This window comes from Gavia stellata, chromosome 11, assembly GCF_030936135.1.
Source record: "Gavia stellata isolate bGavSte3 chromosome 11, bGavSte3.hap2, whole genome shotgun sequence".
Lineage (NCBI taxonomy): Eukaryota > Metazoa > Chordata > Aves > Gaviiformes > Gaviidae > Gavia > Gavia stellata.
The window spans coordinates 19,471,692-19,580,327 of record NC_082604.1 but is presented as its reverse complement, the minus strand read 5'-3'; the positions used below and the strand labels follow the sequence as shown (position 1 = coordinate 19,580,327).

The 108,636-nt window shown below is 40.7% G+C and overlaps 5 protein-coding genes across 5 annotated transcripts; 4 read left to right on the top strand and 1 right to left on the bottom strand.

The window, feature by feature from the left end:
* Positions 1–3,251: 3,251 nt before the first annotated feature.
* On the top strand, positions 3,252–22,601 carry RNPEPL1 (arginyl aminopeptidase like 1). The gene is made up of 11 exons (XM_059822599.1): positions 3,252–3,980; positions 10,596–10,736; positions 11,390–11,541; positions 11,981–12,097; positions 13,293–13,528; positions 15,863–15,976; positions 17,029–17,141; positions 17,854–17,962; positions 19,399–19,626; positions 19,922–20,064; positions 20,747–22,601. The coding sequence occupies exons 1-11, from the start codon at positions 3,252–3,254 to the stop codon at positions 21,017–21,019; spliced, it is 2,355 nt and encodes a 784-aa protein (XP_059678582.1). The 3' UTR covers positions 21,020–22,601.
* Positions 22,602–28,643: 6,042 nt separating this feature from the next.
* On the top strand, positions 28,644–43,517 carry CAPN10 (calpain 10). The gene is made up of 14 exons (XM_059822612.1): positions 28,644–28,666; positions 28,754–28,961; positions 30,294–30,425; positions 30,676–30,872; positions 32,196–32,413; positions 32,998–33,139; positions 34,661–34,827; positions 35,294–35,577; positions 36,073–36,275; positions 38,395–38,650; positions 39,747–39,946; positions 40,557–40,602; positions 43,025–43,050; positions 43,514–43,517. Exons 2-14 carry the CDS (start codon positions 28,818–28,820, stop codon positions 43,515–43,517), a joined length of 2,019 nt encoding a protein of 672 aa, XP_059678595.1. The 5' UTR covers positions 28,644–28,666; positions 28,754–28,817.
* A 1,558-nt stretch (positions 43,518–45,075) lies between these two features.
* On the bottom strand, positions 45,076–54,688 carry LOC104253958 (cytochrome P450 2J2). Its single transcript, XM_009807570.2, has 9 exons — positions 54,518–54,688; positions 53,295–53,457; positions 52,608–52,757; positions 51,016–51,176; positions 49,228–49,401; positions 48,864–49,005; positions 48,018–48,205; positions 47,025–47,166; positions 45,076–45,254 (listed from the first exon to the last, which is right to left on the bottom strand). Exons 1-9 carry the CDS (start codon positions 54,686–54,688, stop codon positions 45,076–45,078), a joined length of 1,470 nt encoding a protein of 489 aa, XP_009805872.2.
* Positions 54,689–63,942: 9,254 nt separating this feature from the next.
* Positions 63,943–77,500, top strand: LOC104253956 (cytochrome P450 2J4). The gene is made up of 9 exons (XM_009807568.2): positions 63,943–64,125; positions 65,389–65,551; positions 66,643–66,792; positions 68,616–68,776; positions 71,237–71,413; positions 73,100–73,241; positions 75,636–75,823; positions 76,517–76,658; positions 77,322–77,500. Exons 1-9 carry the CDS (start codon positions 63,955–63,957, stop codon positions 77,498–77,500), a joined length of 1,473 nt encoding a protein of 490 aa, XP_009805870.1. The 5' UTR covers positions 63,943–63,954.
* Positions 77,501–95,526: 18,026 nt separating this feature from the next.
* On the top strand, positions 95,527–108,421 carry LOC104253957 (cytochrome P450 2J6). The gene is made up of 9 exons (XM_009807569.2): positions 95,527–95,697; positions 97,058–97,220; positions 98,378–98,527; positions 99,618–99,778; positions 101,730–101,906; positions 103,776–103,917; positions 105,609–105,796; positions 106,991–107,132; positions 108,243–108,421. Exons 1-9 carry the CDS (start codon positions 95,527–95,529, stop codon positions 108,419–108,421), a joined length of 1,473 nt encoding a protein of 490 aa, XP_009805871.1.
* Positions 108,422–108,636: the final 215 nt, after the last annotated feature.

Sequence of the window (108,636 nt, the reverse complement as noted above, 5' to 3'; positions counted from 1 at the left end):
TCCTCCTTCTTCTTCCAGGCTGGGAGTTCCTTCCACTTTCCTGATGCCAGCACTGGCTCTTGCCTGGTCCAGGAGCAACCCAGTTCAGAAAGCTAACTTGCAGAAAGTTCACCCTTCAAAAGCAGGAATGCTGTACAAAGAAGGAGACAGGAAGGCACACCTGGAAGGGAGGTGAAGTGGGGCTGCTCTTTTCAGTAGGTGCTAACTGTAACACTAGCATAGGTATGAGAGGAAACTGTGCTCAGGATTCGTGCACCAAACTGCTGCTTCCGAGTTATGCTCTCCTAAAAAGGTGAATACTTTTCTCCTGCTTCAGTGAGCTGAAATAGCTCAACAAGGTGTCAGACGAGGGCCTGTGATGGAGCAGGCGAACAGTCACCTGTGGGCAGCAGGGATTAGCTCAACTCTTTTGTTAAACCTTAGCTCCAGCATTGTTACTTTGGAATTAAGGAGATAGAGACTGCCAGAGAGAAATGTTCTTTCTGCTGTAACCACTTACCTGCTTCATTTGGCACTTGTCTCACAGGCAGTACAGAAGTATTGCTTCTGACATGGGTAGCAGTATTTTTTTTTTTTTATTGGCTTTCATCCTGAACCACAGGAGCAAGCTGAGGCCTGGCCCAGGGCCCTGTCACTGAAGTGGAAGGAAGAAACATCATTATTTACAAATGAGACTGAAATATCTTTATCTTTGAAGCATGCTACCAGAGGTTGATGATGATAATGAGAATTTTCAGGAATTGGATCCTGCTTTAGAATTTATAGTGTGATATCCCAGAGAAGACTTCATCCTGTGAGGAGTAGAATAAGACTGTAGCCCTGGGACAGAAGCTTTCCTTAAAGAGATCCCACCCAAAATAGCATGGAGATAACACATCCTTCTTAGTATATAGCAAAGGCTGTGGTCCAAGACCAACAGGTGTGCAACCTGAGAGAGATTTGCCTGGGATAATTGGTTTGCTGTATAACTCTCAGGAATTTCAGTTGCATCAGTTTTGCTTATGCTGTCCATGTGCAGTGAGTGCAGCTGATCCCAATTCATTATCAGAAGCTTAGAGACTCTTCTGAAGAGAGGAGCAGGAATGCATTCACTCTGTCTGATGAGTGGAAACATTGTACTTGCTTGGGACTTCAATCAAAACGCAGGTAGGATTGTTCTAAAATTGCCTAATGGAGTTAATGTGCAGTTAAATTGGTGTATGTCCAAAGTCAGGCCCTGAAGTCGTGCTAGTTTGAACACCTGAGGAGACTTCACCATTACATGCAGTGAAGATCACACAGGGTCAGATCCCGAGGGGCTGTGATCTGCATATTATCCCTAGGTGAAAGCCAGAGGGAGATCAAGCAGTCTTAGTACATCGCTGGGTACAAAGTTAAGAGAAAGCACAATTATTTCAAAAGGCGAATGGTATGAGTGAGAGAAGGTATCGGAAGGAAAGGATAAATGCAGAAAATTTTATTTGTAAAAGGAGGATGTGGAGAGAAAAGATGGCAGGACAAAAAGTTGCTCTTAGTTAGGAGGGGATTGGGTGAAGACAAAATTGCTTCTTCAAGGTGCATGAAAAGAACATGCTGAGAAGATGCAGAGTGGCTGTAATGCCCTCATCAACCAAAGAGCTTTCCTGAATGCTGCCTTGTTATTTTTTACTGCAACTGCAGTGTGTGTTTTACTATATATAAGCAGTTGCACAAAGGTTTTCTTTATAGTCGCAGCTTCAGGTCAGTCTAGGATAATACTGTGATTTGTTTTACCCTTGGTTCAGCTGGAGACAGGAGCCACATTGTGCTGAGGCCATAGTTTCTGCCTCGAGTACAATGATACAGTGGAAACTCAGTTGGAACTTGGTACAGATGCTGCTGTTGCTAGTGTAAGGCTTGGGAGGCTTTTGGAATGTACCACTGTGGGTTTATTAAACCCACAACCTTGTAATAAATGTTCCTGTGTCATCCAAAAGACTTGCCTCGGAGACTCATCAGGCGGCTGAGGTAGGCAAAGCGGAACAACGAAAATAACTGACAGAACAGGAGTGTCACTACCATGGGGCAGAGAGATTTCCTGTAGGCTGCTCTTGGGCTGTGTGGAGTTCAAGTCACAGTTACTTGCAGCACACCTCCTTCCTTCCAGCTTACTGTCTCCTACCCTTGCTGTGCAGAGAAACAAGCGGTTGTATAAAGATGATAATTTTGTGGTTTCTGTCCTTTCTGACGTAGGAAGGCAGCAGTGGATGGTGCGTGATTGACCGCCCTGAGAAGGAGGGTGGGGGAAGAGTAAAGCACACCGTGTCTGAGCTGGGATCCGGGGGCTGTTGGAGCGAGTGTTGGAGTCAGGCACCTACGGGCGGCCAAGGTGGGAGGGAAGAGGTTGAAGAAAAGGGGTTGTGTGGGCTGCTGGTAGAGGGAGGTTATTTAGGGTTAGACTGGGAGCGAGGTGTGAGGAGTGGGACCGAGGGAGCCAAAACAGGCACCGGTGGGATGAGGGCGCGTGCATCAGCCCTGCTGGGAGCCGTGGTGTGGAGGGTTTGGGGGTGTTTGTCTTGGAGCTGGCGGGGGGGAAGGTGAAAACGAAGCATTCAGGCGGTGCGGAGGAGGCAGAGCGGGCTGCCAGGCCGCCCGAAGGCAGGAGGGAACTGAGCGGGGCATTGTAGCCGTGCCAACGGCCGCCCGCAGAGGCGGGAGGCGGGGGGGGAACCGGGCTGCACGCGTGGGCCGGGGTGGGCGTGCAGCGTGGATGCCCGCACGTGTGAATGATGCTTGTGGGCGTGGGCGCGCGCCGCCGGCGTTGGAAGCCGTTTGCGTGTAGGTGGGTGTCGGAGCGGCGCACGACGCGTGCGGGGCGCACACCCGGCACTGCCGCGCGTGCACGGGGCGCGCTTGCGCAGGAAGGTGCGTGTGTAAGCAGCGCGCCCGCCCCCAGCTCTGCGCGTCCCGCAGCTGCCGGCAGCGGCGAGCGCCCCCCGGTGCGCGCGCAGCCGGCGGCGGGTGGGGCGGGGCTGCCCTCGAGCGCCCCCCCCCCCCCGCCCCGTCCCGCCGTCCCGCGCGGCGCCGCCTGGCGGCCGTGCCCGCGACTGGCTGTTCCGGGCCCGGGCCCTGCGCTCCCTCGGCCGGTGCCGCGCGGGGCCTGCGCGGCCCTTTCCCCCCCCCCCCCCCACCTCCCCGCCCCGGTCGCTCCGGCCGCCGGGGCCTCCCTCCTCCCTGCCCGCCCATGGATTTCACATAGCAGCCGCCGCCTCCGCCTCCTCCGCCGCCGCTCCATGGCGGCTCCGGCACCGCGGCCGCCCGGCCTGTGCTGCTGCCGCAAGGGGTCCGCGGCCGGGCCGGAGGCGCCGCCGGCCCCGCCGCCGCCTCCCGAGCCGCCGCCGGACGTGGCGTCGGCCTCCAGCTCGCAGCTCTTCAGCCTCCGCCACCTGCACCTGGGGCTGGAGCTGCGGCCCGAGGCGCGGGCGCTGGCGGGCTGCCTGGTGCTGGAGCTCTGCGCCCTGCGGCCGCAGCCCCGCGCCCTGGTGCTGGACGTCCACCCGGCCCTGCGCGTCCTCTCGGCCGCCTACCGCCGCGCCGCGGCGGGGGAAGCGCCCTGCTCCTTCGCCTTCTCGCCCGCCGAGGTCGCCGCCGCCGCCCCGGCCCCGCTGCCCCCGCCGCCCTGCCCGCCGCCGTCGCCGCCGCCGCCCTGCGCGCCGCCCTGCGCCGCCAGCCCGCCCTCCACCGCCACCTTCCTCTCGGCGCCCTGCATCGCCGCCGGCCCGCTGCCCTCCTCCGCCGCCCCCCCGGGGGAGCCGCCCGCCAGCCCCCCGCCCGCCGCCGCCGAGCCGCCGCCGCCGCTGCCCGTCTTCGCCCAGACGCCCTGCGCCGCCTGCCCGCTCGGCTTCAGGGTGGACCCTTTCACCGACTACGGCTCGTCCCTCACCGTCTCGCTGCCCGCCGCCCTCCAGCCGCACCAGCCCTTCCAGATCATCGTCCGCTACACCACGGCCGACGGCCCCGCCGTGAGTACCGCGCCGCGGCGGGACCCGGGGAGGGGCAGCGGGGCGGAGGTGGGGAGGTAAAATAGGAAACCGAGTCCCGGGGCGGTGGCGGAGCCCTCCCGTGCCGCCCGCGCCGTTCTCACGCGTTTCCTCCTGCTGTAACTGACCGTCGGGGAAGCGCCCTGGGCCCGCAGCAAAGGCAGCGGGAGATGCTTCACCGTCAGCCCCTCCTTTTATGTCCCCGTCCCTCCGCTGCCTCTTCCTTCCTCGCCTGACAGCCGCCTGCCTGCCTGCCTGCCAGCAGCGTCTGTCCCGGGCCCGCAGGAGCACTCGGCGGTGCCAGTCCCCTGCCTGCTGCCACCGAGCCCTCCTTCCTGCCCCCACCGCCGCGGCCCCCAAGGCTCTTCATCCCCCATCACGGTCATTTTAAAGTCTTTCGTCCTTTAAGGGCGTTGCAGTTGTTGGCGAGGAGCGTGAAGATTTGAAAACTCCTGCTTCGACTGAACTCTTCAGGACAGGTTACGTAATCCGCAAATACAGGAGTTTCCCTGTGGGTTTTGCCAGGGGCTTACAAAATCAGGCCTTGCGCACCTAGGTTGGTGTTCCAATGAGCCATGGTCAGGGGCTTTGAGAAGAGCGGGAGGAGATTCTGCATATTCCTACAAGTTGTCTGCTGGAAAAAAGGATGAGATATGGCCCAAACCCACCCATTTCGATGTGGCCGTGAGAGGAGGTGCTTCCGTGTCTGTGTGGATTAGCCTGCTTCAGTAGTGAGATGCTTTGTCAATTCTGTCACTTCTTTTTAACCCCTGGTATTTGGAAGCACTTGGTTCCTGGCTTTTTAGGTGCTGTCTAGCAGATCTTGCGTTTTTAAGAAGTGGTGATAGTGAAAATATAAAGTTATCACTGGAACAACAGTTCTTTTTGTTACTGTATAGTCTGTTCAGGTTGGGAATTAAACTAACGTGATTTTCATCATGTGGTTCATGAATCTGGTTGCAAAAGGAATGTTTTTTTTGAGAGTCTTGCAACTTTGGCGCCTCTGTCTTGCCTAATGGAATCAACTCTCAGCCTGCTGGTTTAGTATTGCCATTGCATTGGTCAAAAGCAGTAAATGTGTGGATCTATTTGACTATTACAATGCATTTAACAAGAATAGGAATTGAACGTGTCGGTTTCATGCAAAATAACCCAATGGCAAGTATGTATTAGGCCTTTCCCTATGAAAGAGAAGTGTTGCTGAATAGAATGAGTTTGCTGGATCTTTTTCTGTCTTAATACTACATTGAAGCTCACAAAAGTAACTTCATCCTCAGGATGATCTAGATAGTCTTAATGCATTGGCTCATTCAGAATAGTGAGCACCACATGAAGATTTTTATTGACAGAATTTCCTTTTGTTACATGGTGACCTTTTAACATGCTGATCCTTCCCTAAAAGTGCAAAAACGAGGTGAAATTCTGGCACTTTTAAAATTCAGATCCACTTGTAAGTGAGGATATTGTTCCTTTTCACCTCCGGAGCTCCTGGTTTTAGTATTTCCTTGTACGATACTCTGCTGTAGTTTTTCTGCACTGAAGAGGTACATGGGAGATGTGTTTCAGTTCCCACAGTGTGTTCAGAAGATTCTGTTCTCCCCCCCCCCAAGATTTTATTAAGAAACCTGTTTCTTTGGTCCACACTGTGCCTTGTTTATGGTGGGAAGGCTTTAAAGTTCATTTGGTGTTGCTGTGTGCCCTATAATCATTCTCAGTCTGGCTGGGCCATACCTTCCAAAGCACACTGTAACATACTTTTCCTCCTCTTGAACAAGTCGTTTTATTTTAGGCTAGCCTGTGCTTTCTCCTGGGTTTTGCTAGCCCTGTTGCCAAAGGGGCAGACTGGCCTGCTGTGTCTGTGGAGAAATGATCTCAGATGTAACAGAATACCGATCTGAGACTCGGCTTTAGAAATTACCTGAAAACCACTGGAAGGTGCAGGGCACTGATTGATGTGATGTTCACTTAGTCTCACCTTGCGTTAACATGTTGCCTCCTCGGCCCTGCACACAAGCCAGTGTGAATGTTACACGTTTGAGGATGCTGAGAGTAGGGCATTTTTTCCATTCCCTCTGCTCTTTGTCTTGCTTCCCCTGGACCAGACGTGAGCTAGCTATTCTTCATCCTGTCTTTTTAAGTCTTTATTGTACCTCTAATGGCGTGTACTGCTTCAGCTGAAATGAAGCTACAAGGACTAGTGTCAAAAGATTATTGATGGTTAGTGTCAGGGGCATGCACTGCCCTTTTCAAGTGATACTGGGAAGTAGAAGCAGGCGTGCTCGCTGACATAAATTGTACCATGTTTCCTCGCTCGCTATTGTAGATTTTGGCTGGCAAAATATTTGTCCTCAAGTAGCACCTGTTCTAGCCCTTCATGTTCAGTACGCTGCACTATTTTTTTTGGATCCAAAGTCATTTCGTGCTATTGCAGTGCGATCTGTCATTGCTGTTTTTCAGCCTAGCATTGCATTTTAATAGGGATGAGTAACTCATGTGTGTATAAGGGTGAACTGCTTTGTACTCATGTCTGGTACATTTCCTCGCAGTCCCTTTTCTCTGCATAAGTGAAGCAACTTGACAGTGTCAGACCTCTCTCTTCTAGAAGATACATTTTCTTTAGCCTTTCTCTGAATATAATCTTTTTAGGTCAGGATTTATTTTCTGTGGGACCCTTAGCATACTTTTGGGACCTATAAACAGTAAATTCATGTTACAGTGCAGCACAGACGTGTTGGCAATAAAATCAGCAGCAAAGATAGTAGTCTGTTTAAAATTGGAAACCTGTTGTCTTGATATATACTTGGTTTGAGCCATCTGGATATGTTATTCGACTGTCCCATTATTTCTGATGTGGAGGAAGGAGCCAAGATCTTTGGTTGTTTGATGGACATTGAGAGACAGCTGAGAGATTAAATCTGCCTTTCACAGAGCATTCCAGCTCCCTGTGCTGTTAGGAAACCATATGCTCGGTACATCACCCATTCACTTCAGAAGCAAGACTGTCATAAAAATTGCGTATCTCTCATGGTGTGGGCTGAAGGCACACACTGAGCAGGTGTGTCAGTGACAGTAGTCCTGCTCTTCCTCCCCTTCTTTTCCCTCACCCCTTACTTCTTTGTCCTACAAATACTCTTTCATAAGACTTTTTTTTCCTCCCTCCCCAGGGAGAAAAATCTGCATCTGTCTCTTACCCACTGTGTCACGCTTCTGATTTGGCAGCGCACATTTAACACCAGTGCTATTTTCTTTCCATGACAACCTTACATGCAAACCCTGCTCTGTGTTCTGGTATAAAAAATGATAGCAAAAAGGATCACCCTTTTTGCAGTGCTGGAAACCTCCCCATCGTTCTGTTAGATTTGTCCTGATTCCTCAGTCCTCCTAGAGGGACTTTCTGTCCAGGTGTGCCTTGCTCCTGTCACGTCCTCTGCATCTTGGATGTGCGGTTTACTTCGTCATCAGGTGGAGCTGCCTGTTGTTTGTCTAGAACAGAAGCTGTGGTTTTGCAGCCTTCTTGGGAGCTTCATCAATAATGCAGGTAGAAACATGGAGAGATTTAAAATTGAAAGAGCCTTAGCTAATTGCCTTTGTCATTTGCTGGATTTGGGTAAAAGATTATAATCTAAGTCAATAAAAAATATATTTTTGGCAGATGCCTTATAAAGTGTGAGCTTCTTTGCAGTATGTGGGCAGGGGGAAACCTGGACTGTCCAAAGCCTCTGTTCAGCAAAGGAATTAAGCAGCAGGTTTTTTTACTTGAAATGCATCATAGAACAGCTTTAATGTGTGAAACAGCTCTCCTGTATACATGAAAAACTAGATAAAAATGATGAGCGTTATGATGATGTCATGTATATTTCCGAAGGGGAGCACAGGAGGGATTTGGATGTAGAGCTGATGATATGGCCCCAAATACTGCTCTGTCCCTGTGTACTTCTGCGTACCCCCTGCCCCCAGCAGTACCCTGCTCCCTGCACTCCTTTCTGGGATGCTGCTAATACTCATTTTCCCCAGTCCATAGTCCTGCCTCTGTCCGGCAGCATAGCCTGATCTATTTATATAACAGATCTATTTATATTGTTTCAGGATAACTTTCATCATTGTTCCAAGTGCATCTGGAAAGAGAGACAGAGGCTTGCCATGTAGCTGCAGACATTTAGGAAAAAGGGGAACAAAATACTTCATCGTCTGCAAGTGTTTTTTCCCTCTTGGCCTTTGGGGCTGGTGCTTCATTTAAGTTCAAGCACATGCCAAATAAAGGGGGATTGGTTGAAAAGAAATTGTCCTTAATTTATGGAGTTTCTTATAAACAAGAATCAACTTCTCAGTTCCCCTTTGCTTCCTGCTTATGTTTTCTTCCTGCGCTGGTCAGGGAGAACTTCCCCTTATCTTTCTGCTCTAAAGAGATCGTCTGTCAATGCTTTTTCCTTCCTACTCTAGTGTTGCAACTTAGGTCTGGCGGTGTCTTATCTCTCTGTTTTCTTTGTTAGCCTTTTCTGTCTCTCAAAAAGCAAAGGAAACAGAACCTTCTGCAGGTGAGTCTCTTCAGCAGGGCCAAAGATACAGATTGTAAGTCAGACTTTTTGTGATATGAGCACAAAGCCACTGATCAGAGGAGTGTTTTTAAGTTGGCATTGGGGCAGATCTTTAAAAACTTTATTTCTGAGCCTCCTTCCTGGATCATTAGAAAACTACTACCCTGGATTAAAACATAGCAGTTGCCTTTTATGTGAATGTGTGTTCTGGGGGGAAGCTATTTGTTTCAAACTGTGGGTTTTAAGGAGGCGTTTATCTCCAAATGCCTTCCACAATAGCTGTCTACAGTTCCACAATGTCACATCGCAGAGAAGATATGCATTGCCATGAAATGCAGGTATCCATGGAGTAGAAATCTGTAGCTATGTAGTACACCTCAGCTGTGACCTGGGGATTTGGCCAGTCATACGCAGAAATGCAGCACGTGTATTTGAATAAACGCATAGCCTTATCCCTCATGGTGTAAGTGAGGCAAGGTTCGTCAGAAGTCATGGTTTAAGCATGTTTCTGGCCCAATAGGCTTGAAACAGAAGAGGGTAATCTTAAAACAAATTTCAAGGTAAGAATGCTGTTCTGAGATTAGTTTTACTTCTAGATAAAGTTTTTTAATTTTGTAATGCCTCCCACCTAAAAAGAACCCATTTGCCAGTGGAGGTGTGAAGCTCTATATGAATAACTGAAAGCTGTGGACAGTAAGTTTCCTTTCCTTACCTTTCACTGATCCTCAGGGGTTCTGCTGAAGTGGATGATTTAGGAGAGGAGCACGCTGGCATCTGAGGAAAAGGGTCTAAAGGCAAGGGAAGAGGGTAACAAAGAATAACCTTCTAGGACAGAGGGAGAGAGAGAAAACTTTGACTTCCAGAACACAGAGAGGTTAACTAGGAGGCAGAATTGTGATACGTCGTTAAATCCAGAGCAGGCATAGTACCCAGGCTTCTCTGCTGTAAGTATTTCATTGCTTTCTCTTGAGGACCAGAACTGAACTAGTGTCTGCAGTAACTGCTGTTCACTGAATCCAGATTTATTGATTGTTTTGATCTAAGAATTCAGCAAACTCAGAAGTTTCACTCCTTGTGCTTGACTGTTCCCAAGACTTCCAGTGGTTCCAACTTTATTGCAAGTTTCGCAATATTTGATATTTTCCGTAAAAGTTCAGCTCCAGAGTTCTAGGATTACAAGAAAATCCTTATTTAAAATTGTTCCTACACTTCGAAGTTGGAGGCAGGGAGCCTGTGAAAGCATAAACATTACATTTGAAACAGAAAAACCAAAGAGGCAAATAACTGCACTTTTTCGTATTATTCTTAATCTGTTCTAATTATTTGCTGAGGGTCTGACTCATGATTTTTTTGCTGTTTGATACTGAAAATTTACGTGCTCAGTGGTGGTTTTTGTTGGGGTTTTTTTCTTGTGACCACCCAGAATCTCCTTATCTGCTCTGTAAAAAGAGGCCTCCAGTGTCATTGACCAGATGTTTCTTACATATACTGACTTTTTTGCATGGTGTCAAAATGTTTGATGCTTCAGCCAGCAGGACAGTGTCAGGGTCAGAGATAATGTTGTGTACACTGTTCAGACTCAGGGTTTTTTGGTTTGTGGGTTTGGTCTTTTTTGGGTTTTTTTTTTTTTGTTGTTTTTTTTTTTTTCTCCCCAGCTTGCCCTACCTGACTCCTACTATTCCTGTTCATGTTGAATTAAAAACATGAAGCTATTCAGAGTACTCCCTCTGAGAAGATGATTTTGTGGATGTTTGTTAGGGACTTGTATCGATTTGCTTGGTTAATAACAACAGAAATAGGGAGTGGCTGGAAGACGCTGTGTTGGGTGGCACCACTCAGTGTTCAGACAGTGAGAAATTACTCTGAGTAGTCACGGCAAACAAACAGGAGTAGAAAGATGTATTGTTAGAAATGGAAATATGCCCTGTGCTAGGTATGTGTCCGGGGAGCCAAACAGCTCCTCCTTCACAATCCTCTTGATTTCAGGTTTTGGTTTTTTGGCAGTTTATCCTTGTGATTTTGTCCCTTTCCCTCACCTCTCCTTCACATCGTATTTCAACAGATCTGGTGGCTGGATCCAGAACTGACATATGGCAATGCCAAGCCGTTTGTCTTCACGCAGGGCCACTCAGTGTGTAACCGGTCTTTCTTCCCCTGCTTTGACACACCAGCAGTGAAATGTACCTATTCAGCTACTGTCAAGGTAAGTGACCAAATGGATATAAATGATTCATGGAGTACTTAGCTGCTGTTAACTTCTGAAAGCATAGTTACATTGTGTATGTACATATGATATAAAATACTCATTCTGACATTTAGTGTTATAAAAAATACTGGATTTCTTAGATCCCATTCTGGTTCTTGGAACAGAATCAGGGTACTGCCACAAAGGCCACTCTGTTTCCTATCACGCTTGGGTCTTGCCTTCCCCATACTCAACGCTGAAAGAGTAACCATGAAGTGGGTAATATGAAAGAGAGAATTTGGCTGGTCACTTCCAGTGGTGGTTATTGATGATAATGCTCAACTGTATTTTATCAATTCTTAAAAGGAAAAAACCCAACATTTTTATGAAAGGAACATCAAATAATGTTGCATTTTGTGTAGATATAATTTGATATGTGGGCACTTTTGGAGCAGCTGGCATAAGAACCCATGCAATGTAGGAGAAGTATGTTTTCATGGGCTGGGTAGATTGTGGTATAAAAACCCCACAGAAATCTTGCATTTTGTGTTATCTAAATGATTGTTTTTAACATATATCCCCTTAGGCATAGATGAAAAAAACCAAAGAGTGGTGTAGTCATTCAGCTGTGGTCATCTAGTGAGTTGATGTGTATGATGTTGGTCTTCCAGGCTCCAGCAGGCATACAGGTGTTGATGAGTGCCACCCAAAGTACCTACTTAGAAGAGGAAGGTGTATATCAGTTTTACATGGAATATCCAGTTCCTGCCTACCTAGTGGCCCTGGTGGCAGGAGACCTTATACATGCAGACATAGGTCCAAGGTAAGATTTGCAGTGAGTTGATCTGCTTTTTGTGTCTCTGTGCAGTGCTTCAAGTTATTAGTGGTAAATACTTTGAGTCATGGATAAGGAAACAGTTGGGCCCATGAGCTGTGAGCGTTCAGAGTTTGAGGTTTAGTTGGGTGTAAAGAACTGCATGGCACTGCACTGGCAAAGATACTTTCCTCTTTTATAAATGTTGCTTATTGTTCCCTGTAGTCATCACAGCTACTTGCCTTGTTGGCTTAAGGCGATTTAAGTGATCTTTGATTATTTTTTGTCATGTATCCTTTGAGTGTTAGCCTAAAGAAGGCCTCAGTCTGATATGGGACCTCTTAGCATTGTTACCATGCATGGAAGCGTGGTGAGAAGTCAGGCTATTTTTTCGAAGAGATAATTCAGTTTGCTGAAGTATCACCTGATGTTTTCTGTTTTCTGACAGGAGCAGAGTGTGGGCAGAGCCTTGCCTGCTGCCAACAGCCATCAGCAAGCTTTCTGGCGTGGTTGAACGCTGGCTGACTGCTGCAGAGAGTCTGTATGGCCCATATATATGGGGAAGGTGAGTTTAGTAAGTCTCCCAGGAATGTGTAATGGGAACAAAATAAAGCAATCTTGAGCAATTACCATGCTTTCTCCCTAGACTAGCAATAGCAGGACAAATGAGGCTCTCAACTGGCAGCACTGTAGTAGCTGGAAACAAACTCCGGAGTTCTCTTTCTGCAAGTGGCAGAGAGGACCATGGAGGCGTGGTGGTGCTTTGCCTGGTGTGGTGGGCAGAACTGGAGGTTTCTAAACAGTGGATCTTCCCTGGGGAGTGAAGGTTTTTCATACTGTAGTGTTTTGTGATGCAAGTCCAACATTGGGCTGGATACCATTTAAAATGTATGGCAGTTTTACTTATTATTTATTTTTACATATGGTACTTGATGTATGATATATTTATTGTGGTATGCCTGAGGATGCTGAAAACTTGACTCAGTACAGACTGATTGAGAGTCCTACTCCCTAAACCAAACATTAATAGTTTCTGAAGTTAAGCTTGACTATATATTTAAAGAGAATGTTTTTGAGAGAATGCTTTCATTCTGTGGATGGCAGAAAATGTTTACAAAGGCTTCCTATATTTCTTTGCTAAATGTAAGCAGGAAGAATGTGTTGTTGTTGTTAACTTACAAAATGTTGCTTGAAACAATCTGAGAACAGGGCCCTGTGTGCCAGTGCTGATCATTGGTGGAGAAATTTAGAAAACAAAAACAAATAGTATTGTTACATTCTGAAGCAGACAGACTAGAGTAATTTTGCTGACACTGCGGCTGCACCAAATCAATTAATTCATTCGATAGTTTTCCAGCCTCTCTCTTTCCTGGGAGCCTCTGGGGACTCAACACTGTGTATGTGCTAGTGTATGTAGAGTAAGCTTAGTGGTTCTTGCTCTCACATATACAACTTGTGATGAGTTTGAAGGGAGCATGATGCTTCTGGGAAGTGCTGGATCTGCTGCACATGAAAAGACTGTCTAGTCTTTACGTCCAAACGTGAGCAGCTCCTTGGCCAACAGAAGAAACTCTGTGATCCCCTGATCAGAAGAATTAGGCACCACTGGTCTAAAAAGTTTGTTCCTGAAGTCACAAAAAAGTCTCAGAAGACCCTTCCCTAAAGAAAAAAAAAAAGTTACTGTGTGCGTCTTTTGAAATAGCTGTTAATTTACCTATCTCCTTTCTCCTCTCTTCTTTCTTCTCTCCCCTTAATTTTAGATATGACATTGTTTTTCTTCCTCCATCCTTCCCTATTGTTGCCATGGAAAACCCATGCCTGACCTTCATCATCTCTTCCATTCTGGAGAGCGATGAGTTTTTGATCATTGACGTCATTCATGAAGTTGCCCACAGCTGGTTTGGAAACGCGGTCACCAATGCTACATGGGAGGAGATGTGGCTGAGCGAGGGGCTAGCCACATATGCACAGCGCCGAATTACCACTGAGACCTATGGTATGGTTGCAGAAATGATGCATGATCTCCTTATGATGTGTCTAATGAATAATTGAGAGTTGGTTGCATAGACTATTTGCCTTGGGAGCTCAAAAGTCTGTAGGGAACTGGTTTTCTTTTTTTATTTCTGGAACACACATGATGCCAAACTTTGCATTGAACTTCTTAGATGCTTAGAGTCTGACATTGTCTTGGCTTTGGGTGGAATCAGTACCTGATACGGTAATAGGAGCTTTGAGTGAGGTGTGTTAGCACAGCGGTGTAAGGACATTTGCAGGAACTTTGGAACTACTGTTGGGTACCAGGCAGGTGTTCATATGTCAGAGCAAGGTGAGCAGAGGATGCTTCAGAGAAAGATGTAAGAAATCTTATCATGGTTACATTGTGAAATAACTGTCCTCTGAACAAGTACCTTTCTAATCCTGATCAGTTAGTAGCTACCTACTGTTGGAAAGAATGATGGCAATAGCACTTAGAAAAAGAATGTACACATCTACATAGCTGTCTGTTTATCTGCTTGAGGCTTCCTGTAGAATTTTTCAGCCCTGCCTTTGCTTATATCAGTGAATTTCACAGGTCAGTTGTATGATACTGTCTTTAGAATATAAAAATAGTAAATCATTCCTATTGCTTTTCAGTTTAATTGTTTTTTTTACTGAAGTGAATAATGGGAACATACACTTCTCTAGTTTGTCCTGTTACGTTCTTAAAAGCCTGTAACGTGTATTCTCATGCGTCCACTGTAAACAATCTTGGAAAAATTCTTGAAAATTTTGGCAGTGAGAGTGTGTAGAAGGATGCCTTTGTTTTTATTCATGTATATTTTTTTGGAGATGAGCTGATGATAATGAAGTTTAGGGAAAGAAGTGCTCTGAGCATATATGGAGATGTTACAATGTATATTATATATCTTTGAAAGCTGTTTTATGTGGAGTAATTCTCAGTGGTTAGGACTGTCACATTATATTATACATGGCAGTGGTACGAATAGGTCAGAAGATACTAACCTGTTCTCTATCCCCTCTTAGATTGTCCCTCTGACATAGGACAAGATTCTTGCGGATTTTGGTCTGTTCTCTTGAAATTTAGAACTGGTTGTTTCCAGAAGCAATTGTTCAGGAAACTAAGATATGCTTTTCCCTGTGCCATTCTTTAGTATGCTCTTTTTGCATTCTGTTTTGTCTCTAAGACAAACCTCTGATCTAAATATTGCCATTTCTGACTTGATTTCTGGAGTATCTTCTGCTGTTAATAAAAAGGCATCTTTGTAATGACATTGTTTACAGAAATTGGAGTCCACGGACTACCACACCTCTTAGATCTTGCTTAATCCTTCTCTCTGTAGCTAGAAGTAATTGCCCTTAACACTAGCTATCCTGGTTCTTGCTTTCCCCTGCGAAGCACATCTGCCCCTTTCTCTGCCAGTACAGGTGGTTCTATCTTCCAAATGTATCCTAGTTCTTAATTATCATTTTGCTTATTGCAGATTCCTGTGTAGGTACATCGAGACTCTGAGATTGTATCTATGTAACAAGCTCTATCGTTGAAGACTTAGCAAAGAAAGCTAAAGTGTTACTAATGCTGGATGTTAAGTATCTTCTGAATCTGAAAATCAGTTTTCCATAGCTTTTTACATCTGCAAGGGCATAGGAAAGATCTCTTGACTTACAAGTGTAATACAGCTAGTTTGGCTTGAAAGCATGGAATGCTCTACATTGCAGTTAGATAGAAGAGAAAGTAGCCTACCCAGTTGTGGCTGGAAAAGAAGTCCTAACGAGTGGAAGGTGAAAACTGTATGATACGATATGAGTAGGATGCTAGATAAAGCTTAAAAAAGATCCACAGGATCTGTAATATACCAACGAAATCTAATTCTTTTCTGTTGTCACCCAAGAGGTGACATTCACTTAGTAATGTCCTTGGCACTGAATATGGAATTGTGTGTCTGCTATTCTATCAGTGACATTACTTTTTTGTAGCAGTTGATTGCTCCTTGAAAGTTACCTGTGCAACACTTATTCCAATGCTGCTCTGCTTATCTTGCAAGAACTGATAAGATGATGCCAGTGATGTAAACTTCAGCATATTTTCCATGCTGCTTTGTTTTTCAGTTCAGCCTGCTGCTTAATCAGAATGAGTAAATGCACTGTTTTAGGTTCTGGCTTTCATTACAAATTGCAAGGATTTTTTGCACTCAAGTTTCTCTGCCATTATGTTACTGTCATTCTGTCTTCTACACCTTCAGTAGCTTTTATTTTGTATTTGTGCTAGTTCTGCACAGGTCAGATTTTGCTAGTCATTTTCCCACAACTAGTATGTTTCTTTCTGGGGTAGGAGCTGCCTTCACATGTTTGGAGACTGCATTCCGCCTTGATGCTCTCCACAGACAGATGAAGCTCCTTGGAGAAGACAACCCAGTCAGCAAGCTTCAGGTTAAACTGGAGCCAGGTATTGCTTTTGTCTGAAGCTGCTGTACACAAAATTTCTATATATTGATGCTGGAATATAGACCAAAAAAGACTAATTTTTACATATCATTTATAAAAGAAAGAAAAAAGAAATACTGGTTTGTAAACCAGTCTAAAAATAAGTAAGGAAACTTGCCTTGACATTTTCTTCAAAGTTTGCTAACTCATTTTTATAAATGTTGTTCTGTTTAAGAACAGAACAGACTCACTGGGCAGAAACAGAGTGTGAAAAACTGCCTTGAAAGCTGTGTGGTTTTGAGCTTCTGAATATGTAAAATAAAGTAGTTTGTAATGAAAGTATTTGGAAACATCAAATAAAATCCTGTGCTATTAAATGTTCCTCTTTTTATGTGTTCATGTAAGAATTACTTATGTATGCATAAGCATACAGATAAACATATGTACTTGCTCTCCTCTTGAGTGAGCTACGCAGAGGCTGTTTGGTCATCCCCGGAGCTAGATGCACATCTCCACTCCAGCATCGTGTATCTTCTTCATTGATAGTTCTCTAGTTCTGTCATCACCATTGGAGGTGTGAAGCAGTCTTCAATCTAGATGATATTTAAAATAACCTAAAATGCAAGTGGAGTTGATATTGGAACCAAATGGAATGGAAAAGCATGTGTTAGAAGTCTCAAAAAAGGAACAAGTAGTGATTACCTTATATTGATATCTTGACAAACTTGTGGTATGGCAATTCCCTGAGTTTGGCACTGGAAAAAAAAAAAAAGCATTTGTCTCCAAATTTGAAGTCACTGAAAACACACCTGGAATTTGAAGTGACTTGTTCCATAGGGAGTTAATACTTGGCTTACAATGATTTTTTTTTAAATTTATTTTTTCAGCCTGCATGTTTGGACTGCTTCCATTTAATTTACTGCACTAAATTAGATGTACTGACAACAGGCTTGTTTTGTTTTTAAGTCACTACATCTTGACTTGGTGATTTGTAAGGGGTCTGTATACTTAGAAGGGTTGGAAATGAGTGTCCTCATTACAGTGTCCTATAACATTGTTGTCTTCTCCTTTCAGGTGTAAATCCTAGTAATTTAATGAACCTCTTCACCTATGAGAAAGGCTACTGCTTTGTTTACTACCTGTCCCAGCTCTGTGGTGACCCAAGACACTTTGACTCCTTCCTAAGAGTAAGTGTGAATAAGCATGCATATTTCTTGAGATTTAGAGCTGCTTTTTTTTTTTTTTTCAGTTTTTGTCACTGTGGCTAATTGATGGGGTAAAGTTGAATGCAAATGTGTCTGAGATGGAAGAATGGTGTGGGCCTGACTGTCATCCCAAATGATTCTTTCTACATGTGACAGGTTTTTCTTGAGATTTATCTTAATTGAATGTGCTCTTCTTTCATCTCAGATTCTGTGGTGCCAAGTACAGAGTAGTAGTGTATTTTTGTTACCCCTTGTTCTGTGCTCCAAATAATTAGAAAGCTGTTCCAGTAGATTATCTATGACTGGAATGATGTGACTTCGTTCACTACTAAACAGTAATAGCTTGTGGTTTTTATAGCCAGGGTGACAAAGGGCATGGTTTCCTACATTGGGGCAGGTTTGGTGTCTTGGAGCACATTTGCAAAACCTATAGAAAATTATGTCAGCTGTCGACTTGTCAGTGTCTTTGCAGCTACCCAATGTTTCTCTTGTTACAGTGCTTTCCTCATTTGTGGGGAGGGGAATGAACATTTTTTCTGGAGGCTTCTTTTTTTTTTTTTTTTAACCTCCCACTCACCCTTCCAAATATTTGTTCTCACTCTTCCATCTCTATTTTTCTATTGTATGCAGTGGTTGTTCATTGAAAGGAAGCTGTCTTTCTCCTAACCATAATTTTTCCTTTTTACTGTTTCAGGCCTACATTGAGAAGTACAAATTTACCAGTGTCGTGGCTCAAGATCTTCTGGATTCCTTCCTGAATTTTTTTCCAGAGCTGAAAGAGCAATGTGTTGAGAGCAAAGCAGGTGTGAAGTTTACTTCGTTAACTGTAAACATTGTAGAAAATGTGTATGATAAATTTTGCGTTTGGCTTGGAGGATGCATAAGAAAATGCTAAGGCAAACAAAACCCTTCGGCAACAGCCAGATGTTCATGATAGAAATGGTTGTGGTGATTTATTGTTACTGCCTCCATGCTGGGGAATGAGAGCATCTTAAATTGCTGACAATTTTGGCATTAATCAGCTGAGTGGCCCTCAGTTAACTTTCTCATTAACTGATGTTTCACACTGCAGACAGAATGATCAGTGCATGTGAGACTTACACATGTTCAAATGCAAGGAAAAGCTGAACACACATTTCATCTATTTTAATTACAGAAAGCATGGTTTGAGAACTGTAACTTTTCCCAAGGTCCTATCCATGCATATAAAATCTCTTCCATAATGTTTCACTCTCCCTTATATCCCCTATTTATAGCTGTTGGTGGATTTATGAAAGATGTATAATCTAGGTGCTTATTAGCCCATTTGCTTAAAGAAATGAGAGTAATGTTATCCTGCCATGTGTCCATCCTTGCAAGTAATTATTGAACTCATTGGTCAGTTTAAACCAGACCGGCAGCGGACTACAGCTCTTACGGATACTAGGTTCCTACAGGCTTTGTGGAAACTGCCTGTGGAGAGATGCAGCTGAGTGATCCTACTGCGGGAAAAGCTGCAGCATGAGCTCAGCAGTTGTATGTTTTATTTGGCCCATTGGTTGGCTAATGACTTAACCATAGCACGGGCTAAATTTTGCCTGGCTAATATTCAGGAGATGCAGGAGAGAGGAGTTTTAGGGTAAATGGTGTGGAACAGGAGGTATTGTCAAGAGTTAGGAAAGTGCTGGGGTGGTAAAGGGTCAAGAGGAAGAGCTCTGTTGGAAACCAGGCTCTGCTAGCTCTGCTGCTTGTGGAGAAACTTTTTTGGTTTTATTGATTATATAAATAAATATAAAATTCCTTGTTCTTGCTGGTGGGTAGGAGGGGCTTAGTCAGCCCTCTCACCTCCTTTGTTTTTTTTTTAATGAAGCAGATTTTCCCCGTATTCTTCAGTCTTCCTCAAAATTCTGAGAGAAATGCACGTACAAAAAATCTTATAATAGAACATAGTTTGATCATAGATACTTGTAAGCCTGGCTGTCTTAAGAGCACATGTGTTTCTTGTACTTACTCACTGTAATGTTAAGCTCTAGAAAACTCATGGTTAAATTTGGCAAAGGTGTTGTTGGCACTCTTTCAGATGTAGCGTAGGGTAGCCTCATGAGACTGCTAAGACTGTTATGTCACTATAACTATAGGTTGGTCTGATTTGCTATTGTTAGAACCTCTCTTAACTGTGCTAGAAGCAGTCCTGAACCTTGAGGCAGCCAAGTCACCTGCAGACACTCCTGCTCGACCTTTTTGGTGCTCCTCATTCCAGGACTGGAGTTTGAACGTTGGCTCAATGCTACAGGACCTCCGTTAGCTGAGCCAGACTTATCTCAGGGATCCAGTCTGACCAGACCAGTGGAGACTCTCTTCCAACTCTGGACCACAGAGCCTCTGGACTCTGCTGCTGCTGCCAGCAGTGTTGACCTCACTAAATGGAGAACGTTCCAAACAGTGCTTTTCTTGGACAGATTGCTGGATGGGTCACCACTGCCACATGGTGAGTACTCTATCAGGATAGTAGAAAAGTATTCCTGGAAGAATGAATTGAATTCTAAAGAGCCCCAACCCTCATTGACCTTATCATTCATGTAAAGTCAGGTCAGGTCAGCAACCTGATCTAGTGAGACATGTTCCTGCCCATGGCAGAGGGGTTGGACTAGATGATCTTCAAAAGTCCTTTCCAACCCAAACCATTCTATGATTCTGTGATTTTATGATTCATGATTCTGTGATGACCCTCAAACTTGACAAAATAGGTCATAGTTTTTTTTCTATGTGTGTGCTCTCTTCAGAGGTGATAAAAAAGCTTTCGGAATGTTACTCCTCTCAGCTGGACTCCATGAATGCAGAAATCCGTATCCGCTGGTTGCAGATTGTAGTCCGAAATGACTATTATCCAGACCTTTACAAAGTCCGTCGCTTCTTGGAAAACCAGGTACTAACTGCTGGATTAAAATCACTGCACCTCTCAGTGCATGAGACATGTGCATGAGACATGCGACGTGAAAGACCTTGGAACTTCTGCTTCCTGGCCAAGTGTAGACCAGGTGTGTTGCAAAGGGGCCGAGCATGGCTCACCTGCTAGCGGGTGGGGAGGAATGGGCAGATGTAATTTGAAATGCCTACGGATAATCTGTGCTTTTCTAGCCTAACTCAATACTCTTGTCCCAGCTCTGCCCGGTGCATTTTTTGTGTTGCTTTGTAGCAGCCCTGGCTTTTCCAGACCAGAAATTTTTACACTAATAAATCATGTGACTGTTTGAATATTTACACTTCAAGCAAGGCTAGAGCTCATTGAATTCCTTTCAGTAGTTTTTACTGTGCAGGAGCAAAAGGTTAATGCATGTGTTTGCTGTGGCCTCTTCTCCTTGGCCTTTTAAAAATAGTTCTGTTAGTTGTGGCAATAGCTCAGTCTTAGAGACCAGATGGTTTTTTTATTATCATTCATAAAAATCTATGTGTTAAACTTATTTAGAATAGACTTGGCTGTCTTTTGAAGAAATGTGTTGCTTGTCTCCAATCCGAAGTCATTCAGGGCTGTTGGAGTGTAGCTGTAGAAGAGCTGAACTTTGTGACTTTTATTGAAGTGATATTATCCAGTTTTCCTTTTTTTGCAGATGTCTCGGATGTACACAATTCCACTTTATGAGGACCTTTGCACTGGCACCCTCAAGTCTTTTGCCTTAGAAATTTTTTACCAGACCCAAAACCAGCTGCACCCCAATTTGCGGAAAACCATCCAACAGATCTTGTCACAGGGCTTGAATCCACTTCCTGCCATAGACACTACAGCAGTCACTACAGACACACCAGCAATGGTGCTTGAGGACAAAGTCTCAGAGGCCACAAATGGTGCCATTTCACTCAGGGATGTTAATGTGTCTGCTTAGACCACCAGCTCATGCCAGCCATGAAGCTTGAAAATGGGGACAGGAACAGAGGAAAGATCCCAAGTGTCGCCTCCTTTCCCTCAGCCCTGCAGCTGCAGTGTGTTGTTGTAACTGGATTTCTCTCCCAAAACACAAAGCAAATGTGCCTTCAAGTATGCAGCGTGTGACACTGCCAGGTTTCAGAGCTCTCCTTCAGCTGTGGGATGGATATTTTGATTCCGTATGTACTGGGCAGGGACTCCTGGGCAGTTGCTTCTCCATGGAAAGTGGATAGTTCTCTTTCCTGAGGCTCTTCTGGGTGGTTTCTCCAAGTTTGTTGGCTGGTGGTTTGGGTTTTTTTTTCTTTTTTCTTTTTTTTGTCTGAGGCCACTGAGGCATGTCCTACTTGCTGTGTGTATGTTGCTGGGGAGTGCATGTGTCAAGCTGCCATTGTCCTGATATTTGGGCTAAAATTCTGCAAAGGAGACACTCAGGAATTGTCAGTGGCAGCAAACACATTTTCATGTTATGCTCCTTACTGTGACAGAGGTAATGTGATTTGGGAGGTAGGGGACTGATGCTTAATTTAGAAACTAATTTTAAATAGCTCCTGTTCCTCCTTGCCCCCAGGTGGCTAAATAATAATAATGCTTTTTATATATATATATAAAAATATATATATAAAGGAGCAGGGAAACCTTATGATGGATTTGAAATCCTTCTGTAGTTAACCCTACCCTCAGTTTTCCCTTTGCACTCAATGGGACAAGCAATAAAGAAATGTGTAGGCTCAAATTTTCAAAAAAGTTAAATTTAGGTGCCCAAATGCCATCAATTCTGGTACAAGCTGGATGCCTAAATCTTTTTAACTGTTTTGACAAGTCTAGCTGCAACTTTTGTTAGTGTGTTAGGATGTGTAGCATGTGCATTCATCAGATGCACTGGGTGTCTTCTAGTCTGTCCTTTTGGAAGAATTAACAGGACATTTAATTTAATTTTTTAAAAGATCCCTAGCATATGTTGGGCCTGTAAGTCAACCATGGAGATATCCATGCTAAAATTTTACTGCCTTGAATAATGTTTTCCTGAATAACAGTTGCCCTGTCATACGATAGTCTGAGGGAAGCACCCTCTTTCTTGATGTGAAATTTTTAAGCCCCGCTTTACCCAAGTCTGTTTTCTGGCTGGTGGTGGTGGTAAGATGCCATTTCATTTACACAGCATGCTATTTCTCTTGATCATTGGCCAGGCATGCAAGATGGGGAGATGCTCTCTGCTGCCTGCGCCGTTTGGTCTCAGGAAGCTGAGGGCAAAGCATCGTTGGGTATTACAGAGTACAGGTGACGGTTTATAGACTCTGTGCCGCATTCTTTTTAAGGTGTGGGTAGCTGTGTGCCTCTCGGTGAGCTTCCAGGAAGCATCTCCTGAGCTGATGTATCACCAGAATAGAGGACTCGTTTGAATAAAAGGTGAAGCATTTGGAAGATGCTCAGCTAAAGGAGATGTGAGAGAGAATCCTTTATATACTTCAGGGCAAATTTTAGCCCTGCTATGGGGATCTGCATAGCACAGGAAGAGGGGAAATTCAGGATTTTTTTTTTTTTTTTTTTTTTTCACCAAAAGAATCTGTTTACACCCATGTGTGGATGGGGACTTAGGTGCTGTTACTGGATCTGCATTTTCTGGCTTTAAACTAATTTGGACTTCACCGTAGCCTTAGCCTGGGCTGAACTGGGATAAAGCAATAATAAACTCAGGCCTCCGTAGTGCTTCATTAGTTTTCAAAATGTGCCATCAGCATTGTTGGGCTTCAGAACTTGAGCTCTGCTCTTTGCTCCTTGAATGGGATTATCTTTTTCATTCTGTTTTCCCAGAAAGGATGGAGAATGATGTTTTCTGTACAAATCTCTTTCCTTTTTATTTGTCGTTCTATTGAAAGAGATTTGTGCAAGCTGACTTTCCACTTCCTGAGTTGCTGCTGCTGGTGCTGCGTCTCCTGGACCCCACTGCCAGCAGCGGCAGCCTGGCCAAGACCAGTAACCACTAGCATCTTTTGGAATCCCAGGCCTCCGTTTTAACATGTTTTATTTTGTGGGAGAATGTATGTGACCCTGGTGGGAATTTTTAATTTACATGGATGCCTTATGATGATTGTCAGATTAAACTAAGCTTTGTGACAAGTTTAGCCTTTTGGGCAGTTTTTCAGTGTCCCTGCTACAGATGTGTGGAAGAGCTAACTTGGTACATTGTCTTTGTTTTGTCCTTTTCTGGAGTGCAGCATAGAGAGAGTTTGGAAGCTATTTAAAAGCTGCACAGCAAGAATTTGGAGAGGTGGCAAAAGCAAATAATCAAAAGTAAATATTATCTATTGTTACTACAGCTGACTGAAATACATTGGATCAGCTGTGTGTTTGCATATACATGCATCAGAGCAGGGAAATGCTGGCCGAACCTAACAGACCATTTCCTGATTAAAGAACATGGGATCTCAGTGCTTCTGCTCTCATCTCTGTGACATCCCATCAGATGGCTATTTTCATCAGACTTGTTCTCTGAAACACAGAAGCAGAGCAAGGTTTGTTGAAAGTATTCCATGGGTCCTTCTTCAGGTACTTTTGCTCCTCCTGCGAGCAAGGAGTGCTTTTTTTTCTTTTTTCTTTTTTGAAGAGACAAAAAATTGGCAGCATGTTTGTGGAGATAAGCCTTCCTTCTGTTGACACAAAATAAATCAATGCTTCAGGCTACTTTCTGTCTTGATTTGTAGTAGACTTCACATTGACAGGCAAATTAGACTGAGATTAAATAGAAACTATTTATTTGCTTTATCTTTTGGTACCTTCATTTCTGATCTGTTAAAGTAAGATTAGTACAGGAAATTGGTTTTATTTAAGCAGATGCCAAGAGATAGGGTTATCTTTATTTTGAAAATGAAGGCTGTTACTTTATCTCATTGTAGCCTTGAGCAGGGCAAGATGGGATCTAGAAATACTACTTGTGGAAAAGCTCTGAAGAGCCAAACCCTTTAATAAAATGGAGTATTACTAACTTCATTTTTTAGCATTTCATAGCCACGTTGATTGATACGTTAAGTATAATTCTTGTTAGCTACACCTATTACTCTGTTAAGCTTGTATCAGTAATTTTGCTGTCATGATACATTGCAACATCCTAACCATGCACTCCATTAACCGAGAACAATTCTAGCAAGCATCCCAAACATTCTGATGTAACCAAAATTTTCTCATGTTCTTGCACTGCAGTGACCTTGGCCCTTGCCTTTTTCGGATAACACAGGACCTTCTGTACATACATACTAAGCACATATACTGCACAATTCACTTAGGTCAAGTGCCCTTCAGTCTGTTTTCCCTGTTTGTGTTTGTCCAAAGATAAAACAACGCAATACAGTCAACACTTGTAAATCACATGACACTTGTTTTCACACTTCTTACTATAGATTGGTAAAAGCTTAAAGTCATTATGACCACAATATCAGACTCTGTGTATAAAAGAAACCACAGTAGAAATCACAGGGTGAGATTCATCTAGCCACTATCCTCTGAGACACAGAATTATTCTTCTGTTGGGAGGACCCAATTTAAATGACACTGCATTTGTTGAAACCCCAGGTAAGTTGTTCTCGCTTTTGATTGCATACACTCCTAAAACTGCATACCTAATTTCTAGTTTGAATTTGTCTAGTTTCAGCTTCCAGCTCTCCAAGCTACTGCTTTGTTTGCGAAACATAAACTGCTTACTGTTACTAACCTCCTTCCCATGTAAGTACCTCTTAAAGAAAACAGATTGAGTTGTTTGGTCTCTTGCTGCAAGGTATGTCTTCCACACTTCATGTATTTAGCTCTGGTGTGGAGCATGATGTTTCAGCATCCTTTTAAAGTGGAAACTGCACACTGTTTCTCAAAAATTACCTCAAATGCTGCTGTGTATTCTGCACCAACTTAAAAAGAATTTTTTATTAATATTGTGCATTTAACCTGTTTTTTCATTAATTAGAGTAGTAATTTGGGCACCAGTTAGAGCATGTCTTACATGGACATGGCAACCTTTTCTTTTATAGATAAAGGAGTTTAGAGAAAAGCTATTCCATACTCTGAAGGTGACTTTTCACTCTATACAGAAGGAGACCAACTGGTTGCATTGAATGATTGACCCTGAGTGAACACTTCCTCTCACTCTTCCTCTATGTGCATGCACCTTCTGCACTGCAAAACTTAAGTCTTATACCTCTGATTTCTTGTCAAGAGAATTAGGATTACGTTGAACATACAGCGTGCTTTGTGCCCCACAAGGAGGATGTTCTAATATGCTAGAGACAAGTTTCTCTCTAAAATGTAAGAAATGGCATTAATGGGTTTTGCAGAGCATTGGACACTTTTCCAAAAGCATACTTACTGAGATTCAGGGTCTTAAGGAAGAGTGGGAGGTGATAGGGAAGGGTGGGAGATGGGATATTCTTCATGCTCGTATGATTTGGTGGAAAGTGTCACAGGGATTAAGTCACAATAACGTTGACATGCCAGGTGTATGACCCTAGGTGTATGACCTAGGGAAGCATCAGCTTTGTGCATGGTTTTAATCCTGATGTCATGTACCACCTTGTTTTGTGTGCTGTGGTAGCCAGCATGGAAGTTTGGAGCTGTGCTCTACCTCCGGGTGTGCTTGAGGTAATGAGGGAGATCTTTGTCTAGCAGAGGGAGTCTTCCTCAGGCCAAGCCACTGTGTGTTTCTGGAAGAAGACTGAGCCTGTCTTCCCAGTAGCTGAAGAGAGCACTGTGATACCAGGCTGCTTCTGGCTGGCTGATGAAAACCGTCAGAGACTTCTTCCATACCATGCTCTTCTGAGCATAAGCCCCAAATACCCCTTCCAACATCTCTCTTAAGCAAAATGACATTCTGTGCTGTTCCTCTGACACAACTCCGACCACTATCAGCCTAGTGGTACTGCAGGGACTAAGCCTGCGCCTTCCTAAGCCTGCTATCGGGATCCAAAGAATGGGAAGAGCTCCCCTGTGCAATTTGAACAACTTCTGTGTGTCAGAGTTTGCAGAAACAGATACAAACGTTGGGCCCAACCACCATTGCTTGATCGCTTTTACCGTCTCCCTGTCCTTGAACCATCTGGAGTTGGAGACAAAAGCAAACATGAGGTTGATGAAACCCCAAAACTGGAAAATGATCATGAAAATATCAAATACTACTCTGTCAAAGGATAGTCTTCATTCACATGGAAATGAGCTGGCTGTTTAACTGGACGCAAATCCCTTTTAACTGTTTAAATTGCCATAGCAACTGGACTCTGCCTCTGGATGTCTGCTTTCCTCTTTTAGAAGGAAATAGGAAGCACCTACGTAAAGTGCACTGAGAAACATTGACAAAAAAGTGCCATTTTGTCTTAAAATATTCTCTTGAAGACTTTCTGTCTAAATAGACTTGTGTTTCTGTCTTCAGGAATATTTTAATCCAGCAGGGTTGCCAAGAGGCAACAGAGAAAATTCTCTGCTGCTTTTGTTCCAAAGAGTTTGGAGTTAATAGAAAAAAACATCACCAGCTGCGTAATGGATGAATTTGCCCATTGCCAACTTTGCAGTGGAGGCAAGGAAAGCATATTAGATGTCTTAGAGACCAAGATAATGTCCATCGCTTTCCCTCTAATAACATGATAAATAAATAGTTACGCGTTTAACTAGTTCACTGTTCCAGGTCGGATCTACTGTATTTACAGTTAGACCTCAACATTCATACTGCTTTCTATAATCTGCCATCTAATGGAATTTATGCAGTTGTGATCTATGATCGCTGTTTCCTAAAGAAAGCATCAAGGGTGAAATCACGCCGATGAGAGCCTCACTGTTCCTGAGACAGAGGTCTTTTTTTTTTTCCCTTTCCCTCCCCGAACAGACCTCTCCTGTGTCAGCTCACTTGCAGCCTGTGCAGCTGCAGCTCTCTTGCATGAGCCATAGACAAGAGGGGTCCTTATTCTTACTGACGGCAATGTTTCCTTTGCTCCTGAAAGGGTCAAAACTCGAACGTGAGAAGTCTAGCATGTTGATTAAATTTGCTGTATCAGGGGGAGAAGCCTTGTGTCTGTACAATGGGCATAAGCAAGGGGCAGAGAACGTCTTTCTGGATCGGTCAGTGGTCGGATAGCTACTGCAGTTACCTGTGAGTATTTCCATTCTGCTAAGGAGGAGGTTTGAGAGGAGGATTTCTGCATTCATTTCTGACGAACGAATCAGACCAGTGTTTTCTGTGGATCTCTCTCGTTAAGACAACCTCTCTACCCAAGCACCAGGTGACATAACCCTTAGACTAAACCCCATCATTATAGGTGAGTGTGAAACACAGCTTTTTTGGTAAACATCATGTCCTCTGACGCTGGCTGAGCCTGCTTACTTGACCACACTTGAACTTCTTGAGAAACACTAACATAAAAGGCCCAAATAGGAAGAAGAAAGTGGCCTTGATGCCGCCCAAGGACCTTGGAACTAGCAGTGGTTTAGTGAAGGGCGGCCTGCAAGGGGCCTTGTATTTCTGTATTTCTTTCCTTTGTCATTGTTGTGCTTTGGTTATAGAAAGTCAGTGTTTTAAATGCATTTTTTCTTTTCTATTTCACTAGGCAGTAGTAGTTATTGAAGTATGAGAAGCGCCACATTTCCTTTGTTGGTTCAGCCCGTGGGGAATTACTCAGTGATAAACTATCCGAAGGTGTGATCTTTGCCATTATCTCGGGAAACCACTTTGTGAGGGTCAACAATTTCTCTGCCAGTTTCTCTGTCATCACCCTCATGAAAATAAGTTCCTTTTCGTTTTCCTCAGCCTCTAAGAGCTGTTCAGGTGACCGCTAAGCTCTCCGCCTCCAGCTCTGAGCAGGAGAACTTCCAGTTTCTCCCAGGTGTTCCTGAGTACGGGGTACCGCCCGGGCCCATCAATCCCGCGGCCTCCGCTGACTTCTCTCCCCTCAGCGCGGGAGCGGCCGCCACCCCCTCCCGATCCGGCCGCGGGCGGGGCCCGCCCGCCGCGGGGCCCGCTGGGACCTGTCCCTTCCCTGCTCCGGCGGGCGGCGGCGGATTGGTGGTGCGTGCGCCACGTGCCCGCCTGCCGCCTCTTCATTGGTCAGCGGCCTAATCCGTTACCTCTGTGCCGGACAAGAGGCTGAGGGGGTGGTGAGAGTGTCCGGCGTTGCCGCGGTAACGGCCGCCCTGGGCATGGCGGCGGGGCGGGCCCCGCGGTGAGGAGATGCCTGGGACCGGGGGGCTTTGTGGTGGTCGGAGGGGCGGTGAGGGACGGGTGTGGCGGAGGGCCTCTGTGGAAGTGGCCTGGTTGAGGCCTGTTGTGGCGAAGTGTGTCGGGTGGGGGGGCTCGTGGGTAGGAGATGTTGTGTGGAGGGGGCCTTGTTGGGGCCGGTTGTGAGGAAAGGGGTGTTGGTGGAGGGATCCTTCGGGGAGGGTGTGCGTAGAGGGGCGGGGAAGGGGTCGAAGCGGGCTCCTGGGTGTAGGTCTCTTTTTGGGGCCTGCTTTGCTGAGGGACAGTACCCAGGACTCTCTGACACCCCCTTTCTCTTTTCCAGCAGAGCTGGGTCTTTCTAGGGTGGTATCAGGTGCTGAAAGAAGCCAGCAATGGCGTGCTTCAGGGTGCTCCGTGCAAAGAGTGAGAGGCTTTCTTTTCCTAAAGAAATCTGTATTGCTTATTTGTTTCTCAGTTGCAGTTCTCAATTAATGCTCGTTTACATTCTAGGTTGGTGCTTGGCAATATAAAGTCGTGGAAATAGCCAGCAAAGCTACTTAGGATTGTGTTGAAAATGCTGGGAGAGAAAAAGCAATTAATCGTGAAAAGAGACCTTTACACAGACCCCACATTTCCAGCCAGTGATAATTCTATATTTTTTGATTATTGTACCCCGCTTGCCCAATTCAGAGGCGAGATATCTTGGTTGAGACCTAAGGTGAGTTCTAAGGTGTAAAAGACTGTCATTTTAGCAGAACTGGACTTTAAGGTAGTAAATGGTAGTTAGCATTGAATGACTGCTTCTGCGTGTGTTTATTGTTTAGAAATATAGTCGTGATAAAAGCAATGTATGTCAGTGTTAACAATATATGAATTATAGTTTTTAAGTCTGGGTGCTTGTTTGTAGGTTTGATTTAAATCCTGTTATAGAACTTTCATGGCAGTAGTAGAAATTCAGATATTTTATTATAAATATGCTTCATTACACAAATAACGTGCATACCAAGTTAAAAAACAGCGTTATGTCATTCCCAGATTTTTTGATATATTGCATAACTGTCTTGAAAACTGGATTTTAGAGTTTTTCTGGAGGATATTGCCTTTTGTGATTGTTGATTTCTTTGATAACAAGAAAGAAAACTTTTTTAAGGTTATAGCTTGTCATATGATTTGTATTGCTCTTAAACTTACAGCTGGATTTCAGAGCAAGCCATATGAAAGCTAAGAAGCTTAGAATGCGTTTCTGCAGTACATTCATTTAAAGTGAAGTATTGATGATACTGCCTTTGTGTGGAGGGGAAAAAAAGGCTATAAAAATGCAATGGAGAAAAAAAGCATGTCGTCTTTAGTGGTATTGTTTTTCTCCCCTGCATCTGGGGATGGCTGTAGAACAGTGATAGAGCTGTTGGCTATCAGATAGAATTGGTAAACAAATGACTTCATGGAGTCAAGCGTGCAACTTTCTGGTTTTGTACCTTACACCTTGATTACTACTGAGCGCTGATCAGTTAATTTCCATCTCTTGCAGTGTTTACAGGTGAGAGAAGAACCATTTTAAAAACTCATTTTCAGATCTGATTCAGTGATCAGGACTTTGCATTTGAAATGACCTCTTTTGCTACCAAGTTATGTATTTTTATTTGCCCTAGGAAAGGTTTTTCTCTTATGCTGAGATTTGTAACTTGGGATGTGCAGTGCAATGTGAATGGCATCAGTTCTATCACAGCTGATCATATGTCTAGCAAGGAGCTGATGAATTATGTTGTCTTTCACTTATTGATGCCTCTGCTAAGGTTGCACCTGATAGGGACATTTGTGTACTAAAATTCATATGGGAACTAGATTTACCTCACATAAAGTACCCGTAAAATAGCCACAAGGCAGTAATTTGTTATTGCTTGCTTACGCTGTGTCTGAAAAGGAGATGTTCTAGAGGTGAAAATTCCCTTATTTTGTGAGAGGTCTCTGGAGCCCTCCCATTCCCTGAAACACAAACTTCCTTAGAATGCCATGGAGGATTTGGCTTTAACTCCTCTTCTTTTAATTTTAGGACATTTGTTCTACTCCTCGGTTATTTTCAAACAATCTGCAGGATGTGCAAGTGAAACAAGGAATTTTGGGAGACTGTTGGTTCCTGTGTGCCTGTGTGGCTTTGCAGAAGAGTAAATATCTACTGAATAAGGTACAGAGAAGTTTCTTGTTTCATGTTTCAGAAGTTTTCTTTGCCTAATTTACACTTGTATATTGCTTTTGAATCCCAGGCCTCAAAACTGAGTAGTAGTTTTGTTATGCTTAGTTTTATTGTTTTTGTTGTGATTTTTTTTTTTTCTGTGATTATTACAAACAGTTAATATTCAGCGTATTTTAAACTGGTTTTGTTAAAAAAAACAAATAAAAAAAAAATTGTCTTGGTTTTGGCTTTTGCCATCTAGGTAATCCCTCCAGGTCAGCCCAGCTGGACAGATGAGTCATATCAAGGCTGTTTCACTTGTCGAGTGTGGCAGTTTGGACACTGGGTGGAAGTGACCATCGATGATCGTTTGCCTTGCCTTGGTGGTAAACTCTGCTTTTCCCAGTGTCAGACAGAGGATTTGTTTTGGCTTCCACTGTTGGAAAAAGCGTATGCAAAGTATGTGAACGCTGTTATTGAGGGAAGTAAAGGGAGGTACAATACTCATATACCTTCTGCTTGCTTATTTTATCTGACTGCTTTGGGCATAGATCTGTGTATTATTCAATATAAAGTACAATGGTTGCCAGCTTTCCCATACTGGGTTGTGCAGAAGTAGCTCTTTAAACTGTAGTCTATAAGGTGTGTTTCTAGTTGCATATGAGGTAAGATAGTCTTAGGGAGAGAATTATGATGAAAAGTAAGAGCTGCAATGAATTATCAGGATGCAAAATTATGTTCATTAAGTCACTATCCATTGGTCATCTAATTTATTAAAGGGAAATATTTTACTAGTGTAGCATTTGAGGGCAGCTGAGTGCTCAATGAAAAACAGCATGCAAATATTTTCATGGAAAGCAACAACATTATGTAAGTTTATGCTAGTTGAGGCTCTGGTTGTATGAGTTTCACTGCTGCTTTTGCTTAATTTGATAGTTTATTATTTTGAGAAGAAACAACCATATTGTTAATGTGTTTGAAAATGCAGCTATTTTATGTTTTATGACACATCCATCAAAATGCTGTCCAGATGGACAAAACAATTTGGAGACAAAGTGCACTGGTAAGATAGACATCAAATGTCCACAAGAACTTGGACAAAGGATTGTGTGGTTGCCAGCAGAGGGCAGAAAAAGACTTTAAGTGTGAAGTAATTTATTCAACTGTAGATACATTGAGCAGAAGTTGTGAAGCAGCAATGCATGTTAAAGCTTCTCTGTAAGTTTGAAAGGTAATATTCTCTGTGTTCTGTAGAGTCTTATTGTTCTATCTTGTCTTATCATTCTATTATAGTCTTGATTTATTTTGTTATCTTTTGCATCTGCTGCATGAGGTAGGGTAGTCTCATGATTTACTTAAATTCTTGAAGGAAGTGCTACTCTGGTTGTTTGTGTGGAGTGAACAAAGAATAATTGAAGGAGAGAAAGAAATGTTATTTATTTATACAGAATGCAGTTAGTATATCATGAAAGATGATGTAGTGCACAGATAATAAGGTATAAATGACTAGTACTAGATTAGAGTGGTTTCTATATAGGATGGAATGAATTGTAATAAAGTCCCCATCAAACGATGGTATGTCTGATGGCTTACATATTCTGTTGTATACCGTATAAATAAAATAGTATGTACTTTCTCTTGCCTACTTGGGGTAGGGTACAGTCACGACTGTGGTATAACGTGGGGTTGAAAGTACGCAAGAACCATGCTGCTTTAGTTCTGCTGCTTGTAGAAACTTTTTCTTGGGTGTTTTTTTTGTTTGTTTGTTTTGGTTTTTTACAGAGTACATGGATCTTATGAACAGTTGTGGGCAGGACAGGTGGCAGATGCTTTGGTTGATCTGACTGGAGGAATTGCTGAAAGATGGACCCTGAAAGGCCCTGGAAGGAACATGGAGAAAGAGAAGACTGGCATGGTTTTGGAGAAAGCAGTGTTTAGGCGATTAATGAATCTGAAGGAACAGTGTGTAATAAGCTGCTCGGTCCTCAATTCCAGACAAGGTAATAGTAAAGTTCTAGGCATTTTTAAAGTAAATGTCTCGATTTAACAGGGTTCAGAGCACAAGGCAGCCAGCCAAGTGCATAGTGCTGGCTCTAGTACCATATGAGTTTCATGGTGCAATTTTATATAACCTTGGATAAAAAAAGATTTAATGATGATGTTGAGTTCAGGATGGAGGGTGCTTTTGAGGAGTGCTTTTTATATTAGATGTGAATATGGTCAGTTCTCAAAAACAAACGCACACCGCCCCACCCCCTGAAAAAGCACCTTAAAAACCCTTTAAAAACCCCAATGAATTTCAACACTGAGAATTTGTAGATGTTTGATATCAAGTAGTGAGTTAATATGCTTTAAAATTTTCGTTTATTTTATTTCTATATAGTCACAACTAAAATGAACTGTTTGGGTTTTTTATGCTGTTTTTATACTTTATATATAGAAAAATATATTTATATAATTTAAAAACAATTTCCTTTTATCTCAAAATTGCCTTCTTTCACAGGATAGTTTAATGTCATTCATTGTAAAATATGCAGCAGGTTCTTTTGTTTACTTTGAAATGCCCTTTTTTTTTTCTATTCAGGTGCAAGCGAACTAGGAGAATTTCATGCCTTTATTGTGATAGACATGTTGAATCTGTCTGAAGTGTCAGGCAAGGAAATATTCCTACTACGAATACGAAATCCTTGGGGGAGGCGGTGCTGGAGAGGTCCCTGGTGTGAGGGGTGAGTAGGTTTATTTTAATTTGGAAAAGTCATTTGCGAAAGTTCGGAAGCGCAAAGCATAACTATGTATTGCAAAGCAAAAATCGCCAATAGGCTATAGTAGAGGAAAGAGACTTCAGTTTGTATGCAGTCCTTTAGAGAGTTCAGTAGTTCACACAGCTCCTTGGTTCTAAGGGTAGTCATTCTGATCTATTAGTTCTGGTAATCTAAATTTTTTTTAATAACTTTTTTGTTGTTTATCAAAGCATAGTATCTTTTTGTAGAGTTAAGACCTTGGTTTGTTTTCTGTCTCTGATTTTTTTTGGTGCTTTTTTGTTCTGCAGTTGATCTAAGTGTCTTTGCTCATAAGATGTTTGTGACGTAAGTAGTTACTCAGCTTTACTCGGCTCTTCTCATTTGATCTTGTCAGTTGCAGAAGACAAGCAAAGGAGTATGTGTTAAACAAAATATAGCAGAAGAAAGGATGCTTATGATTTTTGCTTGTGTGCACTCACTTCTGTAGATTAATCTGAGTAGGAGAAGCTGGACTAGAGTAGATAGAAGAGTAGGTGTAAAGAAGAGATCTGTTTTAAAGAAAATGCAGAAATATGTTTAGCAGTTCATATAGCAAAGTAACAAGAATGAAAGGGCAGACCCTACTAGCTTATTTTGAAAAGCGTTAGTATATTTAGACTGTACAAAAGAGCATGCAATTCTTGGCCCAAGGAGCAAGCTTTCAGCATTAAAATATGGCGACTATATGATCATGTTAATAAACATTTTAGAGAAACAGGTGTTTTCCCCTGAGTTAAAAATGTGGCTTAATCACATTAATTGAGACTTAAGTCGATGTTTTTTGCAGATACACTTTGGTGATACTCTTGGTCTCTCGTGGTTTCTTTGCCAAACAGTAAATTGCCATGTAGTTGCAAGATAGCATTTCATTGGGTGGCCTTAGAGCCATGTTTTATTCAAGTGCAGAACTGTTCTCTGTTGTTAGTGAAATGATAAAAAATATTGAAAGTACTAGCTTTTAATGGGCCCTAAATAATGAGGTGTTTAAATTCTTGGTTTATCTTGACTTAGCCAGCAGACTCATGGGGATAACCAGCTGCTTCATATAGACAGTGGTTTTTGATGTTGGCTGTACAGCATTAAAATTCTTTCAGAACAGTCACTGTGCAGCTTGTTTTACTTTTTTGTTGCTATTTTTAACAACTGTTAAAACCTTTATTTTGCTCTCACACTTTGGACTGTATTGTCTGTTGTAAGCAATGTAGCTGTTTCACCGAAAAGTATGCTGCTGTATCCAATCTGGTATTAAGTAATTTTTAAGTTTTCTTTGATATGTTGTGATTCATACTTTCTTTTATTCCTCTCACTTACGAGCAATGTGTATACAGAAATACTCAATGCAAGAATTTGACAATAAAATGAAGAAATCTCTTCTTAATGTCCTGCTCCATGGGATATTTGATAGAACGTTGTTATGGAGCTTTTACTGGGCAAAGAACTAAATGTTAACTTTTGTCTTATGTGCAGTGGTCAAGGATGGAGCCAGCTAGATCCAGTAGTTGCTTCAGAACTGCTCTCACAGATCCAAGAGGGAGAATTCTGGGTTGATGAAGAAGAATTTTTCAGGGAATTTGATGAGATTACCATGGGCTTTCCAGTCAATGAGGAAGGACAACTTCAGAGTCTCTATACAGGTGTAGTATAAGAAAACATCTTTCTCATACAAATAACACTATGTCAATGGGAAAGACTGATTTGAATTGCAAATGGATGTAACTAGACCATAATTTCTCTCTGTCTTTCCCTCTCATTTAGATCCATAGGTCTTTTCTGTCTCTGCTGGGAAGAATAGAGGGATGAGAGGCAATTGAAGATCTTTAGAGTAGTCTTTGATATTTCTCTGAGATCTAGTTACTTACTAGTTTGTTGAGAGATTAGTGTTCTCTATCTAGAAGGCTGTTGTCATCAATCTGCCATTACTAGTTGTGATACTCATTCTCATGCCTCTCAAAATGTTTGATGTGAATATCTGCTTGGAGAAAGTGTCAGGGCTATGACAGCATGTTTTCTTGGGCTGGGGAATTTCTGCCATATCTGTTGTATAAAATCAAGTAGCCTCTGGTGTCTGAAATCCACACCATGTTTTTCTTATTTTGTTAGAGAAGGTGCTGTATCACTCGCAGAATCTTTTTGGATCCTGGGTGAGAGGCCAGTCCGCAGGTGGCTGCCGTAACAACAGCAGCTTCCCTACCAACCCTAAGTTCTGGCTGAGAGTCTGTGAAGAGAGTGAGGTGTGCATTGCTCTGCTGCAGAAGCATAGGAAATACAGTGCTGACTGGGCCGGAAGAATTCAAAATCTGACTCACTTAGCAGAGGAAAATCTGTCTTTGACTGAAGGCATACAGGGGAAGAATTATCAGGCTGTGGGACTGCATGTCTGGAAGGTAATACAGGCATGATATTTTTCTTTTTGCAAATAGAAGTTTTAAAGCATTACTGAAACATCTGAGTAAAATAATTCATTTCCTATGGCAGTGACATGATTCAACTGTTCAGATTTTACATCTCTGATTTACGTTGGAATGATCCTTTTTATCTCACAATGCAGTTACTGTCTGTACAAAGTATTAGTGGACTAGTACTTTCTTTTTATCATTGAGTGCCAAGTAGCAGAACTTCTGGGACTGTTCCAAACTAGTGCATGGCATTTCAGGCTGATTATTTGATGACTATCCCTAAATTTACTCCTTCTGAATATTAACTCTTCTTACTCCTCTTTGATGTTCAGCTTATCTGCTGATACTCTCCTCCTTACTTGTTTCGTTTTGTAAACATATGCTTGTTTAAAAATGTTGTAAACAATATTGGATCATTTTCAGTTTTATTAAAAACTCCTCTTTTTTCCTAAAACACCACGCATCATTATGCATCTATTCTAGGTGGAGAAGAAACGATTTAACCTTCCAAAGACCCTCTCTGCTCCTCCAGTTGTAGGTACCGTCTGCCATTCCTATGATAGAGAAGTGCATGTATGCTGTGACCTTTCGCCTGGGTTTTATCTTGTTGTTCCCAGCACTTTTCTGAAAGATGCAGTAGGGAATTTCTTGCTTCGTGTATTTTCAACAGGAAGGATCTCTCTCAGGTAGGTTTAAAACAAAACAGAAAATTCCTTACAGTCGTTGACATAAACAAATATGTGAAGTATAGCACTTAAGTGTAAATGTTCAAAATGTTTTGAAGGGTTGTGCAGAGTACCAAGTAACAATATTGTTTTGTCTTTTAATTCATGGAAGTGGTGTTCTATCTCCTTGTATTTTTTCATGAAGCTGCTACTACCTCCTGTTAAAATATGTCAGAAGTAGTCAGATAAGTAGTGTCTTGAGTCTAAACTGCACCTAGTGTTTTGAGAAAGTGTATATTTTGTAAAAGAACTGAATAGGTTTCTGCAGAACATGTTTCTCAATATGTGGAAATTCTTTCTTAATGTATGGAAAAATGAAGATGTACCACAGATGTTAAAAGCAGCTGCTGTTATTGCAATCAGCGACAGAAAAGGAGAGCAGTATATATCATGTATGCTGGAAAACACATACTAACAGATTGCCTGACATATAACATTGTTATTAGTGAGCAGTACAACTTCAAATGCAAATGGAGCGTCAGCAGTGGACTCTGATGTAGTGCTCACTGCTCATCTTTTCAGAACAGGTGTGGAAAATAGCACTGACATTTATGCTGTCTTCTTTAGCGGAATGAAGAATGGTTTTTTGAATTAAAGCATTCAACACTGACAATACAGCTGAACTTCTTACTTGTGAAGGCCTCAAGAAGTTTACCAGCTTTATGGTAAAATTATTGGAAGGATCTCTGCGTATTGTGTTCTAGCTGATCTTTCCTCATAACTTGTGACACAAAATAGACTTTTATAATGAACTGAGAACAATCTTTTCTTTCTATATAAAAATGCTTGCTTATCCAACAAGAAATATCAGCAATGTCAGTTTAGTAGCTTCTGATGACTTTTAATTTTCTTAACTGTAGCTGACTACGTAGCTATCTCAGCACTTAAGTCAGTTATTTGTGAGCAATTCTGTGTTGGTGACCATAGCCTTGAAATAAATAAGAAGACATGATGATGAGTAGTTGTGTGGAGTCGAAGAAGGTACAATTTTGCTAAGTAAACCTGAAAAAATCTGAGGTTGTCTAACAGCTCGCACCAGGTAAGCTATATACAGAGGCAAAACGTACTGTTGGCAACATGTTTAAAAGCTGTTCACATTTTTTTCTATTCTGGTAGTATGCTATCAACTTGTATCTCCTCGGAGAGAAGCTGGCAAATCACACTACAAAGCCAGAACGTGCATTAATCATTTACTTTGTGGAATTTGGAAGCAAGATGGCATCAAGTTTTAGACTGAATAAAGGTCTACAAAACTATGAGGCTAATTTTGCTGTATGGGTGTAAGTTGTATACTACTTACCAGCAATATATTTAGTTTCTGGGCATATTTCATCTGTATAGCATGTTGCACTTTCAGTGATGGGATAAAATTTCTAGTATTGCTGTTAAGTATAATACTTCCTCAGACTGAAACAGAGGTGCCAGCCTGGATATGTGTCTAGAATGGACAATCACAGAATAACATAACAGCTGTTACATGTTCTCAACTGGAAAATTGGAAATAAGAACAGATGATATGTTTCAAGTTATGCTGAAATACAAGTTCAAATTCTGCACAACTGATAACAATACTAAATTGTTCATATGGCTGTGAAAAGCAGTGCTGGGATAGGATTGAAATATGGGTTAACAATGCAGTGATCAAGTCAGAGGAAACTATCATTTTACCTCTGATTAAAGACATAATGAATATAAAAAAGAATGCAATGTATACTTTGGACTTACTGAGGTGCTCATGTATACTCTAGAAGTTGCTGCCAGTTGTATCACTTTCAGATAGGACAAAGAGCACAGGCGTATCAAGGAAAAATGTGTAAGCTGCATTACTTCATGAATGTACAAAAATCTGTCAGGTTTTAGTGCATGGTTTGTATATGCTATGTTGTCTTGTGGAGTTCTGTGAATTACATAAGGACTTCAAATTGTACAGTTCTCTTTTTCTTTGTGCTGAAAGTTTGGAGGAATTGTATTTATGTAAGTTTATGTAATACTAGTTCATTTTTGTGAGCTGGTGTTCTAGATTTTGTGAAATTATGCAGATTTTATACATTTAGTTTCTTTTCTCTCTTACGTTTGACAGTGAGCTAAAACCACCACCCGCAGATGCTGCCCTCTGTGAAGAACTCCCAGCAGGTGAATGGGAGACGGTGCATCTGCATGGATGCTGGAAAAATGGGCAAAGTGCTGGAGGTAGCAGGAACTTTCCCTCCTTTCATATCAATCCCTGCTTTCCCCTCTCCATTCCTGCAGGACCAGGAAAAAGCAGTGTGAAAGTTACCCTCCGTCAGCACTGCCAGGATAGCAAGTGTCGTCCAATAGGTTTCCATATTTTCCAGGTAAGTCTTCTGGTCGGTTTGATTGCTCATATGCCAAGCGTGAAGGTAAGCCTGTCAGTCAGTTCAGTGCTTCTTGCACTTGGCAAGGGACATGCTGCTTCTAGGAGAAACACAGGCTGGTCTTGTGAAGTAATGCCTGTGAAATATACAGGCTAACTACAGGCTGGGTAGCATAGTAACCAGATAATAGATTCCACCGAGTCCTTCCAGTGTTCTAAATTAGTTTTAGAAATGATGAACTCTTTTGAGGATTTGCAAAGAATTCTCAGCGTCTTAGGGATTGAGGACGATACTTTTTGGTAATTGATCATGAAAACTTACTATCTTAATCTCTAATAATTACTTACTTGTCCATTGGCAAGTGGTGTAGGATGTGCAGACAAGATCAGAATTCAAAAGGACTGTGATATATTGAACAGATGATCTGAAACAAAACGAGATAGGATTTGGTATGGACAAATACAGGTTGTCCATGTATGTGCCAGTGATCAATTGCATAAATGTAGAATGGGAAGCTTCTGGTTAGGTAGCTATTTTGCAGGGAAAGCTAGCTTTATTTTTGGAAAACTTCAAAAAAGGTGTTGCTGAAGTGGAGAGTCTGGAGTTGAGCATCAGGAGTGATCATATAGCTTCAAATGTACAATATGTGAAGAAAGATGGGCATTTTTCATGTCTATAAGAGACTGAGAAGTCTAATATGAATTTTTAGTACAAGACAGACCACTAGAAAGTGGAAGAACATAGTCTGTTCACCATATCAATGAGGGGAAAAACAACAAGTGCGTTAGGCTGCAGTGAGGAAGACAATAGAAAAAGCTTTTGAGCTATGTGGGTAGTGGGTTGTATAAATTGTCTACAAACATGCTAGGAATGATTTATCTGTACTTAATATTGCCATCTGGGTTTTCTGGAAGCCTTCCCATCTCTCTCTTTTATAGCTCTGTACAGAAGAGTGAGTATTTGGAGTGGAATAGATATCGAATGTACCATACTATGGTATACTAGGAATTTAACGCTGTGAGGCCTGAAATATATGAAAAGATAGGCATATGTTTGGGTTTTTTTTTGTTGTTCTTGTTGTTGTTTTTTTTTTTAGGTGCCTAACAGCAGCTGGAAACCACATACTTCCTCTTTTCTACACTTGGAGCCACTGGTTAGCTGTGTACCTCATTGCTATTCACAGGAAGTAAGCCAACTTTGCAGACTTCCTGCAGGAAGTTATGTGATTATACCTTCTACGTACTTGCCCAATACAGAAGGCAATTTTACAGTGGTCATAGCAACCAAAATAGACAGGTAAAAATATGTTGCTTTCTATTTGCATTTCTACTATTTTTAGTGCACATATTACAGTATGTTTGGAAACAATAATGGTAGTGACATGTCCTCACTTTTGATAGAAAATATATATATTTTTTTTTTTTAAGTCTTTGTATTACTGTTGTGTTTGCAAGCACTGCTTACCACTTTGATTATGTTGGAAGAATGACTAAAAAAAGAATTATTTGTTAATCTTGCATCAATTGCTGAATAACAGATGTCTAGTGCTGGAGAAGATGGCACTAAAGCAACTAATTATCAGCTATATCTGGATATTACGATTTATGCTGAAATTTTACTAAGCTTTTTGATAAACAAGTTTGCTTTTGAGAAAATGCAATGAGTAGCAGGCCTTAGTCCAGGTAGTTCCTCCTGATGTGAATAATAACAGGTCTGAATCAGAGTTTAGATTCTGTAAGATTGTAGTAAGATTCCGTAAAATCGCATCAAGATTCCGTAAGGGAAAGGATGTGGAACAAAGCCTAGCATAAACAGTCTTCTCTTTTTGAAGTACGGTAAATGATTGATGTTTACAAGATCCCCCAATGCTTTGTGCAGAAATAAGTGTGGTTTGGGCTTTCAACAGGAAGCGTATTCACAGCCGGGAGACACTTGGACAAGTATTGCAAGAAGTAAGTGATACATTTTTATTTTCAATTGTTCTAAAGGTGTTGCCAAGGCATCATCGAGGCTTATGTATTAACTAATATTGAGAGTCATGTACTAGTGGACGGGACTCAATGTTCTCATTTATTTGCTGAAAATTGATAATCAGTAAAGCAGTTAATCTTTTTTGTTTGTTTGTTTCTCAGCCAGAAAAGTAGAATTTCTTAGCAGCTAACAAAATTTCTCTTTTCACAGCACTCAGATATATAGAAGCTTCTGTATGACTATTTTATAAAGTCATTATTTACTCCCTCAAGTCATTTTCCAGTACCTACCTCTGCTGTAATGTCTGTGAGAAATTGGACTATTAGTGATGCGTAGGTAGTTTTACCTGTCTTTTACATTTGCTTTCAAGAGTGTAAACACTCTTTATGCATTTGAATATATTTTGATGTATTCATTCTTGGTGTCAGCATAGATCTGCAAGCTTTAATTATATATTATATCCTTCCTCCATCTGATTTGGCTTTGATATTAATTTGGGATCCTATTGCGATTTAGAAATTCTAATATATTGTAAAGTTGTAAAGACTTAAGAAAACACAGCAAAAAGAGAAGAAAAGCAAACAGGCAATCCAAAAATTAGCTTTCACCGCACTAGAGTTTCATTTTTTATTTGTTTCCTCACAGCCAGACCATATAGTATCCTACCAGCATAATCCTTGTTGGTGTGTGAACTGTTCTGATGAAGTTAATGCCACCTATTTAACATTTTGCTATCGTGTTTTGCTTGATTAGGTGTGCATGTATTATTGAAGGGTTGGATGTGAATGCTGAGTACCTAATACTTGGAGTATTTTTACTGGGTGGAGAGGAGAACTTTGCATGTATTATTTTAACAATTGTTTAAAGATATCTGATACAGTTGGTGGATGTCGTGGTTTAGTCCCAGCCAGGAACTAAGCACCACACAGCCACTCGCTTACTCCCCACAGGTGGGATGGGGGAGAGAATCACAAGAGTAGAAGTGAGAAAACTCATGGGTTGAGATAAAGGCGGTTTAATAGGTAGAGCAAAAGCCGCGCAAGGAAGCAAAGCAAAACAAGGAATTCATTCACCACTTTCCATCGGCAGGCAGGTGTTCAGCTATCTGCAGGAAAGCAGGGCTCCATCATGCGTAACGGTTGCTTGGGAAGACAAACGCCATTACTCCGAATGACCCCCCCTTTCCTTCTTCCTCCCCCAGCTTTATACGCTGAGCATGATGTCATATGGTATGGAATATCCTTTTGGTCAGTTGGGGTCAGCTGTCCCAGCTGTGTCCCCTTCCAGCTTCCTGTGCACCCCCAGCCTACTCACTGGTGGGGTGGTGTGAGGAGCAGAAAAGGCCTTGGTGCTGTGTGAGCCCTGTTCAGCAGTAACTAAAACATCCCTGCTTTATCAACATTGTTTCCAGCCCAAATCCAAAGCACAGCCCCATACTAGCTGCTATGAAGAAAGTTAATTCTATCCCAGCCAAAACCAGCACAGTGGATCAAAGCATGCCCTTGATAATACTCTGCTTATTATGTGAGAACAAGACCATCTAGACACTTGGCTCTTTCCCTTTGAGGTTTTAATAAAAACAAAAAAAAAAATCTTAGGTAAAATTCTTCACCCAAGATTAGAAGTGGCTTAATTTTCTTGATTTAGGTCATGTTGACCAATGATCACATTTTGTCCTTAAAACCACAGAAACAGTATGGATTTTGTGTGCTTCACAAAAAATGGGCAAAGACCTGTATGTACTTTCCTCGTGGTGCTTGTTATTTTAATATTTAGGAGCTGAAGTGTGTAATGAAGTCCTTTATTGCTGTTGTTTTGGAAACAAAACATTTCAAGGCCATTATTACATAAGGAATATATTCAAAGATACATTTCTTCTATTATTCCATGAAAATGCTTGGACTTGCGCAAAGGCTGCTCCCAGACAAACAGATTAGGTTCTTCAGGACTTGGAAAATTTGAAGAATTTGCAAATGGCAGTTTTAGTTTCCTTATCCGTGGCAGAAGTTAATGTCTGAATCCAATCTTCAACAGCATAGGCTTTTCTAAAGACTGGACTTTAAATCATTCAGCGCTTTCAGGGGTTTAACCTCTGAAGGATCTAGGCAGTCTGCCTTACTGAGAAGTTGGGCTATTGATTTCTAAGGGGTGCACCACAGCAGAGCTGGATGTTAGTGTATTTTTCTAAAAGTTTATGCATGTGTTTTCTAATCACTGAAGTGATGTGATTTGTGAGTTTTAGTTTTTTGAGATGTTTCTTGGGAAAAGCTTGCATTTTGGCCTTAATTTCTAAATCTTTCTTTTCTCTCTTTTACTCTTAATTCCGTATGGATTTCTTCTCTTTCTTGACAAAAAAGTTAACTCATGAAATAGCTTTTTTCTGCATTGTTCATTTTCTTATAGATTTCATTTACAACTGTGATGAAAAGGTAATCTGGAATTCTCACACTGTCATTTCGAGAAACATCGCAAAACTGAGGAGTGCCTCACCTCTTGCTGTTTTCGGTTTTAAGTGGAATAACAAGAACATACTCTTAGCCCAGCTGTTTCTCACTGTACCAACTGTCAGGCCTACAATGACTTCTTTGTAAAAATACCTCCTTAATCATGTACACTCTGAGTATTTGTTCTTCCCGTGTTTTTTAGAACCAGCATTGTACAGCAAATCTTCATAATGTACCTCAGTTCTTCAAAAATACAGGTGAAGAACATATGCATGTTTTAAGCCAAGTTACAGTTTTAGAAGAAAACCAGAAACATATGTGTGTAACGAAATCTGAAATGAAAGATGAAAATTTTTTTTTTTTTAAAAAAAGAATATCAAGCTTACAGAATAACTTCAGGAGACCAAAGGGGTAAACATAGAGGAAAGAAACTGGAGTCTTTTTTCAGGTAGGACATACCTCAAGAACCATCAAAATACACTGGAGTAGAGAAAGTCCAAGCTTGTATCCTACACTGCCAGTCATGCTGCTGAGCACTTTATCATGGGCCCTTTATTGAACCATGCAAATGCTGGGTTGAAAAGAAAGATTATTTGTTTGTGTGTGTTTTTCTGTAATGAACACCACAAAGGAAAAAGATAAGACTTGAAAACTTTTGTTTATGAGTTATCATGTCAGACTGCTTTTGTAAATCTGTAAGAATGTATAAGAAATACGAAGTTTAAGAGGTTTTTCTTAATTTATGTTTAAAAGTATTTCTTATTCAAGGAGGATTTTTTAGATGTTATATTTTCCTCAATAAAAACGGAGTAATGTTGAAAGTTTTAATATGTCTTTTATTAAAAAGGTGAAAACTGTCAGTGATGTCAAGTCTGCATTTGTTCTGCAGTAGCGAACTTTACAGTGTGTTAGAGCCCTGGGGTTTTCACCAAACGGAAGGGAATAATTGGAAGTATTTGAGAGGACAATCAAGTCTTCTATTAGTTTTACGTCTGAGAAATATGTAATAATCTACTTCGGCTTTTAACTACATCATACCATAATTTATGCTTGCTCCTGTTGAATTTTGAAAATTGAAAGCATCTAGGATGCTTGCAGCTGAATTTTAAGTGGTCAGAACTTTCCACATCTGTTGTGGAATGATGAGACAACAAAAGAAAACACCATAAGTAATAAATCTCTACTGTGTCTGCTTTAACAAATTTTGGCATCTTCGTTAATTTTCTTCATTTCTTGAAAGTCTGTTCATTTCCCTTCAAATAGGAATTATTGGATGACATAATAGTGTTTCTAAATAGAAGAAGGAAAGGTTCATGAAAGCACCTGGATCTGAGAATTGTGATAACATAGGAATCAGATACTGCGGAAGTAAAGAAAAAAGGTGTAAGGATTTCTAAAGGGACTGTGATCATAAGAGGCCCCATTCTGCAATCATTTATGCATGTGTGAAATTTATACTACAATATATAATGCTTTATGGGGAGTGTGAAAGGAAAAGGAGTCAACACTAAGTGTGTATACTCTGTAACCTTCTGCAAAAGGATGTAAGAAAAGACCTGTGAACACAGAGGAGTAGCAGCATACTGAAGAAAATTTATTTATTTATTTTTATTCAGGCATCCTTGCATCAGAACAGCTGTGCCATTTTAAGAGTGTGATAACTGTCTGAGCACATATGCAGGAACCTTTGCTTGATACAGATCACTTCTCTAAAATTCTACATCTAATTCATTGCTACTGTGCGTGTGAAAATATTTTTTTTTTTGTAACATATTATTGTGTACTTGTATACGCCTAAGATACGATTATATGAGCTTTGGCAAATACACTTATTTTAATTTCAAAAAGCTCAACTATATAAGGTCAGACCTCTTAAATAAAAACACTCTATATTAATTTGCTATACTGAGCTACCTACATTTGAATACAATTGAGATAGTCATATGTGTTTTTAAAATATCTGCAGTTATTGACTGGTTGAAGTCCCTCTGCATTGTAGTATGTTGCAGACTAGTGTGGAATAGCACAGAGTTTATATGGATGTGGCTGCAGTATTGCACCCAAAGTGTATTCCAAATTGATTTCCTTTACTCCCTCAGGGAGCTGGAATGTGAATGCCCGAAGCAGGTTGGTAAAGAAGATGAACAGTTCAACTCGTGCCATCTGTTCCCCCAAACATACACGGTGCCCTGCAGAAGAAAGGGAAAAAGAGTTAGTTGTATAAAGTTAAGTTCTGAAAAAGAACTTCAAACAAAATTCTACTGAGTTCCATAAATTCTGTTAATGTAAGATAGCTATTTCCTATTTCCTTCTGTAAGGGCAGAAGATGCCTTTGGAGGTGGGGGGAACATTTATTTAACTGAGAAACTGTACATCCTTAATTATGTCAACTGTTTGGTTTGTTTTTTTGGGTTTTGTTTTGTTTGTTTTTCCTGGAGCATATATGTGATTCTCCCTTGTCATTTTTGCTTCTTTTTCTATGAGAACCATGAATTGCTTCTCAGTTAAGCTGGATTTTAAAAGGCTTAGTATACTTCAGAGTCTTATCTTTGCTTCTTAAGGAGGGAGGACTGGAGCATTGCAGGATGCAATTCTGAAGCTAAGTAGAAGGATGTAATCAGGCTTTCTTCAACAGAAATTAAGAAGGCTATATTGGGTCCGTGTAGCCCAGTATCCTCTTTCTAATGCTGTCCAGGATCAGATATTTAAGCTGAGGGAAGGAAACGTAGGCATGTGCAGTGACGTATAGACTCAGTGACTCAGTTTGGCGTATTGTTTTCACAGTATATTTCAGGATATCTATCTATATATTCCAGACTAAAAAAAGTTTATATTCAGGATATATAAATACTCAGACTATACAAACGGAAAACAACCAAAGCAAGTTAAAAAAGAAAATTTCCTATGCTGGGTTGAAATGGTAGCCTAAATTAGTTGACTTGTTTCATGTAAACTAGTGAACATTTGGTCAGTAAAGGAGGTAAGATGCTAACTACCTGTTTTGCAAATATGATTTTGGGATTTACAGGCAATTTGGGCAAATGGTTTTAAAATCTGGATTTACTATGTTTAATCTGACTGCTTTGTATGTTACTTAGTATACTATTCGCTTTTTATCTACAACAAATACATAATAGTATAATCTGTCACAGTAACATAAAAAAACCTTGGCTGTTTCTCAGTATTTTTATCGTTTTATTTTTATATCTTAATTTTCAGTAAATACTGACAGCTTCCTGGTTTGTTCTGCTTTTCTTCATAATCTGTTTCTTGGAGAAACTGGTAGTCTAGAGAAGCTTTCTGATTTATATCTTATACTGCTTTTCAGTCTTCACACCCCCCACCCCCCATCTTTGAATCACTGCATTTTGCCTTGCAAATTAGGTAAGTTGTACATTGTAATATGCTTTTGGAAAGTTAGATTTTTTTTTTTTTGGTTGCCTCGTAATATTCTACTGAAAAGACTGGATTTTGCTAGTTTTCTGGAAATACAAGAGAACCTGGTGCTGGACTATTACTGTAGGATTTGGGAGACTGAGGTTTGATTTCCTGCTTTATCACAGATTTTCTCTGTATGTTTTGACAAATCATATTACTTTTGTCTTTAGGTTCCTCATTTGTAAGGTGAGAATAAATCGATTTTTTGAGTTGAGAGTGTTACCAGGTTTTAATACATTAGGGTCTAAGGAGCTCAGATACCCTTATAGTAGGAACCATACATTATACCAAGGATATAGCATTATGTCTCTTAGCCATAGTCATCCTCTGTTTGAATGTATGAAAAATATAAAATGCAGGACAATAGTTGTGGCTCTTACAGTAGAACATCTGACTTTGAATCTTTGTGTCAAATACGTTTTTATAAAAGTATGTTTTTAAAATTTTAGAATTTAGAAATAACGTTTTTAGTCTTGCAGCAAGACACGGCGAACAGGAATATTCAAACCTCAGGGCGTTACCTGCTGAGAAAGGTAAGAATGCCTCTTTGTTCACAAAGTTGCCATCCAGATCAAGGAAATGATTTGGGTTGAACTTCCAAGGGGTCGCCCAATACTCAGAGTCATACACAACAGAGTGCAGATTTGGCAATACAAGTGTGCCCTGCAGGAAGAAGCAGAGATTGTATTTTCCTGTGTATGATTGATTCTTTTTTCGGACTTCCCTTCTCGATAATATGCCATCCTGTGCCTACAGCCCAGTGTTTGGATTCGACTTGCTATTTTCCTGTGCACATCCAGGCATAGCAAACCCTTGTATCTTCTGTTTGTCATAACGTATTACATGTTTGCCTTTGTCTAAGTTACCTTCTGTCAGGACTACTGAAGTGTCTTCATGTCTAAGCTAGAGTGGAGCTTGGATTATTTTACATACTTGCTAGACTAATCATAAAACCTTCCTTTTTGTTTTTTGTACTCTTCACTGGATCTTTCAATTCCATCACATCAATTTTATGCTTAATATATTTGGGACATTTATATTATGTCAATGTGACTGTCAGATCTGTCGCTGTACTGAGCTGCCATCATCTTAAGTGTGTGGGTGTTTTTTATGTGTTTGTTTTCTGAGGGATGACTATAGGTTGCTCCAGGCAGCTCCCTTATGCGTGAAAGTTAGCTGGCTTGATGTTCATTAAACCTCATTTCTTCATCATTCCTTAAAACACATGTTCTGCTTTGATGCCCAGACATCATCCATATTTGACTAGTGGGAAGAAAGACTTCAGTTTTCCTTATGTTTGTTTGCTGCTTGTGCTGTTGGCCTTTTCCCAAGCTTTATTTTGCATCTGCTAATGCAGACTTAGCCCTGGATCAGAGCATTCGGCTTTGTTTCATGTCTGTGACATGCTACCACATGCTCTCTATGCAAAGTTAGGAGTTGTAGAAGCTAATGTCTTATAAGTACTAAATATTAATAGCTCAAAGCTTTAAGACACATAGAGCTATACTGTGTACCTTTTTAATGTGAAACCCCAGCAAAGCTGTATTCTTCACACATTGTCGAGGGACCCCAACAGAAGTAACATTGCTGTACCGCAAAGCCTCATGAATCACAGCATTTGTATATGGCAGTTTTTTACGGTCTGCATAGCTGATGAGATGGGAGGGTTCCAGAACAGCCTCTATCTCTCTTTGAACCTTTTCTGCAGAGAAATGAAAATATTTTAACTTCTTCCCCATTTTTTCCAGCAGATTTCTCTGAGTATGGTCCGGGACTGAGGAGAAAAAAGAAACTGCATTGCTATGAAATGCATTGGCATGTGGTTTGACTGCTGTGTTGGTTTCATTTGATCAAGAAAGTGCATATATCCCCAAAGCACAAGAAGATCTCTCATTTAAGACACATCCCACTTGGTGATGAGGCTAATACAGTTATGTTTCAAAAAAAGGATTAAAATTGGAAATTTACAGGTGTAATTTCTGTTATGTTTATAAATACACATCAGACCAGGCATCTTTTTAAAGCTTTTCCACTTTGAAGGTTAGGAAGAGACTAGGTTGTATATGAAATGTCTTTAGCTTGTTGTTCTGTCTTTGCCATCCCCTTCTAGTAAGATAAAAAAGTGGCTATTACTAATTTCTGTTAGTGTTGCTTCTTAGTGAACTGATAGGGAAAGCACGTTTGTTTCATTTATTAAACTTCCATTTTCTAGATCTCAGTTGTTGATGTTCCACCATTCATATTCAATGTTAAGGGTTATTTTGATGTATTGCAAGTGATTGAGCTCATACTTACGCTTCAATGATGTTCATTATGATGTAATGTTGAATGCAGTTCTCTCTGATAATGCTTTTGCTCACCTTGTATTTCTGGGTATTGTACCATATAGAGCAGTGCCCAGAGAAGGGTGGTACTTGTTGTTTCTGTCCCTCCCAGCAAAAGATCAACCACAGTCTGAACCATATTGTCTTTGTTAAATGTAGATGTAGGATCATCTTTCGTCTGTAGGGTATATTCATAAGAAGACTATGAAGTGGATAATTTGAGACATAGCATCGGTCACATAGAAATTGTCATTGTTTGATGAGAAGTGAGCAGCCCACCAAAACAAAAATCTCCAATGCTAAACAAATAAAGTGTGCAAAATTCCGTAACAGTTACTTGAACAGGAAGTAGGTAGGTATTGAGGCCAAGTAGGGGCTAGTGTGATAAACAGATACTTACTTTTGTTATTTGAGCTAGGTAGAAGTCAATGAGATCCTGTGGGTCACCTGTGTTCTGTCTCTCGTGAGTCTGGACCTCCTTCATAACTAAATTGTGCATGAAGTCATTGTATGCAAACACTTTCTGATGAGGTCCTGGGAGATGGTGCATAAGCCATGGGAAAGCATCATACATCTGTGATTTTAAAGAAAAAGGAAGAAACATGAGCTCTTGTAAATTGAGAACCCAATTCTGATTTCTTGATAACTCTGTGAAGTCACTGCAACACATGGGCTCCTAATTAGGATGAGAAGCAATAGGCACAAGTCAGAACATTAGAAATTCTGATTAGATGTAAGAAAACTTTATTTATTTATTTATTTGTGTTTTTTTAAAATTGTTTCATTTTTACCAGAAGAGAGAGTAAACACTGGGAACAGGTTTCCCAGAGAGTCTGTGTGAAATCTCCATCCTTGGAAACTTCAAGACTTGACCAGACAAGTTCCTAAACAACATGATCTAATTAGACCTGCTTTGATAGCTGGCATGCAAAGGTCCTTTCCAATGTAAATTATTCATAATCTCTCTTAGAAATGTAGAAATATTTACATTGCCCTCTAAGTGAACTGGCATTGAGAATAACTTGTTTGATATTTGTTAATGAGCTATTAAATATGCAGCAGTCTAAATTGTTATGATTACATTGTCAATATTCAATAACCACACTTTCTAACCTTAATAGAGAGGTTGAAGACTGAAAGGGTATAGAAGCTGACTTGACCTCTCAGTCTTAGAAGGCTTTCCTTCAGGAGAAACTGGCATGTGTATTTGTTGAGGGGAAAAAATAATGATTTTCATTTCTTTGTATTGTGTATGTTTCGTGAATGGACTTCAGTCTCTAGGGCTACTGGCAGGGCCTTGCTTTATTTATGGCCTGTGATTAGGAATCTGTTGGCCAGTGGAGACAACTTCTTCCCCATCAGCTGACCAAAATGTCAACATTGTGTAATAGTGGATATCAGGTCACAGGAGAGCAGGAGAATGATTGTATTTTACTTTTTGGATGCATACCTAAGAATGCAATAAGGGCTTCTGAATATGGGTGAATTGGCATAATTGAGGGCTCAATCTGACTCACAAGCAGATTTTCTCAACCTTGATTTTTACTCTGATTCGTGGGGGGTTTTTTAAGGCATCTCTGTATGAAAGTGTTGGAGAACCTGACAGTGTTATGAAATGCCAGTGTGCCAACATCTGTGCAACATAAGCAATAATTAGGCTTTCAAGAACTTAAAAATATTCTTGATGTGATGAAATTGTCATCTGTATCATAATAGGAAGTTCAGAATAATTCAGATCTTGGTGGTAATATGAATTACATGAGATGCAAGATATCTTCTCAAAAGAATAGGACTTTGAAGGCTTAGTTCTTAACTGCACTTCTGTGTTCTCAAGAATAAATGAAAACTAAATTTTAAAAGTTGCTTTCATTTTAAGATTTTAAAATCTTACATACATGGTACTCTGCAAATGATTACTCATTTGAAATACATTATATATTTCGGAAATCGGTGAAAACCAGTGATGATCTAGAATTTAAATTTTAGGACACGTAATTTACTGACATAAGGAATATAAGGCAGTAATGACAGATAGAAGGTATGTATTACATTTATTACTGTATAATGGCTCACAGAATAATGGTATGGAAATGTTTGGGAATAATTATCACTGACTTAATTTGTTTGTTTTGACTTGTGAAGTGCAAATGCACTTTAAGGAATAAGAACAAGAAAATTAGATTCTTACCCTGCCCCAGACAGTAGCTTGAAAGTAGATCACAAAATAAACAGCTTTGATAAGCTTGCTGAAAGATTCATCCTCACTGGAGAAGCGATGACCAAAAACAACAGCACAAATTATATTTGCAATAGCATGGACAATGAAAGCGTGGGGGTCGAAAGGTTTGCCTGTGAATATAGGAGGTACCATGAATATTTCTTAATAGACTACAGTGAAAAAAATGAGGAAGACTTTTTTTTTAAATGGTAAAAATAATAGTAGATCAGACTACTTTTAGATAAATTTCACACAAGTAAACTCTAGTTTAATACAAATTAACTGTATGGATTGTAAGTGCAGGGAATCTATTTTCAGTCTGCTTTTTACTCTTGTAAAATACAGTGATTATCAGTTTTGAGAAGACAAACGTTAGGTCTCTTTTCCCCTCTTTGACTTGTGGTCTGGGTTGTGTGAAGACACAAGCAATTAATTAGAAGATCTGCCTTCAAATCTGGAGGCAGATATTTAAGTTCGGCAATTAGAAAACAAAACAAACAATCCCCCCCAAAAAACCAGAACAACCCCATTTTTAAGTTTTAGTTTCTTAGTCATGTAGAAATGACTTGTCTCCTTTTGGTTTTCAAGTACAGCTTAACAATTCAACTATATTTTTTTTCTCCACAGACTGAAAAGTCAAAACTCGCATAATGGGATGGAAAACAGCTCCCATTAAAAAGGCTTAAATCTAGAAAAAATTAAATTTAAGTACACATTTCAATGGCAAGGACAACCTTTGAATTATACTACTGTGGAAAATGGTGGATTATGCATCTCTGACTTCAGTCCAATGCTTGTAGTCCTTCTTGGAAAGAGTAAATACAATTATTGAGTTTAAAATTGAGGAAGGATTGCATGGAAGGTAAAGATTTGGGCCGTACTGGGACTCAAAGTCATTGGTTTGTTCATCTCTTACATTTTAAAGATCTGTGAATATGTTGCTCTTGGAAGAGAAATGGGCCATTTTGCTGTGTCTAGTGCAAGGAGAGTTGGAGAGAGACCTTGGGCAACTTCTCTGTGTTTTCACATCAGTATGGAACACGATGTGGGTGAGGGATTTGGCTGTTCAGAATATTTATATTTAATTGCTTTATTTTGGCATCTTGCTAAAATTCTATTGTTTTCTATTTAATCCAAACCTTAAAAAGAAGTTTTGTTGGACAACTGAATGATACATTCCTTGTGTTGGGGTTCTTTCTCGGCCAAATCCTAAAGGCCTGCTGTCCTAGAACAACTCACAGCAGGTCACAAATTGTGTATTTTATGGAGAAGAACATAGGGTTTTTCTGTACTCCTTGAATGTAAGAATTGTTACCAGCTGTCCCCAAGACTGTGTTGATAATAGACATTTTTTTACTATCCTTATTTCAAAAAACAATTTTATATTACCCACTGTGCAGACGAAACATTTTTTGCAAAGAATGCAATTAAGCAGCCAGTAAAAGTCCCACTAATATGAAAAATATCTATATTACTTGTAAAAATGTATTGCAAAACTTTTACTCCCCTCATCTGCTATGTTTCAGAAAAAGCTCTAAGCGCTATTCTTCTAGTGAATTTACCTTTTGTGTTTGCAAAGATGTCCACAAGGTGACAGGCCTCTGTTTGAATTTGACGCTCCAAATTGTTCTTACCGAGTGCCAGGCTTCTTAAAACTGTCATGCCAAAGCGTCTCTGTTGCTTCCAGGTGTGCCCGCTTGTCAGAAAAATACCTGAAGAACACAGAAACATTTATTTAATTGCTGGGAAGGGAAATCTTTTCACTGCAGGAAGTAAAATTTGATGTGGAATTAGGTTATATTTCACTAACAAAGAAGATACCATGATTTCAGATACTGACTTTTGGTCCCTAACTTAGGTTTTTATGACTCTCAGCTATATAGCTGCTTATAAATGTGACCCTGGAAACAGTGGTAGTGGGTTTTGGTAAGGACAGAACAGCTTTGTCTATAGATGTCTTCTACATGAACAGTCTTCGGTTTTAGAAGTGATACAATTGAAGGGCAAGTCCTCTAGGCAAATATTCCTTTGAATCTATTGGGAAGAAAAAAAGTCAGTCGTATGCTTTGTAAGAGGAGAAATTTTTGTTTTTCCTTTTCTTAATACGCCAGCTCTGTATGGAACCTTTTTGCTATGTAAGCCCAGTTACGTACTTGTGTAGCAGTAACTCGTGTATGTGTGTATATATAGGAAAGCGCCTTTCTTCTTTACGTCTTGTTCATATTTCAGTATTGTGTAACATCTTGTACCTTTCTCTCCCATCATATCCCTGTAGAATGGGGTGAGAGGTCTTCCGGAAATCTCCTCTGAATGGGTGACGATGCCATCTTTTACTGCTTTGTATCCATTTAGTACAACCATAGGTGTCTGTCCCATCCACAATGTGTAGATATTTCCATAGATGTTGGTTAACTGAAGAGTTAATAACAGTAAATTAATAAATGTAAACCAGGGAATGCATACACTTAAATACTAATTTTAAGAGTTTTCTGTAGTTTTAATTAAACTCATTTGCTGACATAGAATTGAATTACAGGTTTCAGAAAAATTTAGCCTTCTGTTGTAATGTGCTTTGGGAACAGAAGATAGTTGTACTTTATGGAATAGGTACTAAGGACATCTCTCAGAAGACCGCCTCTGAAAATGTCACAGAAAGAGAAACAGAGGTCTTCTGTCAGCTCAGAATCAAAGAACAAATGAATACAGGCAAAATCCCAGAGCTTTTCCATTTATTTTATTAATGAACCAAAATTATTGTATTTTCTTGCCTCTAACTTCTGAAGAAAGCAAAGAAATGTTTCTGTGTTCTTTCCTATAGCTTCCATGTGATTTTTCTTATTTTCCTCTGTTGTCTTTCCTCAAATCATGCTTGTATTTTTCCCTAAAATAGTTTGAAGCAAGTTCCTTTTTTAATAGTTTTAACTGGTTTATAAAGGAATCACGCTGTGAACAAAACAGCAATCAAATTTTCCTGCTTTGTTTTAGTAATAATCTGTTTACTGCAGACAATAAATCTTCTTGCTGTACAAATAAGAAAAAAGAGTCAGTTTCTAGTGTATGTTTGGTCTTCTAATGGAGATCGGACCACTCGTGGCCTGGAGATGTTCTGGTGACATTGGTGTCAGGCAAAGGAAGTTCTACTAGAGGTGGTTTACAGGGGTATAGAGATCAACACAGAAATAGAGGAGGAAACTGTCAATGGGCTATCATGCTGTTGACAGTGCTTGTGATAATGTTATGCATGGATGTTACTGTACCCAAAAGAGAAAGAAAATAACAAAGAGTAAAGCAATTATGGTGTTTATTGCTCAGAAATATTTTTAATAATGCAGGGTCCTTGGATTATTTGAAATTGGCTGATAATGAAGCTTGAGGTTTAAAAAAAATAATTTCCAAGTTTAGACTGTTCCTATGCAATGTACAATTTAAAATAGATTCAGACTGGTTTTCAACCATAAAGATAAATAAATACCTTAGTGAGAGTTTCTCGACGAAGTTTGAAGTCCAGCAGCCACATGTTTCCAATGATGGGGAGGGGAACTGGTCCTGGAGGAAGCTGGGTACGCATCCATTGCAGCTTTAGGAACTGCAAAATCAGGAGACATACTACTAGAGCTATAAAAAACTCAGCAATCCCCAACATCTTATCAAAGTTTTAGCTTCTAACGGGTTTTGATGGTTTATTTTTTGCATATGACTTCCTCTGAAAATTTGGATTTGAGTAGATGAGTTTGTTTCTACTGAAGTAAAACTCTTTCTAAAGAATGTATCTCTGCTTTAGCCATCTCTCTCTCTCTCTGAGCCAATCTACAGTTTTCCCAAGTTGAAGTCCTTAGAAAACTGAAATATGTGATACTTTGCAGTTAGCCAAGCCACACCTCCTCTCTCTTATGATCTGTAATTGTGATCTGTCTCTTTTTTCACTTAGAATTTTCTTTCCTTCTTAGTATTGATACTGGGTCTAAATGCTAATTATTGAACAGCTATCCAAGGATATCAAGTGTCTTGCATAACAGTAACACCTCATGCGGTTTCCTGTAGTTAAACATTAAAATACCAAGGATGCATTACTTATTACCTTTCTGAAATAGTACAGTTGTTATGTGGCTTCTTTTATAGAAGAAGAAACATCTACACAATACCTGTCTGTTAGGATATGATCTCTGAGATAAAAAAGAATTGAATTCATGCAGCATAAAGCTAAATTAATGTCTTTAAAAAAAAAAAAGTGTAATTTAAGTATTAGGCGAATATCTACTTTCCTCTTATATCATATTCTAGGTTAAGTTATGATATTACGTGGAGTGCAATTGAGAGATTATTGTTCTGTCCAGTGGATTGTATGGTGTTTTCTAAATTTTATTTTATTTTTTTACGATAGGGATTAAAATTTCCTGGTGCAAATTTTGCAGGTGAAAAAAATGCACAGATTCTATTTTATCTGTGAAAGAAACCAAACAAACTGAGGGAAGAGGCAAAACTTTTAATCTTTATTGATTTGTGGACCCCATAAGCTTTCCAGGGGAGGTTTTTACCGAGGTTTTTACCAAGGTTTAGCAAATATTACCTTAAGAGGCTTACTTTTCTTATGTGTTATTCACTGCCTTTGATGTAATCTATGAATTACAGTAGGTTGCTTTGAAAGTTTTGGGAATCTCCACCACTGGAAAGCAAACAGAAATGGCATAATCTGGTGTTTTGGTACAAGATGGTGGATTTAGGTAATCTCTTCAGTCTCCTTTCAGATAATTTATTTTTTTAATTATTCATTTGGGACAGGATTTCAGACCTCATCTCCCATTTTATCTACTGCTGTTGGGAGGGCAGACTCTGTTCTGTCTGATCCTGGAAAATGGGAGACACCTGATCAGATCAACCCAGGCCACTTTCTGGATAAAGACGGAAACTTTGTAAACAGAGAAGCGTTCTTACTATTTGCAATAGGTATGTGCACTGAACAGGGATTTATTTACTCCATGTGATAACAACTTAAGATCCACTCATTCCTCAACATAACTGGGAAGGCATCTACAAATAGGTATATAAGCACATTCCACTGTTTTAAAGATCTATAGGAAGAGAGAAGTCCAATTGTATGTGGAAAAGATTGGAAGAGAAGGAATGACACAGAAAATTTTCTCTTGGAAGACAGATCCAGTTTCTCTTGGAGGAGAGATCCAGTTATTGAAATAGTAGCAGTAAAATGCATAGTGCTAGGAAGACTGTAAATGTAAACTGTGCAACCCTGGTGATCATTTCTATAATGTCTTGTTGCCTGCTGTAAATATAGATTAAAACTTTCAGTGGAAATAAAAGCAGCTTTTCAGTTCTGAATCGTTAAATGACAAAGTCTGTTAAGAGAAAAGGACAAAGTCTACAGAAAGCAAGCAACCAAACAAAAACCCCAAGCAGGTTAGAAAGGGAGGTGTGATAGAAATCCTTTGGCTGATTGCCTTTTTTGTCTTTTCACAGGGCACCGTGTATGTATGGGGGAGCTGTTGGCAAGGATGGAGCTCTTTATTATATTTTCCACCCTGTTACAGGCATTCAATACAAAGCTTGTTTTTGGGAGCACAATGAAGCCATCTCCCTACCAGCTCTGTGCCATTCCTTGGTAGGAAATGGTGCCCCACAGATTCAGGGAAGAGAAGACTTACTCTGCAAGGTTGTTTCTGCATGTGTCTTAAGATTTTTGCTTTCCTCTTGGTTTGGTTAATCACTACCCTGAAATATGCTTTCCAGACAGTTGCATCCTGACGATTGTACCTACAAAGAGTTAATCTTTTGTTCTTGTTTTCTGTTTGGAGACTCTTGGTAAATTTCTCCTGATGCATAACAAATAAAGACATCAAGGGAAGAATTAGAATTGGGTCTTCTTTGTTGCTAACTGGAAAGACGATTTACAGAGAAAGAGTTTGAAGCAAAGTCTATAAATTAGAAGTCTCGTGATTAAAGATCTGTGCGTTCTTTCTCATAAGTCACAGTTGCATATGTGGAGATGGGCTTAGAGGTCTTTCAGTCTGTCCCAAGATATTAGTGGGTGGAGGAGTTAAAAGAAGCTCTTGGGGGGAAGCTTTCTAGAGAGGCAGGGAATAGGATCTGAGATGACTGATCTGGTTTGTTGTTGTGCAAGCTTGTTGCATACAACTCTATCACTGACACCTGGCAAGACAGTTCAGGGTTTCACCCACTAAACCGGGTAGTATTTCAGCCCTTGAGATGAAAACAGAGGAGTGGCTTCATCAGCCAGGTGTAGAGAGCTTTTCATAGTACAGGCAAAGGACTGGAGACAAATGACAGCAGGGAGCAGACACAAAGTGTTGATAAATTGTTGTTTTTTATGAGCCCACTGGTTGACAGCAACATGAGAACGTGTCTTTTTCATGACAGGGAGTCATCTGGTGTTGTTCGTTCTGGATCTCTCAATAATTTATTCAGCTTCATTTATTCTTTTCAGTTCTTTAATGGATTCTTTATCACAGTTAGCTGACCTCATATCAGTCAGCATAAATTAGCGTATCACAACCAACAGAAGATTTGGCACTATTGAAGACTCCTTGAAGCCCTTTATGAGTATGGTGCTTAAGGACTTGGCAAAAGTGGATATTCAACATTTTGCTAGTTGGATTACTGACAGTTGACAAAGGATTATTTTTGGCAGCATTGTGAGTATGTTATTCCTGTATGACATACAAAGTGGATACTGTATGGCCACACACGAAGGATTATTTTTATACACTGATTAGCTGGTAGTGCGGTCTGTGGGACTGAAGTTATTAACAGCTGTATTTGTTTTGGGTACCTCTGCCTACCTTGTATTTTAAAGCACCCCAATCTAACAGGCAGAGATGTCTGAAATCAGTAATCTCATACAGGATGAAACCTGGGTTGCCAGTTTCTACTCCTGCAGGATTAACTTTATGGGATGCTGTGGGCTGGACAGCAGCAAGTCCAGACAGGTAGGTGATTGGTGTGAAGTCCCCTTCATGCTGGAACTACAAACATCCCCGTGGCAGTAGCTCCACACTGGGAAGGGGGTGCTTCATTTGTATCCATGTGGATAGCAGGAGGAGAGGCAATGACAGCAGCAGTTCCTTGCCTTTAACATCAAAGTTAACAATAACTAATCCTAAAGAATAGATGGTAGATAGCAGAGAAGAAATGCTGCTGCTGGCTGCATTTAGTTTTTATGAAGAAAATGGAGCAACCTCATAAATAGGCGAACTCATAAATACATTTTCCATCAAATAAAGTAACATGAATCCTGTACCTCAGATCTAAAACAACCCACAGTCATCTTCCTTTTCCAGTGTGAGAACACCATATTCCAGGCCAGCTCCAGCTGCACCACTGGTTAAAGTGTCTACCGAACTCAAAAACAAGTGAGTTTTGAATCCGTTAAGTGTCAACAAATGAGTGTTTTCCCACCTGTGCAACACCTTGGCTCCCTCCAGAACCTCTGCCTCCTCTTCTTCCCCGTGTTTGTCTCACATCTCCAAAGTGTTCCATTGCCTTTACAGTCTGTACCATCTTTCCAACCTATCACATTTTCTCATTTATCCTCATTTTTTTGCTCTTCATTTTTGTTCTTGAGTACAAGCCTGTCCCTTGACTATTCTTCCACCAGAAGATGTCATTCAGTTTCACAGGTTAATAAGGTCACCCCCACTGTTCTAGAAGGACTGTTACAAGTGGCTAAAAGCACAGTTTTGAGCCCAGCCTCCAGACAAGTTATTAGGGGTCATTTGAGAATTAATGAGATTTTCTTTTCAGATTCTTTTTAATATGCCTTGGACATTTGAGCCTTAAGGATGTGAGTATATTACAAAATATTCCTGGGTAAACTAGAATGTACTCCTGCAGTGTCACTTAATGTAAGATAAAAGCGTACCTGCATGCTCTTATGCTGTAGTAATCCATGGTGAGTGTCTGCTCATACTTTCTAGGGAAACCTACACGTGACAGATTAAATGCAAACATTTCAGAGCATGAAATTCAGCTTTGAACGTGCTTGCTGTGCAAGCTGTGTGTAGTGGCTCCAAAGGAAGCTCTGCTCCTGTTTTATAAAGGAGAGGATGAAATGCCTCCTTAGCGGGGAGAGTGTGAAATACCACTATTCCAGCTCTCTTCATCCCTTTTCTAGGGCTGCAACAAATCCAGGAAAGAAATAATCTACACTACAGTCTTGTTTTTTCTGGGGCACTCCCTTTCAGTGCCACTTCCATCGCTGTGTTTTCTGGTGCCTGCTGAAGAAGAGAGCAGCCAGCTGAACTTACTAGCAAAAACATGGTGGCTTTGTCTTTCTGCCTTCAGGACCTCATGCTATTTGTAGAAGAGCACAGAGCAGAGAGGGACTAACAGCTCAAGGTGACTACACACTCAGCTTTTCCTGTAAGTAACGTGAGTTTTCTAGCTACCCTGCCTTATCTGGACTGGGAGGGCATGGGGTCCCCACCGAGCAAGAAAAAGTGCAGGACTGATGTGGAGCAGACATATAAGAAGCTACTGGACATCCTACTCACCACAGATCGCTCTACTCTGCTTTCCTTGCCTCTTGTCTCCAAAATCCACTTCAGGTGTTTTCTTGCTTGGTTTGCCTTCCTGCTTTCAATTTTTGCTCCCACTTTGGCTGCATTTGGCTTCACTCTTTGCCACGAAGGCTGGTGTGAAATAAGCTTTCAGAGGACCACGCACATGTTGTGTATGCTGTAGTGAATCCAAGTAGGGCTGAAGTACCTTGTGGTAATTCCCATATGTATATGAAGTTAGCTTGTATAATGATAATATATAAGATCCTTTTACTATTTGCCTTTGGAGGGAGCTCTAGCCAATTTCTTTGAACTTGGTAGAGAGCTCAACTCTGAACTGATGCACAAAAAGACTCTTAAGAGAGGAAGAATGCGTCTTTACCCTCTCCTGTCTCCTAATGTAGCTGCTTGCTGGTTCAGCCCCTTTCTATTTAATGTGGTTTTTTACACCTGTGTTTTCAACTCTTCTGCACATCTCTCCATTCATTTTCTTCCTTATACAATGTCCTCCAAGTTTGTTTTTTTTTCCCCCAAGTTCTTATGCTTTCCTCACTGAAATCTCTCTACCTATTCTTCTCGTCTTACCTCACCTCACTCCCATCTGTTGTAACATATATTTGGCAGCTGTTCCTCATTCTAGTGTCTTCCATCTTCTTTCTGATTCTCTCTTGTATCCTCTTTCTGGTTTTACTCCCTTTTCTACACTATGCAGTTTTTTGTCTTTCCCTATTCTACGCAGTTTCTTAAATTACATGCAGAGTAGCCATAGTTACGTTCTCTAACAGCATTGCTTTGTATGCATTAAGATAAAAGCTAATAATGAGAGTATGGACTGCAGCCACTTCACCTCTACAAGCAGAAGATACAGGGAAATAATGTCATCATGGAAGAAAGCAGCCTGAGGCTTTATAGTCACTAACAGCAGTAAGAAAATACCATTTTGAAAAAGGAGTGGATGTCAGAAAGCTTAAGGAGAAAAGACCAAGTAATGGATTGATAACACAGATATCAGCGTGGGTAAGTGCCAGCTTCTCCCTTCCTCTTTCTGGTAGGACATTGATAATAGCCTCGTCGACTGCATTCATTTTGTTGTGAAAATGTGTTTAGTTTTGGAGAATGTAGTCAGCATCAGAGTATCACCATTTCTGCACATGAAACAAAAATTACTCAATCCTTGTTTCTGAATCTCCACGCATGCTCCCAGGACCTTCTGCGTCTCTGGTGTTCGATGAGTCCCTGCAGCAGTTGTTGCTTCATCATTTAGGAGACCTGTTGTGTTGGGAGGGTTTTGGCTGTATGCTGCAATGTCTGGATTCTGCTAAGAGTCTTGAAAAAGTTTACTACTAAAAAATCATCACTGGGGTTGAGTTAGTGTGTGATCTAAGGAGCCGTGCCATCCTAGAGAAATATCTGCGAAAAATTAAGTGGACCTCAATGTCTCAGAGTTTCACACTTAAAACTCTGGTGGAAACAAAGACTGTCCGGGGGGAACTGGAGATCTAAGATGGATATTGGAATTTAAACTGAATCTTTGTTGCCTGCCATAGAAATACAATGTAAAAACATATATATTCTATTTAAGTTCTGGATTGTTACCTGGTGGGGAGAAAGATGGGAATTTAATGAGGTTCCTCAGGAAGAGAGAGGCAGTGCTGGGTAAAGAGAAGATACAGAGAAAGTCCAGCTGAGTCCAGAGAGAAATCTGGTCTTTGACCAGTGTGAAGGAGGAAGGCAGAGGGGCCTGGTGATGCATTGCCACTTGCCGCCTCATGCTGTGGTAGGGAAGTCATTTTAGGAGCCGGCCAGCCTGGGGGGAAGGCTGCGGCCATCTTGAGTGGGCAGTGGGGAGGCAACCAAGCTGTCACAGGCAGATGTTGCAGAAAGATCTGGGAAAAAAGCACCCGGACTGGCGCTTGGAGACAACCTGAGGGGAAGGCAGGCTGCTGGCTCGTGGGGGAATCATTTATGCAACGGTGTCACGCAGCCCTTCGGAGGGAACCACGCGCATCCTTACAGAGCAGCTTCCCACAATGGCCGCCTCACGTAGGATGGAGGAGGGCCGGGGCTTGGGAGCGCCTCCTCATGCCTACTCCCTTCTCCAGCACGGTGGTGACTGCATGTGCCGATCTGCTTTCTGTTCGGCTCCATTTCCTCCCCTTTTATTTTTTCCTGGCTGCACCTGCCCTTGTAGTGTGCCCCCATTTTAGACGGGGAAGGAGGACACGACTGCTGCCAGGGCAGGGCCTTGGCATCATGGAGGGGGGCAGAGGGCCAAAGTCTGGAAAAGACAGGAAATCTTCTTACTCCCTCAGGAAAACACCACCAGAAAAGAGGTTTTAAAGCCTCCTGAAGTGGCCAGAGCATGAGTGGAGACCTGGATCCCCATATCAGAGGAACTTGTTAGCAGAAATGATGGCAAAGGAATAAGGAAGGAAGAGCTTCAGGCTGGTGTTAAGACTATGACAAAGGATGTGGGTGAATCTGAGAAGAAGCTGAAGGGACTGATAACGTGAAAACTCAAGGCTGCAAGGTTAAAATAAGAAATAGAGGTCCTCTTGTGAGGCTACAGCCCTGGAGGCGGTGAAGGCCCCGGGCCTTAACTTCTTCACTTCCCCATGGAAAAGATCACTGGACAAAAATTACTTTTCATGTTGAAAAAAATAATTTAGATGGAAAAATCTTTGAATATCTAAAAGGCCAGGGAGGGCACTACATTGATTCCAAATGAAAAATTCTGATAAATTGGTGAATTTTAAGTAGATTTTGTAAAATTACGCTGGATACAGAGCAGGTAAAACTTATCAGAATTTCTTTTTAAAGAGATTTTTTTTTTCCCTATTGAAGGAGAAAGTTAGATTAGAAATAAGTGCCTTGAAAAATAAGCTTTTTATTGTAAACAAACAAAGCTTTTGTAGAAATGTAGAAACATCCCTTTCTTGGTTAATACACGTTAATCAGTTATGCTTTGGTGGTAACGAAGTGCAGTGATCGGAGGCTAATTGACTTGGAGGTCTGGAATCTGTGGGCTGGCAAACTCCAGGATGTTCTTTCTGGATAAAGGTGTTTCATGTCCCAGAGCCACAAATCCTGTGAAACAGTTTCTGTCCCAAAGACAGGGCACTTGAAAGAAGCAAGCTGATGCACAAGTCGTCTTGGCAGGTTTTCAGAAGATTAGTGAAAACGTATTTCGTTTACGAGTGTTTTGCTTTCAGGGGATGGGCATTTTTCATAGGGAAGCATTTATCCATTAGCATTTCAATCTAGGTCCGTAACACAGGGCCATAACTGTCATTGTTACGTGGTGCCCAGAATCCCTCTCACACGGTTTTCATGGTCTGATTGCAGGCATGTAAACTCCCCTGATGCTAGGTTTATACTTCCTGTGTGTGTTAACGCTTGGCAAAGAGCCTCGGCTACAGACTGCGTTTATTCTCAAGTTACCAAGTACGGCACACGCATGTCATGACCAGTTCTTGCTGGGGCCCTTAGTTCTGGTTGTAGTTCAAGATTCCCACTTGGTTTTTCCCATGGCTTTTTTTATCTGTGTGTTTCATGCTAGAGGTACTTTACATATGTATATGCTTTATTAATCTGGCAAGCTTTCTGATGATTGCTCAAAATATCCTTTAGGGTATCCACCTTTATGTCAAGATTGAAAGGAGAAATTCAGAAGCAGGCAAAATCTTCACTGAAGTTAGCTATTGCAAATAGGTTAGGAAAAAAAAAAAGTGAGGTTATATATTAAACAAGTTATGTTTTCAATGAAATTTGAAAGCCTAACAAATTTTGCTTTTTGTATTAAGCATTAGATACTCATATATCTATCTAAAGATAAATGTGGGCTTTTAACTTTTATCAGCCTTGCCATTACTGGGTATACATGTAAATGGGATATATACAAAACATTTTAAAAACTCCAAGATTTAATATCCACTTACATTTGCATGCTTAATTTGTATGGATGGCTATTGCTTTTTTAAAAGCATTCATGAAGTATTTGTAGGAGCACATACCATCCACAATTATTTCAGAAAATTAGGTGGAGAATTTACATGTGGATATGTGTATCTACATTGCCTGGAAAATCTTGGCCCTAGTCTTTTAAGACACCATTCCTACAAATCCTGTAATCTGTATTTGATAAATATAATCTGAATGAGAAGAGGGAGAGGGGTATGCATCTATTAAATATGCTTGGAAATGAGAATGTAATAAGTGGGACAAAAAGGGAGTGGTTGATAATAAAGAGGGAGGGTTAGGGGTGGGGAATAGTTATTACATGAAATTTAAACTCTTCTGAAAAAACTGGTTGAGCAACCAGCCTTAATATCTTCAATAGACTACTTTCAATAAAGACAAGCTTGTAAAGGCAGCCATTAAAATGCTGACAATAAGTCAAGTTCTTATAGCCTTGGCTGTATTTCTTCTAATTATGCAGTTTTTTAAGTTGCAACGAGTACGGAGACGGCTTCCTCCTGGACCAATCCCTCTCCCAGTTTTTGGGACCTTGATACAGATGAACTTTCAGTTTAATCGTGATCTCCTCATGAAGGTATTTATTTTCAGATACTCCTAATTGTTTAAAAGTCTTTGTAATTTCCCATTTCTCGTGTTGTTTGCTATGTGAAAACATCCTCTCCCAAAACTACATTGCTAACATACTGTAATTGTTAACTCGCCGCTGTGATATTGTACTTGGTTTGGGTCAGAACTGCTAGTTTGGTTGGCAAAATAAAAAAAAGTTATTACAGCATAAATTAGTTTGCCAAGCTAAGAAAATCGGTATTGGAAGTTCTGAATGTGTGAAAATCATTCCAATGCTTAAACTCATCGTCTTTTAATACTGAATTTGACAAATTCATGCGAAACTTGATATCCTTCCATCACCCCTTAACACTAAATTTGGCAAATTCATGTGAAAATTGATATAATTTAGGATTAAATACCTTTAGGGATAATATTTCAGATTTGCAGTTAGCAAAAAGAAATACTTTTTTTAAAAAATGACTTTCACAGCATGGATTTTTAGTTTTCCAAGCACTGGCCCTCTCTAGCTTGAGCAGTAAATCGATGCTTAAGATGCACTATGTGTGTATATGCTTGTTGGTATTGACAGGATCTAAAAAAAATCCTCAAACCTTTTGTTAGTTGTTTTTTGAGGAGTACTTCTGTGCACAAAGCCACCTCTATTTCATTCTGTTGATTCTCACAGTGCTTTCAGGATTCTCAATAGACAACTCCAGCAGCTTCTGTCACTGATTTGGACAAGGCACGCCAGTGATTCCAACCAAAGGGCAGGTTCAGGCAGGAAGTAAGGACACTGGGAGACAGAATGGTCTTGCTCAAGTTCCAGTACCTAAATATGCAAATGGGCAGGGGGAAAGAAGAAGGTAACTGGTCCCGTTTCTACAAGCTAGTTACTTGTCTGATATTTCTGTGATCCCTCTGTGCCACTTTGCCAGTACAAATGATAGAAAACCTCTTGAAATAAATTCATGCATAGAAAATACCCTTTATCACATGAATTGTTGTGAACTGAGCCTTGGCTTATATACAGTAATATAAGCTACCTAATGTTTCTTGGCATAGATCTGTGGCTCTGAAAGGCTGGAATACTCAGTTGTTTCCAACAGTGAAGGCTGGAAAAGACAGTCGTGCTTTCTCACAGATAATTGTAATCCTGTGGGAAAGGTGGAGAACATCATTCTGCCTTAGGGCTGGTCCTGTTAATCAGTATAAAACCAGGTTCATCTTCTGTTTGTTTGCAGTGTGGGGGATTTAATCTGTGCTTTCCTGGCTTCTCTCCCATCTATAGCTGGCAAAAATTCATGGCAACATATTCACCTTATGGTTTGGATGGGCCCCAGTGATCGTACTGAATGGGTTTCAGGCAGTTAAGGATGGTATGACCATGCACCCTGAAGACGTTTCTGGGAGGCTGGTGTCTCCTTTCTTCAGAGCAATGGCCAAAGGAAAAGGTGAGATTTTCTTGCGATAAATATAGTCTTGACAAATTGCAGCTGTTTTGTAGTTTGTAACCACTTCTGAAGGTACCACAGTAGCAGGGTTTGTCTATGAGGAATGGCTGCCAGGTGAACTGCAAAGTAGGGAGGGGTGAAAAATAGCCTTTGGATAGTAAGAGGAGGAAAGGACCAGCAAAAGAAAAAAGATTCATACTGCCTTCTGTGAAATACTGAGTGGAGCAGATTCAGAGGTGATGAGGTGAGGCAGTGCTAGGTTGTGCCACAGAGAAGTGGAGGAAGAGCAGGGAACAGCACACTTCCTTGTCCTGGACTTGCTGCCTCCCACAATTATGTTTTCAATTGAAGAGTGAGCTTGATGGTGGGATCTTCTTCCCATTCCCTTCCTTTTGTGAATATTTTCTTACTCTCACAGTTACATCTAGAGATTCAGTGCACTTCTGTTTCAACATTGCTGTAGGTTTCATACTCCCCACCCATACTGGAAATTCCCAAACTCCTGATTTTCATTATGAAACAACCTTTATTTTATTTGGGACCTCAGCTTTTTTTAAGAAAACCTAATTCCTTAAATATTTCTAATTCAAATTTGTTCAGTCATTGGTGATTCTTATACTACATTAAAGATCCTGCTAGTATATGATGTTTATTTCTTATGAAGATATTTGTCTCAAAGCCCAAGTGCAGAACTTTTCTGCCCTGTGGATAGGAACTTTTCTCCCTGACTGTGGACAGTCAGAACTTCTTCCCCTTTTCCCTTCATGAGAATCATTACCCTGGTCAGGTGAGCTCCAAGCATAGAAGAGAGTAGGAGGCAAGCACTTCAGAGAATGTCTAGAGAAGCAGCTGTCAAACTTTCTGAGATAACTGGTTGTCTTGGATCAAGCTTAATCCTGCAAGTCGTCTTATTACCCAGTTGAGTTTGTCCATTTTAGCCCTGCCCGTATGCTTACATGCCACAGCTGTGTCTTTGTGTTCATAGGCAATGCAATAGTTTCATTATGTTCTGTGGTTTAGTAAATCTTTTAATGTCATCTGTCTATAATAAATATTAGCATGATAAAGAGCTCTTCCTTGAACGGATGCAGGGATTATGTTGGCAACTGGTCACACCTGGAAGCAGCAGAGAAGGTTTGCACTGAGGACTCTACGCAACCTTGGTCTGGGGAAAAGAGGTCTGGAGCATCGAGTTCAAGAAGAGGCCCACTACCTGGTAGACTTCTTTGCAAGTATGAAAGGTATCTCTGCAATAAATACTGATTCATTTTTGTCATTAGTCTGATGCCATTAGTGTATGAACTTCTCTGTCCTGCTCTGAAATCAAGGGCAGCTTTTGTCCTAGAAGAGAGTGTGCAGGGTCTTACAATGTCTATATGGAATGGACTGAAAATGCAAAGACCCCAGTCCTGTGTTTTCAAACCCAGTGGGAGATTATTCTTGTTCAAAGTTATTTACAAAACTACTAACGTTGGGAAGTAAAACTGGAGCTTATTTATTATTTATATCATAGAATGCTTAAAGTGGAAATGGATCTCTGAAGATGGTCTAGTCTAACCCCTTCTCAAAGAAGGATCAGTCAGAGCAGGTTTCTTAGGGCTGACTCCAGTTGGGTTTTAAATATCTGCAAGAATGGAGACTTCGCCACCTCTCTGGGTAACTTGTTCGAGTGTTCAATCAGCCCTGCAGTAAAATGTTTCTTACGTTTAGGCAGAATTTAATGTATTGCAATTTTTGCCCATTGCCTCACTTGATACCACTGAGGAAAGTCTAGTTCCAGGTTCTTTATTCCCTTCCGTTAGGTATTTATACACATTTAAGATACTTCCCTGAGCCTTCCCTTCTCCAGATTAAAAAGTCCCAGCTCTCTCAGCCTCTCTTACATCAGATGCTCCAATCCCTTAATTGCCCTTGTGGTCCTTTGCTCAACTTGTTCCAGTATGTTGATGTCTCTTTTGTACTGGGGAGCCCAGAACCGGACCCAGCACTCCAGATGGGTGTCACCAGTGCTGATCAGGGGGGAAGGATCACCTCCCTTGACCTGATGGCAATGCCTTTGCTAATGCAGCCCAAGCTGATGTTGGCCTTCTTTGCCTCAAGGGCACGATGCTGGCTCATATATGGTGCTGGTGCATAAAGATATGGACACTTTAGCAATGCTGATGAATTAAGTCTTGTAACGCCATTTGCATGCACTAGAATCTTGTCTTCATTACAACATTTTATCCTGATCAACCCGGTTAAGAGCATGTGAGTAGGATTTCCCAATGCTGATCATTATGCAAAGGCACAATAAATCAGGACATGCTGTGGCTAGCATTGTAGCAATTAAAAGTAATTAAATCTAGCCCAAGCCCATGGTTTAAGAACTAGGAGAGACTGAGCATGTGTGCAGGAAAGAAAAGCCCAGAACAATGAGTTGCTAACTAGAATTGTGCATTGGGTGTTGGACACTTGCATCAGTACATATGCAGTTGTTTATAGTAATTTATTCTGGAGTCACAAAATAGTTTTTTTGAGATTATTTTTTCAAGTAATTGCTTTAAAATTAGTTATTATCTTGTTGACACAATTGGTTGAAAACAACTTATAACATTTTATCTTACTTCTGGTTGTACATCTCTAGCAAGGTCAGAAAAAATATAGTAGCCTTGCATGTATTTATGTTCTTGCTGAATAAGGCTGCCTCTCTTCTTACAGTTCTCCCCTCAGATTTCCTTTGACCACAGTGTTTTCAGTCATTCCCATGCTTGACACCTATTTTAAATTTGCCAGACAGCAAACTTGCATACAATTTATTTTCTCACCTCTAAATTTGCTCTATCATACTATGAAATATTTTACACATTTGGCTTTTCTTTAGGGTGCCACACATTCCTGGGATTATGGGTTGCACCATAGTTGTGAGGTATCAGCTTGATACTACAATTTTGTAAGAAGATTGCTGCTTCTCTGTGAAATGCAATGCTCTCTTGAAAGTTCTTTGGGTAACCTATAATATTCTCTTGTTTCACTAAAGCAGAATAGGAGACATTAACACTGACATTTATTATTATGGTTGCAGGGAAACCCCTGGATCCTTCTTTCCCTCTCGTTCACTCTGTCTCAAATGTAATTTGTGCTGTTGTTTTTGGACATCGTTTCTCCAGAGAGGATGAAACCTTCCATGAACTGATTAGAGCCACAGAGCGTCTATTCAAATTTGGAGGCAGCTTTATTCATCATGTAAGTAAACGATCTGTTGTCATTTTCTGAATAAGATGGAAAGGGAGAAATGCAGATTCAAGAGGCAGCTGTTAGGCAACAGTTTCCGGATGGGTGAGTGATGTCCTACGTGGCTTTACCAGGCAGTGCGCTATCTCGAAGTGTGATGGTAAAGCTCTACATACCAGCCTCCATCATTTGTGTTCATTGTCCTGTGAGTACTGTGATAAGGTAGTTTGCTCCTAAATCTTTGCAGCAAGGCACAAGCTGATGGACTGCTCCTGAGTCATGGTTTCTAAACCCCCATGCACAGCAGATTCCTGCCCTGGGCATCATGATTGTTAAATACTAAATGTCAGGTCTAAAAGTGTGATTCACATGCCAAGTTCAGACACTGTTTTGTATACAGTCAACAGAGAGAATGACTCAAATACTTAAGTGTTTTGCCTATGGCTACTTATGTCCATTTCTATAAGAAAGTGGAGACTTGAAGACTTCCCAGAGAAATTCCACTCCTTCAGCCTGAGTGAGGAGCAGCTCTAGACACAGGCAGCAGAGCATAGGAAATGCTAAGCTGGCAAATATACCTGTAAGCTTGGCAATCAAAACTATCAGTGCTCTTCTAAGAGTCAAGGACTTACCTGACACTAGAAGAGGCCTGCTTTGCACAGAAGTGTGTTCAAAGTTGCCCAGGAGTTCTGGTTCCACTTCTAAAGTTGTCTCATACATCTTATGCAGTAGCTTCTTAACATAAAACACATAAGCAATCCTTGTAATACAGACATTTTCCCCCCACATCCCATGGAGCATTCTTCTCACTGAGTTATGATCAGGTTCTCTTTTGCTTAGCCTAGCTTTGGTCCTACAAGTTGTGTGTAGTTGTGGCAGGCAAGACCTGCTTTTGGGATAGAGAATATACCTCTTTTTCTTCTCTTCTTCCTATCCTAGCTTTGCTTTAGTCCAATGAATAAACGTGGTTCTGGGAAATAAGAACAGGGGTTGAAATCGTTCCAGAGGGAAGGCTGCAATCTTCCCACTTCCTGGATGCAAAGGGTACTCAGTATTATGTAAAAAGTGGACATTGCCACATCCACATCCCCATTCCTTAACTGGATTCCATGCTGTTAGGCACTGAATGAGAGAATGCTGTGGACTGGGCCCCTTCAGAAATGGAGGAGGAGTTTTGGCCAGACTGGTAGCCAGGAAGGTGGATGAGCTCAGTTCCTGTCTTGAACATTGACAGCTAAATTCCACTTACAGGTAGGGTGCCATAGTAGCTGGAAAGTGCATGCATTTGAGAGTAGGAATGCATGTAATCTGGGCAACCATATATGATTATTCAGACCACAGTTTTATGTAAGGCTTCTGAACAGATTTTGAAAGAAAAAGAAATACCGGAGATGGAACTAAACAAAAAGAATATGAAGTTCTATGTGAATTTACCAAGGGCTGGACTACTACCTTTCTGTGATAAGGCGATGACTAATTGACAATTGGATGTCTGACAATAAGAACCAGTTTTCCAAAAAGACAGAAGTATAGTCTATCTAATTCAGCCAGACTCCAGTGAACACCTAATAACGTGCTTTCTGCGGTATAATTAGCAGAGTATAAGAGGAGCTCAGCAAAATGAAGACTGAGAAAGGAGAGAACTGCTGATAAATAAATCATGGGATTATGTTTCGAGCAGGAAAAGAACTATTAAGAGAAAATACACTGCAGATGCAAGAACAATGAATACAAATTACCCAGGCATAAATACAAGCTGAAAATCAGCATGAACTTTCTAGATATAAAAGCAGCTATTTTTAGGCCAGATTTTCCCAAACAGTAAGAGAGAAGGATAAAATTAACGTGGTTGTGTCTGCTAACCCCTTCTTCTTTTCTAGAAGAGAGCACTCAAAATTGTCAGGTAGCTGTTTCTCATCTTTTCTGGGTTTCAGATGTTTCAAGTTTTATTGAGGACCGTTGAGAGCCCGATTAGTAGAGGGTGCTTTGGGGGATTACTGAGTTTGTATAGCAGCCGCTGGTAGCCAGTCCTTGCTTTGGGTTGTATCAACTGCTTTTGCACATCCTGGTGAAGACAGTTTGCAACGGCTTTGCTTCTTCCTTCCTGGTATTCTCCACTGGAGGGCAGGATCTCCCTTTTTAAACGTCTGAATACAGTTCATTGCAATTGAATACACGAATTGAATAATTGAATAAATTAATACAGTTAATTCTAATTATAATCATTCTAATTTGGCTTGTGGTTGAGCTGAAAGCCTGTGGAAATCTGAATCTCGTCAACAACACAGCTAGAAATTATATAGTGTACTGTTTCACAACTTGAAAACATAAGCATAGTCTTTGTCAGAATATTTTACTAATGATGCCAAAAACACATGCTAACATGAATATTACCTTCTCTTTTTAGTAGGCCTAAAATGCATTTTGTAGTGATAAAGACTTTGTGGTACCTCTTGTGTGTCACTTCCGCAGCTGTATGAAATCTTCCCCTGGCTGATGTGCCATCTCCCTGGTCCTCATAAGAAGGCGTTGTCTTGCTATGATGTTCTGAGCTCTTTTACAAGGAGAGAGATCAGAATGCACACAGAGCGTGGGATACCAGACGAACTGCAGGATTTCATTGACTTTTACCTGGCTCACATTGAAAAAGTAAGTATTTGTTCTGCCTGGTCATACATTCATGGGGAATAAGGTGAAATGGACCACTAAATCATCCAGTTTGAGCCCTTCTGTCACAATCTTTACCTTTCATAGACATCCTAATGTGAATCCAGTAACCAGAGACTTGCTAAATCCTTTCTAATTACTGATATGCCACAGCACCTTGCAATCCTTTCATTAAAGGGCAGGTTAATACACTGCATATTTTCTCATTGGCACAAGTTTCAAAACTATTTAAGGCCTCCAGGAAAGAATACTGAATTTCTGAGTGGACACAAGAGAACTGAGAAGGTCTTGAGGAGACAGAGTGGGATGTTCTGCATAGGATATTTGGCTGGTAAGTGTTTGTCAAGAGAGGTTGCTGCAAGAGGACAGTTGGATTTTGAGAGCATTTTGTGGGGAAATAATCTAGGAGTCAGCAGAGTTTCAGGCAAGGCTGGAGAAGAGGAGAGTGCCAGGGCCAGTGAAGTTTCAAGCAGGCAAAGGGAACTGGGACAAATAAGGGCATTTTGGGCAGGCAGGCAGGCACAATAGAGGTAGGTGGGAATCTGTAGAGTTTTGAAAGGCTTTAGGAAGCTTCCATAAGCTGTGAGTGGGGACACATCTCTCTCTCTTTTCTAGACCTTACCAGGTTCACTTTTTCTTTGTCTGAATCTCTTGGGAACTGGATTCTCTCCCTAATCCCTGGACTAGCAGCTGCCCTTCCCCTCTGTGACTCCTTCTACCTCACTTAATCACTCTTCCTTTCTCCTCTTCTCCACTGCTGCAGGCCATATTCCTCCACCTGTTCTGCTTGGTGATAGGAAGAAAAAGGAGAAAGGGGAGGAAGTGACAAGATGAGACTGGTGTTACTGGGGGGTGAGAAGGCAAGAGTGGCTCGTAGAGCCAAACAAGATATCCAGGGTAGGGGGTATCTATTTTTGCAGTCCCTGGAGAAGTGGGTAGTTACTGCGGCTCCTTGGTGGCAGTGCTTCCCTGCAGGGACAGACAGTGTCCCTTCCACAGTGGTCATGTGCTGGTTGCAGCAACAGAGGGCTCTGCAACCTTGTCAGGCTGTAGGCATCCACCCTACATCTCCTTGCACAGCCGGAACAGGTCTGCTGTCTTGGACCGCTGCCTGCCTCCCTGAGTTAGCTTTGCTGCTGTGCTCAATCACACTACAGAGACATGCATCCTGGGAAGAATATCTACTAGCTATTTCTGTCAGCCAGCTCTTCAGTCTTTTAGCATGTGTCTTACAGCACAGGTTAAGAACTTTTGACAGCCCAGTGTTTGTTACCTGGTCACTGTATTGCTTGGTAGAAAAACTAGATGGAATATGACTTGAGGCGTGAAGAATGACGTGCTGGTACACATTTTCAGAGGAACATTTACTTATGAAACATTCTAAATGGACCACTATTTGCACAATTAAGCCAACAATCCTCTTCTGTGGACAACATGTGATTTAGCTTCATGATTGAGTGGAGTAAACATGGCTTGTCCATTTCTGAAAATGTTAGCTTTTTGTATCGATAATCATCTTTGGTGTCTAATATTCTTTATCAGTCTCTCTGTATTGTACTCTAGGCAGAACACACTGCAGGTTGGAACTGGTGATAAAATCACATTTAACCCTATTCTGTTTTTTCTAACTTTCATGTATAAACTGCTACTTTTTCTTATCATTTGCAGTCCAAAGATGAACCCAGGTCTACATACAATGAAGACAACATGGTTTATTCTATAAATGACCTTTTCTTGGGTGGATCAGAGACAACAAGCACTACTTTGAACTGGGGCCTGCTCTATATGGTGGCAAATCCAGACATCCAAGGTGAGTACACAAGCACATTACAAATATCTCTGATGCAATAGAAGAGTCAAGTCATAACATTTTCATGGATCAGAGATTATTCCTAGATACTGGTATATGGCTAGTGGCACATAGACCTTTTTGTACTGGTAGATCTGCGCTAGGCAGCATTGGTAGATCCAGAGTATCTGTATACAGGCTCTTACAGCAGTCACGAGATAAGGCAGTTCCCAGGAAGAGTTAACTGTTTGGGACGTATGCATATGTATAGGAGGTTGTGGCTGATTGAGATGTAGGGGTTGAGGTCTTCAGGGAAATGAAGATTGTGGTAGGGTGGTCAATGGAATAAGAGGACTGGAGCTGCTGTTTGGGAAGCCAGAGGGTTTGCACGCATAATCCTTGAAGGAACAGTGGCCACTGCTGCAGCCATCGGTGAGGTGCTGATGGTACTTCAAGAAACTGAGTTGGGTTCTGTCTTAGTCGTAAACACAACTGATGGCTGAAAATAATTAATCAGAAACTGATGTGTGATAGTAGGGATGTCGCTCTTTGGAAACTTACTTCAATTCTGCTTTGTATTGGCTGAGTATCAGTGATGGGGGCTACAGGGAGTCCTGCCCTTCTTTGTGCTCTGTAGGACACATAAGTAAAGATCATCACCTCAAGGTCAACTGGCAACGTTGACTTTATTTTTGTCCATCAGTCCATTTATGATTTCAATGTATCAGGGTGTCTATTTAAATCTGTGATGTATTTGAGTTTCTTGCAACAGAAATTATTCCAGTCAGGAGGGGAATTTGATGGCTCATCTGTTATGTCTATGTATATTTAAGAAGTTTATTTTTAAGTCTAGCTTTTAAACAACCATCAATCACTTTCATAGAACAATTAATGAAAAGCAAAGAAAGAATGATCTCTTATGCTGGATAACAGAAATCTCATTGTTAGATAGCAGAATATGTGCAAATACCCAGAGGAGAGCAGGATTTTAAATGGAGGAAAGAGATGAAGAAAAAATTGCGCCACTTGTAGCTGTCAGACAAGAAGGTCTACTTAATCTCGTGTTATTGTGTGTTTATTATCATGTAATTAAGGTTATGAAAGTGCTGACTCACCTCAATAATTTTATTTATTTAAATATAATATCTTGCACATACTTGGGAAAGCAGGGTGTGTGCAGAATGATCCTTCCTGGGCTCCTTGAGTCATACGTTGCATCTAGACTCTCATAATGAACTGACACCAGTATATCTATCCTCATTTAATTGGTGGCTTCTTTTTGAACCCATTCATACTTTTGCCTGTGTTGAAACCCACTGACAAATGTTATGCAGTTCCATTATGTACCATATGGAAAAGTTCGGCCTTTTGCTTAATCCCTGAATCGGGCTCTCCTTGTTCTCTGAACTACAGGAACAGAGATTCGTATTTATACTTATGCAGTGACTGATCACTTCAAACTATACTGGATCCTGAAGCAGTCGTGCTTGATTTTGCAAGCTAGTTCTTCATAGAAGGAAATTTACTTCACTTAAAAATCTTTCTGGTATACATTTTAAATTCTGTAAGGTGTTTAAATCTCTGTTGCCAGGGTCTACCTAGTGAAGGACTTGTTTTGTGAAGGACTAGTTTTGTGAAGGACTGCTGGCAGTCACTGAGCAGGCTTGATGTGAGTGAGCACAAACTGATCAATGCAGCATGGGCTTCCCTGCATTTTAGTATTGCTTCAAAGGGCTTGGAAAAAGACAGGAATATTTGTTAAAAATCTAAGGCATTTTTATTATGTGCGTACTGCCTCTCTTGAAGTTTACAAAACATATTTTATACTTTTGTTAATGCTCCCAACAGTCCTGTGCAGTAAGTAACTTAAATCATGCTATTCTTGATAAAAAGGCAGGTGCCAAGAAACAGATCATGTTTTTTTTAAAGGTATTTGGACATTGTTCTCGTTGGCATTGCTTCACTTAACAGATATCCTACATAATAACCAGTTGCTTTTAATAGGAATTAGGTTTTTTAAGGCCCAGATTCATCTGGCTTAAATTCCAGAGATCTGTGAGCTTAGTGGTTCTAACTGGCCTGAGGCACCTAGCCAAAAGAAAACACAAAGATGAATCAGTTATCTCTTGCATTTAAGTGTTAGTAAGGCAACTGTTAGAGTTTCAAATTTCTGAACAACAAATGTCTTTTCTTAATCTACAATCAAGTAACTTCAGACCCAGAAGTAGAGCTCCCATATGTTTAAGCTGTTGGAACACCCTGCTACTTTTATTTTCTTTATAAAGGTTACTTACACTTGTTACATTAATTTTGTTGTTGTCCTTGTAGTTGTAAAAAGGAAATGTCTTTGAAAATAGAATTAGTGAAAATACTTGATATATTTTTCTACCTGAAATGGTGAATATTTCTCTACAGAGAAAGTGCAGAAGGAGCTGGATGCCGTTCTGGGTCCTTCCAAGTTAATCTGCTATGAGGATCGGAGAGAACTGCCCTACACAAATGCTGTGGTTCATGAGGTTCAGCGCTTCAGCAATATTATCTCAGTTGGCATGCCCAGAGTGTGTGTGAGGAACACTACATTGCTCGGCTTTCCCCTCAAAAAGGTAGAGACACAGTATCTCAATTGCTACAGACCTTTCCTGCATCAGTAGAGCAAGGTGTGGGTTAAAATCTATTTGTGGCAGGGTCTTCTCCTCAACAGCAGTGGGGTTGGATACTTCTGGGTCATAGCCTGAATGGGAAGGAGGACAAGAAACCATCTGCCAGGCTGAGTTGAGTGATGTAGCTCCTGGGAGAGGGTTATCAGTAGTGAAAGATGCCCCTGGATGGAAGAGGGGATTTTTAGCAAGTGTTTCTACAAACCAATGAAGAGAAAACCTCAGAGATTGATACTGAAGGATACTGTGATTGATTTGTGCTGATAAGGCATTGGAAAGATTTCTGACTGAATTTTTGCCTGCAGAAAGCCTGTAAAAGATCCAGGGAAAAGCATGAAAGCAACTAGCTGTCGTCCAAGAGACTAAATCACAGAAACTTCTAATATTAGAATTGAAAAGGGGTTTAGTACAAATAAAGTTGTTAGTTTCTAGTGACATGGCCACTTCCACTGTCAGGCTAGGACTGACATTCTGAAACAAAAAGACTTCAGGTTCCTCACAGTTCCTACTGGGGAAGTGAACCTACCAGCGTACAACACTGAACTCCAAAAGTAAGCTAGCACTGGTCTCACCTAGCCAGTTCTGACTGCTGGGGGAGGATTGACAGCCAGAACTGAGTTAGTGTTTTTCTCCTTTCAGGGCACCATAGTTCTTCCAAATATTGCTTCATCTTTATATGACCCAGAGCAGTGGGGAACACCTCGACAGTTCAACCCGGGTCATTTCTTGGATAAGGATGGAAACTTCGTGTGCCAGGAAGCCTTTTTACCATTCTCAATCGGTAAATGGATTGACAGCACAAACATTAATGTTTTGGACTGGGACTGTAGAATTAAGATGTCTGTTAAAAACCTATTGGTCATATATTTTAAACCTTTTTGTGGAAAACAGTGATAAAATCAACATGATTATTTTCAGTAACATTTCCCAATCCAACTATAAACATTTGTTCTACTGAACAAATAACATGGAAAATCAGAGATGTCCTGACAAATGTATACATCTAACTTGCCCTATTTTTGGAAGGAAATTATTGATTTGGTGCATTCATTTCAACACCTGACATACATTTGGAAAGTACTTACAAGCAGCTGTGCTGATTCTTTATGCATACAAAACTGGAGCACGACATCTCTCAGGAAGAGCAAGTCCTTATTCTTCATTTACATGATTGAACGAATTCTTTTAAAGTTGTCAGTCAAATGAAGATGAGGTTTTTGAGGTAATTGAAGCAAAACTCAGAGCAGAAGGGCTGCACAGTTATCTATAGCTGCAGATAGGATTCTTTAAAGGAAGAATTACATGAAGTTTTGTGTCATTCATTGCCTTAAGTCCTAAAGAAATTCTGGACTCAGCAAATACACCTTTGCTTTGTGTGAGGATGACTGATTACTTTTGAGGTCAGGGTAATTTACTCACTGTCCTTCCCCTCTTCCTTCGGCAGGGCACCGTGTATGTTTGGGGGAGCATCTAGCAAGGACCGAGCTCTTCATTTTCTTTGCCAACCTGCTGCGGGCATTCACCTTCCGGCTCCCTGAGGGAGTGACGAAGATCAACACAGAACCCATTTTGGGGGGTACGCTGCAGCCCCACCCGTACAGGGTTTGTGCCATTCCACGCTAGGGTAGACATGTGCAGTATGTCATGGATCATCTATTAAGCCATCTTATTTACTCTTGTGAATGTATGTCTTGGGACCATATAACGTTTTTTGTCTTGGATATGAACTTCTGCTCCAAAAGCTAGCTTTTGCCTACAGCAGGTAATTTTGTTCAGGCCCTGTTACCTGCTCTTAAAGGTGGTCTTTTTTTTTTCCTTTTTTTTTTTTTTGTAAAAGTTCTTTTGATCTGGAACACACCATCATTCTCAGCCATAAAGGCATCATGCGGTTGCTGTTTGGCTTGACAGATTTAAATCTGGTACACTGGTAAGCAAATGACAAAACTGACAGGCAGACTTCAAAAATTAATTAATTATGTCTGAGTTACCCTGTTTTCAAAAGCAATGGAGTTTGGAAAAACATACCTGGAAAATTCTGCCTCTTTATATTACTGTCATCACTCATAACATTTCAGTCAACTTTTTGTTGATGGTCACTAATAAATGATATGAAGGAAAAATTAGCAACTGGTTTTATTTATGGCTGACTTACAGTTCACTGAGAATTTCTAGATTTGATGAAGCAGAATATGTATAAGGCATCTTTAAATCTGCCAGAGGACACTTGCTTTGACTTCAGCAGAGAAAAAGTGCAGGCTGAAACTTGGTGAAGAGTGAAGATACAGAGAGAGGATTTCTTTTAGGGCAGATGATACTTTTAATATTTTAAAATTCTGCCAAGTTAATTTTTGGAAATTCCTTTCTAACAGAGTAACTGTTTACTCCTGTGGGTTGACTTCTGTCAGGATCAGCACTGGGTGGTTGCTACAGCAGGTGCAAGGAGCTCTTCCAAGGAGCAGCTGGGGTTGAGAAGCCTGCTGGAATTCGAGCTGATGGTAAATGGGGAAAATATACATGGAAAACACCAGAGATACTTTTTAATCACCTCAGAAGTTCAGCAGTATACCTGAAGCTACAAAGGCTTGTCATATACACAAAATACTGGTCAAATTCAATGAAAGAATCTATAATAGCAGAAAAGGAAAAAATTGGTTCCTGTGGTGAATGTAAGTTTATTTATATTGTCTGGAAAAGACTTGTAAAGTGTAAGTGAACTTGTCCTTCATTAATATTTCTATTTCTGTGAGAGAGGATAGGACAGATAAACAGATGATAATCTGTTAAATCAGTTATCACTAGATGTCGGCCATTGTGTGATTGAGATTAGTTTAGGCAGTTTACCATGAATCACAAATTTAGACATGTCTCATTATTTCTAATTCAATAGCTGATGGAACACAGCATCAAAATAGTAAGCACTTGATATTTAGCTGTTATTAAATTAAATGGCAGAATAGCACTAGTGAAATATGGAAGATCACATCCTGACATTTTATTTGACAGAAAACTGTGTGCTTTGTTAAAAAATGATGTCAAAGTCTCTGTGGATTTGCACGTGTGCATGGATAGATAAGGCAAAACAGAAAACGCTGTGATTTGGGGATGTTGGGGCTGTCATTACTTCTTAAAAATGAAGCTGGAAACATCAGTAGCATTACAAGCATTAACGTCATTGCTGTGTGATGCTGTCACTCCTGATGGCCACATGTTTCCCAGATATCCTTTCAAAAGGGAAGCTCATAAATAGGCCTGAGACGGAAGCTTGCCCAGGAAGGCCTGTATGTAGCCAGAGCGTGTTGAGTTGCCTGAACCCATGGGAATGACACGACCCAAAACAACAGACATAAATAGCACTTGTCCGGATGCTCAAGAGGAGGCACACAGGGTGCTTCAGAGGAAAACTATACATCGTACGTGGGTAGGTTATATGCGCGTCGTTGTTCTAATGCCTCTCTGTGACAGGAACTGCTCGTTGGTGATTTTTAATCCATTGTGCACCGCTGCCCAGGAGAGGAGAGCCCAGCACACGAGGTGTGGCAGCAGGACATCCGTGGGAGGCTTACGGCAGGGAGATGGTAGGGGTATGCTTTTCAGAGTCTTTGCGTTTCTGTTCTTGCCTGACCTATTTTAAAAGCAATTCACTTTAGCTCATGTTCTAATAAAGCCTGGTCTTTTTGAGCTTAAAAGCCTTTTAAAGTCTGGCTGATGTTGCCACAGAAGGCCAACAAAGCTGAGAGCAGCTTTGAGAGGAGCCCAGCTGCCAACTCTCTCAGCCTTGGCTGCATGGTGCCTCCTCCATCAGGCTACTGAGCCATGTCACTCCGGAGCTGCTGCTCTTAAGGTAAAGGAGTGTCTTGGAGACCTCCACCATATCCTTCATTCCTCTCTCTGCTCTTGTTTATTGTTTCTACATTATTTCTCATGGCTTGCTCATGCTCCGTTTTTGAGAGAGATGAGAAGGATTGACACCCTCTCTGTCCTCTGTATCATGTATGCTAACCAGGCTGCTAGTGTCAGTCCACAGCTCAGTTTTCCTCCCAGATCGTCACCTTTTTTACTTTCTCTGTGATGGCTGAGGTTAGTTGCTTTTAGCCTGTAAAGCTGATCATACTTTGGTGCCTGATTTCTTGGCACAGGGCTCCATATAAAGGACTGCTCTTCTCCTGGATTATCACAACAGCATGTTGGTCAGTCTCTGTTGTGCACCTTTTGGATCACACTTCAAAATTTAAATCCTGTAGATAGAATGTTGAAGAATGACTGGGAACTGGCCTGGGCAACCAGTCAAGGAGGATAGACTCGCAGGGAGGGGGACTGAATGACTTGGTTAGGCCATGCTGTATTTTCCTGGAAACAAACTGGAAGTTCAGTTTTGTTTACAAACATGTGAAGGCGGTCAGGCTTTAGCATAGTGGTTTTATCAGATATGGAACTCTTTGCTTTGTTCTTCATCACCCCGTCCTCCCCTTACTGCTGAGCTCTTCCCCTGTGACTCCCCAGAGCAGCACCATGCAACTGTTCAACCATACAGTGGAAGATCTGGCTATAAAGTAAAATGTAGAAAATGTAGAGAGGCAAAGTCGGAGATTTTGGGTTCATGTAGCTCTTGGAGAGGCTCAGAGCCTTATGATACCGTGATGCTCATCTGTCTCCCTTTCCACTGAATTCTGCAAGGTCACTCTGAACCCAGAGGAGTCATCTGGTGAAGGTGGCTTCATGACTCTGTCTCTGGAGCCGCTCATGTCAGCAGGTGTGAGAGGTAATCTCCTTATGTATAAAATTGAGGCCAAAATATAAAAAGAAAAGAGAAAAAAATTAATTATGTCTTTGCTCTAAAGGCATTTGGAGAGAGAACGCTATAATAATTATATACATAACTACAAATGACAATTAGAACAACACATGTAGGTCAACTTGTTTTTTTCCAAAATCAGGTGGAAAGAAAAGGTTTTCTCTGAGAGTTTGAACTTTGTTAAAACATGATTTTCCTGAAATTAACATGTAAAATATTTTCATGTTCACAGATCTTTACTCAACAGAGGAGAAAACATTTTCTCAGAGGTAAGCAGTTAAGAAAAGTAGATCAATGTTTAGTGCAAAGATCTTTTAAAATATACCTTGGCCTAGCAGTCCTTTTCTACCTGGTGATAATAAAAAAGAACAATTCTAAGGAAAGGAGAAAGGTAAGAAAAACAAAGCAGTTCCAGGAAAAGGGCCTTAGAGTTAGTGAGAATTTAAATTTTTCCAGTATCAGCTAGAAGACAAACAAAGCAGCAAGGAGATGTGAAGACTGAGCAAATCTTTAGTAGCTCAAATTATTTATCTTCTAGCTGTTTGCTTTCTGAACGTACAGTGGACCAGTATTAGCTTCCTTCTGTATCGACTACAAAAATGTGATCATAAATGTCATGATTTCAGAGTGTGGGGAGGTGTGACTGCAATGGAACAGGAGGAACACATAAAATTCATCACTTTGGTGGGAGGAGAGAGCACACTGGAAAAAAAAAAAAGAAAATTCAAGCACTTATATCAAATGTCCTGTTGAGGAGAAGGCAGAGTGGTTGCACAGCTGTGTTTGGACATTAGGATGTACATTCAGCACCAAGACTTTTGAACTGGCTGTAAATGACAGGGAACAGAAGCAGGCCAACACAGCCATGCAGGGAGCCTGCCCTGGTTTTCAGTGCAGCAATTAGCCCAGGCAGGATTTTGCCTTTATGCAGTGAGCTTCTTCCTGATGTCAAAGTCAACTCTTGCAAAGCCAGCGTAGATGTTCCTACTCTGCACTGTGCTGCATCTGCAGGAAAAAAGTGGACTTTTCCCACCTGTGAGAATTATTCCCCTTTAACAGGGAGAGAAATGTGGCTTCTCTAAAAGAATAAGAGAAGGGCAAGGAATAGAGTAGGGTGGAGTTATTTGATACAAATTCCCACATTAGTAAGGACACAATTCTTGCCCTTATTTCTTGAGCCTTAACAAACATATTCCAGTGCCTGCACAGTGTCAGAAGCACAACCTAAAGCGAATGCTTCTGCACTGTCTCATTCCTTGAAGATTTTGCCAGTGACTATTGAGATGGAAATTTCAACATCTAGAACGTCTAGATGTGTTACCTGGCAGATTTGCTCCGTGTATCCTTCAAGTTTATACGCAAAGCAAATATAAGTAGTAAAGAATACAAATTCTGTATTTCAGTAGTATAATGAGGACCAAGGAAAGTGCTGGTTTCTTAAAACTGCAGTACATCAGGAAGACTCTCTGGCAGATGGACAATTTAATGCCTTTTTTGGCTTTGGTTGTCAATGAAAATGGCAATGGTGATCCAGAGGCCAATACATTTAACACCACTGATGTTCAGGGAAGATTAGGAAGTATAGGTTAGAAAATAACTAGATAAATGTGATGTTTTCAAATTGGCTGGGCTGATTCATCCCAGGGCACTTAGGGAACAATATCAACCTCAGAGCTATTAGCAATTATCTATGAGAACCTGTGGAGGATGGGAAAAGGTCAAACATTTGCTTGTCTTCAGAAGAGAAGTTGCAGTGTTATAAATCAGTCAGCCTGATTGCACTTCTCAGAATATCCTGGAAAAATAATCAAATTGTAAGCACTGGGAGGAAAACAGAAACAGTCAGTACTCTCCGAATAATGTCAAAGTTACTTAGTTTTGTTTGATGACATAGCTAGAGGTCTGTTTTCAGGAGAGAAGTCGTTAACGTAATTTACTGCTCTTCAATGTGGCTTTGACAAAATCTCAGAAACTCTAGGGAAGTGTGGGGTATCTGAAGCTTTGCAAAACTTAATGGAAAACTCAGGAAATATGTATGAATAGTACCATGTCAAACTGGAAAGATACACTGAATGGGATTCTGTCCTGCATCTAGTACTCTTCAATATTTAATCAAGGACCTTGATAGTATAAACACCAACCCTGGGTAAGGTCTAGTTTCTTGATGCTATCAGATTCCAAACTGATGCCTGTAGCAAGGTGAGAAACAGGTATTCCCAAACTTGTCATGGTTCACAGAAACTTAAAGGCAGGACCATTTTATTTGGATTTATTACCTTTGTGAAAGCATGAAGGCTGTCATAACATGGGTACTTCTCCTTATCAATTTTACTATCAGATAACTGGAGAGATGAGGATGGCCCTATTCCAACATCTCTTGTTCTTCCCTCCTTCCTTTCTTCCTGGAGTGACAGTTTTCTCTGGGGAGTTTCTCTGGGATTTTTTTTCTTGATCATTATGGTTCCCACAGAGCAGTAAGTTGCAGCAGAAAAATACATTTTAGTTTTGCAGTGACTCAAAATGCCTCTAAAAGCCAGAGTATTCAAACTCAAGTTTGATGTCCTGAGCGAAAACATTTTCTTTAGATTTTCTTGAATAGAAGATTTAGTGGGAAAAATAGAAAGTTTTCATTAAGAAACTTCTGAGAGGGATTATTTGAAACTGTATTTATCCGTTAAGATCATTGGCCTAAAAAAACCCCAATGAACTGGATTAATTTGAAATAATATTTCAGTGGAGATTGGCATATCTTTTTTCTTAGTGAAAAGCTTATGAACTTGTCCTAATATCTGTGAAGAAATCTCAGCCTGTGGTATTTTTAGCCAACACTCCAGGAACTCTTTATTTGCCGTTTTGCAGCGTGAGATTCTGAGGTTAAAGGAATAACAGTAATAAAATTGCAGCCCTTTCCATGAATAGTTTATGAGATACAGCAGATGAGACAGGGGACGAGCTAATAACACGAGTATATTCTGGGGTCAGCTGGTGATATGATGATATTCTACAAGGAATGCATTTTAAGGAGCATTACAGAGAAAATGAAACATTTTGGACTGTTTTGTATGATATTATTTTTGAAATAACTGTTTTGAATATTATAAAAATGGTTATTCCAATGATGCAGTCACAGGAGCATAGGCTCTGCCTTGTAAATTCATCTTGGATTGACAGCTGTAAGCTATAGATGACTTTAGTTTGTCATATAAGGCAGGCAGCTTCCCTTAGCCTACTTTTGTGTCATTTTAGGCAGGGACAAATATCACAGCCACTACAGTCCACTAATACTGAGGTTATCAGTAGCTTCAGTGCTCATGGACAGTAATTAACATCATACAGAAATGCAGACCATTACTGCACTTTTAAATGACATTACAAGTTTTAAGACTGCTATCGAATTATGGGACCTGCAGGCAGAGATGCACAGGATTTCAGGCTTGCCGCTCTCTGACAGTACTGTGGCATTGGCCTGAGTCGTGGCAGAAAAGGACACACCTTGGCGGGAGTTCACTGTTTAGATATCTAGTCCTAAGGCATGTATTTGGTCTGACGCTGTAGTTAAGGGAAGCTTTCTCTGCGCAGCCTTCATCCTGCTTACGAAGAACATCAACAGCTGCTAGAAAGAGTGCTGGTTCATTCAGCATAGATCAAGTGTGAATTTTACAGCGCAAAATTATCCAGCTTTAATATTTCAGCAGTGCATCCTCCAAGGAACCAGGCAGAGGGCAGCAAAGGTCTCTTTGAAAGGGCTGTGTCTGCATTGCTGTCACTAGCTTAAGCAAGAGCTAGCTTTAAACAAACCAGTTTCACCAGGGTACGCTGGAGTTCATTACATGCTAATTTGCCGTCAGTATGAGACTGGTTGAGGATGAGATTCAAATGCTACAATACAATGTCCTTAATAGATTTCTTGGACACGTTGGTAAAACACAGTATCTGCAGGGTTTCTTGCTTACTAGGTACATGGATATTATTCACCATGACCATGCTCTTCTGCCTTCTAATCAAGATCAGAGGTCCATAATTTCCTCTGCACTTACAGTATCTCCCATGTAAGGGAATGCAGTGCACTGGGGAAGCTCCCAAATAAATTACTGTGTGTCTGCCATTAACCCTCATTTTCTCTAGGTGAGATAGTGGCATTAGACCAGGCCCAAATGTTGGAAAAACAAAGTAATTATACAATTTGAAATGTGGAAATCGCTTCCACAAGGCTTAGAAGCAGAACATTTGTTTCATTTACCCTACCTCTCTCCTTTCCTTGCTGTTAAATACTGCCAAGACAAAAGAGAAAACTTTGCTATAATTAAAAAAACCCACCACGAAACACCCAAAACAAAAAAGAAAATATTGCATAGAATAATTCTGGCTATTGTTCATCAATTTCAGCTGCTTGTTGGTTTTTATCCAGCTTTGCAGGTGAGCTTCTGCAGTAGGGGAGTCAGTTAGGACTGAAAATTACTTACCTCTTATCTTTATGATGTGTTTGACAGGATGCTTAACACAGAGCTGACCAAAATGATTCTCCTTGAACAACGCTGTCACTTGATCAAAGAAAGCCCTGTACTCCATGAATCTGAACAGTAGAAAATGTCTCAACAGATCAACCCAAAGCGTTTAATGAACAAAGACAGAGGACTTATCTTTCTACCCTTCCCTTTCTGAAAGGTGTGTTGAGCACTGATTCCTTTAGTGGGTTACACTGTAAGTGCAGGTATTGGAAAAATGATTTCCATGTTAAGGACAGGTCAAAAGGATTCTAATCTACTGTTCTTGTTCAAACTTTTCTCATGTCTGTCTGTAGCAACCTGTGTCGCTCCCCATTGGCACCTGTTTGATTGCACATTACGTTATGAATACCTGTTTTGTTATGTGCGTGTAGTGGCATTTTCAGGCTTTAGGAAATTCTGTTTTTAAGACTGTTCATGGTCTTAAGTTAGTCTCTTTGTAGAGTTGCATTATGAGACATGCTAAAATTTCGTTGCTGTTTGATCACACACTCTGTTATTTACAGGATCCCCAGGGGCAGGATGGACATTGCTTAATGGCAAATGTTGCCCTCGATTTCCTACACCCTTATCACCCAGTGGGTATATTCAGACTTATCACGTCACCAAAATTTGCACAGAACCAAATACTGCATGACTAATGTATCCATAGCATTTCCTGTGGCATCCTCACTGTATTGTCTGAATGCTGCATAAAAGATAACAAATAAATCTTCACAGCTCCAGGTACCATCACCCTGATTTTGCTAATGGGGAAACAGTCCTCTTTCCCTCTATGCCAACATTGACAATCAGCTTTGTGTACTTCATTGGATAAGCTTAGGCCCTGAATCCTTCAGCAGCTTTAGCACATACTTGCATTTGTGTATCAAAATATTAAAATAAGATAAAATGAAATACTTATATTCAAAGCAGAACTGCAGTAGCTGCAAGTTGTGAATACAATACGCTTCTCCAGACCCGAGCTTTGAAGTCTGAAGACAGAGATCAATTAAGTGAATGGATAATTGGCAATCGCTACATCTGAAGGGTAGGGACTGTAACTTGCCCAGCAGTACACAGGCATTCAGGGTGAGAAACCAGCTCTCACAAGTGGTTTTCTGTTGGCTTGGCCAGAAGATTTTCTTGCTAGTCTCTGTCTTTTCATGACAGCATCAGAATTCAGCATCAGAGACATGAAGCCTGAGACAACAGACAAAGCTTTCTGTCATCTGAATTTGTTCACAGAGCAGGGGCTGCCAGGCACAGTGCTGTGGATAACACATGTCACATAATTAAAGACTTTATGCACACTAAGGTCTGAACAATCTTTGTTCTTGGATGTTGCTGTCCACCTTTCACGGAACTTGAAAAAGAAATTGAAACTAGTACGTGGAATCATTCAGTTAGCTTGAAATTAAAACATGCTGGGATGCTACAGCCCTACATGTACAACTAGTACTGCTTGCTTTAATACAATTATACTGGGACCTACACTAAGGAGGACATAAAACTTTGTTACAGTGCTCAGCTGACAAGTATTTCTTTCTTGCTATTTCAGCCTTGTAATCTACCATTTCTATGCTCTTGTTCAACCACTGGTTGAAGTACAGAGTTTTTGAAAGCTTGAGTTAGAAAACAAAAACCAAAACCTGTTTTTGAAAACAGGATAAAAAGCTTTTCAGTTCTTTTAAAACTTTTTAGACCATTGTTTTGAACAGTTAGAAGTTCGTTCTGTTTATAAAAGCAGTTTCATTATTGTTTCCAAATGTAGATGAGATTTTCCTGAATATAAGGCAATTTTTTGAAATTCCAGTGTTTGCACTATCCATCTGTGATTCCAGTTCTCATTTGGTCATGCAGTTCTCTCTTTTGCATCCATAAACTGAACACCGTAAGGATCTCTGGGGGTAAAACATGAATTTATTAAAAGCAGTTGCAAGTGTGTCATACAATTGTGACCACATTGCTTAGAAGATTTTTGCCTTAAAGCAGATCAGACAGGGCATATTTGAGGAGTAATGTCTGCTGTGCTGGAGAAATTTGCTTGTGACAGAATTAATGACATTGTCTTCAGCCTGGAACGTGTTATTAAAATGGGTGAGGAAAAGATGAGCAGTAAAAGAAGGTATGTGTGATGTACATGGTTAACAAGGTTAAATCTCTGTAGGAAGGACTAGTAGAAAAAAAAGTTTGGCCTTCACATTGCTGCAGGCATATTTTTTTTAAACAGACAAGTGGAGGAAACCAGCTGTGAAATGTGAACAAACACCATTCTCTGGCCTTGCTTTGTGTCTCCTAATTGTACAGTTTCTGGAGTTATAATATGCAAATATGCAAGTACAAATTCACATGCTGTTTTGTCTCCTGTTTTCTGAAAGCACAAAGCAGTCAGTGTGATCTCATGGAAGTAGACAGGAAATACCAAGTGCGATAGCATAAAAAATTATCCTACTGTTTTTATAAATATTTAATAGGAGAGAGAAGGACACATTCCTTAGTAACAAAGCCTGTGAGGCTCATAGGTCAGTGAAGAGATCTCGTTCTTCCTATTTATTACTGGATTTTTTTCTAACTTGTGTTTTCTGGGAGCTGATCCAGCTCAAACAGGTTGTAAATCTGCAGGATATCTTCACTTTGGAGAGGTCCCGGTGACTGAAGTTTGAGCCGAGGGGAGACACCTGGCTACCCACCCCAAAGAAGCTGTCATGTGAGCTGTACTTATTTCTGGGAAGTCAGAGCAAATGGAAAGGGTGAGATCACCTTGCTGAAAAAACTGCCTGGAAATACTCAACTGTCCTTTTATGTGCTTGTCCCTGTTGTTTCCAGCACTGCTGTGTAAATGTTAACAGTCTCTTAGAGCAGCAGAGAGCTACTTTGCGCATGTGGCTGTTCTGACAGGAAGGAGTGGTGTGAAAAGCAAGAAAAGTGAAAGTGAGGGCAAATACCTGAGGCAAAAGGACAAGATCTGAGAAATGTGTTTGAAGGCTTCACAGAGGTTTTGAGGAGGGGCAGCTGGTCTTTTGAGTACATATCCTGAGAATCTCTACAAGCTGAGTGGATTTTCCAGTTGGTGAAATGGTTTACTAGATGTTCTGAAGAAAAATCTTTCCTGAAGCACACAAGTCTAGAAGAAGTTGCTTTTTCTGCTCCCTAATTTTTCTCCAATTGTACAATAGTTCTTCAGCCTCTGAGGGCACTTCTTTTCTCCTCTGTCCCCAGGTTCAGAACTTCTTCCTTGTGCTGTCCCATGCATATTCAACATCCCTACTCTCTGCCATAAATCCTCAGTCCAGCTGAGGATGCATGAAACCAGAGACTGCAGAGGAGCTGACAGGGATGATATGTAAAAGTGATAAATGTTTAGGATGATATATATTGTTTCCTGTGGTAAAAGGTGGCTTTCCTGGTTTATATGAGAAACTCTGAGGCCTCTCTCAGCAGTATTAGTGCATGCAATAAAATTTCTTGCAGCATAATCTCTATAGGAGCAGCAACATTTTTGACCTCAAGCGGTATTTCTCAATCCGTTTTAACTCAACATGGAACATTTCTTGGGGAAAAAGGACCTTCCTGGACATTGCTACTGTAATGCACAAGCAATAACATAATAATTGGAACAATAAACAAAAATTATGTAAATTTTTTCCATCTTTTTTTTTTTGCTTGCTTAAGTTTGAGGATGTGTCCATGTACTGCAGTTAGTTCATGTGCAATTGATTGAGAAACTTGTGTCTAAAGAACTGCATTTTCTTTGCCAGTATCAACTGCTAACCTCTTGCATATCAATTTGTTATATAGTATCAATGGCTGCCACCCAACTTATCCTTTGATCCACAAGTAATTGTCAAATGCTGAGAGATGCTGAGTGTGCTTGCCATCTTTCTTGAAAGTCACACTAGCAGAGTTGCTATAGGTGCTGGAAGTTATTTCCTGAAGGCAGGCGCTGTATGGCAAAGCCATAAGGATTACTGTCCGAGGGCTTTCTTCCATAGGAGATTCAGATAAATGTGGAGGGGCATTGATTAGATGTCTCCCTCCCTCCCTCAGGGAACTGGCAGAAAAGCAACAAAGAATCAACACAGAGGCAGATGCTGAGAGAGAGGGCAGATTAACAGGGCTTGTTGGGACACAGTCCTGGCTGTAAGATCAATTGTGAAGGGAATTTCTTGCCACACACAGTGTGTAACCCTCAATTCCCCTGTTCTCTTCATATTAGCACCTCGCAGCGCAAGTCCCTGCCATTCAACTCTCCTTGGAAGCAAGAAGAAAAAGCTTCCCTGAAGAGGGAAGAGAGGCATGAGTCAGACTTCTGGCCACTGCACTTTATACATGGCTAATTGTCACATTGCTACTTTAGCAAAACAGATGTCCTCTGTTAGCAGCTTAATGCAGTTAGTGCAGTACTTCAAAAGGTTGCTGTCCCTGCCACCATGCTGGAGATTTAGGAGTGTGTGTGTGTGGTGGAGGGTTATTAAGCTTCTGTGCTACTGCTTGATTTTTTTTTTCCCTTAAGACATATAAAATCAAATACAGAAATGTCACCTAAATCTTTCCCCAACGTATTTTTAGAGGCTTATTTAGGTTGCTAAGTCAACCTCTCAAACCTGAAATGTTATAGAAAATAGCCCTACTTGAGAAAAAGCCTGTGAGGAATGATGGTGTAAATGAAGACTCTGAACTGCCTGTCACAATTTCAGGTTTGGTCAGGGGATGTGTTATCTTCTCATGGTTATGAGCTGTCCTGACCCTTTGTAACACTCATGTCGCTGCTTCTACCTCAGTCGTCCCTTGGTTTCTGTCTCCTGTTGCTTGACCTCTATTTGCCACGTCCTAATTAAAGAGTTTGGGGAGTTGTAAATACCTGACTGCAAAGGATTTACAATGGGAAGCGTAAGGTTGAGGTAGGTAATGGGGGTTGGTACAGCTCCACTTATACCAATCTGGGATAATGTATTGCTACAAGTTGAGTGTAGTAATTAGAATACATTATTGAGTTGTGCTGATTCTGCCTTTCATGTTTTGCATTTAAATTCCTACCATGTAAATTTAGGGGTATTAGTACTTGCCCGATTAGCAAGTCTGCTCCGTTACACATTATAAATAATCCTGTAGTGCTGTGTAATTTCTTGCCTTCATATGTAGGAATAGATATCTTTGCCTTGACAGATCTAAAATGTAGTTAATAATGATAAAGCACCCGGAGATACTTGACAGAGTGTGAACTAAAGAAGGGAAATCATTGCTTAATTTTAGGATTGTATAAAGTACATTGGAGTTATAGGTCAGTGCTTATATCTTGAGGTTTTGTTTTGTGAGTTTTTTTTTTAACACTGGTTTAGAAGCATATACATTGTAAACTTCTGGATGTCCTCATTTTGAACGTATGAATTGTTTAAAGACAAAGACAGGGTGGGGGTCGTATTGGTCTTGCAAACTTTTAGTCTTGCAATCTTTATTCATCAGCGTGTTTGTTCACTGTTGTACATTATTGCAACCTTCTCGGCCTTTCTTTGTCTCCAAGTCTTCTCCTATTTTAAAAGTTGCTTCTCATTCTGCAACCACTGGTACATATACCTGCATCCCTTTAAAACTGTGTTTCTTTGCCATGTGCTTATTCCCTTTGAGCTTTCTCCTGTATATGACTTTTCTGGAAGCCGTGGGTTTTGCATTGCTTTGTTGTTTGGGTCAGAGGGCCACATTCCTGCCTATGTTGTTCTGGGCACATATCTGCCAAGCTTACTATCTGCAGTCAAGCTGGTGAAGAACATGCCAAGAGTGAAATGCTCATCTGCGATGTTACCTGCTGGGTAAGTTGGATCTAGCCATCCTAAGTAAGTCAAGATCTATCTCAAATATTATTGTCATTTTTTGTGCTGAAAAGATGTAGCTATGTCAAGTCAGTCCCTGGAGCTGGTGCTTTCAGTTGAGAGTGACTCTCTCTGCAATATGCCTGTTTTCAACACAAAGACAGATTGACCAGGTCATTTCACGCTACTGGGACCTGAGTGGGAGGGAAATACCATCCTCAGAGCCATCCTCTTGTATTTGGGGCTATTTTGAGGTCAACCTCTTTGTCCTGGAGGGTGCCCATTGTTCTGCTTCACAGTTTGTCTGTCGCTGGTGTGTCTGGACATGTTTATGAGCTCTTGGTCAGGCATGTCAAGGTATGTGTCCTCCAAATCCTCTTTTGCTCCTTCACTCAATGAGATTGGCTATGGCACTCGTTAGTCCTTGGCCTGTACGTGGCTGAGGCAGGTTTGGTGCCAAGACTTCTGCACTTAGTGCAGAGCTCCAGGAGATTACATCTAATTCTCGGTCTTCCCACCTTCCTTGGGACAAATCAGTTTGTGTTTTGTGGCTTTACATCTGACTGCACTGCAAGCGACCCAATGGTTGCCATCTCTGCCAATGATCTGGCTTCATGAGTTTCACTGTTCTCTCAATCTTGAGATTTGCAAGATTTATAAGCAATATTTTTAGATTTTTCTTAAATTAATGGTTCAAGGTAGTTGAAAAACATATTAAGTAATGTAACTTCAATACTATTGCTTTATCAACCAGATTTGTAATATTTTCAAATAAAGAAAATTAGTAACTTTATCTAATTTTATGATAGAGATTGTTTTCTTTAATCTGTGAAATTTTAAGACTGTAGAATGAATGCATTTCGGTATGTAATGCTTTCTTTGGTTATTCTTAGGGTGAAAAACATGGGCAGTCAGCTACTGTTCTTGTTTTAACTTTGCTTCGTCCAGTTCCTTTATCCCATGTACCATGATACTTCGAGATTTTTAACTTGTTGTTTTTGCTAATTGTTGTGAACTTTTAAGAATCTTTATTTTGGTATCTAAATATGACTTTTCCCTTGTACTGTTGGTTTTTCCCTACTCCTATGTCAATAAAAATTATTTTTACCTGTGGTCAGCACAATATTTCAACATTTCCCTAGCCATTCACTCTTTAATTGCAACTCTCCTGGATTTTAACTTCGGTGTATTTTTTGTGACAAGCTATTATGACACACTTGGGTGCTTAATTTCTGTCAGACTTTGTGGGAGTCTCTTGTGGAGCTTGTTTGTTTAGCTTGACTTGTAAGTGCTCTGCCATCAGTGTCCTGTCATCATGCTTTTCCTTATTCTTGGCAGTCATTAGTAGTGCTGTGAAGAAACCACTGATAGAAGTTGAGATGATAAACTGCTCTAGCTGATAACATCAACACTGTGTTTTACAGTTTTTGCCATATTTTTGCTGGTGCTTCTCTTAAACATTTCTGAAAAGATGGTATTTGTGGACTTTGAAATTCTATTTTTTCCTACAGGTCTGTACATCCTCACTTACTCGCTAGCAGCAATAGCACAGGGCCTATTGTCCTACAAAAAGGATCCTAATGTAAGAATCTTAATTTCATCCTCTTTTGTAAAAACAGAAATCTGTTTTTCTGTCAGGCTTTAGAATTTATCCTCTAACGTCTTTTTTACTCATCTTTTCCTGTTGATTTTCTTTAACACTTTGAGGGATTTTGTTTGCATCCTCAAGCTTGTTATGCAGAAATTATGGATATGATCTCAGGTACTTTGCATGTTCCTGCATCTTGAAAAATTCATCCATCTATTCCTTACATAGGTAAATCATCCAGTTCCCTGGTGATTTCACTCAGAGAACATCAAGTTTCTCTTCTCTTTGGCAAACTCTCTGCAAGAAAAGTTCTTGCAGCAATTGGAATCAGGTATGCCAAGCCCATTTCTGTTGTCTTTCCCGATACCTATTTTGGATATTAAGGTCACATCCTTTGTTTTCTTTTTGCTCTTTGTGCCACCTCAAGTCCAGCCTTAATGCTCCCAGTTACTAGGCACATTCCAGCTTGTGAATTTTGCAGTTTTCTGAAGGTAACTGTAGGTGAGGAGTTAAAAAGCATAGCAAAGTATTGTGCAATTTCCATTTCTAAGTATTATATATTTGAAGCCTCACTCAAAGCAATTGGTTGTTACTTTGTTCCTAATCTATGAACAGTTCTTGTGCTTTGGAGATCCTAATTCCTGACATTCCCTCTTATCAAATGTATTACAGTTTATTTTTAGTATTTAAGTATTGATGTCCAAGAGCGGAAATTAAACATTTGCTTGCTCAAGGATATCAGGGCCATGCTTGTCTGATTGTCACATTACCTGCACAGCTTTACTTTTGCAAGCATTGTACTAATCTTTCCCAAACTTACTTCACAGTGTGCCTTTATGTTCACTAAAAATCTTATTGAAACTTTGGCTTCCTGATAGCTTTCATTAAAACTTGCTCTTCTTGCCCTCTGAGTCCACTTCTTTGGACTACTCTTTACTTGGGTTACTATCTTTTAGGAAAGCTGTGTTTTCTGCCAAAAACATAAACCCAGCAGATACTGCTGATAGCATCGCCAAAAGAGGAGGCATGAGACAGGAACAAATCCATGCCAACACACGATCCCTCAGCCTGCTTTTGTTTCCGGTACAACTTATCCAGTGGCATCAGCCACTGGTCTAAGAAACCACTCATGCATCTGGGTTTCAGACAGTTGGAAAATTCTGAAAACTCCGCAAAAGGAAAGGTAATGGTAACATCTGGTAGGATAGACTGCTGGCTGGCTCATTCGGCTTCATCCTGCCTCTGACACTGGTGATTTGATTCCAGTTAAATCTGACCCATGTTCTGAAAGAAGTGAATGCATTTACTGATGCTACACTGAATATGAAAAGTCTAAAACTAAGAAATGGAATATTGACCAACCAGATAAAAGATGAATATGATTGTATTTAGCCTATTAATGAAATTTATGTAATTCAGCATTTCTTCTGACTTCCTCTGTCTGCACAAAACTAAAAACATTTTTTTTTCAAAACTTTAAACTTGCTATTTTGGGTTGAAGAAACTATTTTTTCTGATTTTATATTTTGCTGATTCCGGCCTCACAGTGGGCAGTAGTACCTGACTGGCACCGGTTTTAGCAAAGCCATGGAGCCCACCTCAGCCCACTTCCCACACATGCTACCCATAATGTCTTGTTAGTTTTGCACTGATAAGGTCATGAAAACCTTCTTTTCCATGCTGTCTTCACTGTATAATGCAGTCATGTAGGTAACTACACTAGCTGCAACGTTTGGCCAAATGAAGAAGATGGATTGATATCACTGAGTCACATTACTTTCTTAATGTTGCCAGGTTTGCAAAATACTGCATTTATGTATGCGTTGGAGGGCAGGGCAGTTTCTTGTTCAGACTTGTACTTAATTTTTAGTGAAGACACTTTCTTTTTGCAATGCAAGATAGGATCCTCTGGTAATTGGCACACAGTGCTTTCCCCTGTCTGTGTTTCCAACTAGGTGTGAATGACTTAATTATCAGAGGAAACATTTTGATGTGTCCTGTAAACTTATTGATAACTGGTAATAATAGCCAGGGTTCTGAATTGATAAAAAAATGTAGAAAATAAACCAAGGCAAATGAAGCCTTCAATTAGGTTACACACTAAAAACCCCTAAATAATTACAATTTGAATTTTGTATTTAATTATTTAAAAAATAGAACAAATTTTAATATTCTGATTTTTTTATTAGTTAATTGTAATGTGAGTTTTTAAGCATTATCTCCATGTCATTAATCCTTACTTGATGAAACTGTTATTTCTTTTCCATTTACTGGGAAAAAAAGTTTGACTGAACACTCAAGGCCAATTTTTCTGAAATTACATGTAACAATTTTGTCTTCTAATTGCATGCTTAGTCTGCAACTACTGTTGCTTTTGCTTGTGGGAACTGTGTGTACTGGCAGGCAAATCTGAATTTACAACCACATTTAAAGATAAGTTAAATAACGTTTGTGACTAAAGCACCTGGAAAACCTAACTTATTCTCTACATCCTGACATGTAATTCTCATAATCTGAATTCGGTGATTCTGAGATGAATAACTAGGTATATGTTTAAAGTTCTGAAGGTGACTGAAAGTGAGCTTCACCCATCTCCTATCCAGTGGTCAACAAGGGCTCTCACCCGGTGTCATTCCAATCCAGATCTCCCAACATACACCAGCAGTTTCCTAAGACAAGCTTCAGAATGAACACCTTGAGTACAAGCGATTCCATGTTTTCATACTGTGGCTTGATGTAACCAGCTAGATGTGCTTTTAGTCAGGGATCAGCTTGCTGTATCTCAGTATAGAAAATGTATGGGGTGCAGGAAGAGGGCAGGCAGGGATAAAGAGGGAGGGACAGAGGGAGGGAAAGGAACTGAGACTTTACAGAACCATCTGCAGAGAGAACTGGTGGAACAAGAAGGAAGATCCCCTTTTCCAAGCTCCAGTACCTTCTTTTTGATAGAGACAAGCTGATAAATCAGCTCTGAAATGCTGACAATAAGTCAAGCTTTTGTAGTCCTGATAATTTTTTTGTTAATTGTTGAGTTTTTCAAACTGCGAAAGGCATGCAAGCAATTCCCTCCTGGACCAACTCCTCTCCCATTGCTTGGAAACTTGCTGCACCTGAACTTTCAGTTTCATCGGGATCTTCTGATGGAGGTATTTTTTTTTTAAGATGCTCTTAATTAGTTAGTTTTAGTAAGAGCTTAAACAAAACTGATATGTTAATTGCAAAGTGAAGTTTTTAAGTTAGAAAGTTACAGACAAGGTATGGACATATAAAGATCAACTTGATTCCTACATTCAGGTCACCTTCTTATGTGGGATATGCCATCCTCACAAGAAACTTAATGTCCTTAAGAATCAAATAAATTTGGAACAGGGTTTCTGCCTTGTTATTAAAGTTGGAGAATACCAACAATCAAAAAGATGCTTCTCCATTGCTGATAAGTCCGTATGTGTTACTTTCTAAAATTCTGACGCACTGACATTGTCTAATTTGATCACAAAGTGGGTAATATGGTGCATGTGTATGTATGCTTGTAATACAGAAGGGGCATACACTCCCCACCTTCCAACACCTCCTTAAAACTATTTGTTTGCCACTTGTTTTTAGAGACAGCAGCTCCTTCCCAGGCCAACTCAGACCCTCCCTGTACCCTGGCAGTAATTCTTCTAATGGTTTGCAGATGACCTCTAATTGAGATCTATACTTGAGACAGCATGCACAGATCACTGAGTGCAGTGCAGACTCAGACAGGCAGTGATGCTGTAAGAGGGAGAGGAAAACCAGTATCTAAAGAATTACAAGGAGAGCAAGTGACTAGTGTGATCAACTCGATGTAATTCTGGTGCCACCTTAGACACTGTCTACCACCACTTTTGTATCATCGTGGGTGTGTTGGAGCAGAGTCCCATTCTTGGACAAAGCTTTTTCCACAAGTGATTGCATTTCCTCTGTCATGCACCTGCCCCTGCTTGGATATCTCTGCTGTCTCCAATGGTCAGTGCTCTCCTCAGTACTGTGAGGAAACTCAGCTGCAGCCCACTGGCACTTCATGGCTGTTGACTAGTTTCTGTCTCCACCTCCTCCCCTGGAGCATACAGATGGAGCAGGTTTAATCAGCTGGTTTCCTTTTACAAAGGAAGGTCTAGCTGGAGGCATAGAGCCCCAGAGAGGTGCAGAGTGTGTCCGTTCAATTAATGAGGTACAAATGTTGGGGTTGGATGTGATGCAATGTAAAATACAAAGTTTTCTTTCTTTTGCTGCAGTGTTGCTGCAGCCTGTGCTTTGAAAAGAAAATTACTTCCCCCCCCCCCGTGTAAATGAAATTGGCTGCTGAAAAGCCTCGTATTCAGAAAAACAACAGTCTCTTTCTGCTTCTAGCTAGAATTATGTTCATAGGGATGATGTTCTCAGCACAAAACTGGCCATTGGGCTGCTGAATAGCAGATGCAGTGTCTGCTTGAGATGTATGGGGTTTCATCTGTTCTTTTCTGGCACCTTTTCCACTTACAGCTGGCAAAAACTCATGGTAACATATATACATTGTGGTTCGGGTGGGCCCCAGTGATCATACTGAATGGATATCAAGCAGTGAAGGACGGCATGACTACGCACCCTGAAGATGTTTCTGGGAGGATGGTATCTCCTTTCTTCAGAGCAATGGCCAAAGGAAAAGGTGAGATTTTCCTGCCATAAATAGTGCACAGGCATGTTGACTTGGCAAACTACTCCACCTTGTTAGACCCTCTACTCTCCCATTCAGAATGCTCTTCCATCAGATACTGACCAAGTCCTCCATTAGCTCTTGAGAATAACTTACTATTTGCCGTGATGCTTTTTGTCCTGAGCTTTCCCGAGCCTGGGAAACACTCTGTATCAGTTTGTTTCTGGGTGACCTTTTTGCTGTGTCCAAGATGTATGTGATCCCAGCTCAGAACTCAGCAATTTTGCCCCTCCTTACAGAATAATGCAATTTGCTGCACATGATTTTGCTGTACGTCACATGAATGCAAAGCTTGTTTATATGTTTGGTAACCGTATATATTATGGTTGCCAAACACCTTCCATCATGAGCAAGAGATCTATAATATCCTCCTTCAGAAGTATCATTGCTGTGTTTGCAGCCACTCTTAAATGTTTGGTGAATACCCTTTGATTGTGAGAGTGCCTCTGACACAAGAAAACCCACTTCTACTTAGTGTATTTTAGCAGTTTGCAGTCTTTTCTTTTCCTCCCCTGCATTTGCTATACCAAAGCAAACACAGATTGTTTAAAGCTAGGTAAAGCATCACCATCACAGCAGTAGTTGAGGGCTCTTCAGGTAACCACTAGTGCAATTTAACAATTAGTGGAGTGGTCTCCTTTCCAGAGGAGAAATAGGGCCTGAATGTCACTTATCCTTCACCTTCATCACCTCAACCTACAAGCATCACATTAATTGATCTATATCTCCATAAACACCCTGGCCCTGTACACCACTCTGTAGAAATTCATCCAGTTATTCCTGTCTTGAGCATGAACACTTGAGTATGGCTAAAGCACATCTTCTAAAAAGGCATCTTAAGGTGTTTTTTTTTAAGACATCAAGAAATGGAGCAGTCAGCAAATCCTTAGATTGCTCTTTTCAAAGATTAACTACAATCAATATTAAGACCATGTGGTCTAGTTATAGTTTGGGTATGTTTGTCTATGATTTCTGGTTACTGCTCATTTCACCTAAAGATACTTGTATCACAGTGTATTCCCTGATTTACTCCATGTATTTTATAATATATTTTAAAATTAATTATTCATGTCTATGGCAAATATTAACATGCCAGGGAATACCTTCAGGTATTATACTGGCAAGTGGTCGCTCCTGGAAGCAGCAGAGACGCTTTGGTATAATGACTCTACGCAGTCTGGGAATGGGGAAAAAAGGCCTGGAGTATCGAGTGCAAGAGGAGGCCTCTCACCTGGTGGATTTCTTTGTGAATCTGAAAGGTATTTATCTGCTAAGAAACAGACATTTTTCAGTCCTGGATCCATCTCTTCAGTATGCAAACTTACCTATCCCTTTCTACGGTCGGGGTAGGTCTAGAGTGGTGTATCCAAGCTTACCAATGCCTGAAAAGCAGATAGAGGATAGTATCACAAGTGGGAATTTCTTTCTTAAAAAGTTGTTCATAAACCTAATGAAATTAGGAAATTCTGAAATTCCACCTCCATGGGCTTGTCATTTGTCTACGATATGATGGTACGATGATATGATGTCACTGAACTGCAGAGCCAAGCCATTCTCAGACTGCCTACAATAGGTAACTGAAGAGTATTGAAGAGCTTAGTCATGTCTCTAAATACCTAAATTTCAATGACATTAGGCGCCATGAGGTAAACTGGATATTTTACTGTCTGTCTGGCTAAGTAACTATTGGCAAGAGAATCAAAGCAAGTAGGAGGTAGGAGGGGACTTCAGCAGATTATCAGGTTCATCTTAGAGTCCAAGCCAGGATCATTTCTATCCAAATAATTTTTGATGGATGTCTGTCTCATAGCTTTAAAAAAATCATCAGACAGAGACATGATGATCTACTGTTCACAGCTGAGACTGTAATAATTTTATTATGTATACTTCGCAGTTCCTATCCATCTATTCTGCTTCTTAAACCTCCCCAAGTTCCTTCAGCCTTTCCACCTAAGTTGTTTTTTACAATTTTGAACTTGTCTGTCACTGTCTTCTCTTAATTCATCTCCACTGACATTTCTTCCTTCTCACATTCTGGCTTGCCTTCTTCCACACAACTAAGGACAGCAGATTTTATATGATATCCTCTAATGGTGTATGACGTTATTTCACATGAAGGGTTATGAGATTGTTTTAGAGTTATGAGGAAACAGTTTAACAGTGTTCTTTGCTCTAAGATTATGTTTCATTTTCATGAATACACACATTAATGCCACATCTCTGTCCCTATTCATGACCCAGCTGGATAAAGAGAACGTTTTATGTAATCTCTAATAACATCTTGTCCTGTCTGTATAAGGAACAGCTGAAGAAAACATTGAGAGTGAATACCAGTTACTGTGTTTGCAGGAAGACCTGTGGATCCTTCTTTCCCTCTTTTCCATTCTATTTCAAATGTAATTTGTGCTCTGGTTTTTGGATATCACTTCTCTGATGAGGACAAAACCTTCCATGAACTGATCAAAGCTACAGAGAATTTATTCAGATTTGCAGGCAGCTTTGTTCATCGGGTGAGTAAATAATACACTTTTTTTTTTTTCTGAAATAGGTAGAAAATGAAAGTGCGGATACAAAAATGTGTCTTCACTAAATACAGAGCAACTGGCAAATGCAAACTGGGAGTTAAGAGGTGTTCTTAGGGATGTTATTACTGCCTCCTTGGTTTTGAGGCCGTTTTTAAGAACTCTTGTTTCTTTGCAAGTTTAGGGGACATCTCTCTGTTGACCCCTAGCTTTAAGCCTTTCAGCATTTCTGAGACTGTTAACAGAAGCCTTTAAACTTAATTTGAGATTGGAGTTTGTAATAAATTTGAACTCTGCAGTGCTGCTCCTCCCACCTCTATTTACTTCTCTCTTCCGAAAATGGGTATCATTGAATTCAGTGCTCTGTTTTTCACTACTCTGCAAACTGTATGCTGGCAATTTTCTTTTTTTCCCTCCCTCACAAATAATAAAATATTCATTATTAATATTTCCATTACCTCATTATAGCTTGCAATTCACACATTACAAAAACAATACATATATTCTCTGACAGTCTCACAATTCAAGTTCTGTCAGAGATTTTTTGGTAGGTACCTCCCACAACATACCATAAAGGCCAACTTTGCACTTGAAGTGTCTTGAAGTGCATTTGAAGTTTTCCCCATGAATTAGACTTTGTGGTCTAGACCCTTAAAGAGGGACAAGCTGGGTGTAATGCGGACTGTGCATGGCATAGCAAATTCCATTGACACTTGATTTTTATAGGAAAAGGCAAACTAAAATGCTGATGTGGTAGTAAACCTTTCCAACAAATCTATCATATGAGGGTATCACTATACAACTTTCCCATAGTAAGAAATAGAAAAATAGATTAAATTTGTGGAAAAGCCAGAAGGACTTAACAATACAGAGGAGGTTCAGTATATCCTGCTGCAAGAGCCCGTAAGCACTGTGGGTTGGAGTTATAAGAATGGAACAAATTGTAATAGTACAAAATTAAATTATGAAGCATATTAGGAATTAATGAGATTATATCTGCTATGAGCTTAGAACATTTCAGTGCAAAGGTTAAGAGGAAAGGGACTGGTGTAAACTGGCAGATAACAGTATGAAAAAGGCAAACAGGATCCTAGGGTGATTCCAGCACTATTTTCCCTTTAGACCCAGAGAAATGTTAAAGTAGATCCTGTTGTGTAATAATCTGTGGGTGCTATTCTAGGGTCTTGGACACCTTATGTTGTGAGTCTGGAGTGAAACAAATGTAGAGAAGTGTTAATGGGATGACCTACAAACTATCACTTAAAATTAGAGAGACTTTGCTTGTTAGGTCTGAAAGAACGAAGAGAGGAGATAGAAATGTTGTTTGCTTAGCAGGGTGGAATGGCAGGTGCTGCAAAGAGAGAACTGTCCAAGCTAGAGGACAGTACTTTGAGCTGACAAATGTATGTATAAATACACTCAGCACACTGAAGATGTAATATTTCTAAACATCAGAACAATTATTGGTCCTGTAGCAGTCATGAGGACTCTGACAGGGAAAATAAAATTAGCTCTTAGAGTGATACTCAGTCTACACTTTCTTTCTGTGAGCTCCACAAATTCCACCAGTTAGTTCAGGCTGCAGACCTGTTAATCTTAGTAGTCATACAGTGCCCAGAAAGGATGTCCTTACATTTTAAGTGTGTGGGAGCTGGGTCTCCAACTGTGCAGGAGTAAGGTCTTCTAGTGATCTGCATTAGTCAAGTAAACTTACTGTCATGAGCAGAGTGTTGTCAGTACTGCCTTGACCCCCAGGGGTGTGTCAAAATTACTAGTAAAGTTTTCCCACATGATGACAAAAATCTACTCAAAGCAATGCTAATTTGTTTATTCCACTATCAACATTTCTAGACAGGACAATTCAGCCTTTTGGTGTTTCTAAAAGCAGCTTTGTTATTGACAAATAATTCACACTACCTCTTGTGTGTCGCTCCCGCAGCTGTATGAAATCTTCCCCTGGCTGATGTGTCGTCTTCCTGGTCCTCATAAGAAGGCGTTGTCTTGCTACGATGTCCTGAGTTCTTTTGCAAGGAGAGAGATCAGAAGACATGTAGAGAGAGGGATACCAGACGAACCACAGGATTTCATTGACTTTTACCTGGCTGAGATGGAGAAAGTAAGTGTTCGTTCTGCCTGATTACACATTTATGGAGTATAAGGCCAAATAAACCATTAAATAATCCAGTCTGACCCCTTCTATAATAGTTTCTTACACTTCATAGGCTTCTTAATGTGAATACAGTAGCTTGGGACTTACTAACTCATGTCTCCCAGAAAGGCATCCAGTTTTATGTTTTGGTTACAACAACAAATTACCACAAAGTATGTTAGGGTGTGAACTCATGAGCTATCATCTGCTTTCCATAAATATCCATGTGTATACTTCAATCCTGTAGTACATATGAGACAGTTTATGCTTGTAGGCTACATAACTTTGGTAAACCACCTCACCTTCTACAGCAGGGTACCTCAGGTTTACAACAGGATTAAATACGCTTGCATAGACAATTACCCTGAAATAGCTGACATGCTTCTTTGGGTTTCAGTGTGTGTCCTAACATTGGCTGTCCTTGTGCCCCACAACTGTGTGGTTCCTCCCTTGGGAGGGAACCATTTGTGGAGGATCTTCCCTTTACTGGAAACTCTCTTTAGGTCCTGGTCTGAGGAGATTCTCTACTCTTTAAAGGATTCCCAGGGTATCCTGAAATCCCTTGGTATCATTCCTGCAGCATCAAAAAGAGAGCAGTCCTTCCACCTCCAGCCCAGTCCCTTTCAGTTGTTGCACCTCAGCAATCCCAGCCTACTTGACCATCTGACCAACCTTGGAATAGGTATATTATGCAACACCTTTCAGCTTTCTTGGCAGATGGATGCTGTCATCAGTAGATCCTAAATGGGATGCATTTGGATGTCCCAAGCCTGTTCTCCCTATGTTACCTCTAACTTCCCCACAGTCTGGGGCATGGTTGACTTGGCATCTATATTCAAATTGGAGGGCCTGGGCCTAGGAAACAGTTTCACAAACAATGCCATAATAAGCTGTTAATCTTCTTCCCTGCCTAGGATATTATTTTCCATAGCAGCAGAGACTCGTGAGCCAGAGAGGCTAAGCTAAGAGCACTAGAGTTTCTGTTTCAAACTTAGTCATTTTGGGATACTTTCGGGAGCTAAAGGAAGTATCTCTTTCCTAGGGTAGATGAAATTTATGTAGCTTCTACGTCTGGTCATAAATTTTCAGCTGGTCAGGCTGCCATGTTCTCACAGTGTTGGCTCATGGGCTCTGGAAGGAGCTGATACATCCTCTTGTACGTTATATCTGAATGAGTATGACAAGATTTCTGTGATTCTGTGAAGATTTACTAAAATAAGCATTTTAGAGGCAAAGATACAGCTTTCTCTGGTGTCAGGGGTGCAAGTTATTGCAATCTGTTTATTTTAAAATGGTTTTGCCTAATGTATTTTCTCTAATTGTTTTTATATTTTACTCCCTTATTATAAGAAGAAAATACTTGGGTACCTCTATCCCACCAGTTCACATCTATCCTAAACTGAGAGAAGAAATTACTGTCAAGATGTTCTGTTGAGATCCTTTTATTCAGATAAGTTTTTCTTTGGTATTTGCTAGCACCATTTGATGCCATACTGGAGAGCCCAAGGCCTAGTGAGTGACACATTGTGCGGCACTTGTTTAGAAGTACATTCTAGGCTAACTGCAAAACTTGTAGTGTGCTTTAAAGTTTTCATGATTAAGTCAACAGGCATAAAATTGCCTGTTTTTTAATGAAAGAGTATTCTACCTCGTGAAAAAGAGTAATGCAGACTTACCATGTCCATTTGGGAAACTATTAACCTCTTAGTACTCATCAAAAACTTGAATATTCTTTGTGCACATGCCAGCTGTGGAAATAATGACTCTCACACAGGAGGCATAAAGAAATGACCTAACTTTTATGCATTAACTTCAACTTTTTATCATCATCTACAGTCTAAAGATGGGGTCAAGCCCAAGTATGATGAAGACAATTTGGTATATGTTATAAATGATCTTTTCCTCGGTGGATCAGAGACCTCAAGCACAACATTGTACTGGGGACTGCTCTATATGGTAGTGAATCCAGACATCCAAGGTGAGAGGAATTCTTGCTGTGTGAAATGCTGTGCGTACTACAAATGTTAATAATGGCTGAATATAATGAGTTGCAGGCACAAAAGCCACTAGTTGAGCCTGGCCCTCACTCTCTGAAAACACAAAGAATGGCAGCAGAGGAAACAAATCAGAGGCCCATCCTATGACCTGACCAAACCAGGTGTCTGAAGGCACTTGCAGTGAGACAGAAGTTAGCTCTTTACAGTGACAAGTCAGTGAGGTGCTCTGCGTGGAGTGTTTGCAGGCTGACTGACGGCAGCAGGAACAGAGATCAGAGCTCTAATATGAAGTCAGGTCTGCACCAGCCATCATTCAGGTATGAGGAGTGCTAACACAGCTTTGCTGTGTTTGCCACATAGTCAGCCTATGCTCCCTTCCCCTTCTGGCACAACACTCCTTGCTGAGCACACCAATACTCCTAACAACCCGCTGGATCCCTTACTGGACAAACCAGCTGGACAGATCTTGGCAGGTTATAAAGGGCTGCAGGTTGCCCTAAGGAAGGCCCATAGTCCTGGTAGACACAGCTGCCTCTTCCTGTATCTTTCTCGTCAGGAAAACAGGTAGAGAGATGCAAGATAATTTGCACAGTGCAAATCCATATACTTCCTTGAAGAAGGCAGTGACTCCTTCCTGTCTTTGCATCCATGGAATATGGGTTGCTCAGGCATGGCCTCAGGTTTCAGTAGAGCATATTCTGCATGTAACCAGCTGATGGTGTTAGCATCCAGTCTTTAAATAACCGGTAATGTTGCAGTTTGTTCACAAAGCAGCACACAAACCTTAGGAGAAAACAAAGGATGAATGTGGAACAACCGCAAGGGATGGAAAGACTGTAGAAATAGAAAAAGAAGTTTAAGGGGAGGATTCTGGCTGCCTGTTACATAGAGGTGATGTTTTCAGGCAAGAACTGCTGGCAGTACACACAAACTGTCCCTGTCTGAGTTAATACTGTGAAAGAGGTTCCTTATCTAATTAACACCAACCAATTCCATGAATGCCTCTGTAGATCCAGGCTGAGTTTCCTCATCCACATCTATGTCAGGAAGAGAAAGGATATGGCCAGGGTTTAAGGAGGACTTGGGTACTCCTGGGGCTGGTGGCTCTTCCATCTGCTGTGCTTGATCCCTGAAAGCAAGGAAGATACCTGTATTCCCACAGCCTCAGTAGGAGGCTGAAAAGGCTGTGTCATTGAGTGCATATTTGCATCCAAGGTTTTAGGCTGATTCAGGTGTTGTTTGTTTGTACAGTATGTTGCCATACTTGGACCAACTCTGCTCAACTCATCCCTGGCACTAGGAGTTAATATCTGAGGCATTTATGTCAATTTTGCAAATGAGATTTAGATTTTGAGATAAAGTAAACTAAGCAATCCCTAAATACCTTCAAAATCTGGAGCTGAGTGACTCACCCTACACCCACCAAGCATTCTGTAAGATAAATGTCAGAGCTGGAATAAGTACAGTATAGTCGTTGCTTATGATTCTGGACCACACTGGGTTTTTTCCTGTTTATTTTTATTTTTATATATTAAACTCAGGCATTAAATCATAGTAAAGTACAGGTTATAGACTTTATGTACTATGTTGAAATAATACATTTTCCTGTTGCTCTAAGAAAAGAGACCATGATGCATTCTTCCCATCTGAAATGGTGAATATTTCTCCACAGAGAAAGTGCAGAAGGAGCTGGATGCTGTTCTGGGTCCTTCCCAGTTAATCTGCTATGAGCATCGGAGAAAACTGCCCTACACAAATGCCGTGGTTCATGAGATCCAGCGCTTCAGCAACATTGTCTTTGTCGGTATGCCCAGAGTGTGTGTGAGGGACACAACATTGCTAGGATTCCCCGTTAAAAAGGTACAGACACATTTTCAGTCTCTGTTCTTTCTTCAGCAGTGAGACATTTAGCTTTTATTCCAGTTTTGTAACCCGTGTTCCATCTATAAACTATTCTCCATATAACCCAGGAATGTGGTGCCTGGGGAAGGGTTACCATTTGTGGCTCCAGGAATGAAATATGTCTCTCGCTCAGCATGGTGAAGCTCAGACAGCTGATAAGACCCCTGCCCCTGCCACGGAAGCCTCGAGCTCCTACTCTGCTGATCAACAGCACAACTGCAGAGACCAGCTCTGCTTGGCTGGGGATGGATTGAGAGGAGAAGCTGTTTTGCCAAAGCACTGGCTAAGACATCCCTGCCCAACTTGGCACTGCCAGCACTCCTGGGATGGAGGAAGACTTGTGAGAGGAAGGCTTATAGCTCCACTGACTCCATGAACTAAGGGACCTGCCTGAATCTGTAACAGATGACAGACTGTCAGCTACAGCTGACAGTGAAGGAGTTACTCGCAAATACTGCCTAAGACAAGTGTTCACAGCCAGTAAGGCATTTTGTAAAGTGACATAAGCTATGCTGAGTGTCAGTTCTCACTGTAAAATGCTAGCGAGAAACAGGAATTGGTCGCTTTTATTGCAAGAGAGATGGGAGAGGCTAGCACCAATACTGGCATCTGGGACTGCCCCACCTAACTCATTTTGTGGTGAAGGCTTCGCTCTGCTCTGTCTGCTTCTGACAGCCAGGTGTAGCTAAGGCACACAAACTGGTCTGCTGGAAACAACCAGTAAAGAAAAAGCCTGAAGTACTACTGCTAAAAGGGCTCAGAGGTTGTTGTCAATGAAGTATTGCAGTTACCTCTGGATGCATTTCTCTCTCTCTTAAGCCTGAAAGGAGGTTTCTAATGCTGGGACCCGAATATCAACAGAAGAGTCCTACTAGAAGCGTTATTAAGATTAGTAGTAAAAGTGGTCACAATGCAGTTGTACCAACATCACAAATGCTGTTAACACCTGACATAGCTTCAGGACTGAGAATTGATAATTTTCAACTAAGAAAATGATCACAAACTCCAATTTTCCAGGAAAATGGTCTTCTAACCACATCATACCTGCTCATTACAAAGAAATGGCAACAAGCAGCAGTTTTATCTGCCAGGCAGAAACTAATGGGTGAGAAGCTAGTAGACAGAACTGAATCAACAGTTTCTTCCTTGCAGGGTACCATCATTATGCCAAATATAGCATCTGTTCTATATGACCCTGAGCAATGGGAGACACCTCGACAGTTCAACCCTGGCCATTTTCTGGATAAAGAAGGGAACTTTATACCTCGAGAAGCCTTCTTACCATTCTCAGCAGGTAAATGCATTGGCAGTTTGAACTGACCCAACAGATTAGATGAAGAACACAGACGTGTGAAACTATGGTATTTCTTCAGATAACATTTATCTCTGCTGTTTGCTGCTTTTAAAGAACAGCACTGGCTTGTTTCTGCCAAGGGAGATGATTCTGTGCTGTCAGACCCCAAACTGTTCTTAGGAGACTGTAGTGAGAATCCCACTCAAACTGCTGAACTTCCTAGGCTTGTTGCATGCTGCAGTCATCCCCAGGTTTTGCCTGTAGCATTCTTTATATGTTTTTTTTTTTCCCTGGGAAGCAATGTGTCTTGTGTGTAATGGAGTTACTTGCAATCCCTTTTAAAGGAACAAGCTGAAAGAAAAGCACAATGCATCCTGGTAAACAAGGGATTAAGTTCTTTCTTACAGAACTAAAAATCCAGTTGCAAAAGAAGGAAATGAAGTAACAATGCACAGTTAGAGATCACACTTAGCAGCAAAGTTCCTACTCTGTTTTTTTTGTTTTAGTTTCTCTGTTAATATAGCAACTAGTCACTTAGATGTTCATCCAGGAGTGCTTTCTTAATGCAAATGGCCTTTTCTTTCCTTTTATTTGTCTGCTAATCTGGAAATGCGAATGTATTATTCACCTGTTCTGCTCATGCCATTGGTTCCAATGAGGAACCCTTGGTAATTAACAGTAGGCCTCTTGCCTTGCCTGTAAAGTGACCAAGCCTTTGTTCAACTGCAAATGCCATTGCTAAGTAATTTGATCTGCTGACTTTAACTCACTAAGAAAGCATGTGCAAACAGCTGGCAGATTCTTTGTGTGTGACCCTGAAGCTCAACATCTCCTGTAAAAGGAAAATAATTTTCTGCCAGTCAAGCAAGGTCAAGAAAGAAATTATGGTGGTAACTCAGGGATTTTAATTGAGATTTTCATTTGGTGTCTCCTAACCTATGGCATTGGATGCGATCTTTCTGAGAAAGAATTCACAAAATTTTAGCTCTGTGGCTTTCATGATCCTGGCCTTGAATGAAAAACCCCCTCTTATAACAAGAATGAACAAAGTGATTATGAAACAGAAAAAATTCCTACATATTCACTGTCCTTCCCCTCTTCCTTCTGCAGGGCACCGTGTATGTTTGGGGGAGCATCTAGCGAGGACCGAGCTCTTCATTTTCTTTGCCAACCTGCTGCGGGCATTCACCTTCCAGCTCCCTGAGGGAGTGACAAAGATCAACACAGAGCCCATTTTTGGGGGTACGCTGCAGCCCCACCCATACAGGGTTTGTGCCATTCCACGCTAGGGTGCAGCACGTCACAGATCAGCATGAGACAGCCAGTGAATTTCCTCTTCAAATGTATAAACCTCCTTCTACTAGCCAGGATATTTATATTAGTCTATCCCAGGGCTATTCAGAAAGCGGATGCAAGCCAAGATCCAGACGACCAGTACTTTTGGTCTGGTCCTTGTGAAAGTCCCAGATATTCTCGCAAGGATCTTAAACATTTTCTCCTCTTG

Bases quoted from the DNA above. Each gene is read 5' to 3' on its own strand.
- RNPEPL1 (XM_059822599.1), top strand. From the start codon at position 3,252: ATGGCGGCTCCGGCACCGCGGCCGCCCGGCCTGTGCTGCTGCCGCAAG. The intron at 15,977-17,028 runs GTATTGCTTTTG...TTCTCCTTTCAG, and splicing joins TCAGGTTAAACTGGAGCCAG to GTGTAAATCCTAGTAATTTA. The intron at 20,065-20,746 runs GTACTAACTGCT...CTTTTTTTGCAG, and splicing joins GTCGCTTCTTGGAAAACCAG to ATGTCTCGGATGTACACAAT.
- CAPN10 (XM_059822612.1), top strand. From the start codon at position 28,818: ATGCTGGGAGAGAAAAAGCAATTAATCGTGAAAAGAGACCTTTACACA. The intron at 32,414-32,997 runs GTAATAGTAAAG...TTTTCTATTCAG, and splicing joins GGTCCTCAATTCCAGACAAG to GTGCAAGCGAACTAGGAGAA. The intron at 35,578-36,072 runs GTAATACAGGCA...CATCTATTCTAG, and splicing joins TGGGACTGCATGTCTGGAAG to GTGGAGAAGAAACGATTTAA.
- LOC104253958 (XM_009807570.2), bottom strand. From the start codon at position 54,688: ATGTTGGGGATTGCTGAGTTTTTTATAGCTCTAGTAGTATGTCTCCTG. The intron at 51,177-52,607 runs GTAAATTCACTA...CTATATTCACAG, and splicing joins CATCTTTGCAAACACAAAAG to GCAAACCTTTCGACCCCCAC. The intron at 49,006-49,227 runs GTAAGTATCTGT...TATACCCTACAG, and splicing joins ACCTAGCTCAAATAACAAAA to ACGAAAGATGATCCTACATC.
- LOC104253956 (XM_009807568.2), top strand. From the start codon at position 63,955: ATGCTGACAATAAGTCAAGTTCTTATAGCCTTGGCTGTATTTCTTCTA. The intron at 65,552-66,642 runs GTGAGATTTTCT...GAACGGATGCAG, and splicing joins AGCAATGGCCAAAGGAAAAG to GGATTATGTTGGCAACTGGT. The intron at 66,793-68,615 runs GTATCTCTGCAA...TTATGGTTGCAG, and splicing joins CTTCTTTGCAAGTATGAAAG to GGAAACCCCTGGATCCTTCT.
- LOC104253957 (XM_009807569.2), top strand. From the start codon at position 95,527: ATGCTGACAATAAGTCAAGCTTTTGTAGTCCTGATAATTTTTTTGTTA. The intron at 98,528-99,617 runs GTATTTATCTGC...CTGTGTTTGCAG, and splicing joins TTTCTTTGTGAATCTGAAAG to GAAGACCTGTGGATCCTTCT. The intron at 105,797-106,990 runs GTACAGACACAT...TCTTCCTTGCAG, and splicing joins TAGGATTCCCCGTTAAAAAG to GGTACCATCATTATGCCAAA.